Consider the following 144,179-nt stretch of genomic DNA (forward strand, 5'->3'; position numbering starts at 1 on the left):
GGGACCTTTCAGTCCCCAAGCCGACGCTCTATCCATTGAGCCAAACCGGTCTTGGCTCAATATGAATTTCTTATTGAGTGATAGATCTTGATAGTTTCTTTAATAAATTTCTATACTTATTTTATAGTTCCCCTAGACTAATATCATTTATCCTCTGTTTATTAGGTCAATTAACTTAAAATAATAACATGCTTTTTAAAATGACTTTATCCTGACCAGGGGTACTCTTACTTAGTAAATGTATGGTAGAGAATAGCAATTGTTTAATATTTATAATTGTTTTAATTAAAATAGCATTTTATTCTGAATCTCAGAAGTAATTATTTGGTGTACTGCCACTCCATTTTATTGGCATAATGTTTGATGCATAGGAAAAAAATAGATAAAACTTAATGTTACATATTTTAGATAACTATAGAATATATTGAGTAAATTGAATACTAATTTTTATGTACAAGAGCATATTGTACACTTAAATATAAAAGTCTGAATTAGAAAAAAATTGTATACTTGTTCTAGAATAAAGGTAGTGTAGAAAAAGATGGATAGAAAAATATCTGACCTCACTTAACATTAGCAGTTTATTGATGCTAAATTTTATTCTGATAATTACTAAAATACCATTGATTTTCTATTGTATGTTTGCCTCCGTGGCACTAATAGCATTCCATCTTCAAACAAGTGTTCTTCATATTATGAAGTATTTATAGTTCAGAAACAAATGGATGTTTTCCATTCTATCTTAAGAAAAATGAAATTTCCTCACCTTTGGCAAATCAATGTCATAAAAATTATATAATTACTCTTCGTTACATGTAACTGAATTGCCTGAAAAATAATCTGTGGTAACTAAACATTTCCAATGTTTTCATTGATACACTATTCTTTTAAATATTCAAATTTATTCATAGCAATGTAGGCATAAGTAACCTAATTAGAAGTTTGCCCTATAGACTATTAGAAGTCTTATCAATAGACAGAGTAAATGTATAAGGAAAATGCTGTTACATATTCTTGATACATTTAAAAATATTTAAAATAGCTCTATCAGTTTCAATAATCTTGGTTCTTGTCAAAGTTTTCTTCATGAGTGCATGTCACTGTCTCATGTGCCATGTGATATAATTTCATACCCAAAGAAATGATTGAATTTAGTTATCAATATTTATATAGTAGCATTTTGACAAATGTGCAGAATTGTAAAGTGGGTATTATATTAAAAGATTTAGTATAAGGCAGACTCACTTTAGTCCTGGCCAGTTTTGCACAGTCATTAGAGTGTCAGTCCACAGACCATACTGAAAGGACATGGATTCAATTCCCAACCTATTCCTTGGTTGCAGGTTTGATCCCTGGCCCCAGTCAGGGCACGTGTGTGAGCCAACCAGTCAGTGTTTCTCTCACATGGATGTCTTTCTCTCATTCTCCACCCTCTCACCTCCTCCCTCCTTTCACTGTCTCTAAACAACAACAACAACAACAACAACAACAACAACAACAATAAAACAATGGGAAAAAATATCCTCAGTGAAGATGAAAAAATTATAATAGGTTTATTTCATATTCTGATAATGTTAGCTATTGTTTTTAAGACTATACTGTCTCCATAGTTACAGCATACCCTTAAAAATCTTCTATTTTCTTTGTAATATGCAAAAGGATAATTTATAGTGTTCTAATAGAGTATAATGTTCATTGAATCATAGGGTATCCTGAAAAATGTATACATACATTAGAATCTTTTACATTTTGAAAATGAACTATATTAATAAATACTGACTTTATAATCATTCAAAGTATATACATTTGTTGGGACACCCTAATAGTTTGTGTTTTACTGTCAGACCCACTCTAGCAAATATGCAGTTATGAGCAGGAATGTTTGTTATTGTATATGAATAATAATGCTTACCTTTTTAATGTTCTTATTAAAACAAACTAGAGAAAGAGGAGAGAAATAAAATTATTTTAGCTTAATTGATTTTGTCATATTATTCTAATTATGCAACTTCATTTTCATTCCTGTACTCTAAGACATCATGTGGAGTTTTTTTCTTTTTCTATTTATATATTTTTATTGACTTCAGAGAGGAATGGAGAGAGAGAAACATCAAAAATAAGAGAGAATCATTGATTGGCTGCCTCCTGCATGTCCTACACTGGAGATGGAGCCTACAACTGGGGCATGTGCCCTGATAGAAATTGAATCATGACCTCCTGGTTCATAAGTCAAAGCTGGACCATTGGGCCATGCTGGTTGGATGGCACCATTTGTTTATCCAAAACAAGGTTTGAAGTTTAGAATACAAATTGTTGTTTCTTACATCAATGGGGGACTATTGTGACTTTGAAACAGTGACCATTTGATAGGAGCTCTTTGAATAGTGGACCTCTCTCCTCACTACCCACCCATAGCTCAATCTCTGGGTAGAGAGTAAGTGTTCTCTCATCTTCCTTCCTCATCTAATTCTGTTTATCATCACCAAGTCACTAGGCTTTTCAGCCCTAACTTCATGCATTGAGAAGGCAAGGATGACAGAGAAGCATGTCTACCATGCTCTCCCCAGCAAATATGGTGAACACGAATGAGCTAGAATGTCCCAAGAAAGAAGGAAAAGACCCCTATGGGGATAATTTTGAGTTTTTCAAAGAATGATCCTAGCACGTTTTAGGTTATCTCTTCACTTACAGAAGCACGTACAAACATGGAAAAAGACCTCAGCCTAAACAACAATGCCTGAGGATATTGCTTAAATGTTTTTGATTTCCATTTGGCATGAGCAGCTTCAGAATAAGATGATCACATCTGTAGCAGTGAAGGGTTTTGTTGAACAACTGAATCAGACAAGTCCTCTAAACCCCCTACTGCCTGGGCCTGCCCGGCATTCCTCTCTGCTCCAGGGCTGATTGCTGAAACCTACCCTTCTCTGGGGCACTGCGAGTCCTCAGGCACTTTCAACGCGATTGTTCTTAATGAAAAGCAAATTCTGTTTCTATTTACTTCTTTTCCTCTCTCGAGGTAACATCATTTTGTTCTCAATTTAATACCAAATACTATTATCAATATCCCTTGGAAATTCTACTTAATGAAAATGCTCTAGTCATAAAACTGCCACATAAAAGCTTGGCTTGGTTTTTCAATTAACTGCACTTAATTAGAATTATATAATATGGAGTAGGTCTGCTTGTGTACCTTAGCCTAATCAAAGGGGCTCTGATTTGGTCAAAGTAAAGAGAACATTAGAAAGTAATAGATATCAGAGAAGCATCAATAAAGAAACATCAATGAGACCATCAAACCTCAGAGGGAAGATAGCGAAGGGTAGGGGTAAGGGGGAGAGATCAATCAAAGGACTTGTGTGTATGCATATAAGCAAAATCAATGGACCCAGACACCAGGGGGATGAGGGCATGAGTTGGGGACGGGGAGTAATGGAGGGTTAAGGACACTTATGTAATACCTTAATTAATAGAGAGAAAAAAAAGTAATGGATATCAATAGGATAGCAGGCTCTTCTTCCCAAATGAAGTCCTTATCTGGCTGACACAGCAAAGCCTCACATTCTGCTTTATCTCATTGTCAAGAGCATGTGCCTATGGCTCCAGGTGAGCTGCCTGTGTATCTGCAGCCATGTGGCTGTAGCTCTGACACCAGGGCAACTTTGTGTCTGCACCCAGCACAAACCCACTTTCCAGGGCCTTTCTCCTGTCCCTGACATACAAAGGAAAAGGTAAAAAACAAACAAACAAACAAACTCAAAAACACAAAAAACTGGCATATAACTCACATAACTTCTGAGTTTTATTCTTTAGTTCCAAAATGTTCACTATTAATAATGAATTATAATTTCACAAGTCCCTATCACAGTCTTTTAAAGGAAAGAAAAAAAGAGGTGCCATCAGAAAAATTTCATGAGGAAACTGAATTGTTTGTTCTTGAGATTGTGTCATCATTTCTGACGGTGTTGACCAAAGTGATATATGACATCATCCCACGTGGACAGCATGGGATGGTTATAAATGTAGTGTCCATGCTTTCCATGTAAACTGCATTCACTTTTAAAGAAATGTTCTGAACTCAGCTTGAACACCACATTTATAACCATATATTGATATTTATAAATTTGCAATAGGAATCTTCATAAAATTCTGATTTTCAAGGTTAAAAACTTTGTTGTTTTACCTAAAGTGGGGAGAGTAGGAATATATATTTTAGATTTGGAGGGTTCGAGTTCATGCTTGATCTTACTTCAAGCAACCTGGTGAATCAGGACATTTCCTGGGAAAAGGGAAGCGCAGCTCAACCAACTCCTGGCTTTACCATGTCAAAGAGGATGGAAATGTAAACCCTGAGCCGAAAACAGTGCTTACCACTGTGATTTCACTGCTGCTTGGTTTTGATTTATTGCTGTCACTTCTTCAATGGAAGGAATATATTTTAAGCCATTACATTAAGGTAATGCTAACTGCTACCTCACAAAAAACAGAGCAGAAGTACAATTATTGCTCCTGTCAAGTCTAATTGGTGACTGTCATAAGTTGTCTCTTCTTGAAGCAGAAGCTGAGACACTGCATGGCAAGAGGATCAACAACTGTAGGTACCAGAGAGGAAACAATAAGACTGGTCAAGTTGTGAAGGTTCAAGAAGGCTGAGCCAACCAAGCTGAATTACCTGGAACACAACCAGCCAGCTGACTTTTCTGGCCAAGGGCTGAAATGACCCTACCTTTGTCATTGGCTCTATTTTTACTGGATGCAGACTCACCAGGTGAGCAGACAGTGAGGTGCTGAGGTAAACACTGGAGAAGCTGACATCCAAATATTGTCTAACAGCATCCTCTTTCCTAATAACACAGAAAATAATGTATTTGATAAATCAGTGGTTGTATAGCTGAGGCTATATTTATCTGCCACAGCAATGTGGGTTACTACTGCCATAGTGCAAGGCCACCCTCTGAGACCTGTCCTCTTTCTACAGTGGTCAGAATGGTCCATGGTGATTAAAGAGACATATTTGGGGGCCAGGAGTCATTAGATCAGGGGGCCAGTTTTTCTGTAAAGGGTTAGATACTATATACGGTAGGCTTTGTGATCTCTGTAATGTGTTCTTCTTTGCTTGTTTGTTTTCAGGATCCTTTTAAAACATAAAAGCCATTCTTCAGTTTTGGGTCATATAATAACAGGTCGCAATCTGGATTTGGCTCATAGGGTTTGGTTTGCTTATCCCTGAGTTATTGATAGATTCCTAAAGATGGTTCTGCTTTCTGTCATTGCTATGACCCTCGGGTAGTGTTGTTTTGATTCACCACCTGACCAAGAGATTTTTGTTACCTGACTTATACATACCCCTATCTTCTGGCATTTTAACCTCACTTAGTACTGGAGATGCAGTTACAAAGGAGGGTAGACATTCACCAGGGCTGAATGTCTAGGATACATCCTGGAGGGCAGCTTGGAGCTGGGAGAGAGAACATTCAGATTAGAAATCATCAGGGGGAAAAAAAGAATAGTTCCATTAAAACACCAGCTAAGCCAATTTAAACAAACAAACAAACAAAGAAACAAACAAACATTTTTATCATAGAGGGGAAAATAAGAATAAAAAGTCCAAATTCCACTGGAAAATCAAAACTAGTAAGTGAAAGAAATATATTCAGGATACACTCTGACTTTGCAGTGTACACTATTTACATAATCATATTTTTATAAACACTAAATATTCATTTTTTACATAAGTACATATACTACATATCTCATCAAAGGATGAAGCAAGGAGGTAGTATGAGATAAAAGATAGTAAACATAACAAGAAGTAAATGGCTGCCTAACTTTAAGAACTCTAGATATAGCAGTCTAAGTAACATTAGCTTTTTATTTAGATAGTAACAATCATATCTCTAAAGTATGAAAAAAAAATTATTGCCTTGAGGGGAAGAGGCAAGAAAAAAACTGAAGATGAAGTGGTTGTTTTCTATTAAAACTCTGACAGGATTATTTCAGTTTTATCTATGTTTATGTATTATTTGGGCAAAATTAACTTTATTTTTAAAAGAGAAGCTCAAGGCAACTTTGTTGGCCCAATGTCAATTTCAGAACCACAGTCTTTTAAGTTAAGAATTATCAAGTTTGCAGTAATGAGTAAGTTTTTGTTTTGCCTCATATTTGTTTTTCTAAATAAATTATAGCCAAGAAATAATTTGGAAAGAAAATATATTTCTTCTTGCATCCCATTTATGCTGAGTTCTTACTATTGGTTGGTATTCTCACTGATCCAAAATTTGTACAGTTCAAGTTTTGATGTAATTACTAGATCAATAATTGAACATAGAAAATGGAATGGATAGATGAGGGTCTGAGCCATCATATCTCTGCAGTCCATGCGAGGCTTCCCCTATTGTCTATGAAATAAAACATTGTCTTAGGATTTACCTTACCACAAGATATTATAAATTGCCTTTAGGTAATAGTTGCAGAGAAAGAAAACAAAATAAATCAAAATTAATTTATATGCCCCTCTTTATTTCTGTACCGTTGAAATACATCTTAAATGAACAAATCCAAAAACCTGGAATGAGAAAATAGAAACATATTATGTAAAAAAAGCATTCAGCTTGAGAGTGAATATAAAGTAAGGGGAGAGGGAGGGAGGAGAGTCTTGCAGCTTGCTTCCATCCCACCTATGTTTCTCATGAACATACCTATGTGAATACCACAACCTGTTTTAGTCCTGACATGTGGGCTCCATCTCCTTCCCCTCCACCTCCTGTTTCCCCAGGTACCTGGTTCCTCTCCCAGTAAGTCTTGTAGCACACAACCTGTGAAAATAACTATTCAAGACAATATTTTGATATTTGAGAATTCTTGAAACTGACTTAGGAAAATGGGGATGGGATGAAGGATACTGTAGTGTTACTATCTGCAAATTATGCATTTGATATTTTATTTTTTTTAAATACCTAGACCTTTTCTCTGTGCATGTCATAGGGTACTTCTTTAAGGTACTCATAGTCCTAAATATTTTTTCATCATGAATGTTGAATTTCAATACAGACCAATCTAAACATAATTTTAGAAGCTGTACAATCAGAATCTAAATTTTTGTATGTGTTGAAGAAAATTCTTGTGTATTTTATTGAACAATAGGACAACTAAATAAAGGTGGTATAGATTATTGAAAATTCTGAAGGTAACATCGGCAGTCCAACTATTTCACCAACCAATTTCTTTCAGTCTTTCTATTCTGCCACCTTCAGTATGTTGATGTTAGCTTAGCTTGCCCCTTGTGGCCATGGATCCATCTCTTTATCATCCCCAGGAAATAAATCTTCATAAAGAGTTCTATGAGAGTATTTATAATTGCTACAGGTTTTCCATTAGTCTTAATGTATTTTTTTTTAAAAAAGAATTATTATACATCATCTTATTGCTCAATATTGAGTTTTCCTTTAAAAAGTACATATTTATCTATAACCAACTAAGACATAGAGAAGATGCTTTATCACTTAAAATAGGCAAATAATACAAATTCTTTCCTACTTATCTAAGAAATATTTTGGTTAATTCAATTTTCCAAAGTTATGTCTTCCTCCTAAAATAATTCTAAATGGCAATTTTAGTAATTGAGTGTCTTAAAAGATGAATGTCATCTCTAAGTCTTACATTTTAGTACCATGTCAATACTGTTTATTTATTTAACTAGTAATTCATTCACACATTAATGCAGTGATTTATTTACTCAATTAAACAAGCAATAACATAGTGGAGAAGCAACATGGTCTAATACTTAAATACACAGATTGTGTTGCAAAATTGCCTGTGTTTGAATCCACTCCTTGGTATATCATTCATTTGATCTCATTGGGCCTAAGTTTTCTATCTGGAAAAAGGGATTAAATACACATGCCTCACAGTGTTATCATTTTTATATGAATTCACATATGCAAATTTCTTAGAAGATTCCATGACTCCTAATAATTACTAAAAATTTATTCAATGAAATTAAACAAATAAATATACACTACTGAAGGCAAAGATGTACTATTTTTATAAGTGCCACATTGAACTGTTTTTATGTGATTAAAAAGCACATGCATCAAAGGCAAAAATAGATAAGTGGGGCTACTAAAAATCTTCTGTACAACAAAGAAAACAATCAACAGACCAAAAAGGCAAACTTATGGAATGGGAGAAAATATTTGCAAACCATATATCCAAAATATATAAGGAATTCAGACAACTCAATAGCAAATATAAATAATCATCTGATTAAAAATGGGAAAAACACTTGAATAATATTAATTTAAAGAAGCCATACAAATGACTACAGATATGTGAAAAAACGCTCAACATCACTGATTATCAGGATTATGTAAACCAAACTGAGATATCACCTTGCACCTGTTAGGATGGCCATTATGAAAAAACAAACCAACAAATAACTAGTGTTGATAAGGGGTGTGGAGAAATTGAAATCCTTATATTTTATTATTGGGAATGTATTATATAACGGTTCAACATGGAAAGGAGTGTGGCATTTCTTCAAACATTTTAAAAAATGAGCTATCATATGATGCAACAATCTCACTTTTTGGTATAAATTCCTAAAAAACTGAAATCAAGATCTCAGAGAGATACCTATACTCCCATGTTCATAGCAGCAGCATTCAAAATAGCTAATGTCCATCAGTGGATGAATGGATAAAGAAAATGTAGTTTAGACATTCAATGGAATATTAATCCATCTTAAAAAAAAAAAGTCTTGCCATATGTGACAACATATGTAGATCTTGAGTTTCCTAAAGGATTTCTTTATGCTACTCAAATAAACCAATCAGAGAAAAACTAGCACTACATAAATCAATTTACATGAGGAATCTAAAGTAGTTAAACTTGTAGAAGCAGATGGAATTCTGGTTGTCAGGGGCTGGGGAGGTAGGAGGTAGAAATGGGGAGATATTGGTCATTGCGTATGTAGGATATATTGTTTCTTTTTTATTTGTCTTTAAAAAAATATTTATTAAATTTATTGGGGTGACATTGGTCAACATGAACATAAATGTTTCAGATGAGGGTTTCAGTTATAAGATCTATATATTGTACCATGTGCCCACCACCCAAATGTATACAGTTTCAATCATGCAAGATGAAAAAGTCCTAGAGAACTACTCTACAACAAACCTATCTAATAAAAGAATATTATGCAAATTAGCCATACCTCCACTACACCCACAAGTCATGTCCACCAGGCAATCAGGAGTGAAATGCAAATTAAACCCAACCAAGATAGCTGTGGCCACAGAGTGAGCAAGAGGCTTGGGTTTCTCCAGCAATGGAGGAAGCCAAGCTTCCCTCACACCCTAGCTGATGCCACTCAAGGCTACAAAGTTTTAATTATAGAAGATAAATATATCCCAGATACCAAGGCCTCCACTTGGGTTACCATGGGGGCATGGCCGGCCTACAAATCACCACAGGCCCCAGCTCAGGCCACCTCATTTCCCAAGGGAACCCAACCTTATCCAGGACACCCTTGAGGGCAAACCAGCCACCCCTATTTCCCCATGCACCAGGCCTTTGTCCTATCTAATAAAAGAGTAATATGCAAATTGACTGTCACTCCAACATACAAGATGGCTGCCCCCATGTGGACACTAGATGGACACCACAAGATGGCCAGCAGGGGAGGGACCAGGTCTGCAAGGCAGGACAGTTGGGGGTGATCATGCCTACAGGGGAGGGCAATTAGAAGTGACCAGGCTGGCAGAGAAGGGAAGTTGGAGGTGAATGGGCCTGCAGGGAAGGGCAGTTGAGGGGGATCCAGATCTGCAGGGGAGAGTAGTTGGAGGGCACCAGGCCTGAAGGAGAGGGCAGTTAGGGGTGACCAGGCCTGCAGGGGAGGGCAGTTAGGGGCAATCGGGCTGGCAGGGAAGCACTTAGGCATCAATCAGACTGGCAGGGGAATGTTTAGGAGGTGATCAGGCTGGCAGGCAGAAGCGGTTAGGGGCAATCAGGAAGGCAGACAGGCGAGCAGTTGGGAAGAAGCAGTCCTGGATTGTAAGAGGGATGCTTGCTTATTTAGGCCCGATCCTAGCAAGATTGGGCCTAAACAAGCAGTCAGACAACCCTGGAGGGGTCCCAGATTGGAGAGGGTTCAGGCTGGGCTGAGGGACACCCACCCCCCCATGCACGAATTTCATGCACCGGGCCTCTAGAGTCAGTATAAATGAAAATACAATACTGTATACTTAAAACTCAATGAGGATAGATTTCATATTATTAGAAAAAATAATTAGCTCAACTAATTAAAACCCACAGAAATTGGTTTTGTTTGAGGTGCTTATACCCTACAATGCAACAATCATCTGATGATCTGCATTTTCCATTTTCAACTTCTATTTCTATTAGGACAAATCCTAAAGTTTTGGCCATGTGTTGCCATGCCTGCTCTCCATTCTGACTGGAAGAATATTTTATCAGACAAAATTACTTTAAATTGTATTACAATATCAATTAGGACCCCTTTTCTATGAAAATGACAACAAATTGATACAAACTGACTTTTGCAAAACTGATCTTTATTGACTCATAAAATGGAAAGACCCAGGAGTAGTATTTTAGGCACAGTTTCATTCAGAAGCTCAAATTATTTGGAATCATTTGTTTCTGTTCTGCTTTTCTCTCCATTGGCTGTTTTCTGAGGCTCCTGGCCATTCCCCACTCACACCTTTCTCTCTGGCAGCTCTCCTATCCTGAAACCACACATGCTTCTTTCCTAGCTCATCTGTACTGTCTAAAATATAGATATATAGCATATTAGCATAAAAATGTTATTGCTGAGTAGTCCAGTGAGTTCAATAATACGCATCAAACCATTCAGCCATATCTGTAGAGCTCTAAAGTAAACATTGACTTGGTTCCTTTTATACACAGATTCCTGGATCAATGGACTCACTGAATATTTTACAGAAATGGTATCATTATATTTAGTTGCTAGATTTGGTCACATATTCATTCCTGACCAGCCACTTTGACCGTAGAATTTTATGTATTACTTGGCTGACCCTAAAACACCCTGAACCCCTGGAGGCAGGAGTGGAACAATACATTTTTATATTTTATATTGTTTAAGCAAAGTGCAGACTCGTTAGATTTTAATAATTCTTTTTAAAAACGTGGTTCCATCTTTCATTTCCTGTCTCCCAATTCTGCTTGCAGTGATGGGCTTTCATTTCACTCTCAGCATTCCAGAGGAGCAGACTTTCTGTTCAAGCTCCTCTATCCATATGTATGCAATTATGAATCCTGAGTTATGTGCCTAAAATAAAAGAATATGAGTCAAAGGTATATACCCAGAATAAATTATAAAAATTCTTATTGCTAAGGGTAACATGAATAATGTGTTCCATCTTTGGAATAATGTATTTTCTAAGGAAAGACAAACCCTTTACTTCAAAAAGATGGATACTTGAAAGTAAATGCTAGGTAGATAAAAATAAGGCACTGAATTCCAACATATGAATATTAACTTTTTTCTTATGTATCTATCATCTACCTATAAGGTCTATTTTAATTTATTGAATGTGGTGCTTGTTTTTTTTTTTTTTTTTTTTTTTCTATTTGGGAGTATCAACATTTAGCTTTCATTTTTTAAAGGAATCTAGTATATTATATTATTAGTATTGCTGCCTAATTAAGTTGACCTTAGTTGTGTAAAGCATATCCTGTGGCTGTGTGAGAAGCGTGATTTAGCTCAGCACACAGGAACTTCATAAATCAATCTGACCTTCTTGCACCCCCTTGAAAATCTATTCTGTTCATTCAATACAGAATCTTCTTGAAAAGGAAAACAAAAATTCGAAGAGAAGAGGTATTATGTAACAGCTCCATTCTTCCCTGGAGGGCTTTGTCATTTAAAAAGTAATTTGGGAGAAACTCCATAATTAAGCAAACAAAAGAAGATAAATGTTTCCTCACTAAGATAATTGTCATGACCACAAATTTGCACGGATAATATATTTGGCATTAATTTGAGTGTCCCCCAGAGAATTCAGTCAAATTAATATTTCTCATTTTTAGAGTAGCCATATGAATGTCATGACAAATGCCTCTTTCAATTTTGGAAATAAACTTGTGGAGTAAATGGAGCCAACCAGGTATTAATCTAATAGGTTATGTCTTCAGTGCATGCAAATATGTCTAGCTCTGTATTCTTATGTATGACCTCAAGTTCTGATCTTTGCTCAAATACAGGAAAACAATCACTTTCTGAAGTGAAGATGGTATAATCACTTATGATTTAGAATCAGTTCTCCACCTTTTTCTCCTGATTCTAGATCAATGCCTAGGTTCAAGGCTCAAGGTGGGGAAATGCAATTACTATTTTGGGAGGAAGATAATTACTAGCAGGACTGGGGAATCCATGAGCAGTGGCCAGGCTGGAGACAAAACATAAACATGAGTAAGACAATTTTGACATGGGGGAACTTTCCTATGACTCAGGATGTATTGATTTGACAAAGACACCTGAAGCAAGTCATCATAATAAATCACTGATAAACTGAATGTCTCCTGGAAGTCTCAAGAAAATAATAGCTTACAATGAATCATATGGATACTGCTATTAAGGGCAAGTGGCACCCTCTGGATTCATCCTCAGATTCTGCTAATAATCTCTTCCTCTCAGAACAGAGACAGGACTTCCCAGTAAAGCCACATGGAGACCTGCACCGGGAACCTGGTCTAGAATCAATGAAGAGAGAGGTCAGAACTTGGCAAATGTCTTCTTGGATGGCATTTGCCTTGAAGTAGGGAATTCTAGCATTTAGGCAAGGAGGCTGCTCGTCTCTAGCAAGTGCGACTTAGACCATCATGATAGTCCAGAGGGATAAGGGCAATACGAGTGTCCAACATTCTCAAGCACAGCCACCACAGGTCTCAGGCTCCCACTTCCCTATGTAGCTTGACTCTAATAGAAACAGAAAGATGACAGTATATTCCAGGGCATCTTGTTCAACTATTTCCTATCCCAATCTTTCACAGGCAAAAGCCTTAACAGTAAGGATTTTAAACAATCTGGGTATACCACCATTCCATTCTCCCCATCCACGGAGTACTTGTTATCCTAGGACAGTTGATTGATGCAAACTCAGAATCCCCATCATCCTAAGGATCTGCATCCCAGGAACACTTTGGGATCAACCCAATGGTTTTCTTTGCCTGTCCTCAGAAAACAAAACAAAAAAAAAACCCTCGAAAAAGAGTCGGAATATGTTATTTTATTTGTTCCCCAGGAAATACTGGGAGCTGTGACTAGAAAGGAAAGACAGCCAGGCAAATGTGCTACAAATAAGCCACCACTGAAGGCAACTAGTTCTTGATCCTTCTGAGAGGCCTGGGAGCTTGGGTAAAGCATCCACTTGGGATTGCACTACAGGCTAAGTGAGGGATCAACTCCCAGTGGTCACTGTTTGAAGATTACTTGCACTTTTCCTGGTATGAGCCTGCTCAGAGCTGCACTCCAGAGAAAGGCCAGAGAGAAACATTTTCAGGTGCTGGCAGTGGAGAAAAGGCCGGTGTTCACGGACAGGGTAAAGCCTGAGAGGATGATGCCAGGACACCCTACCAGAGCTCAGCATTTGGGTTTTCTGGTTTTGATGCCAAACTTCTAGTAGTTTCATGACATTCATAGTTTTTCCTCTCTCTTTTATTTTTTTTTTAATTTTCTGAAACACCTTGTTTAAAACATGGGTTCTCAAGTTCTTAGAAGATCTAGGATTCCATCAGTTATTATGTTACAAAGGAAGGGAGGGACCTGGTAGATGTCATTGCACTTCTTTTGCCCTGAATTTCTTTGTTTTTAAATGAGAAGGTGGGATCTGATAAAGAATCGCTCATTCAAATGCATATAGAGGTGAGGCAAAGAAGCCCCAGTAAAGCTCTAAATAGTTAAAACTAGAGTCATACAAGTGTGGACTAAGATGTGAAACTGTTAGTGTAAAGTGTGTGGACTCATCCTACCAAACTTTTGGGAGTAGCTGAGGTGGGTGGAGACTATACTGAATTGCCAATTGTTCAAGGAGTTAAAAAGGTGGCTGACATTTGAGAATGTTGGTTAACTGTGGTTTTTAAGTGAAGCAAGCGTTATCCAGAATTGGACTTAATAAAATGCATTTTCCCAAAGCATCAGGTTATCACCTTTGGATTAAAAGAACCCTGTTGTGCTTTAAATTATGAATTAAAATGACCTTAGCCTTGTCATCTTTGATTTTACCTCAGATAACACTCAGTTCTTATACCCTGACCTGATGAGAATGTCTAGTCCTTGTGACACTAAAGCATGTCTTCTATACTATTGTCTTCAAACAAAACCGAAAAACAAACAAACAAACAAACAAAAAACCCACCTTTTAAATAAAATCTTCCAATTTGTATCCTGTGCAGATAAAATAACCTCCCCACCTGCCCCATTACTTACCTGTCCGCTTTCTGGACAAATGCCTACTCTGCTCAGAGGATTGTTTTAGGACAGCTTTCAGAGTGGCCCTTGGAATGCTATTGCTTCATATAATTTCCAACATCTTTTTTTTAAATCCTTTTCACTCCATTAGAAAGCATCAATTTTGAAAGGATGCAATTGTGACAGGAGTCATGTATTATGCATAACCCACTAATAACTATAATAAATCCTTTTATTTCCCAGAGAAATGTATTGAAAAATTAACTGTGTATGTCAATTTAAAAACTATTTTGAAGACTCTTTATGTTAAATGATACATTTACCAAAAAGCATTGATGACATTTCCCCTTGATTTTTAAAATATCACAACCATAACTGCTAGGCAAAAATTTTGCCGCGATGTCACTTCTTTATGAAAGGGTAAATTTTTTTGTCACTTGGTTTGCTCTACAACTGGAAGAAATGGCAAAAGGAAATAAAAATACTTGGGACATTTCCTTATACGTGATTAGTATAAGCAAGAATGGTCAGTCAAAGGAAGGAGATTGATAAATAGCTTTGCTATTCTTTAAAAAAAGCAGTATTTTCATTCAACATTTTTTTCTATTTTTCAACTAGAGATGGAAACTTGTTTTCTCCCCAAAACAACAGTACGTAGATGATGTAGCATGATAGTCAGTACAAAGGTGGCCCCTTCACAGAGCAATTCCCTTTCTGACTCAGGGTATATCTTTATAAATGTTCCTTCATGCCTATTTGCCGAGTGCTAGCTATTACTTAGGCTGGTGGTTATCAAAACATATTGATGTTTTTATAAACCACTGTCAATTAAATATTAATCAGAAGGAAAATAAAGTCTTTCTAAAATTTTAGCAGAGATCAATGGGTAAGGGAATTATTTGCATTTCCCTGGCATTTCTCCAAGCAGAGTTTGTGCTCTAGTTTCTAAAACACAAATGTCATTTAATCTGAAGCAGCACAGACAGTAACTATGGATCTGTATGTCCTGGTGGAAGAGACTAATGCTAAAATAGTTCTTGCCCACAGGAGGCTAATATTCTCATGGCTATCTAACAATACAATAGCATTTTCATACTTGTCCTTCTCAGAAAACCCGGAGTTATTTCTGTAGTCATGTTCATTAGCAACCCTGTATGGTTTGAATGTAAGGTTTCAAATATTTGAACTCTTCTATTTTATGAAGACTCTGTACTCTATTGTGATGCATTCACAGATTGTGGACTGGAAATAAATGGCCACTCAAATGCTACTTAAAGCCAGTGGCCTGCTACAGAATTGCAGATAATTTTTAAAAACATTCCAGTATTTGCCAACAAATGATTTATCCCTAAATGTGTTTGATAAACTGTTATGACTTATATATTGTTCAGTTCATAAAATACAAAACGGAACTTTACATCTCAAAATTATGTAAATGAAAACATATTTAGAAGTTTTCAAGGAACTAATGTAATACACTGAGTGGCCAGATTATTATGATCTCTGAATGCATAATAATCTGGCCACTCAGTATATATCCTATATAATAAAAGGCTAATATCCAAATTGTCCTCTTGACCAGGAGTTTGACCAGCAGGCAGGCTGTCCAACTGCCTATGTCCCCTCCCCCTGGCCAGACCCCAACCACACACAAATTCATGCACTATATATATATATATATATATATATATATATATATATACACATACATACATACAGTGGCCAGATTATTATGCACTCAGAGATCATAATAATCTGGTGCCACTCAGTGTAAAGATTGTGTCAGAAGCATTATTTTCTTTCAGTTATGTGTGTGTGTGTGTGTGTGTGTGTAACATTACCTCTTATAGCCACACAGAAATAACCTGGGAGAAGAGGCCAATGCCGCAGACCAATTAATGAGAGAGCCCTGGGAGTCCTGGAACTGGATTAATTTCTTTCGGAAACTATGAGTGTGTAGACTACTTGCCCTTGCTTCAGAGGAGCAGTTTCCTGCACCAATTCTTTTTAAGTTTTTGGAAATCCTTACCATTTATCGTTATGAGGTGCAAGCTTAAGGGAAACCAATGACTCCTTAACTGTATTTAAGAAGTGTCAGTTCTACTGTAACTTGTGTAAGTAGTGTCTGTTTTGGTGCTAGCCTTGGAGAACCCTGATAAAGCACCCTCTTCTAGATAATCTATTGGGCTTATTAATGCTATCAGTTTATATGCTCTCCCATGAGAAATATCACATACTGATATTTGACCATATGTGTACTTAACTTTCCTTTGGAGAAGCTGAACTTTCCCATATATTAATTTTCCTCAGAAAGAAAGAAAACACACACACACACACACACACACACACACATACACACACAACGTGTGGGTCCCATTGGGGAGGTAGCATTGCTCAGCAAGCAGTGGTTCAGAGCCCCAAAGTGTGAAGAAGGCAGTTTGCCAAGCTAGTAGGATGTGGTGGATGGTTGAAAGTATGTGTGTGTCTCTGTGTAGGAAAACAAATGGAATTCTTGAGGAAAATTTACAACCAGAGCTTGGTAGGATTAGGGAAGCTGTGTAGAGTCTCAGCAGCTACCTGTCTTGGTCCCTTGGTGAGGGGACACAGAACCTGAGCGTGCCTCTGTCACAGACCATGGGATCCAGGACCGCACACTCACAACCTCAACCCGGAGCTTGGAGCAAATGTTCAATCCCTCAGCCCCAGGCACTGCACAGGACACCACTGGGTTCACAAAGCAAAGACACAGTATGTATGAGAGTTTAATTTCAATCACAGACCTACTGGCCACTGGATTATGGGAGGAATGAGTACATGAACAAAGGGTGTGGACCCCATGCCCCTTCATCATTTCCCTGGGATTTCCTTCCTGAGTTTCCTGGACCCACTCCCCATTCCCATTCAAGGACCACTTGTCTAGCAACATTTCAGAAGCCTGTCTCTTACTCCGGCCAGGTAACAAAGTATGTATCATGAGAAACCAACCTGGACAAAGAGGAGGGAGAAGGTTAGACATACTTGAGTGAATGGATTTATCAAAGACCAAATTGCCTTCCTATCTTCAAACTGCACTTGAGGAATGCAGTAAATTTCCCTGATAATAATTTTCAACTCATCACTGTTTCATTGAAAGATTTAATCGTTTTTTATAAAAATGTATCTCTGGATGGGAAAAAAATTATCAACCAATCCTAAAGATTTCAACATGACACCATCATATCCCATCATTGGCCATTTTTCATAGGCCCTCCTCCCTGCCCCATTGGTGACCAGCATCCTTTGTCACCTCCCTAGCGCTACCACTACTCTTTGTTTTTTCTGCTTCTGTGCAGTTGGGGCATTTCTTCCTCAACCTCTCTGCCCCCCACCAACCCTCCCTCTCACCCCCCACCCCTCAACTCCTGAACTGGCAGGACAATCCCACGTGGGTCACAGGAATCCGAGGGACCTTCTGCCCCTGGTCCTCTTACAAGTACATCCGTGTGCAGACACACTATCGCGGGGTGGGAGTGGGGGGGGGGGTGGTTCTGAGAGGCTCCTCGGGGCGTGTCCCATCCTTCAGCACAGGCAGCTCCTTTCTGGAGCCTGGAGCTCCTGTGCCTGCGCAGGGTTCTGCTGGAGTTGGCTCTGCGGTGCGCAGTCCCTCCATCCCTCTGTTGTTCTCTGGCTCTAGTTATCCCCTACATCCTGCCTGCCCACCTACCCACCTGCGGTTAAAAGGACACACACACACACACACACACACACACACACACACACACACACACACACAGCTGACTTTTCTGCTCCTTCAAGGACTTGCAGGAGACGCCTGGAATCAAGGAATCAAACTCTTGGTAGAAGGAGCCTGGGAGGTTGCTTCTGCGGCACGTGGATCCCCTTAGACTTGGGGTTCGCCTCGTTATCTTTCGAAACCCTCTCCAAAGCATCGCGGAGGGAAAGCGAGGGCTGGGCGACTGCGAGCACCCAGCACATCTGCGCGCTCTTCTGTGGGCGTGGGCGGCCCAGCCCTGCCGAGGCAGCAGCAGGTGCCTGAGTGGCGGGCCTGGCTCTGAGCGCCTTCCGGGCCCCCTCTAGCGGCCCCTTCCCATCTCTCGAGGCTTTTGAGGTGATCTCTCTCCGCTCCCCACCTTAGTTCTTTCTATCCCATCCCCTCATCGCCGCCATCCCCATCCTGGGCTCTGCGCCGGCAGCTGAGCCGGGGGCGCGTGGTGTGTGGCTGAGCTCCCCTGGGTGCCCGGGTTCGCGGGCCTGTGTGCGCTGGTCCGGCAGCCCAGCCCGCAGCTGCCGGAGGCGAAAGGGAGCCGGGAGGGAAGGGGTGGGGGGGGGCTGCTGAGCTGGGAGGGACTCCCCTCCGTACGTCCGCGCACTCCCGCTACTCGGTCCTCTGCAGCCACCCTGTGTAAGGTTCTTTCCTGTTCTTTTATTTGCATTTTAGGAGCCGGGGCTTTTCCGGGCTGTCTCCCCGGCAACTCTCCCCCCCCCCCCCCCCCCGCCCCGAGATTAACTCCCTGCGCGTGAGCCTACCCCTGTTGGGTGGGTGGAAGGTAATCGGTGTGTGCCTTGGGGGTTTCAGTTCTTGGGGACGGTGGGGATAGGTAGAGAGAAGCCCACGTCTTTGCATGCACAGTTTGGTGCCGGCGACCTCCGCACCGAGCCCGGAGATCAACCGGGAAACTTTCCCGGCCAACGAGGCGGCCGCGCGCCCAGCCGGCTGTGCCCCCCGGAGCCGGCACCCTGGAAAAGATCCCGAACCCGCTCCCTCCAGACTGATGGAGTGGAAGGGGCGGGGGAGAGAGCGACGGCCACGTCCGACCCTTAAAAAGTGAAACATGAGCCCCCGGAGAAGGGGATTTCCACCTGGAGGCCCCTCCCCCTCGCTCGCCTTTTATCCGGCGCTAGGATCCAGCTGGGACGTGCTGGCCGCCTTCTGGCCCCCTTGGCCCCGGTGGCGAGTGGCGGATCCCAGGCTGGTCCTCCTCCTCCTCCCCCCTCTTTTCCCCTCCTCCTTCCCCCTCCTCCCCCAGGATCCCTGAGGGTGTGCCGTCCTTGCCGCCGCCCCATTCCGCCATGCACCAGCCCGGGGGGCGCCGGCCGAGCCGCTCCGTTTCACCCCGGCCCGGGGCTGCCAGGAGGGGCGCGCAGCCCACGGCTCTGACTAACGCTCCCACTTGGTAACTCTGCCATCTTCCTGCTCCTTCCCCGCCCTCCTCCCCCCGCCTCTCCTCCCCCCTCCCCTCCCCCCGCCACCCCCGGGCCCCTCCGCCACCCTCCAGCCCTCCTCCCTGACGCCCACCACTCTCTCCTCCCGCAAGATCGCGGAGCTGGTGCGCAGCCGGCGGGCCGATGACAGCCCCTTTCCTCCTGTCTCCGATGCCTCAGCGGAAGATCCCCCAGGGCTGGACGGAGGAGGGCTGCCGGGCGTCCTCCCGGCGGGCGAGGCTGCCCCAACCTGCTGCTCGTGGTGGATGAGACCAGGGACTGAGCAGCCCCTCCGCCGTCGCCGCCGCCGCCGCCGCCACCACCACCAGCACCGTCGCTGCCGTCGGTCCCCGGTCCCCAGCTCCGGGCGCCTCCGGGCTCTCCGCTCGCGCCCACCGCCCGTGCCCTCCAGACAGCCGCGGCGGCGGCGATGATGCAAAGGAGGAGGGCGCTGCCGCCGGCGGCGCGGATGGTGGCGAGTGGCGCCCGGGTGTGATGCCAGCGTCATGGTGGGGATGCTGGCTTCTTCGCAGCGGTGACGGCGAAAGCGAGCCGGGGCGGTGGAGGACGCACGGATTCGGATTTTCTGCTGCTGTTGTGGGCTCGGATCTCGTCTTGCGCCCCCGCTCCCTCCCCCTCTCTCGCTCCCCCCTTTCATTTTGCCCTGGCTTCGCCTATTTCACATCTCTCGAATCCTCTGTCCTCTCCCCGCCACTGGACGTCTTCCCGTCTCTAAATGGAATTAGTGGAGCCCGGAGCCTCTGGTGTAAGGAACAGACATGATCTATGGACGCAGTGTGCTTCACAGTGAGTACCGCTCCCGCCGCCCGCCGGCCGCGCGGGTCCCTCCCTGGCGGCCGCTGCTCCCGAGAACCCGCAGTCCCCGCCAGTCCGGGGCAGGCGGAAACTTTCTGTATTGCAGCAGAATGCCACGGGGCGCGGGGGCAGCGCGATCAGTGGTGGCCGGGTGTCAGCATCCGCCGGGGAGAGCAGCCTTTCTGTGCGCAGGATTATCCGGGGGTGAGGATGGCTAGTAGTTTTGGGATGCGCACGTGCGGCAGTGACCAGGGAGTGGGCCCCAGGGAAGGCGCAGGAGCAGACAGTTTGCGGGATGGAAGGGGATAGTCCTCCTTCGGGGGCTTCAGGAGGCCAGCGGCCCACATGCCCCCCAGTACATAGTTTAGAGCACACCGGAACGCAGCCCTGGGGCGGAGGGCAAAGGACCCTCAACTCTGGCCAGTGGGACCGCTAGTGTGGCTTGAGGAGTGTGTGATTTGCTTGCAATGATAGGAAAGAAATGGGAGGAAAATAGCATCAAAAGTCATCAAGTGAAAAGCAATTTAAGAAACGTGTGCTGGAAATTTCACATTACAAAGCAAGGATTAGAGAGTTAATCCCAGGCCACACAGTTGAAAGGCCCGGGTTGGCTGATAGGTTACCAATAGTACCTGTTTCTACAACGTGATTCCATCAGAACAGGAGAAACAGAGTACACAGAACACCAAACATATGTGCTGATATTGATGGCTGTATTCCCAGGTGCTTGTGTGTGTACAGAGCCCTGGCAAGTTAAAATAAGGCTTGTTCTATTTAAACATACATGATAACAACAACATGATAATGTTTTGAACCAGCCACAGTACGGTCATATAATGGATGCAATTCTCAAATGCTAAAATCAAGGCCCAGACACTTTTTTTTTCTTGGAGTAATCTTTAAGCATGCTATTTATAAGCTCCTGTAGTGAGTTAGGCTTAGGAAATCCTTGTGAATTTTAACCTCCCTTTCCCAAACTCATTTTAATTGGAAACATTAGGAAGGAACTTAGAACTTTTAGATAACTGAGCAGCAACATGAAAATAAAGTAGGAGAGGAAAATTAAGGAATGATGAAGACTGGATTAGTTTAACACATTTCTAGTTTTAGGTTTTGTCGAAATGGTGAGTGAATCAAGAATGATAGAAGTAAACAGAAAGTTCAGGTTATGATAGTCTTTGTTAAGTGACAGATCAGAGTCTCTTTGAGACTGAAAAGCTGACCCAACAGCATGCTTATAAGTAATCTCTTTTGTGAAATTAATAATCTACCTCTGGAGAATCCTAAATATTAAAACAAAGTTGTGGTTAGAAGAGATGAATTTTATAGCTTAGAAAATGCTGAGAATGGGCTTAACTTGGTAGTACAGCACCTTTTTATAAGGAACATTTTTATAGTCCTGCTATATGTTTCCAATCCACTGTGATTTATTTTTCTCTGTTCCCCTCTCCCTTTCCACCATAAGATTTGCTAGGTGTTTATTTTCTAAAACACAATAGCATTGGCAGTGTTAGCATCAGCCCTGGGGTCTGATTGCTTCTCACCCTTTTACCTGCTGCCAAGCTCTCTTCCTGTATCGGCCCTAGCACAAACCCTCATGTCTGATATCCTACTGGCATGGGACATGGGTAGGTTATTAATAATACTGCCTCTGAGTGCTGGGGCAGGCATTTGCCTGAGGGGTTTGGGTCTCATCCATTCTTAACTGGCATGTACTTCCCGAAGGGTTTCCTAACTTTTCCTGATTTGTGCAATTTGAATCAGTGTGGGCAAGGTCTGAGTCAAGTTGGAATAGTTAACAAAAATAAAATTAATCAGATTTGATATCTTATTATTAATTAGATTATGTTGTGTTGTTACAGATCTCGATCATTTTGTTGTATATTGATAATATTTCTTTCTAATTTTTCTTTTCTGTTTCAGTTGTAGCAAGTTTAATCATCCTCCATTTGTCTGGGGCAACCAAAAAAGGACCAGGTATGTTACTTTGGAAAATTGTGGGGGAGAGGCCTCTAATTATGTACCTTTCCCCATCTTTCCCATATCCTTAATATTCCAGGATATATGACCATTGGTTAGTGTTTATGATTGATTGGTTTTCACTAAGACAACATTTAGAAATTAATTTACTAATGGATATTGTAAGAACGTGTTCTCTATTTTTAGTTCTATAGAAATTTGGATGACAGCTCTTTTAAAAATTGTTTTACAGAGAAGCAAACCACTTCAGAAACACAGAAGTCAGTGCAGTGTGGAACTTGGACAAAACATGCGGAGGGAGGTGTCTTTACCTCTCCCAACTACCCCAGCAAGTACCCCCCTGACCGAGAATGCATCTACATCATAGAAGGTGAGCAGCATGTGGACAGTGTGCATAGAGACATTACAGAGATTGGCTTTGGAGCCCCTGCACATGAATATCTCCCAGCTGATCAAATAACTAAAATCTGGACTTAAGCTAATTATTGAAATTGGTAGTAATGGGTTAAGAACAAGTAAATTCTGAGAATCTCAAACACATCAACAACTTAGTTTATTTGGCATTTGATTTAATTTATTTGGAATTCTAAATTAATAGAATGGATGCAAAGTTGGCCTAATAATACTTAATGTGCGCTGAAGCCTGTTTGGCTCAGTGGTAGAGCATCAGTCTGTGGACTGAAAGGTCCCAGGTTTGATTCCGGGCAAGGGCATGTAGTTTGGTTGCGGGCACATCCCCAGTAGGGGATGTGCAAGAGGCAGCTGGTCAATGTTTCTCTCTCATCAAAGTTTCTAGCTCTCTATCTCCCTCCCTTCCTCTCTGTAAAAAATCAATAAAATATATTAAAAAAAATACCTAATGTGTCACAATTTGGGAAACTGGTATTTTACTAGTTTAGCAAATATGACAAAAACCTGTACATGTGTTATTTTTCTCTTATCTAATGTGAAACACAAAAAACATGAATGTCAGAAATAAATCTCTAATCACATTTTCCAAATATTAGACTGAACAGCAGTTGCCTTAGTTTGTACCAGCAGGCAACATTATCATACTTTAACACCGAAGTCAGGATTCCAAGTTGTGATGCCTTTTTTCATCATTTTTCCTCCAAGCTAGAAACATAAATAGTGCTGAAAAAGATATTTAATTCTCTTTGAACATTTTATTACTATTACCCATGTAGATATCTGCATATTAAATATAGTTTTTAGAAATATAGATGAACATTTTATCTAGCGATTGGTTTTAATATGTGTTAGTAAGTAATAACCCAAAACTTGCAACCTCTTTCCCAACCTGACACAGACAGAGAGACACAGAGCTTAATAAAAATATGTGTGTGCTTGGTATTTACTTATACCAGTAAACAAGGGACACATTTATTTGATTTATCTTTTAAAGAAAAGGTCTTTATATTTAACTGATTTCACATTAGAAATGAGTCTTTTTATTTCTGTAATTTTTAGGCCAGGATCTTTTCTCTCTTCTTGTTATACTTGCAGTTGAACTTTTAGCAGAGATGCACCTCTCTATTAGAAGAAGGAGAAAGAGTAAGCCGAGAATACTGAGTTCTGTCATGGTTTCTTTCTCTTATGGTTAATAGAAAAGGAGGTTGAAATATGGAAATTCTGGGTTAAAATCAGTTCTTTTTATTAAGCTAATGCTACATATCTATTATGTAGATGTGCTAGGAACTTTAAAATCACATAATTGATTAAAGCATTTAGTCCTAGGAAGTAGGTATGTTTATTGTGCCTATTTTACAGATAAGTAAACTGAGGTTTAAATTCAAGTAATTTGTGTTTTGAAGCAACAATATTTTAACTTCCAAATTATTAAAAATAATAAAAATAACTAGTTTTCTCATTTAAATAATTCAGAAGCAAATCCTTGCATGTTAATGTGCTTCCTCGTTTATCATTAGTTAGAATTAAAAAGCATTGCTAACATTTGATTTTAATATCATGCATGTATTTGTATTCATTCCTAATGACAGGAAGGACAAAACAAATTTGGTAACAAGAATCTCCTGTTACTATTAATCATACTTCTATAGCTTTTTTGAAATACTTCGTATTAGTCATTTTTATTCATACATTTATTTAACAAATATTTCCTGCAATGACTACCAAGATATAACCACTCTTCTAGGTACGGTTTAGAGGGTGCCAAACAACACAGGCATGACCCTTGACTTGTGGAAGTTACCATATGGTCTAGGGACTATGCTACTTTCAGGAAATAATTCTGAGTTCCCAGCTAGCACTGTGTGTGGAATGAGGAAGGAAAAAAGGCTACAGGCAGGAGGAGATGTTCACGCTTCTTTTTGAAGAACATGTAGGAGATGCCCATTCTCTCTATGGAATGAAGTTGAGATAAGGTATACTCAGGACCCACATGTAGTGTCATCGGCTTCTGCTGTGAGTGAGGACAGGAACCAGCAAGGAAGCTGTCTCAGATACAGGAGAACTTGGGATCCCCCATGTTCCCCCAGGAAAGTCTGAATTATAGAGAATGGAGGTACCGCTGAAATAATTTTGAGAATTAAAAAGATGAGATGACTAAAGGAAAAGAATGTTAACTTGAAACTTATTGTGGAAGAATAAGTAAACATGAATCATAGCAAAAGCATGAACTACAGAAATGACATTGGTGATAGAACAAAGGAAGGAATGAGCTGTATTTAGGAAACTGAACCATAAATGACTGGCATGGGAATGAGAGAATAGGGGATACCAGGACCATACTCAAATTTTTGACTTAGTGACTTAGATGTAATTGTTGCACCAGATAAGGAATATAGGTAGAGAAAGAGTGTTCAAAGGAAAAATAGTGTGTTCAATTTTGGTGTTTATGAAAATGTTTCATAAGAGATTGGATATATAGATCTTTGAGTGGAGGATTCTGGGCTGAAAAAATATATATTTACGAGTCATAAATATAGAGATTGTTGTTAAGGATGTTAGATATGGTTGTTGAGGATATAGAGATTACTGCTGAAGACACTGAATAAAATCATCAAGAGAGTATTTGGAACACTTTTCAACTCTTTAAAAATATCTAGATGCCGCCGAGACCGGTTTGGCTCAATGGATAGAGCGTCGGCTTGGGGACTGAAGGGTCCCAGGTTCGATTCCGGTCAAGGGCATGTACCTTGGTTGCGGGCATATCCCCAGTGGGGGGGGTGCAAGAGGCAGCTGATCGATGATTCTCTCTCATCGATGTTTCTAACTCTCTATCTCTCTCCCTTCCTCTCTGTACAAAAATCAATTAAAAAAAAATATATATATAGATGCCTAGGTCTGTCCCCAGAAGTTTTGATTTAATTGGTTTTAGATAAAGCTGCAGGCATCATTGTATTACAATAGCTCTCCATTGGGATGACAGTGGCACTCAGCACTGGTCTCCAGAGAAAGGAAAGAAGATATAGAATTTCTGGGAAACAATGTGTAAGAGATGAGCAGAGTAAAGAGAAGGAGAAGTCAGAGCCAGAGCCTTGGGCTGGAATTCAGACATAAGGTCACAGCAGCTGAGTAGACTAAGTTTTAGGAAACGGAACAGCCAAAGAACCAGCTGCTATATCACGGGGGGGGGTGGAAATCAGTTCAAAGCAAATGCTCCTACTGTGTGAGGCAATTTAGAATGTGTTAGTCATTTCAGGGTGTGTATTCTCATGGACACAGTAGGGAGTGGAGCCAACTCCCAGTGAATGGAGCCTTGAGGGTATTGATGTCCCCACCATGGAAATTAAGTTTCTTTTTTGCTTTGTCTTCTCTTCTTTTAATGGTGGGAATTGTCATCTTTAATTCTGTAAAGAATTGCCTGTTCTGTAGGAAAAGGTAAATTAAAAATACAAGATAAAGAGGGATAAGGGTTGGTCAAGTTTCTTCATTTTATTTTTCTTTATTGATTAAGGTATTATTTATATGTCCTTATCCCCTCTTCCCCCACCCCACCTCATCCTCATTCATGCCCTCACCCCTCTGGTATCTGTGTGCATTGGTTGGGCTTATATGTACGCATACAAATCCTTTGGTTGATCTCTCTCTCTCTTACCCCCACCTTCCCCTACCTTCTCTCTGAGGGTTGACAGTGTGATATATGCTTCTCTGTCTCTGGATCTGTTTTTGCTCATCTGTTTATGTTGTTCAATATATCCCACATATGAGTGAGATCATGTGATATTTGTCTTTCTCTGACTGGCTTATTTCTTTTAGCATAATGCTCTCTAGTTCCATCCATGTTGTTGCAAATGGTAGAAGATAAGTTGTGCCCAGCCGGCTTGGCTCAGTGGTTGAGTGTTGACCTATGAACCAGGAGGTCATGGTTTCATTCCCGGTCTGGGCACAAGCTTGGTCTGCAGCCTCCATCCCCGGTGCTGGGATGTTCATGAGGCAGCAGATCAATGATTCTCTCTCATCATTGATGTTTCTATCTTTCTATTCCTTCCTCTTTGAAATCAATTATATATATATATATATATATATATATATATATATAATTTTTAAAAGTTAAGTTGTAATCAATACAGGTGGAGTCTCAATCACAGAAGGAATGGTTCTTTTTAATGGATTTCAGGATGTCCTACGACTTCCTCAAATAGGAGGCAATAGTCTATATAAATGTGTAGTATTTGTAGTTCTCAACATGTCCAAAGAGGTTAAAACCTCTTGAAAAGGAAGCTATTTCAGATCAAAAATGGCTTGTAGAGAGTTTGACAATGAAAGACAGCTGTGACTTGAGAGATTTGAAGGGAAAGAAATGGAAATGGAAGTTTATGGAGTTGGATCTAGAGAGTTGCATGTAGTTCACATACACTATAATTGTTAATTTTTTCATCTGCCACAAAACTATATGACACACTTATTTTTTTAAAAGTTATGTTACTACTTTCTAAAATTCAGTCAGTGGAATTTCACATGTGTGTGTAGTTAACTTCAACATTCTGGACCAAAGAAAATGAGTTGTCCCTATATGACGTGATCTACCCAGTGCTGTATGATAGCATGTTTCCTGAAAGAACATTGAGAGGTTGATGCATCCATGTTGGACAGAACTTAAGCAACAATGAAAATGAAAGTACAAATACATGCATTCATGTTAGATCACCATGTATTTTCTAGTAGGGACAATACATGGATTTATGTTGATTTGTAGAGTTTTAGCTAAATTAGCTTACCCTTTCCCTAAGCATACATTACGTATTTATTTCTAAAAGAAATATCCTTTATTCTGACAGTTGTGTCCTCATAAAACCGATACTGGATTATCAAGGAAGAGATAGACACGTTCTATCGGATAATAGTACATACAAATGGCACTTTGATGCTAATACATGAATAGGTCCAGTTTCTTAAGCATTTGCTTTTTTGTTATTAGACTTAAGGGGGTAAAACATGATTTTCCAGGTAATTACTTATGATATTTTCTAATTTGCAGACTTAAAAAAAAAAAAGCGTTGATATCTTCTCAAATCTGTTATGGTAGATACTATATTTGTTGACTATGTGATACACATTAGTGCTAGATAGAACTATTCTTGATTTTACTTATAAATGTCCAAAGACACAGAAACAACTTTAGAGATTAAAAATCATCCATAAAATAGTCTTTTAACATGCATTGACCTTTAACCAATTAAGCTTCAATTTTATCTTTGGAAAGCATCAAGATTACATTTTTATTTTTTAAATCTCTAATTTCAATTCATCATGTATTTCAAATCTACATAAATTTTTTACATCCATGCATGCAAAGCTTTAATTTTTAAGCCATCAAGGGCGATATTCAATACATATCTGAGAACCAGAGTGGTGTGGACAGCAGTCATTCAGAATGATTTCTGGCCATGTGAGGAGCAGGCCTCGCTGAGCCAGGAGTTAACTTTCAAGTGTCTGGAGGGGCTTGGTCCCTGAAAAGGGCCAAGTGGCTGAGATGCACTCAGAAGACTCAAGTCAACAGCTGTTTACAAACTAAGAAAGATGTGTATGGCTACTTCAACAACTGTTCCGGCTGTTCTGGGGTATCTTGGCTGAGTATCAGTTGAGAATGCTTGCATTTGGAACTGTGTGGAATTCACAAGGAAAGAGTAAAAGGTAACTAGCAAATGTACCTACTCGGAGGTTTCTAGAGCTGCCCTAGAACTATGCCTTAGAGAGCTGTAAACACGTTTATGAAGATTAGAAGCTCATGTACAAATCACCAACAAAGATGATTTTGAGAAGTCCTCACTGGCGAGTACTGTGCTGAGTGCTGGAAAAAGGTGAATAGATATGGTCTTGTCTTTAGTGATAGGTTTAGAGAGGTTTCCTTTAAATGAGATTTGCCTGTATAAACAGGAGTTAACAAATGGGAGGTATTTAGATACTCAAGAAAGTGGAAAAATACATCAAAGCCCAAAGAGTGTGCTATAGAAGAAGAAGAAGAAGAAGAAGAAGAAGAAGAAGAAGAAGAAGAAGAAGAAGAAGAAGAAGAAGAAGAAGAAGAAGGCGGCGGCTTGGCTGAAGAGAGCTGAGCTTGGGTTGCACACAAAGTAAGGAGATACTGGAATACTGGAATATGGGCTGGAGAGTAACCTTAAGGATCCTATATGTCTTGTTTTGATCATTTTACTGGAGATGTTATGAAGGTTACTGGGTAATTTTGAAACAGAGTGATATGGTAAGATTTGTACTAAAAGAAAGATTGTTTTTCATTGCCTTGTACACTCACTTTGATATTATCAGGGCCATCTGATTGGGACTATTGGAATGGTTGTATAACTGCCACACCATCCTCAAGTGGCATGTGACCTTAAAACTGGGTAGTACAGAAATTATGGAAAACGTGACAGAAAGATGCCTCTCTACTTTCTAAACCTGAGTTAGCAGGCTTTCACAAAAATAGTGTGATATTATTTACTTCTGTGTTGGGCATCAAAATGGTCATTTGATATCAGAATAATATTTTGTGCGATTTCTGAAGATCATCCCTTAGACTTCCTTATGGAAATATTAATTTGCAAAGCTAAGGATAGCATACTGGCTTTGTCTTTCCACGTGTCTCATGCTTAAAGTTTGATAGATGTGCCGACAAAATCTGAAGTAGAATCAGAAAAATCAATTTCAAGATTTCAGAAGGGCCTTCTAGATATAATTTTTCTGTTTTTTCAGCGGCCCCAAGACAGTGCATTGAACTTCATTTCGATGAAAAGTACTCTATTGAACCATCTTGGGAGTGCAAATTTGATCATATTGAAGTTCGAGATGGACCCTTTGGGTTTTCTCCAATAATTGGACGTTTTTGTGGAAAACAAAGTCCACCTACAATAAAATCCAGTGGAAGATTTCTATGGATTAAATTTTTTGCTGATGGTGAGCTGGAATCTATGGGATTTTCAGCTCGATACAATTTCACACCGGGTAAGTAAAGCCTTTTTTCCTCCTTATATCTTTTTCTTTCTTAGTTTAATATCTTCCTAGTACAAGAACTTTTGTAAGATAACTTTATAATTTTTCAAGGAATTTTGTCATTCTATTTAAAATCAAACCTATAATGTTCTCTCTTTTCATTTCATAAACTCTGAAAGGAAAATAAGTTTTCCTTAAGCCTACATAAGAGGTAAAGTGATTCAGGGGTCTGGATGGTCATCAGCAACATTTAATTAAATGGATTTCCATTATGCTGAAATGTGTAATTTCAGAGACAGTCTGTAATAAGGAAACTAATTACACATTAAATCCCAATAAACTCGAAAAAGTCAATTGTAGTATTTGTAAAATGTATCCATCAAAGCAATCACTGGAGAATTTGAATAAAAATTCATTTGTTCTGAAGAAACTATAATTTTTAAAGCAAATGGATCTTAGCATAAAACTGTCTAATCTCTTTATAGAAATGCAAATCCCTAAGTGTTGGGATGAAAGGAAAACTGAGACCCAGGGCAGCCAAATGTTCATTTGCAAGGCCTGGCAGTCATTATCTGTAATTATGTAATTGTGAACTTTATGTCAATTCTTCTTTTAACCTGCTAATTTAAAAAGGCTCTGTGATGTTGACTGGCTCACTTTATGATGAGTTATCATTTAGTACAAGAAGAAAAAAAAACTGGTAATCACATTTTTAAACTTTAAGAACATCAGGCTAAAGCAACTTGAGATTTGGTGAACAGAAGGCATTTCTTTTCATGGAAACATAGATCAAATTGCATGAAGGACATTATTTATATATAATTATATTATTGTTTTCAGTTAATACATACTATTTTACCTAGGTTATAACAGACAAGAGATGACATTAGAATATATGTGAACTTTGTTGCAGTTTCTGTTCTATGTTACACTAGAGCAGGGCTTGGATGCTCAGTTCAAGCACTAAAATTTTAAAAATAATATAAAACTAATGGTGACTTTCAGTATGATAGTATGAGTTATGTTAAATAAATCAGATATTAACTGTACCATGTATATTTACCTTAAATATTAGTATTTTCATAAGATCACTAGGATATTGTGGGTTTAATTATGTTTTGCTAATATTCTATTGTTTACAGAAATCATGGCTATTTTATATGTGGCACTCAAACTCTTTGTTTGTATTGCAAAAAAGTGCAGAGATTCAGATGATTTTATTCGTGCTAGAGTTGTAAATGGAATTATATATTTCCTTAACTGATCCTTTTGAGGGTAACCAGGGCCTAAAGATAGCTGTGTATGGTATGGTCTAGGCTTTTACCAGTTATATTTTAATCCTGGAGTCAGTGGTCTTGGGAATCACGTCTAGGATTTAAAATTGTGTTTTCACAAAGAAGGGAGGCTCAATTCACAAGTCTATCAACATAAGCAATGCAGCCTACCTTTCTGGCTCTCCTGGAGACACCCATGACGGGTGCAGCTCAGCCGCCTCCCCAGGTTGAGAGCAGCCACGTGGATCCCAGGGTATTTATTGTTCTTCACTCCTTGTTACTTTAGAGGTGCCTCACTTCATCTAGGAAAGGAAATCTCATTACCAGGAACAACGGAATCAGAAGGGGATGTGACAAACTGATTTGTGAAATTAAAGATGCATTAAGGATTGGCCTAGGCTTGTTTTTCACTGTCATATATGGAAGCAGACACTTGGGCATATGAGACAAGAGTGGGACTATCTGAAGGAGGTTTGTAAAACCCCCATGGCAGTAGAAGTTGATGTTCTACAGGCCCAGGCCATTGCCTCATGGCACGGTAATACGCAGCGTATTTCATAAAGAGGCAGTATTGAGGAAGCCAATTAGCTAATGAAACAGGGAGCGGCCAGGGATGGGTGATAATTGAGACAGCATTTAGGGAATAGGGAGTCAGGCAGGTTTGGTTTAATCTGGCTTCATTTTCACTTGGTAGGGATTTGGGAATCTGACAGGGAAGAGATCCTAAAGTCAATTTCATGAATATGTAAGACATTGCCAATATCACTAGTGCACCCTCACACACTGGAGGGGAGGGGCTGTATGTTGGTCACCAGGAGACCTGACACCAGCCTGGCTGTGAGGCTTGGAACCTGTTCTGGCATCCTATCCTGCCTCTCTTGTTTCTTGCTTGCTATAAACTTTGCACCTAACTCTTAACATTCTATGCCTCAATATTTTTATTTGTAAAATCAGAATAATATCAACCACCTCATATGATTGTTTGAAGATAAATTGTCAACCAATATGTATTGATGAACGTATTCCCTTTCTAAAGATCTCAGCCATTGTAGTTATTCATTTTATTAATTTGATCACATGTTCTTTAAAAGCAAAGGAGTTTTGGTATAGATTATTAAGAGAACAAATGTCCCCTGATATGCAAAACTAATATCTATATGATGTCACTCTTTCTTAAGTTTGTTTAATTGGGTCTAAGCCTCCCCATGGGGATTATAGTTATTTCTGATGGCAGAGTCATAAAATATGTCAAAGGAGAAAAAGCTATGGGAATGCCAGGTGGTTTTATTAATTTTAAGAATTTACTACAGTCTCAATTTGGACCCTAACTTGATAGTCTCATGATGTCAGCACACAGAGAATACTCCTACCACAGGATTAAATCATATTAACCAAGCTGACTATATGCTTATACATGTATATACATATACACATACTAGTACATGTACAAATACACACCTATTAACATTAAGAATTCTTAGAATCTCAAGGCTCAGTTTTTTCTATGAGCAAATATACGTGGGTATACACATTATAATCAGAAGGTTGATGGTGCATGTGGAACCCAACTGAGGCTTAGATGACAGGCTTACTAGTAGCATGCAGCCACAATGCTTGATTTGGCTGCATAATGTGTATCATTTTTCAATGACACTTTGTGTCTCACACTGCATGGTTTGGTTTCCCTGTCCAGTCTTCAGTGTTTGTCTTGCCTATCCAGAACACTAATTTGTGTCAGCCCTCATTGCAAAACTTGTTTCTGATTCTTAATATCTTAATAAAGTCAAAGAAAGTATCTTTGACTTTCTTCTCTACTCAACTTAAAAAAACAATACCCTTCCATCTCTGGCTCCTAGATTGCTTCAATGGGAAGTAGCCAACTTGGTGTGGAGGGTAGGAAGGCAGAGCCAGCAAAGATGCCAGAGAAACGCTCTTCCAGGGGCTCTTCCTATATCTCCAGACCCATTCTGATGATTCCTCATTTATTTAAGGAATTGTGTGATTTTTGGATAGTGTCATTATTGGAGCCCACAGTGCAGTGATGAATCACCTAGGATTACTGAAGGATAGTGAGACTAAGCAATGGTCAGACGTCAGCGGGTAGATCCTGGGGTGTGCAGAACTAAAGGACTATGGAGAGCTTTAAGGAAGGGCCAGGGACCCAGGTCCTGGCAGGAGGTTCCCGGGTATACTTGTAGGGAAGACTTCCCTTCTTTCCTGTGTAGACAGAGTTGTGTTGTGATGTCTCCTCAACAGTATATACTTCCACTCCTGAGAACAAACATGAATTCAGGATTATTGAAACTGTTAAAAGTTACATCATGGAAAATTTGATAACTCACAGGTAATTAAATAGGAAAACATATAAAAGTACTCCCAGTAATAGAATGCAGTTGTTTTCTCATCTTTATTGTTGCAGATGTGTCTCCCCTCCCACCCCTTTTACCCCACAGCCACCCTTTCCAGACTTTCCCCACACCATTGTTTGTGTCCATGGGCTATGCACATATGCATGTAAGTTCCTGATTAATCTCTCTTCATCCCACCCCCTATCCCCCCGCCCCGTTCCTTCTGAGATTCTGAGATTCATCAGTCTCTCCCATTCTGTGTCTCTGGCTCTATTTTGTTCATCAGTTTATTTTTTTCATTAGATTCCACGTATGAATGAGATCATGTGATACTTATCTTTCTTTGACTAAGTTATTTCACTTAGCATAATGTTCTCCATGTCCCTCCATGATGTCTCAAAGAGTAAGAGATCCTTTTTTTTCCCTACTGCTGTGTAGTATTCCATGGTGTAAATGTGCTTTTTTATCCACTCATCTACTGATGGGCACTTGGGTTGTTTCCAGATCTTAGCTGTTGTAAATTGCTCTGCTATGAACATAGTGGTGCATATATCCTTTCTGATTGGTGTTTTGGGTTTCTTAGGATATATTCCTAGAAGTGGGATCATTGGGTCAAACAGAAGTTATATATTTAATTTTTTGAGGAGTCCCCATGCTGTTTTCCACAGTGGCTGCACCAGTCTGCATTCCCACCAGCAGTGTACAAGGTTTTCCTCTTCTCCATATCCTTGCCAGCACTTGTCATTTGTTGATTTGTTGATGATTGCCATTCTGACAGATTTGAGGTGGCACTTCATTGTCATTTTAATGTGCATCTCTCTGATGATTAGTGACCTTGAACATTTTTGCATATGTCTCTTGGCCATCTGTATGTCCACTTAGGAGAAGTGTGTATTTAGGTCTGTTGCCCATATTTTTATTGGATTGTTTGTCTTCCTTTTGTTAAGTTGTTTAAATGGACTAAGATAGAGGTAGATTGAAAATTTATTGTATGATCAGTAATGCTTTAATTTTTGAAAAAAGAGACCATAAATTTGATAGTACTTGTGAAAATAAAATTATCCTATATAATAAAAGCCCAGGAACTGAACAGTGTTATGGATTTGATACAATTGTAATTATTCAGCACAATATTTTTTCTCTTTATCTAAAATGTAAATGCACATGTGATTGTCAACCAGTCACTATAATGCACACTGACCACTAAGGGACAGATGCTCAACACAGGAGCTGCCCCCTGTGGTCAGTGCATTCCCACAGTGGGAGTGTCACTCAGCTGACCAGGATGAGCAACCAGAATGGGCAGAGCTCCCACAGAGGGCCAAGCCTCCTGAGACCACGCCTCTCCACCAGTGCATGAATCCTGTGCACCGGGCCTCTAGTTTAGGATAAAAACATTTAAAAAGAAAAATACTATAGTAGATAATTTTATTTTTTAATAAATATTTTTATTAATTTCATAAAGGAAGGGAGAGGGAGAGATAAAAACATCAATGATAAGATCAGCTACTTCTTGCACACCTCCTACTGAGATTGAGCCTGCAACCAGGGCTAGTTCCCTGACTGGGAATTGAACCCTGACCTCCTAGTTCTTAAGTTGATGCTCTGAGGCATGCCTGACAGTGTAATTTTAAATGAGTTTTTAGATGGGAGAATACCATTTCTCCATAGTCCACAGTTGTTGGTTTTTTTTTTTGTGTGTTTGTGTGTGTGTGTGTGTGTGTGTGTGTGTTGTTGTTGTTGTTTTTTTTACTTAGAGAACAACGTTGAGTTTTCTCTCTAGCCATTGCTTCCAAGCCTCATTTTTTTACACAATAAAAATATAAACTATGGAAAAAACAAAAGCAGTATCTTCCTACCTATCCTCAGTCCAGTGGCTATTACCGGGGATTTTATTCAATGTTAAAGTAAAACATCTGGGATGTGTCCACTTGGGGAGAGTAACCATTTCAATCTCTTTAGAAACATATCATTTGTCCAACTTGTTTTCTACTCCCTAATGGAGAGATTTTTTGCAGTGTACAGATATAGCACTGATGTTTATGGAGTCTTCCTTTTTGGATGACATGTCTTCTGAACTAGTTTTAGGAAACAAAGTTATAATCCCCTTATTGGAGAAATTTAATGTAACAATTATGTCTCGAGGCACCCAATTGGTGAGGTTGAGTTCGGTCTTGGCACAGAAATGAGTGGAATTGTTAAATTAGTTTAATTTCTGGTGCTACTTTGTACTTAAATAGCACCTTTCATCTGAGGAGCTCAAAGTGTCTTAGGAACATTCTGCCCGGTTCCTAGCCTCCTATCAAACTCTCTGACAGACTTCAAAGCTACAGAGAGGACACACTGCAGTGCAATGATTTAAATGGAGAGTTTAAAAAAGATTTCTATGCATATGAAATCAAATCTATTATTTAGGGAAAATATTGTCATGGATTTGATACAATTGTAATTATTCAGCGCAATATGTTTCCTTTTCTATCTAAAATGTAAATGCATGTGTGAGTGTAACCATGCTGAAAGTTCCTAAATGTTCTTGTTTAGATACTCAGGATTTTTATATATGCTCTGGTAAATAAGAAAAAATATGCATACATCTGTATTTCAACAACTGAAGTTTCATTTGGATTTTGCTATAAAGATAAAAGAATAAAAGGTTTGTGAGGCTAAGGTTGAAATAAGGACTTTATTTGCTTTTCATATAGAAATATAATATCAAAGAAAATTGGGTCAGTTTGTTGTCCTTCTATTATATTTACACTACAGACACAAAGTATTTTAATTTTAAACCCAGCATAGGCTGACAAAAGGAGAAGGTAAGAGGCAAAGTCACATGTCTTCTTGAGGCAAATTTTCCAAGAAATAAAGTTAAAACATTGAGTCACAGAGAGACAAATTTATCAGCGTCTAATAGAAACCACGTGAGGGCAATTTCATTGATCCCTTACTCTCATTCCGCCAGCCCTTAACTTGGTTGATCTAATGTATTAAATAGAGAGCTCAGGAAGAAGGATGAGGGAAGAAGGGAGGGAGGGATGAGAGAGAGACAGAGACAGAGACAGAGAGAGAGAGAGAGAGAGAGAGAGAGAGAGAGAGAGAGAGAGAGAGAGAGAGAGAGAGAGAGCGCGAGCGCGAGCGCACGCGAATATGCTGTTGGTCTAGGTGGGTGTTCAAGAGAGATGAGATGCTGAGAGTGGGAGAGAAAATTTCCAGGATTAGCTTCCATCTGTGCAGAGAATATTGAAAGCAGTAGCAAAGGGGAAGGGAGATTTTTAAGAAGTTTCCTGCACAGAAAGAATGTCTTCCTCATCTTGTATCCTGCAGAGGTGGAGACATGTTTTGGTGTGTTTCTATTTATTTAGTGGTTAATTGCTATACTGCACTTTTTTTTAATATGGTGTATCTGGGACTAGACCACAGAGAGTCTCGGGTGTATTTCCATTGTAGATGCATATTTTCTTTAGAGCAGAAAGAGACCTCAGAGTTCATCTCCTTCAACCTGTTCACTTTAAAGGTAAAGAAACCACAGGTCTAGGGAAGTAGCCTGGATTCGTGAACTCTGTGTAAAAGTTAAGCTCCTGCCTGTACATCAGTTATGTAACCACTGTGCTGATTCGCCTTCTAGAAAGGGTAGAAATCATGACTTTAATTACATCACATATTGCAAGTACTGTTGGTACAGTTACATTAAGAAGTTTAATTAAGGGATAATACTATATCGCCTACATTTTACCATACACTGGTGTATGATTTAAAAATTCTCCTCTTCCATGTTGTCTGAAATGTCTGTCAATTCACAATGACCAATCTCCACTCCCTCCACCTCTAATGTAAAATTCTGCCTTGGCAGCCCCACTGAGCCTTCATGAACTCTGTGACTCATTTCCTGTGCTTCTCAAATTTCTGCTGTTACTGACATGGTCGGTTGTGCATCATGGTCTCATGTCTTGAAACCTGTAACTCCCATACTAAACACTTAAAGAAACAATCATTTCTTCCTCCTACACGCATCACAATTTCACACATGTCTCTGACTTTTTCTTGTGATGTTAGTTGCTTCCAATCAGCAACACCATCCCTCACTCCGGCTCTGCTGTACATTTGTGTGCATTAAGGACTCTCAGTAGAAGGGAAGAGAAGGGCTTATCCCACTCTCTTTCAGAAACCTTGGAATAGATCATTTTTGTATCTACACTGGGACTGAGTCTTGTTTACTAATTTGCATGGTGTCTTATGAACTAGCCAAGGTCATGCTTCCATCAATCATAGCATCACCTCTGCACCCAATTACACAGTAGTTCCCATATCAAAGGACCAGAATCCACTCTTCACTTAAATTGTTCAAAGGAGAAATTGTGTCATTTGAGCAAGGAGAATATTCAAGAAACAAAACAGAAATAATGCCTATGAGCTACCTTCATTTTTCATTCACTTGTTTATTTCTGTCATTATTTGTCATCTTGGTAAATCTTTTGGAAAACTATGGTTTAACTTATTGTATATTCAAGACGTATGCTTTTCAAGCTGTAAATATCCTATATATTTTGCTTAAGAAAATATTATGTGGCCTTTTCATTTTTTAGAACATTTTTCTTTCATAGTAATTTACAGATAGCTTGAGGCATTATTTTATTTATGTGCAAAATAAATCAGGGGATTATCAGGAAAACTACTCACATGGTTATTTCTTTGACTGAAAAAATGTTTTCCTGTTTTAGAATTTGTATGCCATTATAGCTATGTAACTATTTTTATATGAATGCACAGAATAACTGAATTTCCACGAGGGTGTATTTACTGCTTACATTTATTCAACAAATATTTATTGACCTACGAGGCTAACACTGCAGAAATACAGTATGTAAAAGATCCCACCTTCCTTCATAGATTATAAGAAAAGAGAAACTAGGTGTAGTAGACACCAACAACAAAAATATGTCTATGACCTGTGACTTGGAATTTGAATATTTAGGTTACATGGCAATGGGAAATTAAGACAGTAGGTTGGGATAAGGGTGCCAATCAGCTGACTTTAGCATAGGGAGATCAATTTGGATTATCTGGAGGGACCAATGTAACCACAGAAGTCCTTCAGTGTACAAAGGAGGGACAGAGAGTTGATGTCAGAGTATGTGATATAAGGAAGAGTCCAATGACTACTTCTAGCTCCGAAGATGGAGGAAGAGTACACAAGCCAAAGAATGGATTTTCATCTGGATCCTCCAGAGGGGAACACAGCCTTACCAACATATTGACTTTAACTCAGTGGGACCCATTTTAGATATCTGATATCCAGAACTGTAAGATTAAAAAAAATCAGCATTGTTTAAATCCACTAAGTTCATGGTAATTTGTTACAGCAGCAATAACACACAAATACAGATTTTGGTGCCTGGAAGTGGAATTTTCCATCTGAATTTCAAAATTTCTTGAGACTTGTAGGTTTGTCTTTGACTTTCTCCTTTTTTTGTACAGAGATATCTGTAAATGCTAGTATTCTATGCCTGACCATTATCATGTTTTGGGAATAGCTAATACTTTTGGGCACCTGGAATTGAGTGAATGTATTTTTGCTTGTTGGAGGGACTCGAATCTCTAGGCGCCCCAGGTTGAACTGTGGTAGGAAGAAAAGTGATCCATGCATATGTCTCCATCTGAAAATCCGGAACCTGTGCATCTGTTGTGTAACATGGCAAAGGAAAAGAAAGACTATGGGTTAAATTAAGATTGCTCTCCAGATGACCCTAAGCTACATAGTTTATTCTGGATGTTCAAGGTGGGCCCAATGGTATCACAAGGCTCTTTTAATTTGGAGATGAAGGCAGAAGAGTCAGTGTCAGAATGTGCACCAAGAGAAAGACTCACATGGTCACTGTTGTCTTTGAAGATGGAAGGGGTCCAGGAGCCAAGGAATGTGGGCATTCTCTAAGTTAGAAAAACCAAGAGATGGATTCTCACCTAGAGTCTCCAAAAATAAAAATAAAAATAAAAATAAAACCCTAACAAACATTGATTTTAACTCAGATCCAAATGCAGGATACCCAGTACACTTAGCTGGACTTTCCTACACATAAATTAATTCTCTCTCTCTCTCTCTCTCTCTCTCTCTCTCTCTCTCTCTATCTATATATATATATATATATATATATATATATATATATATATAGAGAGAGAGAGAGAGAGAGAGAGAGAGAGGACCCGGTGCATGAAATTTGTGAAATCTAGGGGGGGGGGGGGGCTCAGCCTGGCTTACACCCTCTCACAGTCCAGGAGCCCTTGGGGGATGTCTGACTGATGGCTTAGGCCTGCTCTCCACAGGCCTAAGCCAGCAGTTGGACATATTTAGCGCTGCTACAGAGCAGTGGGGGGGACGGAGGTTCCTGCGATTGCTGCTGTGCTCTCCAGCTGTGAGCCTGGCTTCTGGCAGAGTGTTGCTCCCCCTGTGGGAGCGCACTGACCACCAGAAGATTGTCTACCCTCTGGTGGTCAGTGTGCGTCATAGTGACCGGTTTTTCCACCATTTGGTTGATTTTCATATTAACCTTTTATTATATAGGATGTGTGTGTGTGTAAATATATAATTACACACACACATATATATACATATACACACACACACACACACACATATATATATATAATTTGGTTTTATTTGAACATCATCTTTATGCATAAATATGCCTACAACCACAACAAAATAACAACTTGCAATTTTTCCAAAGATGGGATTGTAGTATTTTTGTTTCAGGCAACCATAGCTATTTGTAGCACCTGGCATTCTTTTTTTTTTAATATGTATTTTTATTGACTTTTTACAGAGAGGAAGGGAGAGGGATAGAGAGTCAGAAACATCAATGAGAGAGAGACATCCATCAGCTGTCTCCTGCACACACCCCACTGGGGACGTGCCCGCAACCATGGCACATGCCCTTGATAGGAATCGAAGTCTGAAGGCCGACACTCTATCCACTGAGACAAACTGGTTTTGGCAACACGTGTCATTCTTCAAGACTCTGCCTCTTCATGGCAAATTTGCCTGATGCCTTTGTTTCCAAAGAGCTCTGCTGTGGGTTCTTGCTTGCTCAGTTGGCTAGCTTCCCACCACTGCACAGCTATGCTGACTTGCTTGAAATTCTGCTTGCACATCCTTATGGCATTTTCCCTCTCCGAATAGTTTCAGATACCTCACTTTGACCAGACAACCACGAGAATCACAGAGTGATTATAATGTAACAGGACTCTTCACAATCAGCAGGGCAGTTATCCACAAAAGACTTAAACTTGACTTGTTTCAGCAGGAGAATATATTAGTCATAAATATGTCACTTCTATTTTGTTCCCTATCGATCATAACCCGACTCAGAAGACTTCTATTCCCTGGGAACTTTTCTTCTGAAATTTGCACTTCAAAGCCCTAAGGAGTTTCGCTGAGTGATTCAGAAAGAAATCAATGCTACCTTAAAACATCCCTAGACTCTATTATGCTTGCTGGTGCCCTCGGAAAGAAAAGTGTATTTCCTTTAGGAGATCTGGTGGGCAAACAGAGGAGAATTTGTAGAATGGTCAGTGCTGTGCTGATGAACTAGCAAAGGGTTGTCATGGCAATGATAAGTGAAGTCTGAAATAGAGGGTTTCCAAGGACTTAAAATGAATCATCCTTGTAGAGAGACCTGCTGGTGTAGATAATTAGTTAACTGGGAGCATTACTTCTAGCTCTTTTGCACATGTATATTGCTCTTAATAATCATTTTTGTTGAATTTATTGGAGTGACATTGGTTAATAAAATTACATAGGCTTCGGAGGTATAATTCTATAGTACATCATCTGTATATTCTATTATGTGCTCACCACCCCAAATCAAGTCTCCTTCCAACTCCATTTACCACCACCTCCCATCCACTTTCTTCCTACTGCCTCATTTTGAAATAATATTTGTATCCAATTCCAAAAAAAAAAGATCATTTAAAGTATATACAACCATGCTTAGTCTTCTTCTATTTTACCTTTTATATAATTTCCATTTGGTCTATTCTGTTCCTTATTCTCTTGGATTCTTCCTGTTTTCTGCCTGCTACCCTTCCTTTTCTAGCTCCTTTCACTCACTGAAGCAAGGGTTGTGTACCGCATTCCTTGATTACCTCCAGGCAGTGTGCCTCTCACTACCTGCCACTCACTACTTCTCCAGGCTCCTGAACCTCCAGGCTCTACATTGCACCTGTTAACTCTGACAGCCTCTATTTTTGTTTCTTACATTCTCCCATTTTCCGGAAAAAAAAATCCAGATACCTTTTTCAGCTGAACTATTTATGAGTTCTTAATATAGGAGATATGTTAGCAATTATATAAAAAACAGGTTATTTAGTTTCTTACATAAACTGTCCAAAGTTGGCATTTAGCTTATTGTGCTAAGCTTTTCACCATCTAGCTTGAATAGGATAGATTTTTTTCCTTCTAACAACAATTTATATGTTCTGTTTTAGATTATAAAGCAGTCCACAATAAAGCTCAACTTTCTCTTAACCTAAGGTAAAATTGTTCTAAGAATGTGATTCTGTGTGGCCTTCTCATTATCTGTGGCTGAAATATTCTCTTATGCTTATGACGTACCCATGTTCTAGAAAAGTTTTTCAGTAGTTTCAAATTATTTTAAATATAACCTGTATTTCTTCATCAGAGGAAAAAATCACTAATCACTTGAGGTCATAATTTATAATACACATTCAACTAAAAAAGAGTGTAATTTAGGCCTTTCCTTTAAAATATACTGGAAGACATTCAGTTCCCTTCAGTGAATATTGGCAATATGCCTAATCAATGCTATAGTCTATTTGGATAGGTCTTCAGTGTTTTGTTTTTGTCTCTGCATAAACCCATTTCTCTCATACTTTCATAGTTTCATGTAAGGTGCGTGCGTGTGTGTGTATGTATGTGAGAAAATGCATAGTTTCATGAAACATAATGTTTCAGATCGTCTAAATTCAAATTCTGACTTTGAAACATTCTTATTGTATGACTTTTGGCAACAGGTATTTACTTTCTTAGAGTTTTCAGTATCCTCATGAGACCAGCACTTCACAAATATCATTATGAATTTTTCTACATGAAGATACAGTCAAAATACTGGTATTCACATGTGAGATTATATTCCCTGCAATCAAGTCTAAATCTTTGATTCATTATTTCTTAGGTTCGCTCAACATCAATACAATATTTTTGACCTGCAATTGTTCCAGATTCTACCTTGCATGCTGAAATATGAAAATAATTGAGATGCAGAATCTGTTCTGACAGAGCTTCCTGTATATTTGATTCCTGCTTTCTACAATCTCATAATAAGATACTCATCTCATTAAAAACAATGAGTTATTGAGTTCTTATTGCATGCCAGGCATTGTTCTGAGCACTTAGCAAGCATTATCTAATTTGATGTTACAGCTCACCCATGAGCTATATCATTGCCAATCTTATTTTGGATTTTTAAAAAAATAGACAAACTGTTTAAATGCTGTGCTCATCATCATCTCCCTAGCATAGCTGAGATATGAACACAGAGAGTATATATATTTAGTTAAGTATTATGCCACACTGTCAACAAGTCATTACCTACTGGATTGAGGGCTTTTCTTTCTGCCCTTTGTGATTTTATTGTTGAGCTTTGAGTTGTTTTCAGTGATCCTAGAATTTAATGCTATAACATTTTATGTCACAATTAAGCAAAAACATCCCTCTGGATTTTTACAATCTTAATTACAATTTTTTACTTCCATCCTTGGCATAATCACCATCATCTTAGTCATCAATATTAGTAATCAATAATAATGATGATAATATAATTGCTTACCATTTATATCTTATGAATCAACTTTAAGCCTATAAAATAATATATTTTAAAGTATATAATATGCTTTTGTCATAGAAAATGATTAATTAACATAATCTGAATGCTATCAACCGGTGAAAAAAATGAATGCTCAAGTAATAGTTGACCCTTAGCATCTTCATTTTGAATATATCTCCCTAAAGACATTACTTTAGGTTTCTGTGGACTTTTAAAAAATTAATTTCAGAAATAATTTCAAACTTAGAGCAAATTTGCAAGTGCAATAAAAATAGCTTCCTTCCCACTTCAGAAAGTTTGCTGTATATGTTTTAATCATTTCACTAAGCAGAAAAAATAGCATCAACTGAGCTGTACCTTCTCCTTAAATTTTAAAAGAGCTCAAGGTCTTTTCTCTTTAACCACATGTTCTTGACCTTGAATGTCAAAGTGCTTTGGCCCCTTGTTTTAGCTGGTGGTGACAGTTGAGAGGGCCACGAGACAGCATGAAATGAGCACAGCTTTAGAGCAGCCAGCTGAAGCTAAGCTCTTAGGGTTGGGAAGCCTGAAAACACCTTGGCTGAAAGAACACAAATTTGGGAAGTAAAGTGGACCTATCTTTTAGCTGTATTTTGAGGACACTGTGCAGCTATTAATTAAATCAAAACCTTTTACCATTCTGAGTTCTAGACTTCTGATCTGCTAAGTGCTTGCTCTATTAACGGTTCAGTCCAGTTTTGAAAGGATAAAGGAAGATAGTGTGTGTAAACTGTTTTCTTAGGATCCTTTGCAGCATCTTCTTTCAGTTTGGGCCCACGTATAGACTGATCTCAGAAACCATTGCATCCCACCACACCAAACACACAATACATACTAGCAACATCATTTATACAAATGTAGATTTGCTGAAGGATCCTCCAGGAGCTGGATTAGGTAATTATTTCAAAAAGCAATTTCTAATATGTTTTATTTAATATTTATTTCTGTCCCTCCAAATATCACGTTCCTCTCCCTTACCTAAAACTCTTCTAAGCCCTTCTTCTTTAAGCCCAGTTTTGGCCCACACCTCCCAAACCCCTCCATTCCATCCCCTGGATGACCAGCTAGAAGAGGTGTCACCAAAGTACAAGCTTGCCAATCTATACTAATAAAAGGGCAATATGCTTATTAAGGCAGATGCCCACCGGATCCATCAGGACAAAGCCACAGTGGCTGCAAGGCTCAGGGCTCAAGGCTCAGGCCTCGCAGCCACTGTGGCCAGCAGTGGCAGCAGCAGCAGGGTGATAGAGGAGGTGCCTTCCCCTGATCAGCCTGGTCACCTCCTCAGAGGGAGGCCAGACTGTGGCATAGGCCCACTCTCTATGGGTAATGGACTTCAGCCATCAGTAGAACACCCTCTGAGGTTTCTCAGACTGTGAGAAGGTGCAGGTTGGGCTGAGGGACACCCTCCAGTGCATGAATTTTCATGCACCGGGCCTCTAGTAGTTACATAACAAACAACAGTGGTCCCCCAAATTTATGTTGTGAGGAAGGGGCTCCATCCTTTGCAAAATAGTTGGTACAGAACCTGGGACTATGTAGCTAGTGGGCATTCCAGGAGAGGTAGCCAATAGCCTTATACTCACCTCTTTGGGTAGTCACCATGCATCTGCTCTACCTGGTGCCCACAGAGCTTGTCAGTACTATATGTTTGTGATCCTTTCTAGTGTCAATCATTCAACTTTGAATCCCCAAAGCAAACACTGACCTCACCAGAAAGATTATCTTCCTCAATTTAAATTAGCCACAGTCTTCAATCTATATTATTGATTTAATGCCAGAGTATGATTTTTTAAGAAGCTTTCTTTTTTCTTCCTCCCTCCCCACTTTACTTTTGAATTTGCTGTTGGAACAAACTCAAACTTCTTTTTGGGTTACATAATGCATATTTATGGAAAATTTCTCTAGCAGACTTTCTGATATCTTTATAAATTATTCTCAATAATCCTCCCCCTATTGCTCAAATTATTGGAAGATTGATTCTTGAAATGTGAAATGTTAAACTGACACTCAAAGATTTGTTTCTTGGGGTGTGTGTGTATCTTTAATTAGTACTCTGATCATATGTGTTCTGAGACTTGGTCCAATAAGTGCCTTCATGTAGCAATTGAATGTTACTATACTAAGAATGTATACATGACAATAAGAGGCAAATTAGTGTAGGTAGTCATGGAGGGAGCTGTGTGTAGCTTACTAATATCTTCATGTTTGTACCTTCCCACTCCCTCCACCATGCTTCCCTCCCTCCTCCATCTTTAGTACTCACCTTTAAGTTCTTTCATGCAGATGTTTATTCTGAGCCAGTGTCTTGGCTGGAGAATGATCCTATAATCCATTCTCTACTAAGGAGGATTTTTTAGCTAATGAGGAATGGTATTCTGCGGGGTCTGAAGCTGCAGGGATCTCCCTTTTCCATGTCCCGCATGGAAAGAGAGATGAACGAACCGGTTCTAAGTGGAGGTGCCCTGGGATTGAGAAATATTAGAAATAAAGAGAGAAGACAGAAATAGATTTCAAGCTGGGAGCTGGGAGGGCCGCTGACCTCCTCTGCTGGAGAGACAGACTGATGACCTCCTAAGCCACGCAGCACATGTATTTATACTCCAATCCAACAAGGGGTTTCACAGGAAAACAAGGAGGCTGGGAGAGCCCAGGTTCCACCCACTCCTTCCTCCTGGACAGACACAAGCCAAGAACTAAGAACATCTCCGCACTTCCAGGGTGGGAGTGCAACTGACATGATTATGCCACTATCCCGGGCCCAGTCTATAGAATGTCCAGGTGTCTTCCCATTTGGCCCTCTACAGTAGTCCCCTCAGCTAAGGAAATCTGCATTTTTAATTATGTATTTCAAGAACTGAAAAGACTGCTCATCTCAAAAGAATAAGATATGGAGGTTATACTTCTAGGCAATGGAATAAATGGTGGAGAGATAGAGACTTCTGAATATAAGAGCTTTGCAAAATCCTTTACTCACAGGCTCCATGTCTTCATTCACTGGATGCTCATTGAGCATCTGCTATGTGTTAGGTACTGGAAATAACAGGACAGAGACTGTCTATCCTGCAGGAGTAGGAGACATATAGACACATATAATCACCATGGTGAATCTAAAGAGCTGTGGTTGAATTAAAAACAGTAATACCTTTCATAATTGTGCTTGAATGTTGTAGCCTCAGAAAAATTAGACTTTTCCCCTTTTCTATTTCTTTGATGTGAATATCTTCGTAGTTCCATTCTCTCTGTATACCTTAGGGAGAATCTATCCTTTTTTATGACAAGAAATAAAAGTAGGCATTTTAAAGACATCTGAGGTGTTCTGCTGCAATGAAAGCTATCCCACCTTCAAGGCACTTACGGAACAGGGTGGTGTGATGGGCGAGTTAAGAACTGGCCATGTGACCTTGGGCAAGTCCTTCACCCGTTTAGGCCTCCACTTGCACTTGTGCAGAGCTTGATGTCACCCAAGGCTAAAATTGTAGAATCACTCACTATTCCATTAAAACAAAAAAATCTATAAAAACATTGATCACTTGATTTTTCAACACAAAATTTAATTGTTTTCCCTGTTCCCTGGTTTTATACAAGAGTAATTTGAACTTTGGGGCATGTCTTAGTTTGTTTGGGCTACTTTAACAAAATAACATAGACTGAGTGGCTTACTGACAATAGGAATTTGTATCACAGAGTTCTGGAGGAGAAGTGGTCCAAGGTCCAGGGACTGGCAAGTTCAGTTCAGGTGAAGGTCATCTTCCTGGATCACAGATGATGTCTTCTCACTCTGGCTTCACACATGGTGGGAGAGGAAGGCAGGGGTCTGCGGCTTCCTTTATAAGGCACTAGTCTCTTTTATGAGGGCTCTGCCTTCATGATCTAATCACTCCTAAAGGTTGCACCTCCAAATACCAGTACCTTGGGGATTCTGTTGTCAACTTATGAATTTGGGTAGACATATGCATTCATTTTAGAGCAGAGCCAAGTGCTTTATACACATTGATATGACTAATACTTGGAGAAGCTAATAACTACACCCACTCTTTCTAACTCTAAATTCTACATGGCTTCTTATTCAAATTGGGGGAGGACAGATTCAGAATCTTCACCCTTGTTCACTCAGCAGACCTTTCTCTTAATTTTCAGTTCCTTACATAGCTCTGCAATAGAAATGATCATTTCTTTTATTTACTTTCTTTTGACATTATAATAATAGAAGTTTACATTAGTTAAAGGTCATACGGTCATCAATGCTTTGTGGAACTGTAGAAAAATAACTAAGCAACATCAATTTAGGCCCTTCATGCACTATTGCCTTTAACCTCCACAACAACCCTAAAATCTTAAGCATTTCTATAAATATAATAGGATATAATTTTGCCTACCAACTGGAAATCTAGCAGAATAATCTACAATGGAGACAAATAGGTAAAAGTAATTCTAAATCATAAAGACAGCAGTTAGATATAGTCATATTGAACTTGGGGATTAAGCTTGTGCTTCAAATTTCACCCTCAGCTTCCCAACAGCCTTTATTAAATAGAAACTGAAAGTTTACGATGTCTTCGGATAGGAGTTTTCTCCTGGCTAGGGTTTCTCTAGAAAACCAATCTTGAAAAATGTTAGTTTCTGCTGTCAGTGGAGCCAGACCTTATCCTACCCAGAAGCTCTGGAGCACTGCGACAAAACCATTCTTGGGACATCTATGCCCTGGGGTTAAGAAGCATATGCAAGCAAGAGGAATGATGAATGGTTCTTATGGTTCTTACTTAAAGAATTTCATGGGCTAGGATCTGGACAGAGTGGTCTGGGAGGGCAGTGGGAAGAGTCCGGCAAGCCTGCACTCCTATATTTTAGGGTAGCAAGAATGAATATGTTTTCTGTGGGTCCAGTGATCACTGCCCAGCAAGGTGGACTATCAAGCAGCTAAAACCTAGTGGCCTCAGGAATTTCTCAAGATGTCAGTCAAAGAAAATGGGTCAGGGAAGAAGAGTCCAAACTGCTCATATAACTTTGTGTGAGAACCATTATTTAAATGCCTGCCACTCAGGTGATGATTCATCAATAGTCAAGCGATAAATACAAATATCATCAGCTAAACGTACAACAGTTTGCTTCTTTCCCTTTAATCTGTTCTTCAAACAGGTGATTACAAAAAATGAGACAGATAAGGGAACTAGGAAGAGGAAAGATGGGCTTGTCTCCCCTTTCCCTCTGCAGGGTCCCTTAGAGACATTGACAGGCATGGAGATGAGGGAGGGAGAAGTTTGGTGATGTGAACCTATCACAAACAGCCAAAATATCTGACAGTGAGTCTTAATGGTCATAATGAGAGATGGAAAAGCTACTGGATCCCTCGAAGCTCTCATCCAAGGACAGAGAAAGGAAATTCTCCATCAGTCAAACCTGCAGTTGGAAGTAAAGGAAGATTATTTCTGTTTGAAACCCATAGTGATAAGCCTAGTGAACCATTTAGGTATAAAACTGTTTTCTATGTTAGAAAGAAAAAATAGGAGCTTAGAAAAGTTAAAAACATACCTAAGGTCACCCAGTTTGCAAATTACAGCAGAAAACTTTAAATCCTATGCAGTTTGACCCTAAACTGTTGGCTCTTACCTTCTCTGCAGTATTTTCTATGAAAATAAAAATAATAAATTTAGTCACAATATATATATATATATATCTGAAAGAACAATACTTTGACTCTGCTTTTACTTTGTTGACTAATACAATGATCGTTTATTAACTACTTGGTGTTCTCTCCTTCATTTTACTATACCTCTCCAGTTCTGTATTCAGAGCTACTTACTAGGAATCTCCAAGTTGTACTCTAGACATGTTTATGATGCCCAACCTTGAACTCATGGGCTCCATCTCCCCAGGTGATCACCACCACATACTGAAATGTTCCCCAAGCCTAAGTCTTTTCCTTGTGTTCTATTTGTTATTGATGGATAGCACCAGGGTTCACCTAGAAATTCAAGCCCACATCATATGTCTGATTTCCTCTTTCTTATTCACTGTTTTCATCACTCACTAAATCATCCTGAACCAACATCTTCTATTCTCCCTTTTCCCATTCTTACTCATATTATGCTCCTTATGACCTTCAATATGTCTCATCAGTCAAGTATAATAGCTTGTCTCCTCTCAGCCAGATGCCTGTTTCCCATTTACCCAGCCCATTGTAGCCGGTTATATGGAACAAAAGCCAAATTGTATGCATTCCCCAAAGAAAGCATTCGGTAGCTCAGTATATCATTTGTTATCATAGCAATTAGGGCCTTACCAATCTGATTCCTGTCTGTATTTTCAGCTGTCCTCCACCACTCTCCTTTTGACACAACTCTTCAATTCATATAAAACTATGTGCAATTAAAATCTTCTGTATTTTTCCATATGTTTCTCCTGCCTGGAATGTCTTTCTCAACACATTCATTGATTTGTGCCTTACTTAATCAAACAAGTTGCACATTTGTTCTGAGGTTCTACTGTGCTAGGCACTGGGGATCCAGTGGTAACTCAGACAAATATGAACTTTAGTGTTAAAGACCTTAACTGTCTAGTTGCAGGTCTAAAATAACACATCATAAATGGTTAATGAGTGGCAACATGTAAGTAGGATAAAGGAGAGGAATTTGATGCTATCAAAAGTATATGAGAAGTGGACATGACCTCATTTATGAAATGACTTTCCTGAAAAAGAAGCTTTGAGTTGAGGTTGACAGACATCTATGCAAAAAGGAAGGCGAATCATGGGCTCCCATGAAAAAGGAGCGTTCTAGACAATGACGAAGCCTGTGTAAATCTCAGAGGTGAAGAAGCAGCATGACACATCTGAGCTCTAGGAATGGCTGAGGATGAGGAAATGAGGGAGCAGAAACAAACCAGGCATGGCATTATATGATGTAAGCAATTTTAATTTCAATCCTCAAGAAACAGTAAGATTTTGTTGAAAGGGTAGAAATGTGAGAGGGCCATAATGTTATCTGATATTTATGAAGATCATTCTGGCTCCCCGGTTTGTTTGATAAACATTTATGTACTTATTTATTTACTTATTTACTTCTTATTTTTATTGAGATATGTAACATTGTGTAAGTTTAAGATGTGCAACATATGAACTTAATACACATATGTTGAGAGGCAATTACTTAGGTAATGTCACCTAATGCCTTCATCCTCACATCTTTACTATTTCCGCATTTCTAAATACTGGCCCCTAGGCTATTTATTTTATTTTATATGTTCCCTCTTCTTCTCTCCAGGCCAAGAAGAACCTTTTCCTCTAAGATTTATCCCTGCTTGTGTGTGTGTGTGTGTGTGTGTGTGTGTGTGTGTGTCCTGTTGCCCTTTTTCATTGTATCATAATTATCTGTTTACATAACTTTTTCTCCTACTGACCTGTAAGATTCAAAAGAAGTAACTGTGAGTCATATTTGTGTCCCAAACATGAGCCGAAGTATCAACATAAGGAAGCAAATACTTCAAGGGGTACCTCCTTCTCACCATTTATTTCTCAACCTTCTGCTGATTTCACTTGCATGTCTCATTTCCCCTTCAAGTTCAAGAATATCAGTATTTCCTTCCTAGAGATTATCTTTTCCTTCTGTATTTCATTGTTCACTCTCAATCCCTAGATCCTGCTGAGGTGCTTTCAATTATTTCTTGAATCTCTGCCTTATTTTTCTACCTCAGCACTAACGTCAGCCCCTCCTAATTTCTTACCTGAGTTAATAAACAGATTTTTCACTTGTGTTCCTACTTTAGAATTGCCCCTCCCATAAAAGCCAAACATCTACTAGAGTGAGCTTCCAGCATGATGCTGGACTAACCAAACTAATTTACTGGTGGCTCTTTGCTTCCAGCAAAGAAATCTAAGATCTTTAGCAGTATGTACAGAGCATTTTGGGAATTTCCTCCTTCGGCCTCATTTCTGGATGCTCCAGTGCCCAACATTTTGATCTCAAGCACCTTGACTTGCACTAACAACACCTAATCCCACCATTTGTGCCACTGAAAAGGCTGTTGCTCCATCAAGAAAGTTCTTCCACTTAGCAAATTCCAACTCCTGGCTTCAAACTCAGGTACAGACAATCCTCCGCTGTGAGGCAATTCTTGAGCTTATTCCTACTCCAGCCTTCATGATCTTTCTATCATAATGTTGGTGGTAACTTCACCCCAATCCCTACCCAGCATATTATAGTTTCTTTAGCCCAGAAATTATGCCCAATTTTTTCCTATCACTAGTGCCTGGGAATTACCATATATGGGTCATATTTTTGCCCAAATAATGTGCCAGTAAAAATGCAAGATAGTATTTTATTTCTCTAATCAATGAAAAAGTTGGAGATGATTTCACAACCAAACATAAATACATAATTAATTAATTAATTACAACACATCAATTTCCTCTAGCTCCAACTTCATTATGATCTTAACAACAATGTTATGGGTTTGAAAACAATTATTTTCACTACTTCTATATTAATCGTAAAGAAATGAATGCTCGAAATATTTGATCAGCTTTTTAATATAACTAACATGTAACTTAAAAATGAAGTTGGAGCCTGGGCTCAAATATATTTTCTGTGTTATATTGTGTAGCATAGACTGTATTTATGTGGACATGGTTAGTATTAAATGCTAAAAATCTGGTATAAAGTTAAAACATATTCAGATTCTTTTAGCTGTTTTTCTGAAGACTTTGCTGCAATAAAATATACCCTGTAGTTCAGAGAAATATATCTGACCTCAGAAGGTTTGGCCATAATCCTGCTCCATCACTGTGTCCACGGGTGGCCTTTGGTGACCTTCAGATCTCTCACCTATAAAGTGGGGATAACATATCAAACATATTGGGTTACTGTGACAATTTAAAATGTAAGACATGGAAAATTTTGGTACATTGTTTATTATAACCATTAGTCTTCTCTAGATTCCATATAAATACTTGAGTCTTTAGTGAATATTTTAGCATCAAGCATAGTGAGATCTGTCTCCTCAGCATAAAAAATATTTCTAGTGGGCATTTTCATCATGAACTAAATACAATCTGCAAATTCCCTGATTTGATTGAACCAATTATTCAATTAAATTATTATTTTTGCCTTATTTTTCCCTCTCTTGATTTTATATATCAAAACTTACTTGGTGGTTTCCATGGCCATCAGAGGGGCAAAATTAAGGAAGGAAAGTGATAAAATAATAAATCTTTTTTTCTCTGCGAAGCTTTTTACCACCCTTTGCCATATTTTTGTCAGATTCATCAGCATTAATTATCAAAAGTACAGCTCTCCCTGCATTTTACCTTGTTGAGAGAAATGTTCTACTTTAATCATAGAATGGTTCTTCCTCAAGTCTTCCCACCTTGAGATTTTGCTTGAAATTCCTCCAGCATTCCTCCAATAGACTCTGCCCCCAGATCTGGCAGTAATTAATTTCATTGTACTTCATTTTGTACAGTTTCCTATGGATGTGCTAAATATTCCTAGGCTTTACTTCCTTGATCTGAGGCTGTATCTTACATAACATCTACCATCAGTCTTTTAGAATCAATATATGTATAATAATTGATGATCAAAGAAAACAATTTAAATATTTAAATTAGTAACAATTATTTCCATTAAATGATATTCTGAGTACCCAAGAGCATTTGTAACTTTTGTTCATTTTATTTAAGTTTCAAGTTACCAGCATTATAAATTACACATAAAAAATAGAACAAGCCCTAGCTGGTTTGGCTCAGTGGATAGAATGTTAGCCTGTGGGCTGAAGGGTCCAATTCTGGTCAAGGGCATGTACACTGTTGCAGGCTCCTGGCCCTGGTCTGGGGCAGCTAGAGGCAACCAATCAATGTGTCTCTTACATCGGTGTTTCTCTCTCTCTCTCCCTTCCACTCTCTCTAAAAATCAATGGGAAAAATATCCTCAGGTGAGGATTTAAAAAAATAGAATGAAATAATATCACTTTCTAGTAAAAATACAGCACTAATAAAAACAGCTTTTTGTTACACTGCTATATAAGAGCAAAATATGTATGCAAACACCAAAACTATAAATTTTTAAATAAAAACTGAATTATAAGAAATAGTATGTGAGCTTGTGCACCACTAGCAGCCTGTATAAGTGTGAGCAGCCAGCAGAACACATAAGGCTAATCTGGTCACATTTCAATTCCTTAGATGATGCTAAGAAGCCAGAAAATGTGTAATAAGACTTAGACACGTCAACTGCCAGCTGTTACCAGAAGCTCAAGAGACGGTTATAAGACCTGCTTATTGTAGTGTATGGGTTAGTAAAAGCCCAAAGAGGACTATTTGACTATTTCATAATTTTTTTGCAATATAATTAATTTAGAAGTGGCTCTTCCTGAATAGTAAATGTAAATGAATAAAATCCGAGGTATTTATATTATCTCGGGGGGAAAAATGATCTTTATGGCAGTGATACAAATTACTCTAATTTCAAACCTGACAGGTCTTAACAATTGCAAACAATAATGTTCTTCCTAGAAATATTTTGAGTCACACTGAGATTTCTAGCATATTTCAAAATAATTTTTAAAATGAAGTTTAGGGACTACATTTTAACTTAATTTTCTAAAAATGTCAATATATTTGACACTGTATCAGAATTTAACAATAAGCACATGGGACAGCCAGCGGTAATTTTAAAGCTGTTTCCTAGTTCATCAGTCATGTACATATTCACTTATTTATGTGCTAGACACTGGAGATAAATAAAAGTCAGACCTGCTCACCGCCTACCTGCAGAGAACGCAGTAGTGAATCAACTTGAGCAGCTGGAGCTCATACATGCCGAATAATCTTTCAGGAACCCCGTCTGTAAAATGAATAATGTGACTGAGGATAAAGAGGGTATTGCTGGAATGTGAGGGGCAGAGCAAAGCCCTGAGGTTCGGGGTTAATATTGGTATTGCTCACTTCTGTGAGTAAGATTTAGCTCCACAAGACATCAGACTTAAGACTGGTTTTCTTAGGCCTTGTTTCCACCTGGTGAAACCCACCTCCTCCCCACCCATACTGAAGTTTGTCACGGAAAACAAAATTCTATCTGCCTGTGGAGAGCTGCAAGCATTTTTGTCATTTTTCCAATTCTTGCTTTGGGAATTCTTGTTTAGAGGTCCCCAGGACCTTCCTGTGCCTAATCGTCGTGAGAGGACAGTGTTTTTCTGAAGACGCAGGTAGAGCTGCTGATGTTGCTGAAGTTCACACCTGGCTGCCAATCTAGTTCCGGGCCTGTGAATGCTGTCCTGTATGCTGAGCATGTGGAAATGTACCAAACCAGCAGCCCTGTTTCCATCTCTCACCCTCTCCCATACAGCACTGCTGTTCCTGTCTCCCGGGGCGGGGCCTGCTTCCTCGCGGCGGCCTCAGTTCAGTGCATGACTTCATCCACCTAAGGAGGAAATGAGAAAGCTATACTACATCTTTCATTACTTTCTCCTTAACTTCCATTGAGTATGAAGATCTGGGGCCTGGACTAATGCAATCTCTGAAACTTGCACTCTGATCTCTTACAAATCACCCATCTTGCCGAAACCTGTCTGGCTCAGCCGATAGAGCGTAGGCCTGCGGACTGAAAGGTCCTGGGTTTGATTCCGGTCAAGGGCATATACATTGGTTGTGGGCACATCCCCAGTAGGGGGTGTACAGAAGGCAGCTGGTCAATGTTTCTCTCTCATTGATGTTTCTAGCTCTCTACCCTCTTCCTTCCTCTCTGTAAAAAAATCAATAAAATATATATTTTTAAAAATCACCCATCTTTCTTTGTATCGGAAGCCTCACTCTCCTTGGAGTGAGGCTTATTTTATTCCCTCATGGATACACTCCAAATATATTCAGAAGCATCTTAACCTGCCTGAGTCAATCCTAAGAGAATGGTCACCACTGCTCAGGGCCTGCTGCCTGTAGTGCTGCTGGGATGGAATAGAACCCAACGGAAGAGCAGGGCTACCTTACACTCCCGACTACCTGACTGACACCTGGACAGGGGCAGCCCAGCACTGCTCTCTTCCCTAGGACTCCTATTCTCTCCTCCTTATTCCATTTACTGTTCAGTCTATTCTTTGATACAGGAGAAAATTATTTGCTTGTATTCCAAAAAGTAAATATGTTAGGTTAAAACAAACATTGACCTATTTGAACAGCCAAAGTAGAAGCTGAGTGTTACAATACACATTTAAATTTTACATCAGGTACATTGGGAATGTGCTCTGGATAATGATAATAACAAATGGTATTGAGTAAGATTTAATGACAGGCTGGAGTATCTGATATTTTTTACCCTTTATTCTTCCACAGAGAGAGGCAGCCTTCACGGTCCATTAAAGAAAATCACTCTTGGGATGATGGTTGATAGGATGATTAGATTGATGAGGAGAGCGATTATTTCCAATAAGTTGAGTTTATATTTCATGAACATTGTGTGGCTCTCTTCCTCTTTAGGTCTTATCTAATGACTCATTTCCATTTTGTTCTAAATCTTTTAAAATTTCTTTCTTGTCCCATTTTTAAAAAGTGATGTGGTTTCCAATTTCTCAATAAAATGTATAGGCTTTTATGAGCTTCTAATTGAAGTTGTATTGCAATTGGAAATATGGACCATTTCTTGTCACTCTTATGTATTTTACTGATTTTTCTTGCATTCAAGAATGTTCTCAGATCATTTTTCTTTTTAAACTGCATCCTCAAATTTTCTTTTAGAACAGATCTTGTGCAGATGAAATTCCTCAATGTTTACTTATTCTCTGTTTTCATTTCCCCCTCATCCTTGAGAGGTTCTTTTGCTGACTGTCAAATCTGGGTTGACAGTTGATTTCTCACAGGTCTGAGTAGATATTATTGGACTGTTGGCTTATGTTCTTGCCATTGAACTATCTGTAATCATTCTGTCATTTTCTTTAATTGACATGTCCTTTTTTGCTGGCCCTTCAAGGTTTTGTCTTCGCCTTCTGTGTTTACCAGTTCCATTGCCATGTGCATTGGCTGGAATTTTCTGTAGAAAATGCTATACTTTCTAGATTGGTGGCTTCATGTTTTCGTCAATCCTGAAAAAAATTCTGGTTATCATTTCTTTAAATATTGTTAATTTTCAATTCTGTCGTTTACCAAATTTAGATATAGAAATTCATTTTTAACCTCTTTGTCTCTTATAATTTCTTATTGAGTAATTATTTTTGTAAACACCTTTTTTCAAAACATTGCATGTATAACTACAGAATGTGGACTCCTTAGCTGATAATTCCAAACTGGAGGATCTGTGGTGTGTTGTTTCTGCTGGTTTTCATAGAGAGTGACTCACCTTCTCTTTCCTGCCAGCTCTTTATTTTTATTTTTTATTGTTGACAATATCATAGATGTCCCATATTCCTTCCCTCTTCATCCCACTCTCCCCAGCCCCCGACCTACCCCAAGCCTTCACTACATTATCATCTGTGTTCATGAGCTGGTAAGCATATATGTTCTTTGATTAATGTCAACTTTTGACTTGCCCTTTTAATTTCTTGGTGTCTGCTCACTTTGGGAAGCATTCTTCCCAAGATGACTTATTATCTGACTGCTCTGTTGCTGCCACCTGAGTGACACCACTGCAACACCCTCTCAAGTGTGGCTGCAAAAAGGTCCCCAACCCAGCTTCTCTATGTGTCACCCCAGAGTTCAGAATCCCCACACAAGTGTTGCGGCAGGAATCACGCATGTGGGTACCCTCCCTTGCAGGCTGCCAGCCAATAAGACATTCAGACTAATTTCCAGCCTTCTGGATCCCCAACTCACTCCTCCCCTGGGCCTGTCCACTTGCTCTGGGTTCCGGCTGTTTCTGTCCCAGCTACAGTAGATCATTGTAGCCCAAGACCCATCTGCACAGCAGCGACTCAACCTGGGACCATGGGATTGTCTGAGCTTGAGAATCATCCAGTAGTGTAGAGACCAGTGAGGCCTCCATGAATGTGATTGTCAAGGGACTGTTAGTGGGGAATTATGTATGTATGTGTGTGCCTGAGTATATGCATGCAAGTGTGTGGGGGTGCTGCACAGGTGCACGCATGTTTACATATCTTTGTGCATGCATATGTGTATGCATGTATTTGTGTCAGTGTGCATGTTTCTGTGCATTTTTGTGTATATGTGTGGTGGCTCTCAGAACTTCTAGTAATTCATATGACAAGAAACAGAAGTCCTCAAGAGTTATTTTCAAATAATTATTTTTTCAATGAATATGTTAAACATCAAATGAACATATAAGGAATCTATTTTAAGTTCTGCAAATATACTGCTGAGCTCTTACAAATATTAGAAGGTTACCACTAAATAGGTAACTTTACAAACTTGAAACTACATCTAGATATATAGGAATATAGTCAATAGTTTCCAAGCCATTGAAGAATTAAGAGGGAATATAGAAATTTTACAAATCAAATGGGAGGCAGGAAAATAGGGAATAGGACATGTGAACAAAAAGAGACATTAAGGCAACACAAAATATGATGGTAAAATAAACCCAGATATGTTATGAATCAATATAAATGAAAATAGAAAACTTCACTAATTAAAGAACTGTCAGTAGTGAATTAAACCAAGGGTAAAAAATCCAGTCCAGCATCATGGCACATATAAGATACACAGCTGAAATTAAACTATGCACATGCAGGATGGTTGACTATTAAGGAATACAGAGAGACAGCGAGGCATTAAGCACAGGAAAGCCAACCATTTCTGATCTCTCCCTGTGTCTATTACGATTGACTAATGAGTCCACAGCTGGAGGTGTCTCACTTTATTAGAACTACCACAAGAACATTTGACAACTGTTCGTGCCCTGTTATTCTAAAATGAAAATGTTAATTTTATATTTAATTCCCAACCCCTTTTATGGTAAATTAAGCAGCTTCCCTAGTCTCAAGTAATGAAATAAATATTTGGGAACGATTCTCCTAGGGGACATCCTCACTCGCTAATGAGCATTTCCCAGGACATTTCTTAGTGTTCAGAAGGGACATCTAATCCCTCTGTACCACGTATGCAGAGCCAGGTAATCGTAAATTCAATACGAGGTCATAATTCCAAGATAAAGACTCACAAATATTTTATGAGAAGAAAAAGCATAGTTGTATGCCATGGAAATATATTTGAAATAACTTGATCTCCTGCCAAGGCCCAGCATGTGAGTTGAGTGTACTCTTTCTTTAACAATTATTTCATGAGTTCCCACTGAATGTTAGGAATTTTGAGAACTCTATTTACTGAGGTGAAAACAAACCACAAAACTCTACCTGTGTTCAAAGTGCCTATTGAATCCCTTAGGTGCTTTGGAGGAGTAAACATTATTACTGTAGCACAAAATGCTACACATAATATTGTGTAGTGAAGTCAAGCCCTTGTTCCCAATAAATATTTTCCACAAAGCATCCAGAAGATATAGTCTAAAGGTATAGTCCAAGCTTTTCCCTCCCAGAGCTGCCCACTTGTTCTTTTTGATCAGTCCTTCCATGGCCTAGCTTCTCTTGGGTAAAGGGCTAGAGAGTAGATATTGGTGCCATATCATCTCTGTGCATTAGCTCAGCTCTGCCATTTGATGGGAAAGCAACCGCCAGCCACACACAATGAGCTGGCTTGGATGGGTGTGCTTTGGAATAATTTTTTTTTTTTTTTTCCTGAGGTAGGGATAGAGGGAGGTTGGAGAATTTATTGCTACTGCTGCTTTCATTGCCCTTTTTTTCCAGAAATCAGATTGTATATGCAAATTTAATAATTCATAAAAATCTTACAGTGTCTGCCAGGAGTTGAGTTTTCAGCTTTTATTCCTATGACAATCTATGTTGTTCTGATAATAGCAGCACCATTATTATTTATTTCCCAGCTACAAGATGCACAAAATGCAGGCATAGAGAAATGTCACTTCTTAAAACTAAAAGCATTTTCTTGAGTCTCAGCTCATAGTTTTGCTTGGCAATAGACAACAACATATCCAGTGAATTCTTTCTTTTTTTTTTTTTTTAAGTCATATTCATGATTAAACTCAATCCCACTTGATGCCATTTCTATAAATGATTCCTGCTCCCTGCCCACTGCCCTAAGACCTGCAAGGGGGAAGGAGGACAGTAGTACCATTGTTTTTCTTTTTTCTTTTTTTTAAATATATTTTTATTGATTTCAGAGAGGGAAGAAGAGGGAGAAATTAGAAATATCAATGAGAGTGAATCATTGATTGGCTGCCTCCTGCATGCACCCCACTGGGGATCCAGCCAACAACCTGGGCCTGTGCCCTGGACCAGAATCGAACCTGGGACCCTTCAGTCTACAGGCTGACACTCTATCCACTAAGCCAAAGCAGCTAGAGCCCCATTTTCTTATCAGTGCCACGTTTGCAGTCTTGTCAGTGGCATGGGTGTGTCCTATGCTCCCTCACCTACATGGCACATTGGATAATATGTAGCTTCCTGGCATTGTGAGCTCATGGGAGTCAGCAGTCCTGCCCAACCCACCTGCCCACTTGCCCACCTCATGACCAGCATCTCTCTGGCTATCACCTCTCCCTGCCCCTCCAACTTGGAGCCCTAGTCACTTCCTGGATGCCTAAGTTATTAGATCAATGTGTTGGTATTACTGTTCTCTGTTCCAATAACCCTTATTTTATTGTTAGAACTGTTCTATTTTATTATTAGTTACTAGAGGACCCATACACAAAATTTATGCACTCAGGGGTGGTCCCTCAGCCTGGCCTACACCCTCTCACAGTCTGGGAGCCCTGGGGGGATGTCCAATTGATGGCTTAAGCCCATTCTTAGTGTTGCCATGGAGGCGGGAGAGGCTCCCACCACTGCCTCTGCACTCACCGGCTTTTGGCTGAGCAGCACTCCCCCTGTGGGAGTGCACTGACCACCATGAGGAAGCGCCTGCGTTGAGCATTTGACCCTTGGTGGTCCGTGCACATCATAGCAACCAGTCGTTCCAGCTTTTGGTTGATTTGCATATTAGCCTTTTATTATATAGGATTGTTGTTAACCTGGTACTGTGCCTGATTTTTAAATTAAACTTTATCATAGGTATATAAGTATATAAAAAACATATTTTGTATAGGATTCGATACCATCCTTGGTTTCAGGCATCCACAGTGGGTCTTGGAATGTATGCCCTACAGATAAAAGAAGGAGGGGGGACTTTACCTATATTAGAATTCCAGCTTTGCCCATTGTGTGCTAAACAATCATTATCAATTTTCTTACTCACCCCAGTTTTGCTTTCTTCAACTTTAAAATGTGGAATGATAACCACCCTAATGCATTAAGTATTATTTCGAGGATTAATGGGAATATTAATGCTAAAGTTTCTACACAGGACCTGACACATTGTAAAGGCTGGCTGCACACTGTAGGGTTCTTCTGAGATTGATTCCCACACTTGTATTTACTTAATTAAAGAGAAGGACATAAAGAACACAGAAGGCTTAGCTCCAAGAAACAACAAATAGAGAGCTAAGGGATGGAGAAGATATAGGGTGTCAAGCAGGGCTGCTGTTTCCAAAAGATTTAGGGCTATTTCCTGGGCAGGCAATGGGCAAGAGGGATATACATGAACAAGTAATGAAGGGCCTGTGCCATCCCTATTGGTCATGGTTCTTCAGAGAAGCAGAATCATTTATATATGTATGGATATGTGGATATGTGGACTTCTCAGCCTCCAGATCATGTGATCCAATTATCAGGAATTGGATCACATGATCTGGAGGCTGAGAAGTCCACATGTCCACAGTTGAATACCCAGGAGAGATGATGATGTAGTTCCAGCCCAAATTCAAAGGCCTGAGGACCAAGAGAGCCAATGGTATAGTGATAGTCAGAAGCAGGCAGACTCTAGACTCAGCAAGAGCCAATTTTTAGTGCAAGTCCAAAGGCAGGAAAAGGCTGATGTCTCAGCTCAATAGTCAGGCAGGAGGACTTTCCCCTTATTTTGTTTCCTTTTGTTTTCTTCAGGTCCTCAACTAACCCATTGATGAGGCCCACCCATACCTGGGAGGGCAATCTTGTAAGCTTCTTTACTCTATGATTCAAAATCAATGTCATTTGGAAACACCCTCATGAACACACCTAGTATAATGTTGGGTCAAATGTCTGGGCAGCAGATGGACCAGCCAGATTGACCCATGAACCATCATACCATCCTTGAAGTTCTCAAAGCTGCAGCAAGGAGATTAAAACTCTGTTGGGGAAATAGAACTAGTAGGACAGCCAATGAGCTGGCTCAGAGAGGAGCAGGGTTCTATTGTGTAGTTAGGTAAAGAGAGCGAAGGAGAATGCAGGTTCATGCTCTGTCATTGATATCCCTTTCCAAGTCTATGGTTTCTCTTTGTTTAATTCCACATTGAGGTCCATTGCAATGAGTTTAAATTTTACAAACATAAGCTTGTAAAATTTGATCCTAGTACATTTACTGCTGGGCTTTCCTGAAACATGAAAAGTACAAATCCTTTATTCTCCTCTTAGTTTCTTTGTATAAATTAAATGAACATTAATGCAGAATCCATATGTCAAAAGGCCTCTTTAAGGTACCTTGTAGATTTTATATTTTTCACTTTGTAGCTGTAGTGTAAAATATAGTCTTCACTTCCTAGTAGTACAAAAGCAGAAGCAGAAACCTTTTGATCTTTCTGGTGCCAGAATCACAACAGCTACATGTTTAAGTTTTTATTGTGTGCACCTCTCACTAAGAAAATCAGTTTTAAAATGGAGGTTGGAATGGTTTCTTTAACTAAAATAAGCTGAGAAAAATAGGTCTTGAAATATTTATATTTAAAGTCATGAAATCACGATCTTTTTCACATAAAATATAATTCAAATTTAATTTTGTGTACTTAAAGAAAAAAGTATACATTTTTGCTTTTATCATATTTTATTTAACAGTTTCTCTATATTTAACATTGCCTTTTATGCTTAATACTATTTAATTTTGTTGCATCTTTCATGTGGAAATTTTCATGATAGTTGATAATAAAAAATTTCAATGTTTAAGAAAAGGAGTTTTAACATAAAAATTAACAAATTAAATAACAGTTGTACTCAATATTTTTAAATATTTTAAGTCAGTTTCCTCAGATCCAGGTTTTTATTATGTATTCTAGTGTTGGCATTCTTGTTTAATTAAGGCTTTGATATGAGGGAAAAATAAATTCAGCATTGATATAAAATATTTTTTAAATCATAGCATTGTTTAGTTAATTGGTTCTCAACATCTCAGTATTTATATAGCTCCTTAAAAATCTCTTTGTTTTCTGTAAAGCCAACAATATGAAATAAATAAGTAAATTAAGGTTTGTTGTCAATGTATGTATATCTTTGGAATGAAATGTGGCACAGTTTTTCTGTGGCAGGATTTTTTTTTTACATGGCAGACCTCCATTATTCCTGCTGAGCAGGACATGATTGCCACATGATTGCTGGGGCCTTGCATCTGAGCTCTCCAGAGTAATTCTCACCAGAAATTGGGAAGAAAGTTTAGAGCCACAATGAAAAAGAGAAAGTAAGCAGAAAATAAGATGAAAGAAAGGAGGGAGAAGTAATTTGAATCATCAGGGCATAAGAAATGGCAGATAAAAAATAAAAGAATGGAAACTAGATCACCAACTTACACCATACACAAAAATAAACTCAAAATGGATACAGGACTTAAACATCAGACGGGAAACCATAAAAATACTAGAAGCATCCTCAGGCAGCAAAATCTCAGACGTATGCCAAAAGAACTTCTTCACTGATACTGCCCCTAGGGCAATGGAAGCTAAAGAGAAAATAAACAAATGGGACTACATCAAAATAAAAAGCTTTTTTACAGCAAAAGAAACCATCAACAAAACAACAAGAAAGCCCACGGTGTGGGAGAACATATTTGCAAATAACACCACTGATAAAGGTTTAATCTCTAACATCTAAATAAAAGGAAGATGAATGATCCAATTAAGAAATGGGCAAGGGACCTAAATAGAATATTTTCAAAAGAAGACAGAAGGAAGGCCAAAAGGCACATGAAAACATGCTCAAAGTCACTAATTATACGAGAGATGCAAATCAAAACAACAATGCGGTACCATCTCACACCTGTCAGAATGGCCAACATCAACAAATCGACAAACGACAAGTGTTGGCGAGGTTGCGGAGAAAAAGGAACCCTCGTGCACTGCTGGTGGAAATGCAGACTGGTGCAACCACTGTGGAGAACAGTGTGGAGTTTCCTCAAAAAACTGAAAATGGAACTCCCATTTGACCCAGTAATCCCACTCCTAGGAATATATCCCAAGAAACTAGAAACACCAATCAGAAAGGATATATGCACCCCTATGTTCATAGCAGCACAATCTACAATAGCCAGAATTTGGAAACAGCCTAGGTGCCCGTCAGCAGATGATTGGATCCAAAAACTATGGTACATCTACACAATGGAATACTATGCTGCCATAAAGAAGAAGGAATTCTCATCATTTGCAGCAACCTGGATGGAATTGGAGAACATCATGCTGAGTGAAATAAGCCAGTCAATGAAAGAGAAACACCACATGACCTCACTCATTTGTGGATAATAAAGAGCATTATAAACTGATGAACCAAAAGATAGATATAGAGACAGTAAAGCAACAAGCAGATTGTCAAATTACAGCAGGGAGGGGAGGAGGATCTGGGGGAGATAATAGATCAACCGAAGGACTTGTATACATGCATATAAGTACAACCAATGGACATAAAACTATGGGGAGGGAGGGGATATAGGGGAGGGAGGGAGGGGGGCAAAAAAAATCATTAAAATATGTAAAATAAATAAATAAATTAATTAAAAAATTAAAAAAAATAAATAAAAAAAAATAAAAAATAAAAAAATAAAATAAAAAATGTCATAAAAGACAATTTGGTGAGATTTCAGAAAAAAAAAATAAAAAAAAAAATAAAATAAAAGAATGGGCATGTCCATGTAAATCAGTGGAAAAATATAATTTATTATAGAGATATGCCTGTGAGTTTTAGGAATAGAATATATATATATATATATATATATATATATATATATATATATATATACACACACTCATACATATGTGTGTGTATATTTATACACACTGATATATTTGTTCTATTTTTTCTTTTAGCTAATTTTTAGTTTTTCTGTGCTGTTAAATATTGGAAAATTGAACATGTATATCAGAATATCAGAAATTTCAATGAATATCAGAAATTTCAAAAGAATGCATTGCTTGTTTGCTTTATTTGACTAATAGATAAAAGAAGAAATTTTTATATTTTATACTATATTTTCCCTAAGGAACTATCATAATATTATTAATAATACTTTAATGTAAATATTTTAATCATTAAGTTGATCATAACATCTCAATCAGTGATGGATCCTCTGGATTAAAAATTGCCTCATGTTTAACTTTAGAATCTGAAAATACTAGGATGAATAAAGTCTTCTTGTCTTCCAAAAATAGGCTTAAAACAGTCAAAGGTACATTCTATTCTGAAAATGAAATTGTATTTTCAGAATAGAATATTCATTTGAGGAAGAAGTACATGCATGTGATAAGATGATGAGCATGAGGATGGTCCAATACCCTCATTCCCATAGTTGGCAGTTGGTTTGGCCACAGCCTTTCAGGTCAGCTTAGGTCAAACATTATATGCAAAGTTCTGGATGAAGGAAAGTCTTCCTCCAGAAAGGTGAAGAGGCTGGCCAGCAATCAGATGCCCTAAGGCCATGGTTGGCAAACTGTGGCTCCCGAGCCACATGCAGCTCTTTGGCCCCCTGAGTGTGGCTCTTCCACAAAATACCATGGCCTGGGTGAGTCTATTTTGAATAAGTGGTGTAGTAAAAAGTTTAAGTTTAAATAATTTCAGTCATTGTACTGTTGATATTTGGCTCTGTTGACTAATGAGTTTGCTGACCATGGCCCTAAGGTGATGAGGCTAGAATTAAGATGACCATAGTAGATGGAAAAGAGGTTTGTAGTGAGCAATTTTTATGGAGAATAATTGAAAACTCTTGGTGTCTTTTTGATTGAAGAAAGTGTAAAGTCAAGTTAATTTTATTTTTGAACTTTCAGTTCAGGTGATCAGGAGAAGGCTAAGGATTGATAAAAATGAAAAGTGTTAGGAAATATAACTGATGGGAGCTCATCAATCATACTCTGACTAAACAGGAGAGACCTAATTCTCCCTTCCAAACCTAAAAATTATGATATTGATTTATACTGCTTTAGACCATTACTTTGGGGAGGACTTGGATTATATTCAGACTTCTTAATGAAATAACTTTAGGTGCTCTTATATTTGAGTGATAGAAAATTGAGCAAAGGGAGTCCAGATTTAGCCAATGTCTTAATAAACAGCTGGGTATTCAACTGCAGCTCAAGGTCACCTGAATCACTCAAGGTTTTCATTAATCCAACACAATTTTTAGGTTGTAAAAGCCAACGTTAGTATAGCACTACTAAAAATTCTAAGACATATTTCAGTGAGTTGCCTGAGTTGTATTTATGTGATATGGGCTGGAAATGTGCTTAATTTTTATAATTCTCAGATGATAAGTTTGGGGTCCAAGTGGACCCTCGCAGTCTAGTTCTGTCTAGAGCACCCCAATCTACAATTCTATCCAGTTCACCAAGAGAAGGGTTACATTTCTAAAAAGAAATTCTTTCTGAAAGCAGAAGCCCTTGAGGAGCTTTGGTCTTTCTTAATATATGGTTCAACACCGGAGTCCCTACCTTGATCACTTGTATTCTCAAGTGGCATACTCATTATTCAAATACCCGCTGATACTTCCTGAAGCACTGTAATATCGGGGAAATGAGTACCAGGGGTCCAAAGAGATGCAACAAATAGAGATGAGAATATTTCGGGGAAAACATTTAAATATGAATTCCCCTATACTTAAAATAGGCCAAGGTTACTTGCTAGAGAAGAATAAAAGTAAGTGATAATTCTTTCAGATAGTGGCCTGCATCTAAGGACCTGAAATTTCCAGCCTTAACATTAGATACAATGCTTTCATAGTAGTGGCTTCATACCCATTTAGATTAGGTCAATTTTACCATTATCTAAAATGTGGGTGTAATTTCTGAGCTAAATTGAACTAAAAGATCTTTTTGTACCTAGTGTATGTTGTTATGTATTAAGGAAAAAGTAGGTGTTTGGACATTTATGAGTATCCTGCATTATTTGGCTATTTGTAAACTGGCATTGGGAACTATGTCAGAGTTTTCTGCAGGAATTCTTCAGCCGGTCTCAATCATTTGGGGAAGTGAGGTGAACTCCTTATGAACCCCAAAGTTAAATGCTGTCTAATGGAAATAAGTGCAGTGTGCAGAGTAAGCAGTGAGGCTACTATGGTATTTGACTGCAAATAATGGCTTTAGAGCTGCAGTAATATTTTAGGTATATTTAAAAAAAATAATATTTTAGGTATTTTTTTTTATCCATTTATCAACTAGGAACCAAAATTCAGAATTATATTTACATGGGATAACTCATATTTTAGTGCATTGCATACTTGAAGAAATCTATATTGTTATCTGTTATCTAGTCAACATTCCTAAGGCCCCCCTTTCCCCTTTTGCATCAAGCCCGGTTGATATTTTTATCAAAACTTTTAGAAAGAAGAAAATTGATGCCTGAGAAGGTAGGATTCTATCAATAATTATTGTTACATAATATAGGCTCAACATCATTAAATCTTTCTGCTGAATTCTTTACAAAATAAATATCCAACCTACGTTTTGGTTGTATGTTTTGGTTTTGCTTTTAAATTCATTCTGTTTACCATAACATAACATTCTGTTTACCATATCATTTTGTGTCCTTTAAGTCTCAGTCTTTCTATATCATTACTCACCATACATGGCTTTTATAAAAAAGTAAGTCGCAGCATTTTGTTGATTTGAAGAGCAGACGGATGATTAGAACCCAAAAGATTCTGACCTTGGCGAAATGAGATAAGCCTTGTGACTTAGAAATGAGGACACACTTACTCTTAATAACAGAATATGGTTACTTCAGCTCTTTCTCCAGACTAGCAGAGTTTATTCTCTTCTATTCATTCCATGGCTTTCTCCTGGATTTGTCAAGAGGTGCCTCCTGTGTGCTTTCACTCCAATCTATTGGAGGGAAGCACTTGGCTTTTTGCATTTGCTTTCTCCCACCCAGTCCTGTGCTGGCTCTATTGGCCCTTTTGCACTGCTGGTGCCTGGCACATCCACTCTGGTGTCCTGGCCAAGGCCACCAACAGAGAATGCTCCCAATGCTCCCAATTAAAGGTCTTTCCAGCTCTATTTAGAAGGGGCAAGGCTCACCAAATTCAAGCACAAAAGATCTTGACTTGAGGATCCATTTGCACGGCTTATACAGCTTTATTGTGTCCACACTATATTTACTTAGCTATAACTTTAAGGATTTCATGTGATACTTGCATTTATATTTCTAAAATAAAATGGAGAAAACCTACTTTTTCTTAGCAAATGTTTTTATTTTCTGTGACATTGTTTATCAGCACACAGTGACAGAGTGGGATGAAAGAGGCTGATGTGAGAATAACGCCACCCCCCACCACACAAGTGTACACACACACAAACACACAACTTGTGTTGTTACCCCACATTCAGCTTTTAGCCCCTGCATGCTACCCCTCTGTAGCCTTGTACACGCTTGCTAGCCGTGCCCCCAAGAAATGCAGTTATTTGCTCCCAGACTCTCACATGGCATCATTTATGCTCTCACTCTTCTGGGCTTAAAAGTTCAGACTCAGCTTCTTACTACTGCTGTGCATTAGCTCTAACCTCTCCTGTGATCAATACCTTTTCCGTGATTACAAATCAACACAACTGTGTTTCAAAGATGGGCTTGTTCATTTTGGGTTTCACATGATTTAGGATGGACTTACTTGGGCGAGTGAATGACAGTGTTCTGAGAGCATTGGCAGAGTGAAGTTTGCTCATAATCCATCAAGAACTTCCCTGGTTTATCTTGGATAGAAAAACAAAATGTCCTATGATAGCTAATTCAAATATGAAAACAACAAATACCAGTTTTGAACAATCTGTTTTTCTTTAAATTATCTTTATTTACTTGTTTTTGTCCTTCCAATGAGTTCTTCCCTACTTCCATCAAGTTTTTATTTTTATTTGAGAGTAAACGCATATTTTTCCCATAAAGCAATGCTATTGCCTTGTGACTATCAAAAACAAACATTGCAAAAGCTGACTTAATGTGAACATAAGCAAAATCCAGCTTCTGTGCACTCATTTATAAGAGTTGTTCTCCCAATTTATTTAATAATATAAATACAAGCATCATGAAGAAACTTCATATTTTACAGCTAAATAAGTAAAATAAGGAAGCAAGAAATCCATATGAGCCATGAAAATATCAATAACATTTTAAAGGACTTGCAAATTCCCTTCCTGTAATTCTTGTAAAGTTTGATTTCCTAAATTTCCTACATGAGTCAATTTGATGTTACACTATCAAAAAAGAAGGCCAGGTATGTGAACTCTATGCTGCCATTAAGACAGAAAGGCAAACTCCGTGTGAAGCTATAATTGCCAACCCAGTATTTCGAGGTAACAGTAAGCTTTTAAAAAAGGTTTAAAATGTTGTGATTTTATACTGGAGTGATGTTGCTTCTAGACAAAATTGAAATAAATCAGATCCTTACGATATGATGGAGCAAACTATTTTAGTACTGTGCTGTCAAGATTCTTTTGCAATTAATTTTAAAATAGCATCTTAAATTCAGTTAACTGATTTCAAAAACTATAAACACAGTGCTTTTCGATGTTGAGTAGAAAGCAGAGATCAACAGTGGGGTGGGTTGCAGAGAAGCGAAGAAGGATGGAAATGTGAAAGTGGCCATTGACACGAATAGTTATTGCTGCCATGGCCGGTTTAATAAAGATATGTCCACAGACACACAGGACTTTCAAAAGTCAGTAGAGCCGAAACTGGTTTGGCTCAGTGGTAGAGCGTCAGTCTGTGGACTGAAAGGTCCCGGGTTCGATTCTGGTCAGGGGCATGTACATTGGTTGCAGGCACATCCCCGGTAGGGGGTGTGCAAGAGGCGGCTGGTCGATGTTTTTCTCTCATCGACATTTCTAGCTCTCTATCTCTCTCCCTTCCTCTCTGTAAAAAATCAATAAAATATATATATTTTTAAAAAGTCAGTAGAGATGAGAAGTGGAGACATTATGGCGCTAATGACATAATCCGAGATGTATAAGGTTGTGAAAGATTGAGAAGAATACTGATTAACTTTCTCTAAGAAGCTGTCAGGTAGTTGAGTTGTGCAAAGCAAACATATTAAAGGATCAAAGTTGACTTCTATAATCAGAGGGTTTTGTAAAGATAATTACATGGACAAGTCAGGCAATTACATTTCCCCATAAATGCTATTCCAGGAATGTTACTGTGTCCTGTGGTAATGGCATACTTGAGCTGTACACAAACAACATCCTCATTATAGCTTAAAAAAAAAATAGTGAGTTTTAGAAATATTTACTGATTCGAGATATACAGATAGCTACTAAGTTATTTAGGTTTTAAGTTAAAACAAGTTGCATATTTCTAAAGTTGTTGAACTCCTATTTTACTCATTTGTAAAATGAAGATGCTTCTGATTTGATTTAGTCATATTCTCATCAGATAAACAGTGATTCACTGAAAGTCATCTATAGCATGGCTGGTATTGTGGAAATTCCTTCAGGGTATGAAATGCAAGCATTGCACAAGGCTGAGTTAAGAAATTGTAACTTAGACAGTTTTGTTGGGAGAAGGCATTTATCTATGATACCAAGATGGGGTAGATTAGAACAGAAATTCTGAAATATTGGGGTTTCGAAACCCTTATCCTCTTTTTAAAAATACTGAAGACCTCAAAGTGCTTTGGTTTATGTGGCTATATCATTCAATACTTATCATATTATACATTTAGGATAAACTTTTAATTAGCTATTTATTAATATATAGAAAATAACATTAATAAACCAATGATGTGTTAACATAAAACATATTTTAAAAATTATTAATATTGAAATATTAATTAATAAATATCAAAATAAAAACTAGATAATTACAATGTTTCATACTTTTGTAAATCAACTTAATAATCTTGCTTATTAGAAGGCAATTATTATAGATTCACACATCTGCTTCAGCATTAAATCTGTTGCAATCTGTCTTCATGGGTAAAATATATGAGGAAACTTCAGCCTTACAGAGATTTATAATTAGAAAAAGAAAACAATATTCTTGTAGTCTTTTCAGATGGATACTATTTCAAACCCCAAAAAGCAATAGTTTCTAAAAGGTTAGTTGCAATGAAGAATGTGAAACTCTATCAATGAATTTTTATATTCTGTTACATTAAAATCTATCAATATTTTTTGCTCTTTGAATACCTCTTTAACCCCCATGTGATTGTTTAACATCATGCCTTACTAGCTGACAGTTATTGGATCACAGTTATGCATATCTTCCAAATGTTGACACATTTCATTATTTAAGGCAACAAATAATATTTGTTCAGATCAACAGTCAGACTTAAAAATTCTCAAGGCTTGAGAAACTGTCAAATACACATTGATTGCTTGAATTTTATCATTTGCAGCCAACATTGTCAATTGTTCCCCTTAAAGTCAACAGATTTACTATATTCAGCCTGAAGCAAAGATGTGCACTCAAAATTTTAAATTAAGAAAAAGTAATTTTTAGTGCTTCATCAAGGATACTTTTTTTTAATGATTTGAGAGAGAAAGAGATAGAGATGAGAAAGAGAGGGGGGGGGGGAGAGGAGAGATGAAAGAGAGAAACTTTCATTTATTATTCTACTCATTTATGCATTCATTGGTTGCTTCCTATATGTGCCCTCACCAGGAATTGAACCTGCAACCTTGGAGGGAGGTCTAACAAACTGAACTATCTGACCAGGCCTCATTAAGGAGACTTTTAAATCAAATATTTCTTGCCCCACAAATGCAGGCAATGCTCACCACGAAAATTGGTGCTGTTGTCTCGTGTTAGGGCATCAGCAGTTTCATTCACCATTGACTTTGCTCCATCAACACAGATGTTCTCCTACAAGCCATAAGATCTCAGTTATCCAATGTTTTGAATACTTCATCACTCCTTCATTTTGCTGCCAAGCGGACACATAAAAGCAGCCTTCGATGATTGCCCCATGCTGAAACTGGACAAATTTAAGCAAAATAAGCCAGATCAACCATGTCTGCACATCTGTCTATTTGTTACACAAATAAGATATTAACTCTGTCTTCTTGCTTCACCAAAAATTGAAAATCAGAGTGCTACTGTATGGTTAGAAAGCAGTTGTGTCCTGTGATTTTTTTTTCCCCCCACTGACTTTTATTCAGTAACCATTCAGCAATTGCAGCTGTTTGATTAGTTTCCTGAGAATCTGCGTGGGCTTCTCCAGTCAATACAACACACTAACCTATTTTGTAAGATATTCCAGCAACTTTGTCATTTTTAGTTTGAGAGTGGTGACAAACAAGTTTAAGCTTTTATTTCTTTTTGTTTTGAAATACTACTTTTTCAAAAAGAACTTCCTCCATACAAAAAAATAATATAGAATAACTGTCCTATATAATAAAACCCTAATATGTAAGTCAACCGAACGGCAGAATTACTATTTGCTATGATACGCACTGACCACTAGAGGGCAGATGCTCAACATAGGAGCTGCCCCCTGGTGGTCAGTGTGCTCCCACAGTGGGAGCACTGCTAAGCCAGATGCTAGGCTCATGGCTGGCAAGTGCAGCAGCAGTGGTGGGAGCCTCTCCCACCTCTAGGGCAGCGCTAAGGACTCTTCAGGGATGTCTGACTCCCAGTTTAAGCCCGTTCCTCTAAGCAGGCAGTTGACCATTCCCCAATGGGTCCAAACTGTCAGAGGGCACAGGCCGGCCTGAGGAACCCCCCTAAGTGCACGAATATTGTGCACCGAGCCTCTAGTTTTCTATAATATGAAGCATAATATACTTACAATTATTGTATTAACATTTATTGTTTTGTTATAAAATGAATTTTAAAATATTTATGTGGTTTTTTTAATGTGAAAAGATGCATTGCAGACTTTTGAAAGGAAAAGTAGAAGATTTTCTTTCCTGACTCAATGGCACCATGCCACATCTAAAAATGCTGAAAAGAAATTTTAAAACAGTTCATTGACTCAAGGATGTGAAGAATCTACACCAAAACAAATGACAAAATTATAAGTAAGAAACAAAAGTATAATACAATCTTTTCTTTTCCAGGCTTTCTGGATATTAAAATTTAGCTTATTGTGTGTGATACAACACATTTTGAATCAACTGATTACAAGAACTAGCTCCACTATAGCCTCATTTTGAGATCAATCATTAAAGAAAAAGAACTGAGTTTTTCAAATATAAATATGATGAGCTCTTTGAAATCCAACAAATATTTGTTACAGCTTAAAACTAACAGTGAACAATACTGCCACCGCATCTTCATGGATGAGTTATCGTATCGGCTAGAGAAGCATACACAATAGCTGAGATATTTCACTTTTCAAGAACTAATTATGTCTATATTTGAAATATTCAATACTTTTCAAGCAATTCTCTGTTTCCAAATAATGTTGCAATCAAACTGTCACAATAAAATTACTAGAAAATATTTTTTTCTGCCTGAATCACAATAAGGCAAATTATTGACATTTATAAAGTCGAAGAAATGATAGCTTTTGTCATTTGTTTGTTTCTTGTACATAGCTTTTCCATTTCATTTGGAGTATTATAGATTTCTCCTTTCCATATGTAAGAGACCTCTTTAAAATGCTCTGTCATTTATTTATTTTTTTTGCCACCTTTAGACATAGACAGTACAATGGTGGTGGAGAAAGTGAGTCTTTCAGTCCAGTGGAAGAATATGGCCAACAAAATATAAACAAATAGGAAAACAATAGTAAACTATAGTAACAAAAAACAAACAACAACAACAACAAAAAACAATACAATTGTGAACAGGGTCACCCAGGAAGGCCTTTCTAAGAATATCATATTTGATCTAAGAACTGAAAAATGAGAAAGATCCAGCTTTTCAAAGACCTGAGAGAAAAACAGACAGGAAAGGGTTTAAGTTCAAATCCCTGAGAATAAGAACAGCCTGGGGCCCTGAGAAGCTGCAGAAAAGAGAAAGGGTCAATGTGTCTTGAGAGGAGAGAACGGAGGTGAGCAGTAGTGGGTATTTGGGGTCAAGTGGTCAGGGGCAAGAACACGGGGCCTTATAGTCTTTGAAAAAGTGTTCTTGATTTTATTCCAACAGCAATGGAAAGCCAGAGTGTATCATGATTAGATTTACATTTATATGTTTAAAAATGTATTCCAGTTGCTTAGTGGAGAGTAGATTGGGAAGGGGAGTTTAGAATAAGAGATAACTTAGTCAACTTCATTGCACTTGCATATAATAGTTTGTTATTATCCTTGAACAATCCAAGTAATGAGTCCACCATAGTATTCTTAAATTCAGTGTCAGCTGTTTATATTTGTTTGTTTTCACAGATTGTATGGGACATTAGTTATGGTGCCATTAGTTATGATTATATGACTGGTGGCTAATTCAAATGGATTTGCAGAAACAATTTTTTCTAATTTTTTTTTTAAACTATCAGTGCTTTAATACAAAGACAAAAATAAATTTTCAGTTCCAAGAACTGGCATTTCTCTCAACATTGTCTGGCATGAGTTATAAAAATGACAGTTAGCCTTCAACTAGAAAATAGAATACCAGCCACGTTTCCACATGATCATAGGAACAGCCGTGCAAGGCTGAAACATTCTAATCTAAAAGGAGGTACTGACTAATAATGATTATTAAGTATTATTCAAAATAGTAAAAAGGTTATAATCAATAATAAAGAATCTAAATAACTGAGGTGAGCAAACTGGATGTCAAAATAGGGGAAAATGTGGATGGTCTCTTCAATATCAACAAAACAGCCTTGTGGTGACAACCCATCTGAGTATTTGTACACAAAGCATGGTTCTTTTCTTATACACAGTAGGTGTTAAATATACATCGTTTGAAAGAATAACCAAGTGCCTATTGAGTTAGATGAAGGGAAAAACCCTGCTAGGGGTGTCCTAGTCCTGGGTAACTATGTTGCCCTCATGTCTACTTCTTTCATGGAAATTGCATTCAGGTACTTCTTTCTTCCTTTTCCAGAAAGTTAAGAGAACTCTTTTTAAAGAATTACAGGAAGTAATTTGTATCTTGATGCAAATTGTATGGCCACTTTCTAATAATGTCCCATAATAAACTGAGTCTAAATAGCAGGTGATATGACTAAATTGTATCATGACTGACCCAGGTCTTCCATTTAATGGAACAGTGAATGCTATGGTTTAACAGGCACACAAACAACAATCTATGACAAGTACTGTTGGTCTTCAGTTGTGGGTTTAATGCATCCACACAGACACATGGATGTACATACACACACAGTCTTAACATCCAGAACTAACTCCCTCCAGAAAGAGCACTACTATTTTATATTTTGACCCTCGACTATTGCTGAGCAGTACCTTGAAAAATACAGTGTGGGGCAAAAGTAGGTTTACAGTTGTTTATATAAAAATAATGCAATCTACACTAATAAAAGAGAAATATGTAAATTGACCATCATTTTGCACCACCCACTAGCCAATCAGGAGTGAGTATGCAAATTAGTGGGACAAAGATGGCAGCAGCCATGAAGCCAGTCAAAGCGGTTGGGACACTTGGGTCCCTCCTGATGATGGAGGAAGCCAACCTTCCCACCCGATCTGGCCAGCTGTTGAAGGAGGGGCTTGTGGGTGGTAGTCACAGAGCCAGCCTGAGGACGGGAGGCTTGGTTACCAAGGCCAGCTGCTGAGGTTGGGGCCTGAAAATGGTCCTCAGCCCCTTACCTTAGCTGGCCACATCTCCATGGGGTGAGGGTCCTTGCTTAAGGGCATGGCCAGCCTGCAAACAACCATCAGCCTTTTACCCAGGCTGGCCAGGCACCCCAGTAGGGGTGCCACCCTGAAGGAGGTGTGCCCAGTCTGAAAACAGCCCTCAGTCCCTCACAAAGAATTTTCAATCATTGTACTGTTGATATTTGGCTCTGTTGACTAATGAGTTTGCTGACCACTGATCTATACTAATAAAAGGGTAATATGCTAATTAGACTGGGAGACCTTCCAGGAGACTTTCCGGACATTCTTCTGGACAAAGCCATGGTGGTGGGGCTGAGTTAGAGGTGGTTAGGGGCCAAGAAGAGAGGGCAGTTGGGGGCAAGCATTCTGGCAGGGGGTAAAGTTGGGGGTGAACAGGCCAGCAGAGGGGTACAATTGGGGGCAAGCAGGCCATCAGTGGGGGTCATTCGGGTGCAATTAGGCCAGCGGATGGGGCAGTTGGGGTGAGCAGGCTGGCAGTGAGGGGCAGTTAGGGGCAAACAGGTTGGCAGGGGGGGCATTTGGGGGTGAGCAGGTTGGCAGGGGAGCAGTTGGGGGTGAGTAGGTTGGCGTGGGGGAAGTTAGGGGTGAGTAGGCCAACAGGCAGAGTCATTAGGGGCAATCAGGCAGGCAGGCAGGTGAGCAGTTAGGAGCCAGCAGTCCTTGATTGTGAGACGGATGTCGACTGCCCTCCACAGGGACTGGGTCTAAATGTGCAGTCAGACATCCCTCGAAAGGTCCCAGTTTGGAGAGGGTGCAGGCTGAGCTGAGGGACACCTCCCCTTTCTCCCCCCATGCATGAATTTTGTGCACTAAGCCACTAGTCATGAATAAATAACAATATAAGCATAAAATCTGTATTTCAAATATTCACAACTGTAAACCAATTTTTGCCCCACCATGTATTTCTAACTTTACAAGATTTTAAATTTATAACAGATATCCTAGTAGTAAAATAAAATTAAATTTCCGAGTCATCTTTTAAATTGGAAATGATGTGACTCCAAGATAAATTATAGGCTTTGAAGCCTTTGCCCATAAATAAAAGAAAATCCAGTTCAAAATAACTGAGAGTAGAAGGACTCATATTATTCTTAATGCAGAGACCCTCAGGGGAGCATGACTGCAGAAGGTTACTATTGTACCAAGCCCAGTGAACAGGTAAGGACTCACTTCTCCAGCTCTCTATTCTACTCATCTTGAGCTCACTGTCAATATGCATACCTTGTCACTACTATTATTATGGAGGAAAACTTTCTCAGAAGCCCTCCTGTGGGCTGACCTTTTTATCATGAGGACTGCATGCCTTTTTCAAAATCAATTCCCAGGCATAGAAGGGAGACCATCATTTTGGGTTTCTATCACCTAAGGACTCCTCCGAGGCTCATGAGAATGGAAGCTACCCTGACATTTATGTGCAGATAATGAACAGATACCTACGCCTGCTGTCGGTTGAGAGGAAGCAGGGGAGAATGGGTGATGAGTAGACACAACATGGCATGAAAAGTTAGGGAAAAGATTGGATGAAAAAGAGATTGTGCAGTCCACCGGAGCCTTAGGTTTTACATCTTAACTCTGTGCTTCCAATATTTCATTTGAAAATTGTGTTTCAACAATTGATAGAATCATTCAAATCAGACAAAATACTAGTAGTTGTATCTAGAATAAATGAAAGTTTACCCAAATTTTGAATTATCTATTGCGTATATTTTACAAAAATACCTATTGTCCAATTATGGACTTAGAAATAATAAGTTAGATTCATATCTGATGATTTGAGGACAGAATGGCATTGGAAGGTTAAAAAAAAGATTATTTTATATTGATAAAAACTCTATAGGGGGATAACAATATGTTATATAAGTTAACATTTCAATCAATATTATCATGCAATTCTGATTTAAGCATTTAATTTCACCTAATGTGGATTTTTTAGGCAGATTTCTGAATCACTTAATGGTATGTTACACAGCACCATGTAATGGTATGTTACTCAACACTTATTATTCTCTAATAAATGCAGAATAACATTAATTGTCTTTTTCTCAATTTTTAAGATCCTGAATTTAAGGACCTTGGAGTTTTGAAACCATTACCAGGTTGGTAAAATAGATTTTTAATAATGTTCAGAGGCCTTTGTTTTCTGCTATGAAATATACTTTTGGTTTATTATTCAAGCTCCATTTTTGTGTTTGTTTGGCATTTTGTTATTTAGTGTGTGAGTTTGAAGTGGGCGGTCCTGAAGGAATTGTGGAATCTATACAAATTATGAAGGAAGGCAAAGCTTCTGCTAGCGAGGCCGTTGATTGCAAGTGGTACATCCGAGCACCTCCACGATCCAAGGTCAGTCTCAAGGTCAAATCCAGACTGCACAGTTGACTTGGTGAGTGTCTACAGCCTGTACAACCTTCCAGCAAACGGGATGTGCTCAGTGCATTTCAGAGCACCACAATAAGCTATCATTTTATTTGGGTTTTGAAATGCAACTTGTCTTCCCCCCGCTTGGTGTAACTTTCATATCATACGTAATATGGAGATGGTGCTAAAGATCATTAGATGGTGCTAAAGATCATATTCTGAACAATAGACTCTACCATAGCTCTACTCCTCTGAAAAATGTATTGAAATGCTACACATAAGCAAAGATTCTAAGTATAATTAAACTTATGCTTTTTAACCTAAAATCACATTGAGGAAAGAAATACTCGGGGTTTACAAATCCACAGATCTCTGGCAGATAAAATAGACCCGTGAAAAGATCCCTGGCAAACAGGAGAGTGTTAGTGATACCTGGAAGTGAGTGATGCAAGCGACCGAATCTATATCAGGGAAAACAGTTTCCCTGTGGCAGAGGGGATAACAGTAAGTAGCAATCCCCATCATGGAGAGTATGATGGTAGGCAGATGAAGAAAACTGTACCTGTACATACTGCAGAAGTTGGTGGCTGGATATTTAGGACAAAGGGAAGAAGGGTCATCTTTGAGGGAGTCCATATTTCAGGATATACTTTTGTCTTTCTTCACTTGGTTTCTCCTGCTAGGACTCTGGGATCTGCATATAATTTGGAAATGTGGCACCTTTCCCCCAAATCTTAAGCATGGAGGTTCAGAGACCATGCTTCACCTCCCAGCTTTATCACTTGCAGGTCACTTTGCATCTAAACAAACCTTTGAAAAAATTAATTGCATAGCCAAGAAAGGCAGTGAGTGGTTCCTTCTTAAAAAAAACAAGATTATTGGTGCCATAAAACTCAACTCGCTTCATCTGTTTACAAAGGAGCTGAGTTGCTCTTTTATGTTCTTTGACATAATCTGTGGTTTCATGTGCACGTGCTACATTTTTCTTAAACTCTGTGAATGAAAGATTTTTTTTTTTAAGTATTTTTTTCAACTGGACATATATGAGTACCACCTTATTGTCACAGCCAGCATCTTCATCACTATCACTGTTACAGAGAGGGATTTAATGGGAGTATAAGCACACACCTTCTCCCAGCTGGTAAATAGGCTGTCTTTTGTACAATCTCGGAACAACAATACCCAATGTACCTGTCTGTTACAGAATTTGACATTCTCTAACCCAAATGGGAAGCCACCTGCAGAGCTTGACAAAGATGGCTCAATTGTGACAGGCTTTCTCTGTTAAATTAAAGGTTACAGTATAAGGAAGTAGCTTTGAATAACTGGATAAAAGCAAGAACTGGAGGTGACTGCCTATGTGGGTTTTCTATTTTTATGGAGTTCCTAGCAGCTTATGAGAAAAGATGATTAAAGTAAAAATTAAACTGGAACTGGCTCTGGGTGAATATTTGAATGATAACTGGTGATTGAAACATCTTACTTATTGGGCTTTATTAAAACGCACATGAAGTATATAAATGAAGAATACAATAAATGCTATTGGCTTTGTTTGAGAATAGTGACACAGATGGTCACCTTTAATTAGAATGTGATTAATCCAGTTTCTTAGAATTTAGAATACAGTCAGGGAGAACTTTGGAAATCTATTACTCATTAGCTTATTTGACAGGTGAATAAGCTGAGTCAGGGTGATGAAGTTTTTATAAGGGTGAACAATGGGATGAAGGAAAATGCCTTTGTAAGCGAGTCTTTGGTATTCATATAGCTTCTAGAGCAAGGATGGTGGAAGAGTATCATGCTGCCTTGTTCTGGGTCTGGTCCAGAAACAAATGTTGGGTGAGATCAAATCATGTTAACTATTTGAATGTTAATTTCACGAAATTTGGCTTACTTATTAGTGCCAAGCAAAATGTTTGTCATCCAGTTAAAACTCATGGAAAAAATTAACTGATGACTGTCTAGAGAAATGGACATGGTAGCAATCTTACAACTTTTGAAGGACTGTCATCTGACAGGGATCAGCGGTTAGGCTAGTCTGCTGGGGTTTAGTACTGCAATGTATTTGAATGTTTGAACCTGGAGAAATATAGCTTTTGATTCAATATAGATAAGGTTTTTGTTTTTGTTTGATCTCCCCAAAGATCAAATGAAATTCTATCGGAGGAATCCAAGTAGTTTGGCAAGGGTTTTGTATAATAATTTTTAAAAATCAAGTGAAGGGGTGCAGATAATATTAAACTCCTTTCAAGACCAAAACTTGATGAGTCTGTAATGGATGACTGCCCAAATATTTGTCTAGTGAGTAACAGTGCTGAAAAAGATTTTCATCTCCCAATTCCCAGTACAGTCCATAAAAACACACTATGTGGGGAAGTGGTCAAATTTGTAAGTCAGGAAAAGAATTTGGTTAAAGGCATATAACAATGTATAAATGAAGATAATTTAATAACTTTAGGTCTTGGGAGAATAAAACTCTAGCTTTTAGTAATTACCCAACATTTAAAACTCCAAATTAATTTTGAATACATTGTTCCTTAAATCTTTGAATAAAGTTAGGCTAAAATAATCATAAAACTTGACAAATATAGTAAGTCAGTATTTCATAGTGATGTTGTGTTAATTATATAATGAGCTTAATTGCTGGAGGCAGAATCTTAAAGATGACCCCTGAGATTCCCAGCCTAGTCTCTAGGACAGGGAATGAGATAAAATATCACACACTTGATTATGTTAAATTCCTGGCAAAAGGGATTTTGCTGATGCAATTAAGGTTCCCAATCGGTTCACTCTGAGTTAATTAAAAGAGAGCTTATCCAGGTGAGCCTAATGTGATCACCGGAGCTTTTTAAAAGTCAGAGTTTTCTCTTGCTGTGGACAAAGGGGAAGTCAGAGAGCGAAGAGCTAAGACTGACTTCCAGGAGCTAAAAAGGATCCCTGGTAAATAGTTAAGAAAAGAAGCTGCAAAGACTTGGGTTTTCTGCCATATATATATATATATATATATATATATATATATATATATATACTCTTAACAGAGACCACAGTTCAGCTTCCTCGTATTTGTAACCTACAGAGATGATAAATGGGCATTGTGTCAGGCCACTCAATTTGCCATAATTTGTTACAGAGCAAGGAGGAAACTAATTCAATAGACAAAGGGTAGTTATCTAATGGATCACAGTGATACCTTTTAGGGTTCTAAAGATGGAGTTTGCCTTTGTTATCTCAAAAAAAGGGAAATGAACATTTGGTAAACAACGTGAAAAATTTAACTGGCTAGATGATTACCAATGAAAAGATCATAGTTCAGTTTTGTTTCTCAATGATATCTCAGTTTTGCACTACTGGGTTTTGGAGGCTACTCAGATGGACTTTTTAAATGTTTGATATTTGCTTATTGTGACCTGAAAATGATGTTTATTCGGTTATATTGAGATTTGTTGTAGGGTGTGTGTTTTATCAACATTCCAGAAAAGAGGCTGTCTAGTCACAATCAAACAGCAACTGCACAAGTCCTGTGTGTGTGTGTGTGTGTGTGTGTGTGTGTGTGTGTGTGTTTAGAGAGAGAAAGAGAGAGAAAAGAAGGAAGAGGGAGAGAGGAGAGAAGGATTTGATGTGAGAAACATAGATCAGCTCTCTCCTACATGTGCCCTGACTGGGAATTGAACCAGCAATCTTTCAGTGTCAAGGGCTGCATGCACATTTTTTTTAATATGGCTTTATTTATCGAAGTGTAAAGTTTTGAAGCCATAGACAGTGTTTCTCAGACTGTGTGTATTTAATTTGTATTTATCTTGGAGAAAACTGTTCTGCCAAGTCTTAAATTACTGTCCCAAACAATGCTTGTTTTCTATACATCACCTGGATTTGAAGGGAGGGACCAGGTTGAATGGTCAGGATTAAATGTTAGTAAATATATTACTTAGCAAATTGTTGGTTAGATTTACTTGCTGTAAGTATACAAAAGGGACCCTGTTCTCCTTATTAATGCGATGGGAAGACAGATATTGCTAGAAATTGCTTATGCATTCCGAAGCTTCCCAAGTCGAGTTTAATAAATCATTTTGTCAGCTCGAACTTTGTGATTGATTTGAAAGAAGAATGCATCCAAATGATTTACCGAGAGATTATAATTGGACTATTTTACTGGAGTTATAGATGATTCTGTTGATCATTTTCTCTTTTCCTCAGCAGAGAGAATGGAGAGACCCCTGTCGTTTACTCCCTTGAGTAAAAACATTGTCATGTGGCACCCTTCCCCTCAGTGATGCTATGGCACGAGCTTTAACTGCTGGAATGTTATTTAAGTCGTAATGCAGGGAGGCTTTTACCTGAGGCCTGGTAGAGTGAGTGTGAGAAACCTGGGTCCCTTTTCTGGCTAATGACATTTGAAGTAACAGCCCAGCACCCAGCAAAGCTAAATACCCACTGGCTTAGTTAGATTTCTTTTCTTGATTGGTAAGGAAAAGTTAAAATTAGTATTCAGTCTAACAAGAATGACCCTAACTATAGAAGGCACATAGACGTAGGGCATTGCAGTTCACGTAAGAATGCAAATCAATCACTTTTTAGGGAAAATAAGGCTTCTCTCTAGAACTGTCACATGAGCGAAAGTGGGTGGGATATATACACTGCCTCTCTAACGGTAGCAATATTCTTCTTTCAAATCACTGTATCTCTGGAGAAAACTGAAGACAGCCATTGGCTTCAGAGGGACACATTTATTTTCCATGAGCCCCACTTATATATCAATGGCCAATGTTCCCTTGCCCCTTTAGGGAAAGGGAGATGGTTTTGCTTATTTTCTAATTTTGTTGTAGCTTGTTTACTTTAAGATTTTAACTTTCTTTATGGAATATAAGCCTGTGAAAAATTTAAAAATATGTATGTGAGACTGTGTAGTGTGATACTAAGGGGCATATTGTTGAGAAAAGCTGAATTCATTACCGCTCTTAGGTGCCTGTGTCATTTTGAGAAAGAAAATTAGGTTTTCTAAACCTTGTTTGTTTCATTTTAAGATGGTTATGACAAGTGTTCCTTATAATTCTGCAATACACTGTGTCTTTTGGTTTTATGTTATAGTTCAGAGTTTTATAAATATGTTGTTTTGAAAATTATTGTATTAAATTAATGAAAATGTCCTTTCTTCTATATCATTATCCTTATGTGTGGCACTTAAAACCCTGGAATTTAAATATATGTGATGGATGTTGAACAAATGAAGTCAATAAAAACAAACAAACAGAATTTCCAATCAACCATTGAACTAGATCTTAAAAATTCAGGAAGAAGTTGATAGACAGCTAATGGAAAATGCTTACTTCTTGTAGAAGTTATGTTATGTACATAAAAGTGACTGTGTGATGTTCAAAGATAAGAAGGAAAAGTTGCCAGTTTTTGAATTTAATATTTTTTTAAATTATAACCATTTGGAAGCCAGTGAAAGATTTTAGTATGAGTATTAGATTTGCTTTTTTAGAAAATTTTGCTGGGGCAGGCATTGGAGGTGAATTACAATAGAAAAACACCCAGGACAGTTAGGAAACTTGAAATATCACAGAAGAGTCAGTGGAGGTAAAAATTAAACACTTTTTTGAGGGTTAAATTAATAAGAATTAGTGCCCCACTAAATGAGAATATTGAAAACAGAAGATAAATTTCTTATATCTGAAATAATTTTTTTTTACAGTATGTTTTTATTGATTTCAGAGAGGAAGGGAGAGGCAAAGCGAGATAGAAACATCAATGATCAAAGAAAATCATCTATAGGCTGCCTCCTGCACACCTCCTTACTGGCAATCTAGGCTGCATGTGCCCTGACCAGGAATTAAACCATGACCTCCTGGTTCATAAGTCAATGCTCAACCACTGAGCTACACCATCTGGGCTAATAAAATTTATTAATGTGGGGACGGAGGAAAAGATCTGGAAAAAAATTGTCTTATAAGATTCACAGATTGTAAGAAATAAGAAAAAAAGAATATTGAGTGATGAAAGGGTTAAATTTGTAATTGAATGCATGTCTTTAGTGTTTATGTGACCTTACCTAGTAATAGAAAAACATGTAAACTGACCATACCTCCACTATGCCCACAGACAATCAGAGTGAGTATGCAAATCAACCTAACAAAGATGGTGGTTAATTTGCATACATAACTGGGTCCTAAGAACCTCCTTGGCACCCAGGTTACTCCCAGCCAGCCATCAAAGGGGCGTGGGTCCCCCTTTGCAAGCCTAAGGCCTTGGGCAGAGGCTTTAGTCTTGGGAAGGGGCTGAGCCAGCAATTGGAGGGACTGGGGTCCCCCTGCCCAAGCCTAAAGCCTGGCATTTGGAGGGAAGGGGGAAAAATCAATGGGAACATATCCTCAAGTGAGAATAAAAAGAAAAATAAAGAAATGTCATATCCTATGAAAGACACATCTTAAACATGCCTAAAGGAAGTTGTCATTTTTTCATGATGAAAGGACTAGAGTCTGTGTTGATGAAAACACCTTGGTGACTGTGGTGACTGGCAGTGGCTGCAGCAGTGGGGTGATGGTACTGGTGCCTTCCCCTGATCAGCCCTGTCGTCTCCTGCAAAGGGAGGCCAGACAGTGAAGCCATCAGTAGGACATCTCCTGAGGGCTCCCAGTATGTGAGAGGGGGAAGGCTGGGCTGAGGGACCCCTCCACAGTGCATGAATTTCATGCACCGGGCCCCTACTACATTAATAAGAGGGCATTTAAGAGGAAATAACCTATAGGAATTTATGTTTAAAAAAATGTAAACACTTCAGAAACATCTGTATGGAAGATGCCTTCTTAATTCCAGAACCCACCCACATAGCCTTCTTAGGGTGCCTGAGTTTTCACTTCTCACAGTTTGACTTTCATGGTTGGGCCATGATTTAATGGACACACATTTTCATCCCTGGCCCTCATCTTCATGTTCCCCATTCCATCCTCAGTGCCTTGAGTAGTGTCCAAGACAAAGTAAGAAGCCAGGGGTTAGATATTGCTGAATTAGTGGATAAATGGACACACGAATTCTTTTTAAAATCTGTCATTGGTTGAGTTAATTGCTTATAGTTTTTAATGCACATTGGAACAGAGTCAAATCTTAACTGTTGATCATAAAAGTATGTTCAAAGCAGTGTGATTGTGTGGGAGGATTATAAACCAAGGAGTTAGAAGGACCTCATGTCTAATTTCCAGTTTATACCATGTGGGTTTTTTTTCATTTGAATGTGGCAATAAAACTTTATAGAGTTGTAGGGAGTCTTTAAAAATAACCTATAAAGTAGATTTCATAGTAGTTTATACTCATTAAATGTTAATTTAATTTGTATTTATGTGGCCTTGGCTAAATGACTATTCTCTATATTATGTTGAAAAGAATTGTAGGTTAGCTATATATATATAAAATCTAGCTCAAAACTGAAGCAGCGAAATTATGTGAAACAATTTCAAAATAGCAAAGTCAGAGACTACCTTTTGATAACTTTCTATTTTCCTTTGGTATTAATATTGATACAAATTATATATATCTGTATATTTTTTAAAGTAAGTGGGAGCCACGGAACTTTAACAGGTATGCATCAGGAATCTTACCTAATAAAAGAATAATATGCAAATTAACCACCATTCTGCTACACCCACTAGCCACGTCCACCAGCCAATCAGAGTGAGTATGCAAATAAACCCAACCAAGATGGCTATGGCCATAGAGAACAGGAAGGAGGCTTGGGTTTCCCAGGCAACAGAAATAGCCAAGCTTTCTACCTACCCTAGCAGACCTAAGCCTCCACTCCAGGCTAGAAAGTTTCAATTATAGAATGTAAATAAATTCCAGATACCAGGGCCTCCAATTGTTTTGCCAGGGGACATGGCTGGCCTGCAAACCACCCCACGCCCCAAGGAAACCCCCACATGATCTGGGACACCCTTTAGGGCAAACCAGCCAACCCCCACCTGTGCACCAGGCCTCTATCTTATCTAATAAAAGAGTAATATGCAGATTGACCATCACTCCACACACAATAGCTTCCCCCATGTGGTCAAAGATCCTGCCCCCATGTGGACACAACATGTCCACCACAGGATGGCCAGCAGGAGAGGACAGTTGGGAGGCACCAGGTCTACAAGGGAGGGCAGTTGGAGGCCATCAACCCTGCAGGGGAGGGCAGTTAAGAGTAACCAGGTCGACAGAAGAGGGAAGTTGGGGACAAACAGGCTGGCAGGGGAGCAGTTACACATCAATCAGATTGGCTGTCAGGCAGAAGCAATTAGGGGCAATCTGGAAGGCAGGCAGGTGAGCAGTTGGGAGCCAGCAGTCCTGGACTGTGAGAGGAATGTCCGACCGCCCATATAGGCCTGATCTAAATGGGCAGTCAGACATCCCTCGAGGGGTCCCAGGTTGGAGAGGTTGCAGGCTGGGCTGAGGACCCAGAATTTCGTGCAATGGGCCTCTAGTATAAATATAACGTATTTGTGCTGTTATAAGGAGAAATAGGACCATTTGGGGTAAAAATCAGCCTGGAAAATGGGACATTTACATAAAGAAAGGATAATAACATTTGAAAAAATATGAAACACAATTTAAACTTACTCATACATCCTTCCTTCTTGCTATCCACGGGGAAAAATAATACCATTGATTGCAATCAAGACTGTCTTGTGAGTCTGAGAAAGAGAAAGAGAGTTCTCATACTATACTTCTTTCACATTTTGATTCAGGGAAATTATTGTGTCCTCTTTGTGTTACAGATCTACTTGCGATTCTTGGACTATGAGATGCAGAACTCTAATGAATGCAAGAGGAACTTCGTGGCCGTGTACGACGGCAGCAGTTCAGTGGAGGACCTGAAAGCCAAGTTCTGCAGCACGGTGGCCAATGACGTCATGCTGCGCACAGGCCTGGGGGTGATCCGCATGTGGGCGGACGAGGGAAGTCGGAACAGCCGATTTCAGATGCTCTTCACATCCTTTCAAGAACGTAAGCTTCTGGGCTGGCTGTTCTTCCCATGCGTGCAGTGATGCAGATCTCCTAGCTATTAGTGGTGTCTTCTCGGTGCAGTCTTAGCCCAGCAGGATGTGCTAGGGTAACTTACTGAAATCGTGGAAAGTCCCTTTCTTTCTTTGGAATCCAGTGACAGGAGAGAGTTTTACACATGACATTCTGACTACTCATGTATCAAAACTTTAAGACAATTGCCACTATTTGGCTGGGAAATGATGAGTTCTCTGTATTTGGCTGAGCTCTTACAAAGCTTACAGAACTGATACAGCAGCGTCTGATGTAGTTTGAGTGTAAATCTTAAAGACATATGTAGAATTATTTGGTAGGTTTTCTTCAGTAAGCTTATCTTGCAGTCCCATTTATTTCAAATAAGTCTGCACCTACAGAGTGTCTATTAAAATAGGCAAATAGAAAGAAATGCTTGGGAAGGGAGTAAATATAAAAGGTTTCAGAAAATATATAAAATGGCACAATGCGTGATACCCAGACTAAAGTGCAAAGCATAGTAACTTCAGAAAATTATGTTCTAACAAATAATGAGTCATATTCATAGATATATATTGTATTTGGGATATTCTTTAGAAACCTTGAATAATAATAAATGAACGCAAATAGAAAATAACTGAGAAATTTACCTTTAACAAATTGGCACCTTGTAATTTAAAGCTAAACATTTTCAAATGTGTCTGAAATGTCAAGGATTTCTCAATGATAGGCACAGTAGCCCATCTTTTTTTCATTTCATAAACGCTAAAGCTATCAGACAGTTCTTTCATATAGAGAATAAATAGTTCAGGTCTTAAATTCCTTTCTAATTATCCAGTTCAAGAATTCTAGGATCCCAGAAGTATTGAATGTCACTCAGTCTTTTTAAACCTTGATATCATCATAGATGTGTTAAATAACTTTCCCAGAATTATTGCAGACTTAAAAAGCAGGTTGCTATCTATTTCTTCATTTCAGTAGTTGATCAAAATGTTAGAAATAGTCCATCTTTATTTCAGCAAGGTATTTAAGGGGGGAGAAGGGGAAGAATACCCAAAATTCTTGTCATTTTTTAAAGAAATTCAGGCAATATTGTTCCCTTCCAGCTCTAAGATTGATAAAGATCTATGAGTATTTAATTTTTTTTCTTATATAAGAAATGGTGAATGATATCATACTGTGCATATATTGTTAGAAATATTCCTACTTGAATAAAAGTTTCCATGGCATATAATTTAAGTTATTTCCAGAAGTCATTTAAGTGGGTGGACTTTTCAATGACTAATCCAGAAGATACAGGATACTCTTCCTTCATAGAAAGGAAGCACTCTACGTTTTATGTTCCTACACAGTAACAGGTGATTGCTCTCATTTGAATGATGAGTATTACAATGGCATTCTTCGTGATTATCTCATAACTTTACAATAATCTTCCATTGAAACTAATTTAATTATTGCCTTTATGGCTTTGCTTTGGTATTTATCCAATCGAGATAGGCACAGATAGAGGTACTGCAAAAGAGACTGGAACATTTTTAAGTATTAAGTGTGACTTGTATTCTTTAAGAAAGATCACTTACTTAACATTTAAATATATTCTGAAGTGAACTGTAAAACTTATTAAACATCGTCATCACGCAACCTTTGTTTAATCATCAGAAATATCAAAAGATCACAGTGTTAGTAACTAAAAGGCCATTTTGAGAGGTTAATGGTATGCCTAGCAGAAGGCCTCCTGGAGGATTAAAGGTAATGACCTTCCATGATCTCAGTGGGAGCCAAGGGGTGATCGCAAACAGATATATGGGTGTGACTTTAGTGAAAGAGAGCAAAACCTAATGAATTTTAAGCAAGGTCCACAGGGTTCATGAGAAAATTATTTCAGCACAAACACTGTCAACTTGGATTGAAAGGGTCAGCAAGTACAAAATGCAGAAAGATTGTCAGAAAACCAAAATCCTAATGGTGTGAAGCAAGTGATAAAACTACTCAGCTGCAAACATATGATACCTTTCATGAGAGAAAAAAAAAAAGGATGACTCAGACAACAGAAGCAAGAGTTGGCGGGAAAAGTCCACAGCTATAGAAGATTAAGTCCTAGAACCTGAAACATAATCAAGAAAAATCCAAGATTTTCCCCTGCTGGATTTTAAAATTGTCATGGACCAGTGGCTTCTGTTCACTCTCTTTTTGGTGAACCAGAATCTATACATGCTGTCTTATGGCTGTCCCACCATTGTGTGTTGGGAGTGTTGGGGCAGGTAGCTTGTCTCTTTGGTTTCATGAGTATATACCTAGAGAGAAACTATACCCTTGGGACTGAAGGTCAGGCTTCTTCAAGGTCTGCTCTCAGGATCCTCATTTGTGCCATTTTAGATGACTGAGATGGTGAAAGTGTTGACTTTGAGCTGGTGAAATTAGGATGATATTTTGGACTTTGAGTTGATGTGGTAATGGAGTGATACTCTTGTGAGCCTTGGGAAAGGGTGAATGTATTTTGTACCTGAGAGGGAAAGGAGGCATTAGGGCCAGCAGGTGGCCTATGTTAAGCAGAATTTTGTGATGATGCCAATATTTTCAATCTGAGTGAAAAAGACATATATATCCATCCCTTTGAGTGCAATAAAAATCTGTGAATATCATGGGGTATTACTCCATGAGCATGTTACATTATGTGACCAAAAGGTTATTATATAAGTAAGTAAGGCCCCTAATCACTTGACTTTGAATTAATCATAAAGGAAACTTTCCTGATTGGTCTAATTATATACAAAAGATATTAGTAATAACTTTTATGCCCCTTAAAAGGTCTAAACATCAGAATGGAAGAAGCCAGAACTCTCAGCTGTAGAAAATACTCTTAGCCTTAAGGGATTGCATTGCCATGTTATAGATGGAGCCATTTGGCAGAGAATGGTGGGGAATGTCCAGGGCCTGAGTTTGTCCCCCAGTTGGGAGCCAGTAAGAAAGCAGGAACTGAAGTCCTAAAACCCCAAGGGACTGAATTCTTTCAATAACCTCTATGAGGTTGGAAGATAAGAACCCAATCCACAATTCTAATACTCTAACGGAGCCTTAATTTTAACATTTTGACATCCTAAGGAGAGAACTCACTCAAACCAGACTTCTGACCTACATAACTGAGATAATAAATGGGTCTTGTTTTAAGCCTGTAAGTTTGTAATAATTTGTTAATTAGTAGTAGAAGACTAAAACATTCACTTAATGTGATGGATAATCCAAATGTCAATCTATCTATGTTAGTATATATTACTTAAATATATTAAATACTATATTATTATTTTTAATTTGATAGTTTGGGAGATATAGAAAAATGTAACTGTAAGCAGGATAAGAAAAATATTCACCCCAACATCAGCTTAACCTTGAAGTTGGATATCTATTATAGTTTTATTAATCTAATCATCAGTAAGTTTTCATTTTTATACTAATTGTATTCCTCAATCCATTCATTTGTCCCTCTAGTAAACCCAGAAACACCCAGGCACTGATGGCAACCAGATGGATAAGATGCTTGTTTCCTTTGAGGTGCTAGCACACTTATTCAAATTAAATTCAAGGGTGTGACTTACTTCAAAAAATGTTCAATTATATCTGGTACTCTGCTCCACACTCCCACCACACATTTCCTCATTTACATTAGTAAGTTATGTACTCTAAAGCATGTTCTAAAAAGTCTAAATCTTTCCTTGTAGAGATTTTTCTCCATCATTGTTTTTAGTTGGATCTCTACTCTTCTGTGAGGTGATTGATTATTATTTCACAGCTCAGTGTTATTATCTTTTCTTGTCTGGGACATTGTTAAACCTGCCATCTGCCTCTTGTGCACATAATTTGCATTCTACACTGGATAGAACAAATTCCTAATTTTTTGACACACAAATAAAATTGTCATATCACCTCAGTTAACTAATTTGATGGATCCTAAATGGAAAAAAATATATAGAGATTATCATTCAATAATCAATGTAAAAATACTCAGAGTTCAGTAATACTGTGGTGAATATATACCAAAAATATTAATTATTCTCAACTTGCAACCATAATATTTAATTTTCTCACCAGAAAAACCAAGACCAAACATGTTTACATATTTGGGGTGAGTTCTAAGATCAAAAGTCATTGTATTCACTATGTGCTTCCTCAAGGAAAGAAAATATTACCAGTAGAGGAAGCAATATTACCAATTATAGCATAAACTAAAATGTAAATTGATGTTTTATTGATATAGATCTCCAGTCTCACCATTATGAGTTTGTATATTTTAAAAGTACTAAGACTTCTGTGTTAATATAAAAATATCCACTTATATATGTCATACAGCCATATAAGTAACAGATGGCATAGATTTCAATTAGCAGCAATATACAAAATATGCTGAAAAAATTGCAGAATGTGCCATATTTTGGTACATCTTTCTAAAATAGATATAGATTATATAATATGGATAAAGGAAACTATCACTATACACAGACCTACAAAATTTTAAATATGCATTTATATATAAACATAGGTAAAATAAAAAAGGGAAACACTAAACTGGAGACCAAATGGCAGCATAAAGGAGAGACAGTGAGTAAATATTGTTATGATTTAAATAATAAAGTTTATATAAGACAATATGAAAAAGTTCTATAGGCAAACCAATAGAAAATGGGGCAAATGAAGTGAAAAAATTATATAGAAGCATAAATGGCTCTTGGTAAAGGAAACAAAAAACTTTACATATTGGTAAACAAAGATATGTAAATCAAATAGGAATGACATATCATTTTCTTCCATCAGAATGTTTAAAAAATAACAATGAAATACCTACTTTTGGAGTTGATGTGATGAAATAAAGAAATACTATAGGCTAGTAGGAAAGGAAAAGTTTTCAAAAAGGCAATTTAGCCCTATTTATCAAAATTCTAAACTAGGTTAAAAATTATAGATATAGATATAGATATAGATATAGATATAGATATAGATATAGATATAGATATAGATATAGATGTAGACATAGACATAAATATAGATACAGATGGCCACATCTGTTGATATAAAAAAAAAATAGACACTAGTGGTAAGTGTTTAAAATTATTTAAAGTTGGCAATTGTTTGAATGGCTTGGTTAAATTGTTCTTGAGACGGGACTGGTTTGACTCAATGGATAAAGCATTGGCTTGGGGACTGAAGTGTCCCGGGTTCAATTCCAGTCAAGGGCTTGTACCTTGGTTGCAAGCATATCGCCAGTAGGGGGTGTGCAAGAGGCAGCTGATCAATGACTCTCTCTCATTGATGTTTCTAACTATCTCTCTCCCTTCTTCTCTGTACAAAAATCAATAAAATATATATTTTAAAAAATTGTTCTTGAAACATGAATATATAATTTAATTATTAAGATGATGGGCTAGATTGATACTTTATGACCTTGAGCTGTTTTTTATTGAATTCCTTAGAAAATTGTGCAGAATTGTCATTGAAATTTTGAGATCAACATTGTCTTAAGTAGAGCACGGATCTATCAGGGATCCTGTGAACATGAATGAAGGCAGCTTATTCCTTGTAATTTTGGGTGGGATTTTAGGATATTATATACATTGATTTCTTTGATTTTTGGCTTTATAGACACTTTTTTTTCTATCTGTTTCTGAAAATAGGCAGTATGCATTTGTCGTATGGAGATGAGGACAGTTATTCTAAATGGTCAGCCTTTGAACTTGCAGAATCACAGCTCTGAAAGTAGTCCATTTATGCTTGGCTCTAATAGTTATTTCTTACAAGCCCTCCTTGTGGGAATTGGCTCATTCAATGATGAAATGAAATACAGCACCTTTAACAGAATGTTTCTAAACTAAAGACTTTCTTAGATGTGTGTTCATCAGTTGTAGGAACAAAGCCTGGGCCACATGTCCAAGTCCCAATAATAATCAAAGTCTAGCCCCAAAGAGATACAGCATCCTCCTTATTGAGAGTCTAGTCACGTCTCATTGCAAACAATGAATAAATTGTGTAGCTGACCCAAGGTAGACATAATCATAGTATAAAGTGTGCAATAATTCCTTGCACTCCAAATAGTAATGGTTAAATCATGAGGTGGTTCATGCCCTCTGTCAGGAAGGGAATGTTCTCTGTCCATGGAACATAATTTTCACATGAAAGTGTTTCTCTTTTCTTAATATGATATTTTTTGCCAGAGTAGGAATATATGTAATTTTAGCAGAAATATTTGGAGGGATCTGTTGTGATTGCTATTAATTTGAAATTTTTGATTAGAATTTATTGTATTAAAAAAAAGGAGATTAAAGTATATCTTCCTCAATAATACTGGATATTTTTACCGATAACCAAGTCACATCAAAACATAGAATTTTAGAGGCAGGTATTGATTTAAAAAAAATATGAAGATTATAAAGGTGATGAAGTGAAGATGCACAAATCTATTTCCGGCCTCAAATCTGGTCATCATTTCTCAAGTAAAATGTCATTTCTTTTGATTGAATAGCCCGGGGGCCATTTTAACTTTAAAGTAGATGGCAGAGAGAATTTTTCCATTTATTTTGGGAATAACAAGAAAAAGCTTTTATTGCGATGTTATTTCTGCTGGCCACATATGTATTTTCTACATTTGCTTTTTTCTATAGTTAGAACACTACTATTAAAAATGATACTTAGCAGCAAGCTATACAGACTTATAATAATGTTAAGCTTTGTTCTCATCTCTGAAGCAACAAAAGTGATGGGCTTTAGAAAACCTAGAATATCAGAAAGTTTTAATAAATCAAAGACTTAAAAGCTGGTCAGAGTTGAATTTAAGAAATGAAGCACATGCCTATTCTCCTGTGCTGCCTCTCCACGCAGTGTTGTGACCATTTCATTCTGATTTAAGATCGGGGAAATAAATAATAAAATGAATGTGTGCAGAAGATCACATATATGTGTGAGTGTATATGTTCATATGTGAGTGTGTGAGACTGTGTGTTTACACACATACACATGTACACATGTATGTGAGTTTGTGTGTGTGTGCGCATGTGAGGCTGTGCATACACAGCCCAGGACAGAAGGGGATTGTGAACTTTTGACAAACCTCAAAGTAAAGGAGTTGAAAGAGAAGGTTTTGAGGAAAGCAAGAAACAAGGAGAATATGTATGGATAGGAGATTTGGGATGGTGGCTGGGGTACTTTCTGGGAAGCACCTGACCTTAAGCTGTAAGTTTTTTGTTTAAATAATGACATTATGGTTAAAGAAAAATAGGATCAAGCATCACTTCTATTTCCAGATTTTCCTGATGTTCTTTGGCTTTAAACTAATCTACCAATGAAGTATTATTAACCATAAAGCAAAGATATTCCAAAGATTAATATTTCAGAGAAAAACATGCTACTTTTATTTCCATTTTGTTTTTACTATTTTATGAATAATATTTAATAGATTTCTGAGTTTAAAATTCACTGGAGAGAAAGAGAGAGAAAAAAAAAATAACTCGGGTTAGAATGAGCATTAATGCCTTTAGCATTATAAATTGAAAGCCTTTTAATTACACAATTGAATTACAATTGGAACAACATTTATAACCATCTGACACAATACTGAAAACTGATGACACATCATGATTAAACCTCTAACATAATAGCATGTTGTATGATTATTACATTTTTAAATAAAACTTCCTTTTTGTCATGTTGTGGTTGCTTTTTTTATCTTGTGCTCTTTTACCTAATTCATATATGCTCAGAATTCTTTTGTTTAATTCCTTCTAAAGTTTTTACTTTTTAAGAATCTGGAAAAAATAGATATAAACATTGTTTACCCCAGATGCATTCATGATTTAAGCATCATGATAGAGTGAAATGCTATTTTACCAAAATGTGGTGCATACTGCCACCTCATGGTAAGAATGGGAACATGTGAGGATTAAAAAAAAAATCATGGAATCTGCCTGAGTTACTCTGAAATTTGACTATTGCTTCCTTAGCTGCCATTTTATGACAAGTAAACCTAAACTTCAAGTTTCCTCCATATAAATTTAGGAAATAAACTTGATGTTTTTAAGAGGCAATATATATTAATATCTGCATACTGAATTTCTAAGTAGAATTCACCCTCTGCAAAATGGTAGAATGCATGCCTTCTCTGCAATAGTAAGAGAGTAAATAAATGATACTGAGGTTCAGATTCCAAGACTATCATAATTTGTGTTCTATTTGAAAACCGTGGCCCTAAAGGTTAATTCCCCACCTGCAAACACACCTGTCAGAGGAATCAGCTCTCTGGGATACTCAGGTGTGCAGCCTAGCCAGCGTCAAACTCTTCTCAGTAATATTTATCAATTAATATTATCTGTTGAGTATTTACTACACACCTAAAATGGTAAGCAATGCAAGAGATTTTTAAAATATAAGTTTGTTTGTTTGTTTGTTTGTTTATTTACAATATTTATTTATTTATTTAAATTCCTTTTCCCCCACTGAACTCTCCCCAGCAGCTCTCACCCCTCAGCACATGCCCTCACGCCTCTACTGTCTGTCATTTTCATATGCCTGCATACAAGTCCTTTGGTTGATCGCTTACCCCTCACTCCCTGCCTTCCCTCATAGGTTGAACAGCCTATTTAATGGTTCTCTATCTCTGGATCTATTCTTGTTCATCAGTTTATGTTGTTCATTATATCCCACATATGAGTGAGATCATGTGATTTATCTTTCTCTCACTGGCTTATTTCTCTTAGCATAATGCTCTCCAGTTCCATCCATGCTGTTGCAATAGGTTAATATTCCTTCTTTTTTTTTACAGCAGCATAGTATTCCACTGTGTAGCTGTACCATAGTTTTCTAATCCACTCATCTGCTGATGGACACTTAGGCTGTTTCCAAATCTTAGCTACTGTGAATTGTGTTGCTATGAACATAGGGGTGTATATATCCTTTCTGATTGGCATTTCTGTTTTCTTGGGATATATTCCTAGAAGTAGGATTACTAGGTCAAATGGGAGCTCCATTTTTAATTTTCTGAGGAAGCTCTACACTGTTCTCCACGGTGGCTGCACCAGTCTGCATTCCCACCAGCAGCACACAGGGTTCCTTTTTCTCCACATTCTCACCAGCACTTGTCACTTGTTGATTTGTTGATGGTAGCCATTCTGACAGGTGTGAGATGGTACCTCATTGTTGCTTTGATTTGCGTCTCTCGGATGATTAGTGACTTTGAGCCTTCTGTATGTCCTCTTTTGAAAGTGTCTTATTTAGGTCCTTTGCCCATTTTTTGATTAGATAGTTTATCTTCCTTTTAAGTCATGCCCTTAGCCAAAAAAGAACTTGCGGGAAAGATGTTAAACATACACTAAGTGTTAGCTTTTTAAAAAACCTAATAGGATTTAAGCAAAAGATAATTTTTTGTTAGACTGGAATATTTCAGAGCTGCATTGATAGTGCAGTTCAGTTCTGATATGGTTTGGATAGCTGAGTGGGGAAGGGGATTCCGGGGTATACAGAGGGAGAGAATGGCATGTGATCACTGCCCTAGAGATACCGGGAGTGTGCTGGTGGCCGTGGGAAGTGATGGGAATGATAGAGTGTATCTGACATCCTCGAAAGACCAATGAGAACATAACTTGGGAGGCAGGAAGGTGCCATTTTATTATTTTTAGCAAAAGATAGAAATGAAACACTCATGATCGAATGTATATCTGGATTTATATGAGAGAAATATTCAGAAATACAAGATGGAAAAAATTCAGATTCCAATTGATTGTATTTCTGATGTCTATGAGACAAAACTGGTTTTTGTTCTAGGAGTGTAAGTTGTTATACATTTGTTTCTTAGCCTTTACAAGATTTTCTTGTTGTATTGTTTGCATAGCAAGTCAATGTATAATAGCAAAGGTAGGGGGAGAAGGTGGGATGGTATCTGGAATTATATTAATTTTCAAGAGCAAGGATGATTCCAGTTTACTGGCACATTTGCATAATTATTTGATGTGAAGAAGTAGGTCCTGATGTGATTTATTGAGAGTCCTGGCTTACCTATTACATTCCAGTTTAACCCCCAACCTGTAGTAACTAATAGTGGGACACTGATTGGGAGTTTATATGACATTTTCACTGCTATAAAACAGCAGAATATGGAACAAGATTACACTTAGAGAAGTTGGAATTCAAATCTCAGTGCTTTTAAGAACACACTATTAAAGAATGCAAAGTCACTTTTATATATTAATTTTTATAAACCCATCCTATTTAATGGTAATTATAATAATTTTTCCAACTTATTCTAGAAGGTCAATAAATATGTATGCTCTTCTAAAGGCATTCTTTACTTGGTGGATAACTCTACTTTCAAAATGATTGCAATAGATGTCTTACACAGTTTCACTAAATCATTTTACAGCCATCCCAATCAATTCACAGAAAACTCCTGGTACACATTTTGACAACACTCATTATCTGCTAAACCGACCATATCCGTTCTGCAACAGCCATTATTGTGGACTACAGACATTCAATTTTAGCTACTTATGAAAAAGCAGATTTTTGCAATAATATACTGGATCATTAAGTTTTATTGTATGATGCTTACAAACCACTGGCCCAATAAAATTTGAAGCAGAATACTTTTCTAAATGACTACTGAACATTCTCCACACTATAATCCTTTTTTCTTTTTTAAAATGACTGTTGCATATCTTTTCTCTTTAACCAGGGACCTAAAGTAAGTCAAACAAGGCAGAAGGAAGAAAGAATTCTGTTCTGAGAAGCAGCTGGGGGTTGGGGGAAGTGAGGTTGGAGGAAGGGGTGGCTGGCCAGGATTCACTTTGCTGGAGTTGGCCAGATCTTTGCTCTACTGATTTGATTTTCAAGATCTGACTGTATTGTTTTTTAAGAATTCCTCTAAGCATATTAAAATATACTAATTTGCCTTATGCAAGAATTTTCTGGACCATTTTGATTAATATAGCAAATACAGTTGACCCTTGAACAATGTGGGTTATTACTACCCCCTACTCTCCCACTTTTGACTCCCCCAAAACTTAATTGCTATTGACTAGGAGCCTTATCAACAACATAAACAGTGATTAACACATACTTTGTATATGTGCTGTATACTGAATTCTTACAATAAACTAAGCTAGAGAAGTTAAATCACTACTAAGAAAATCATAAAGAAGAGAAAATACGTTTACAGTACTTATTGAAAAAAGATCTCATGTGTACATGAACTTGTGCCTTTCAAACCCATGTGTTCAAAGGTCAATGTTCATTGAAAGATGGTAAGTTTCTAAAATATCTGCACTATATAGTTTGAAGTTGAAAAATTCATTATTGCATGACTGCAGTATATTAGATAATATTGATCATTAGTAACCCAATGTTAGATAATATTGCTCATTAATAACCCTTTGCTAATTGATTTCCACTGTAAATTACATGTAGTACTGAATATGTGTTGTATCTAGAATTTCTATAGTGTCTGTTCTTACAAAGATCACAGAAACTGTTATGGAAAAGGTAAACACTGAAATTACATTATATGAGGTATGTGGAATAATTATAAAGGTAAAAACAAGAATTAGAACAAAGCACTGTCTATATACCATGATTCCTAATGCAATACTATCCTAGAAACTCATTCTTCTAAATATTCTATTACTATGATAATGAAAGAAATGCACTTTCTAATATTGAAGTCATATCTAACATTTTTACTTTGCTATATTAAAATCTTCACTGTTTATCATATTTATGTCACCAAATTTCCCATATTTATATAAATCTTCTTAGAGCTTCCTCTAGCACCCTGACTTGTGCATTGTAATCTGAGAATCATGGACCATGATACCTAAAGTTACCAGAATGTGTGAAATTAATGCAAAGTAGCTAATCACACTACCATATTTCTGTTAAAAGTCGATGAGAATAATATAGCCTTTTCTTATGTTGTTTGGGATTAATTTTCCCCTTTTCTGGATTCCATGACACTCTCTTTTTCATTTGCTTAAATAGTGTTATAGGGTTTTGTCTAATATGTAACGTTTTTCATTAGTAATTTGTAAGCATGTACTTTTCAAACTTATTTCAGTATTTCCATTGAGTCTTTTTGCTCAGTATAGCTAAGTTTACACAAATATAATGTAAAGCGTAACTTAGCCACTTTAGTTTTGCTAAATGAGTGCACCAAGTTAAAAAAAACAAAACTGTATGGATAATGGACTTCATTTTATAATGGAAAATCTCCATGCCTGTTTTATAAGCTGGACACCTCTAGAGGAACACCAGCTCAGTTAGTAACTCAAGAAATAATTACCCTTTGGCAACACTTCTGAGAATAAAAGTTCAGATCCTCTATCTCAAGTTGAGGGTGAATCATCACTGTTATCTTTCTGCTTTTATCAATAGATTTGCAATGGGAGTGATTTACTATCAAGCCTCAGTTCTATTTCTTCATTGCTCTCTTCTTGCTTTCAGCTCCCTGCGAAGGCAACATGTTCTTCTGCCACAGTAACATGTGTATCAACAACACTCTGGTGTGCAATGGGCTCCAGAACTGTGTGTATCCGTGGGATGAAAACCACTGCAAAGGTAATGAGCTTCAGACTCCCCCATCTGAGTGGGAAGGATACAAGGCCAATGTTCTATGGATCAGACCCTCACAAAGACAGAGTGTAGAGAGGCTTTTATGAACTTTGGGTGTCTTATCATCCATTGGGAAGCCTTGTTCTTTGCCATTTCAGGTGCTGGCACCAGAAGTTTCATTAACACACAGTGGACTCTCCAGAGCCCTTGAACGCTCATGGAGGTATCCTCATATGAGAGCCTTCAAGGACGTGGAAAGGCACTTGGAGCTTAGATGCAGTGTGGGATTTCCTATCAGACCCGGTGCCCTTCATCTGGGTTACACCTGCCATTATTCCAGTTTGTCTTCATTGAGTACATACAGCACACATACTCTAGAGATAAGGCTTATTTTTTTAAAATATATTTTATTGATTTTTTTCTTTTCTTTTTTTACAGAGAGGAAGAGAGAGGGATAGAAAGTTAGAAACATCGATGAGAGAGAATCATTGATCAGCTGCCTCTCGCACACTCCCTACTGGGAATGTGCCCACAACCAAGGTACATGCCCTTGACCGGAATCAAACCTGGGACCCTTCAGTCTGCAGGCCGACGTTCTATCCACTGAGCCAAACCGGTTTGGGCAGATAAGGCTTATTGAAGGCATGTTTGAGCATTCAGTTACTTCTAGCCACTTAAACTCAACTCAACTACCTAAACGCTTTTCTTCTATCGTAATGGAAGTAGCTCCCACCCCCTGCTCCCACTCTGGCTGATGCACAAAGGCCCTTTTCTGTAGACAGCATTTTCAATCGTTGGTTTGGTTATAAATGTTGCATGTTTCAGTGAAGTTGAAAGTGCCAGACATCTTTTATACAGACTCAGAAAGAACCAATTTGCAAAGGACAAGCAGGCAGACAACTTTTTCTTACTCAAAGTCCAGCATCGTCTACTAAACCGCCTTCTCTGGGTAGAAACAGAAATGTGACCACAGCAGCCGTGGTTCCTGTGGTCAATAAGGAAGACAGACCCGGCATCAAATATCTGAAGGTAGAAGTGGTGATGATCAGTTTTGTGTCCCAGGAACCATTTTGGAATCAATGGAAAATTAAATATTTTGTGAAGACTCTTGATACCATCCTAGTCATTTCCATTGTTTTTGAGATTTCCATTGGCTTTGGCACCTCCACACTCCGATCCAACTAGAATAAGTCTTCAGGGGAAGCTGTGGTCTGACTGCCTCATGGGCAAAATGAAGGGACAGGGACAGTGGCCAGCTGTTTTAGAGTAACATCCCTTTATGGACAGGGCCCTGGTCTCCTTCCCTGGCCTCTCCAGATGGTTCCCTCTGTGAGTGGGGGCCCGGCCTCCTCACCCTCTGCACCTGGGTCTGAGCCTCGGTGCTACCAATGGGCCTGGGAGGAGGAAAGGGGCCCGGACACTAGGACCACCCCTGCCTGAGATGGAGCATGTGCAGTAGCGATGGGGGAGAGAAATGCTGGTGTCATGCCCTCCTGGGGAGGTGCCGAGGCTCCATTCTGGGAGCTTCCATGCAATAGACCGTCACTGACCTTCAGGAAATTGAGGAGATTTTAAAAAAATAAATCTACCTCCATTCACCATTAGGACAAGTTCCCAGACAATAACTTGTTTGGATTTTAAACATAATTTTTATCAAAGAAGGTTGTTTCATTGGGGAAATGGCCTACAGATGCCTCCATGCTCTCACCCCAGAAATGTCTGTCTTGAAGTTTAATTACTTTTTGGGTTCAGAAACAGTTACTGCTCACACAAATACAGGTGTAGTCATGTTCCCAGAGGTTGAGTTTGGGGGCTTTCTTATATCTCTGAGGGGGGGAAATGTACTGCTTTTAAAATTAAGATCTCATTCCCAAAGGTCATTCAAATGGTCTCCTAAGACCTTTTCCAAACAGAAGTTTACATTAAGGCGGGGATGTTGGCCATGTTTGAGGCTAGACGATAAGGTCCTTGCAAAAAGTGAGCATTTCAATTTATTTATAAATATCACCTTGTGTTACTAGTAAACATTTTTAATTTTTTAAATATATTTTATTGATTTAATAGAAACATCATGAGAGAGAGTCATTGATCAGCTGCCTCTTGCACACACCCCACCGGGGTTGTGCCAAAACCAAGGCACATGCCCTTGACCAGAATCGAACCCGAAACCTTTCAGTCCACAGGCTGACTCTCTATCCACTGAGCCACACCGGTTTCGGCACATTTTTAATTTTTACAATAAAACTCCATGCTCAGCCCAGTTCATCCTAAAGTTGTCAGTAGATGCTGTGACTGCCGTGCTCATACCTGGTGGGCTGTGTCTGTCTTTATTTGTTTTCACTCTTCTCAACCCACAGAAAAGAGGAAAGCCGGCCTGCTGGACCAGCTGACCAACACCAGTGGAACCGTCATCGGGGTGACGTCCTGTATTGTCATCATCCTCATTATCATTTCCGTCATCGTGCAGATCAAACAGCCTCGTAAAAAATATGTCCAGAGGAAGTCGGACTTTGACCAGACAGTCTTCCAGGAGGTGTTTGAGCCCCCTCACTACGAGTTATGCACTCTCCGAGGGACGGGGGCCACGGCCGACTTTGTCGACTTGGGCGATGACTTTGACACCTACCATAAACTGCGGAGGTCCTCTTCCAAGTGCATCCATGACCATCACTGTGGATCCCAGCTGTCCAGCGCGAAAGGCAGCCGCACCAACCTCAGCACAAGAGACGCGTCCGTGTTGACGGAGATTCCGCCCCAGCCCGTCAAACCCCTCGTCCCGCCCACGAACAGGAGGAACATCCTGGTCATGAAACACAACTACTCACAGGATGCTGCGGACGCCTGCGACATTGACGAGATCGAGGAGGTGCCCACCACGAGCCACAGGCTGTCCCGCCACGAGAAAGCCGTCCAGCGGTCAGTATCAGTAGATATTTTATGACAGCTCTCACCTGAGGACTGCAATGCAATGCTTCCAGAATATTGAGTTCTGTTTTGTCTTCATTTTTTTCTTTAAAGAAATTTATATATAATGCTTTTATTGATTTCAGGGAAGAAGAGAGAGGGAGATAGAAACATCCATGATGAGAGAGCATCCCTGATCGGCTGCCTCCTGCACACTCCTACTGGGGTGGAGCCTGCAACCCAGGCATGTGCCCTGACTAAGAATCAAACTGTAACCTCCTGGTTCAACCACTGAGCCACCCTAGCGAGGCTGTCTTTAATCTTCAGTTTTCCTTTTTATCAATGATTTAAACCAATGTCTCCACGTTTTCCTCTTTTTCCTTCTCAGTGCCATCCATACTCTTCCAAACCCCCCATATGTGTCCCTGTGCTTGTGAGCACATACTGAACAAAGATATGTCACTTATTTCTACACACATAGCATTTATTTCTATAAAAATTAGGCTTTAATTTATATTACAAATTTACATTGATAATTTGCTTGCACATTGTCCCAATCAATATTTATATTTTTAATATATGAAATGATATTTGGAAATAATTTCCTTACCAAGATGATTAGCCCATCCTGTTGAATAATTTTAATATAGAAATATCACATTTTTTCAATATAATGTATTATATTTTTGGTTTAAAAATGAAAATATGATTTTCCACATATTACATAATATTAATATTACAAGTTGCATAGAAGACCATGGTATACTAAAATACTTATCTTTTCTAAAAAACCTTTTTTAAAATATATTTTATTGATCTTTTACAGAGAGGGATAGAGAGCTAGAAATATTGATGAGAGAGAAACATTGACCAGCTGCCTCCTGCACACTCCCTACTGGGGATGTGCCCGCAACCAATGTACATGCCCTTGACCAGAATCGAATCTGGAACCTCTCAGTCCGCAGGCAGACGCTCTATCCACTGAGCCAAACCGATTTCAGCTAAAATACTAATCTTTATATTTAAATGTAGCAAAGATTAGTAGAAACATTTTTTTAAATATAATTTATTGATTTTTTTTACAGAGAGGAAGAGAGAGGGATAGAGAGTTAGAAACATCGATGAGAGAGAATCATTGATCAGTTGCCTCTTGCACATCTACTGGGGATGTGCCTGCAACCAAGGTATATGCCCTTGACTGGAATCGAACCTGGGATCTTTCAGTCCACAGGCCAATGCTCTATCCACTGAGCCAAACTGGTTTCGGCTAGTAGAAACATTTGATTCAATTTTATTTTAATGTAAAGGCAATGTGATCTGTATTGTATCATTAGCCCTAAGATGTATAAAACTTTGGGAAAAAGAAAATTTAAATTTAGGGAAATATATTTTAAATCCCAACTCCCACCTACTTCTGTTTGTTTGTTTTTCACTAGTATTTGGTTTGTTTTATAAATGTATATTCTTTCTCAATTCACCATACATTTTCAAAACCTAAAATATTTTAGTTGATTTAATGTTTTTGCATGCTGAGAGCAAAAATCTATTTTCATAGTTTTATGAATTTTTACGAATGCTTTTAAGTAAATATTTGTGTGTGCATTTATTTTTTGTGCAAATATTACTTTGTTGAATGAAACAGCCATAACATTCCAGGTTCTGCCTCATTGGGTCTCTAAGCAAACATGAATCTGAATACAACACCACTAGGGTCTAAAAAGAAAATTCAAGGTAAGCAAATGCCCTTGGTTTCTTCTCCTTCTTCGTTGTATTTCATTTTTGTTTTGTTTTGTTGCAACTGTCTTGCAGTTCTTTAGGGAGCAGCCATTTTTATTATTTCTTTAAATACATGTTTCATAATTTTTCATAGAATGGATTCAATGCTGATGGAAGGATGGTTCTTAGTGCCTATATCTTTAAAATAAATATTCATATTCTTACCATCAAGCATTGTATTGCAATGTTATTGAAAAGGATGTTTAATTGAGATAAATTTTACATGCTTTAAGGTAAAGATACAAGAATTAGTGACCTTTTTAAAGAAATACCAGAAGAAATCCATGATTTTCATAATTAAAAATTGAATATTGTCTCAATATATTGATACTGAGACAATAATTTGACAATATTTTACTCCAAATTCATACACTAAAAATTTGTGGTTTTCATACAATTTGTGCACTCATATTTTTGCATGTATATGTAGCTTATGTCATGAAAATTAAATGCAAGTTATGTTGAATGCTTCACAATGTAAAATGTTTCGTAAATACCAGTTGTCTTTGTGTGTCTCTTATTTGTCATTGAATATCAGAATGGTTTTACTTGTATCACTTGATAGTCTATATCTATATTAGACTAATTTGTTTCCAATAAAATTTGTTGGACAGCTAATCGCTTAAAAAAACACTTCAAACCTACCAACTATTCCTAAGATAGGTGATGCAATTCCATGCTCTAGAATCTATAATTGATGACCTTGAGTCTAGATAACCTTAATAAATTGGTGTATAGTATTTGTGTATATTTTTCACTGGGAGAAATTGTTTTAACTGTGTTTCATTTTCAGAGAAGAACTATTTATACAAACATGGGCACTGTGCAAAGAGAATTCTATATTGAATTATGAAAAGTGGACATATTTCTAAATCCATTCCACTGCCTTTACCCAAACTTAAGAATTACAGACATTTGTTATTTCTTCGGCAAGACATCCCCGCTGCACAATGATGTGTTCATTTCGTAATTTGGTTGCTGGCCACCAAGTGCTCCTTAGTATTTAAATACATTTTGAGATTTACTGGAAACTTGAAGAAGAAATTAGTTCCTGATTCAGACTATTATTCACTTTTACTTTCACTTCCACTTTGTTTCTATGTTGTTTCACGTCTCTTATATAATTGTATATTGTGTGATATGTGAAAAAAACAAACAAAACAACAACACAATTTGGGATGAACTTGGTATTACATGTACGTTGTTTTTATTACATAGACTGCTTGAGAATAGTCGTCCTGAGTGAGTCTGAACATGCGACAGTGAAAATGTGGACCCTGGGATCAGCAGCCAGAGGTTTCTGGACTGAGGATACATGTCTGTTGTATTAGGATTAAATGCAGCCAGAAGTAATGAGTAAAATGACCAGATGGCAATAAAAACAGTCTCATTCTTTGGTTTTTCTTCTGTACCCTTGATATCCTTACTTTATTTTATATCAAAGGGAAATACCCAGTTTCAGAAATAGTTTTTGAAATCGGCATTTTACCTTCAATAGCAATGTTTTTGCTTCAGCACTTAGCAATATGACTGAATTGACAGACCCCTGCATGTCAGTTCTGGATATTTCGGTAGGAACACTACCCTCTCTCTGAGACACATTGTAAAAAGCATGCGTTCGCCAACCCTGCTGTCTCTCCGCCATGTCTTTGTATCATCTGCTTGCTCCTTGTAACTTTTTATATAAAGATATATAAAAATGTACAATAATTTCCTAACCTGAGTTAAGAGAAATGTTTTCTTCTGTGAGAGTGAAAAAATTGACTTACACACTTTATATCAACTCTTTCCTCACTGTAGGTGTCAGGATGTCCTTTAGCACTGAGGTTTATCTCCAAAATTTTATGGATAGCATTCTTGTTTTAGAATAGGAAAGTCTTTTATAAATGCTTTCAAGCCACCAGCCATTTTAGGACCCAAATTATACCATTTTGAGTTGTTCTTATACTGAGGCATAATATGATACCTGAAGTCTTAACTAATTAAGATGTGTTTAAATATAAGTAAAGTAAACTCATGTAATATATTTAACTGCTGTTGAAAGATATACACACTATCAAATTTGATTCAATAATTTGGGCACTTTTAAAATATTGAATGTGTATTCCTAGAAAATAAATTTTTAAAAAAGAATTATTATAAATCGGCTTGCAAACATTTTCAAAATTGCAAAATTCTATAGAATTCTGTCCTTTAAACACCAAAGGAGTCTAGTGTATCACAATTCACACCTTATAATTCAAGCTGACTTCACAAACCCAAAAGATTAATTACTCAGATACACCCCCAACAGGAATTTAACTTTATATATGTCATACAAAAAAATGGGGGGAGGGGGGAATTTTAGTGATAGAAAAAATAAATAATTATAACTCTGAATAGTCTATATTTTTAAAAATGTCAATTTTCAGAAATAGTCACTCCCATGAATGTGATTAGCTCATGAATAGAAAAAAATTATATTGAGCACAATAAAGATAAGTTTTTCTTTTGCTACATATTTTTGTACACATTGCTTATGTCAAAATTTGATTGACATGACTGGTTTATTTAGTAGCATGGCTATATTTATGCCTTTCATTCAATTTTAATACATTCAGTTATTATTTTTGGAAGTGATTAGCCATATTTTATATTATTTATTTAGACATCATCATAGGGCCCTTTACACTCTGAATGACTCAGAAAAATATATCTACATGCCAAGGCCCTTTAGAACAGCAAAAGGACAGGAAAACAAATTAGGTGAACCCTTTACAATCATCTGTCCATAGACATCCAAATGCCTCCTCCTTCTACAGTTTTTTTTTTTTTAATATTCAGAAGTCTTCTGATTTGCTACTTCAATGCATAAAATACATATGCACCAGAAATCCACTGATGGAGACTTAAAACAAACATCCAACTACACCAACTATAATAATAACACTGGATTGCATGTATTTACATAATACACAACAGCTTCATGGGAAAACAAAAGAAGAATAGGCCCCTTTAGGGGTAATTCTAAAAGATTCTTATCAATGAGCATTGACTAATCAGAAAGGATAATAGTGGTAATGTTGAAGCAGAGTCTTGGAGGCTGCTGCTGTCCTTGGACATCACTCTCCACGCTGGATCTTGTGAGTGGGGGCTCCATGATACCTGCGAGATGTTGTTTGGATGCCCCAAGAATAGGCTCTTTAAAGACCAATATTGAAATATATCCATATGTCAAAAACTCCAATTTACTGACAATATCGGGTAAGGTCACCTGAATACCAGCCTGTGGTTTACACTCAATTGGGAAGACTCAGGTAGGTAAGGAAGGAGTGGTTTTAAGACTTCTGAGATGTTTCAATATGTTTCATGTCATGTTATTTTAAGAGATAATTATATTTTTGATAAAGTGATTTCAAATAATCCTAATTCCATGTTTTCAATAATGTAATTATACATTATGTTAGTTCATTGGAAAATAGCTGTTTTCATTTTATTTCTCTGTTGAATTCACTTTCAAGATCTGGGAGGCATGTCATTATGTGAAATGCCTCTGAGGTCCTGAACTTAGCTCTTTCTTTCTGTCCAAGTGCTTTTCAATTGCCAAATTCAGGTTGATGTGCTGATTAGGAAATACCTGTATGTATTTTCTGTACCTGATTTTATGCACGTGCCATTTTATGCATTATATTGCATAATAGGCATGCAATGTTTGATTTGCCATACTAACTTCTCTTTGATTAGAAAATCAAAATGTGGCTATAAATCTAATTGGAGGTCATGTTGTTGGACTTTTCAAGGAGACCAATTCACCTTGTGGAGATGCTGACTTTTCTGTTTCATGTTATTCTTTTTTCTACTAGAATTATTTCAATAGGTCAGACTCCATAAACTGTCTTTCTTGGTGTTTAATAAAGTTAGATCTTGGACATTATATGAATAGTCACCTAAACTCTTTTTTCCCTTAGGAATTTGAATTTTCCTTAAATTAGGTAAGTTTTTAAAGAAGTCTGTGAATGGATTTCCCTAGATTTCAGACTATCATAATAAATTTCAAAACATGATAGTAGTTTCTGTTATCTTTAGAATTGCAACTAGAGGCCTGGTGCATGGATTCGTGCAGATTGAAAGGACATTAATTAGAAGAAATATTTTAATATCACCATGTGCTCTTTCTCTATAATAGAAGTGTCAACCAAATTCACAATAAAAAATGACAGATGGAAACACATGCATGTGATTGATGCCAGCAAGAGCTTTAGATAGATAGATAGATAGATAGATAGATAGATAGACAGACTTAATTAGACCTGCTTTCTGATTTAGCTAATCTTTTTCCTGCCCAGTGAAACACCCCAACTTCTCTTTCAGGTAATTGTTAGCATCACAGCAATAAATATCAACATGAAGCAAATTATTATTGTGGATCACGCAGGGAGAGCAAAGGGTAAAATATTTAACTGTAGCAGTGTTTGACTATATTCTGCTCAGTGAGAAAACCTGAAGTCATTTTCAAGGTCCACTATTTCTTACTTCTTTTCAGTAGGGTCAAGTTTCTAAGCTTTCTAAATCTCCATTTTCTGGTTAATGAAAAGAAAATAGGATTCCATCAAGACTCCTATCTACCTACTCCAGGACTTCTGTGAGGATCAAATGAGATGAGGCATGGAAAAATGCTTCACAGGCATTTGGTTAAAGCACATGTGTCAAACACAAGGCCCGCGGGCCAAATCCGTCTGGCCAGGCCTTGCAATGTGGCCCGCACCGCGCTGTCATCACTGCACTCCACTGCATTTCCATCACAATGACAGTTTATGACTGTTCAGTAAACCATTCGGCCCGCGATTTAGGCTGGATTTTAGATTTTGGCCCCTTCTCTGATTGAGTTCGACACCCCTAGGTTAAAGTGTGAAATGTTTCCACCTGTGTTCCTGGGATAAAGAAACTCCAAGGAGCCCTAACTAGTTTGGCTCAGTGGATAGAGCATCAGTCTGCAGATTGAGGGGTCCCAGGTTCGATTCTGGTCAAGGCATATACCTTGGTTTCAAGTACGTCCCCAGTAGGAGGTGTGTAGGAGGCAGCTGATCCATGTTTCTTTCTCATCAATGTTTCTATCCCTCTCTCTTCCTTTCTGTAAAAAAATTAATAAAAAATATATTTAAAAAAGAAAAAGAAAAGAAACTCCAAAGAGGCTAGTCTTTAGGGAGAGGAAGCAGGGAGTTGCTACATGAAGTCATTACCTGGAGCCTATAGCAACCGCTTCCAGGGTGGGCTGGACAGCGCTGGACTGTGGGCTGCATTTTGTGCTATGGGATCTTGGCAGCATTGGTTACAATTTGGTGGTGTGTTGCTCCAGGGTGGTGGTGGGGCCTGTGTCCCACTTGGAAGAAGCTGAGTGTTCATTTATCCGTGCCAGATCCATGGTGCTGGCCAGTGTGCATCATGGCAGCTCCTGTGTTGAGCATTTGCCCCTGGTGGTCAGTACATGTCATGGAGACCGGTTGGATGGTGGGACACTTAGCATATTATTTGTATATTTCAGTGATAAAAATGAGTTTTGTCAGAATCCAACTCCAAAAGTGGATAGGTTTAATAAATAAAATCTTTAAAATTATCTGAATCCTAAATTTGAAAAGTAGGTTTCTGTTTTGTACAACTTTACTGAAGCCAGTTAGTGACTTTCTATCATGTTTACTCACACTTCTTCCCTTTGCTCATTTCTATCACTCATGACCCAGATATCCCAGCCAAGAAATTGTTAGTTAAGAAATGATATAATATTTGAATTGTTATTCTCTTAGTCATTTAATTACTATTTTCCATAACCCTCTGAAAGATTGAGTAAAATAGCAAAATAAATTATATTGTTAAAATAGCAAGAAATGTCTTTTATTATTAAAAATCCTTTTCAATAAATCTGAGGCCCTTTGTTAATATAGAATTACCCTGATTAATTTTAATAATGAACTTATTTTGTATTTTGGGTTTTTTCACTTAATTTTATTCAAAAAAATCAAACAAGGTAATTATGTCAGACACTCCTAATTTCTCATTATTTATCATGGCCTCTGGTTCTGTACTTCCTTGTGTGTTATTAAAGAAGTAAACACCCTCTAATTATGTTTTCAGTTCCTCAGAAATATGAGTAATAGACTCAACCTATTTCAGACGCCTATCATTTCCTAGGGGTGGTTTCCAGAAGGTTCTTATTCCTGTACCAGCATGATCATAAAGTTAAACCACTTCTTTACATCCAGGACAATTCCAGTCAAGATGCTTTTGTTGTTGTTGTTGTTAATTCTCACCCGAGGATTGATATGAGAGAAACACATAGATTGGTTGCCTCCTACAGAAGCCCCAACGGGAGGGAGGGGGGGGGGCCAGGAGGAGACTGCAACCAAAGTATGTGCCCTGGACTAGAATCAAACCTGGGACCTTTTGGTCTGCAGGCCGACATTCTATCCAATGAGCCAAACCAGCTAGGTCCAGTCAAGATGCTCTTGTTTGTTTTCAATTCATACCCACTTCCCAACTCTGAGGCATACTGTTTTTATGTTGTTTCACCCTATGAAATACTTTTTTTTTCTGTCCTCTTAATAGTCACAGATATAGGCACAAGATGTAAAAGTGACCAGAAGGTATAATGTACAAAGTATTTAAAAGAAAACACTCTGTTGTATAACATTATAAAATTTGCACTCTTTATTCACTTTCTCATAACTTAAGTGCAATAGTAACATAAGCAACCTTTTATGAGCCTGCACAATCTATATGCCAGGCTTCTTCTTAATTGCTTTGGTGATGAAAAAGAAAGGTGGCAATCCAGAGAGGACCATAAGTATGGAGCCTTATAGGAGGAAGTGTGCTTAGAAGATCTAGGAAAGGCAAATGAAGCCCACAATTATTATCTAAGTTTTCCCATCTTGAAAAGCTAATTGATTTCTTCCTAATTTTGTATGGAAGATGGCATATATTCAGCTGATAATAGAAATATAATGCAGCTGGGGTTTTCTAATGAAGAAGTTAGTAGCATAAACGCGGGGATACAAATATGTTCTTAAGGAGATGAAGAGAGGTTTATTGAATTGTCCTTCTAAGCAGGTCTGGAAGGCTGGAGACCATTTTCAGATGTGGGTAAGGGAGAGATTTCGTGTCTGGAGAGACTGGAGTGGAAGCATTCTTGGAAGGCCGTGTGCTTGAGTTGGCAGGAGCATAGGAGTAGACTAAAGGAGATGTGAATCTAGTTGGAAGAGTTGCTTGACATTATCCTTCATGATTTCTGAGTGTGTCATGCCATCCAGAGGATAAACATTTTATTCAAAGGAGAATATTTTCATGTATCTCAGCAAGGGATGGCTTAAAAATTGTACTTTTGGTGGAATCCTTGGACAGCACTGTGTTTGCTAAATTGAATCAGATTGGAATCAATAAAGGAAAAATCAAAACAGTAGAGAAAACACACACACTAAAAGATAACTGATGGAATTGTTTGATATCTAGAAATCTCTGTCTTTTCAGTTTTATCATTTCATATTTTATCATTTCAAGATTATGGCTGACTGTATTGAATGCTATATGCTAAACACTGAGCGTTGTACATGTAAGTAGTCTCTTAGCAATCTTAGCAGTTCTGTCACAAGTAATGGTGACTCTCACTATGGTATCATAGTGGTGGTTATTGTTATAATTCCATTGTACACATGAGAAAAGCAAAGAGAGTTTCAGTAACTTTTCTAAGATTGCACCATAGGGAATAAATTCAGCTCTAACCCCAAGCAGATTAACCCCAGAGTCAACCAGCAACTCTCACCATGTGTGTTACAGCCCTTCAGTACTCAACATGGTATGTTTCCCTGAAAGAAGTAGATATTTACTCATAGGAACCCAAAGTGTTTCCTCATTTATAAAAATATGTATTATCACACCTTCTCTCTGCCTTACAGCATTTTAGATCATAAGACAAAGCATTAGAAGAATTTTTTATACTCTAATACATTAAAAATAAATATTTTTTCTACATTGTATGTAAAGTTAATGTAGCAAATGTACCATCTATAAAGAGCAATGGTGAAGAGTGATTTCTAGAGTCCACAGTTCTTTCTTGTGTCACCGTGTGATGTTTTGGACATTTTATTCTATCATCTTATTCAATAACATTGAACTCTAGCGCTCCAAAGTGACCCCAAAAGCCCTCATCATCAAGTATATATACAGAAATACTGACATGTGAAAGTCCTGTTTTCAATCCCAGACAGTTGCTTGGTGTAAAGTCCCATGATAGCACGATCTTGGATAAACACACATATACACAGTTATGTCGATAACCGGGGTTTTATGATCATAACTGTGACCTACAAATGTGGTACATGACAGTGAAAATAACTTTCTATAGGACTAATTCAAATTTTGGTTTCACTTTGTACAATGTGTATGTTCTTAAAAATGTCAGAATCCTCTGAGCTTCATGTTCTTTTCTGTAAGACAGAGAAAACTATAGCTAGTGAAGATAGTTACTAGAAGAACTGGAGGTGTTGTCCATAAACAATGTGAAGTTGATGATGCCAGGGTGGAGGCTATCATTTGTGTTTTACCAGTTGGTTCTTCAAAGCGGGACCAGTGTCTCCTATACGCTGTGCTTTTATAAGTCTGTGAACCAGGCATCCTTGACAAAGTGGAACTTTCTATCCTGACAGTGCCTTGGGTGCAGATAACTCAGGACAAGGCATCACCTTTCAAAGGCTCTCATCAGCTGACATCAGTTGATGAGGGGTTGTTACAGCAAGGTCACTGGAAGAAATGTAGGGACAATCAGATGGAGAAGATCAATGCCCACACGTGGCCCATTAGCTTTACTGTCATCATTTGGCATCAATGTGGATGATACTGGAGGAGATACCAGCACAGGTATACTATTAACATGCCATTGAGAATCTCTCCTTTGTAGAATAAGAGTATTTAAACATAGGCATCAGGACTGACCCATCTGGATACCCTTTAATTTAGCTGCGAGGTGCATAGTCAATATGGGCCTGTTAATTGAGCAAATGAGTAGAGAAATACCTTTACATAAATAAATTCCTTTAATGGCTACAGAAGCACAGTCTGGACCTGATGCCTGGTTTGTACGGCTTAGACCTTCTTTCTAGAAGCTGCAGAACTAAGCCAGACTCTAAAGAAAGCCAGAAGAGGTACTATGTAATAACCATGGTTATGAGTATCTTACATACTTTTAAAAAAACACATCTAATTTACAGGTGGTTTTAAAGATAAACTCACACATAAAGTACAAAAAAAATAGTAAGTTTTAAAGCAACAAAACTTAGAATAATATTCAAGTAGAATTGCTCAACATATATATCAATTCAGCTACTTAGAAACCATTGGTCAGTCAAGATTTTTGTTTCTCACATATGCTACATTATGAATAAGTCTGTCTTTTTTAAAATTACTCTTTAAAAGGAAGCTATTCCAAGTAGATTATTGTTGTAAATTATTTTTCCAAGAATACATCCTATCTAATAAAAGATTAATATACAAATTAACCATCACTCTGTCACAAAGATAGTGGTGCCCATAGCTATAAGATGGCAGTGCCCAGTCCTCTCAGCCCAGCGAGAGCCCCCCAGTCCCAGGGGGGCAGCCACTGAGAGTGGGCAGGGTGAGTGGCCTGGTGGAATGCGTGCTTCATCCCTGTGACAATCAGGCAAGTGTTCTGTGCCTGGCTGCAGATGGGCCTCTGGGCTGTGGAGAGCCTCTGGGCAGCAGATGCAGATTAGCCAGGCCCCAGGCTACTGGTGCTTGGATTCGTGCACAGGGTTACAAGTTTGCATATAATAAACTTGTCCAGCTTTCTGAAGGGATAGTCTTTATGTATTTAAACTTAATTAACTCTTATTAATCAATACTATTAAAGTATGTTGATGCACTGAGGAGAAAATGCTTTCTCTCTCTATTCCTATTCTAGAGCCAAGCTTTTTCTCCCACCTATCCTGAGACTTGGATAAACTACTAGTATATAGGTATTTTCTGACCATCAGATGCTTCTCCTATAGGCACTTGGGAATAGGCATTTTTTTTTTTTTTAAGGACAATACAAGTTGGTGAGATATGTCTCACCTTCAAATCTTAATTACTAGACCTGGGACTCTGCAAACCAACCAACTCCTTTGCCAACTGACCCCCATTCAGATCTCCTAACAGAGGGTAGCAAAGGAAAATTGAAATACTCAGGAGGACATTAAGGACTTGCTTTTCTGGTTTCTTCTTGTTACTGTGAGCATCGTCTAAGAAATGGTATGTGGATTGAACAGTCATCTCTAGCTGCTGTTAACACATGCACCAAGTCTCCTGGTGTCCTCAGGGGCATCTGCTCCAAGCAGGGTGCCCTCCTGGGAGCCCTGAGCTCTGCCTCTGCAGAATGCCTTCTGGATTCCAAAGTCTGAAACCTCCCATTTGTTCCTATTGTTTCATCTGTCCTAGGGTGGGTCAAGCTTTGAAGAGCTTATTAGCCATGTGTTACCTTATTTTTCGGACCATAAGACGCACCGGACCATAAGACGCACCAGTTTTTAGAGAAGGGAAATGAAGAAAAAAAGATTCTGAAACAAATAGTGTCCTAAAATATTTTATGTGCATTAAAACCCAACATCACAGTCATAAACACATGTAATCAACCCTGTAAAGTAAACAGCAGCATTTAGAACCATTTTAGAGCCGGGCAAGCACACAGAGACCACACAGAGCTGGGCAAGTAAAAAAACCTTTTTTTTTAAAGTATATGTGTAGGCTATATTTGGACCATAAGACGTGGGGACTTTTTCCCCCCACTTCTGGGGGGAAAAAAGTGCGTCTTATGGTCCGAAAAATACGGTACTTCCTTACTCCCTTTTGTTTTCCCAGCCTTGCAAGGTATGTAATATTCCCTTTATCTGCTGATATAGCTTGTGTGTTTTCTATTTTACTAACCATAGAACTAGGATGAATTTTAACTGAAATAGTGTCCATCACTAAGGACATTTTTAAATTCTCCCCTGAATTTTTTGTTTAACTTATGAAACTTTGCCTAATTAAATTTCACAGCATTAAAAAAAAGTATTTGGCAAAATTATTTCCCAAATATTAGTTCTATAGCATGATATATTCTATTGGATATGGTCACAATACATGGGTTTATAATATTCCCTTCTATGGAATGAATATTCCTCAATTCTCATGGGGACTGAATAGGAGGGGTATTAAAATAAAAAAAGCAGTATGTGTACCAGTTCTCATTTATATTCTTGGCAACCACTTAATTCATTTATGGGCAGCCTAATTAGTTCTTGCAGATCTCAAATTTTTACTTTATTCTCTAGTAACGAAGTCCTTTTCAAAATATTGGGTCGGCAAGTAAGTAATTGCGGATTTTTAAAAGAAAATCAAAGACAATTTTTTCATGGAACTAAATAACTTTATTCTGTAATGTATTGCCCATTTTGATCAATGACCTTTTGCCATCTTTCAGACAGCATCATAATCCCACGTTCAAAAAACTTCTGGTTTTTATTAGCAAAAAACTGAATCAGGTACGATTTGACATCATCATCATTATTGAAATTTTTACCATTCAAGGAGTTTTGTAAAGATCGAAACAAAAAGTAATCAGATGGTGCAAGGTCAGGACTATATGGTGGATGTGGCAAAACATCCCAACCAAGCTCCATTAATTTTTGCCGAGTGACCAAAGATGTGTGTGGCCTTGCATTGTCATGATGGAATACAACACCTTTTCGATTTGTCAATTCGGGCCGCTTTTCTTCAACTGCATTGTTTAATTTCATTAGTTGTTCAATGTAGACATCAGAATTGATCGTTCGGTTGGGTGGTAAGAGTTCAAAGTAGACAATTCCTTTGTAATCCCACCAAACTGATAACAAAACCTTCTTTTGATGAATATCAGCTTTTGATGTTGTTTGAGTTGGTTCACCTGGCCTGCTCCACGATCTTTTCCGCTTGATATTGTTGTAAACAACCCATTTTTCATCGCCAGTTATCAGTCGTTTTAAAAATGGATCATTTTCATTACGTTTCTTTAGCAAATCGCAGCTGCTAATGCGTTGCGTTAACTGTGATTCTTTCAGTTCGTGAGGAACCCATGTATCGAGTTTTTGAACATAGCCAAGTTGTTTTAAGTGATTTTCAATGCATGTATGTGATACATGAAGCTTCTCTGCAATCTCACGTGTTGTACTGTGACAGTCCGAATTGATTATTGCTTTGATTAGGGCGTCATCAACTTCAACTGGACAACCAGAGCGTTTTTCATCTTTGAGTGAAAAATCACCAGAACGAAATTTGGCAAACCAATTTTGACACTGCCGTTCTTTTAAGGCTTCGTCACCATAAACAGCACATAACTTTTTATGAGCTTGCGATGCATTTTTCCCTTTGTGGAAATAAAAAATCAAAATATGACGAAAATGTTCCTTTTGATTTTCCATTTTTCAACGAACGCCAAACGAAAACTACAAAACAGATCAAAAAACTTTTTTTACTGATTAACAGCTGAATAGCCAACTATCAAATAACAAAATGTGTTTTACATTTTTACTACGTCTGCAAACCTAAAAATTCAACTGAAGCCATATATGTGTGAAACCCGCAATTACTTACTTGCCGACCCAAAGCAGGGCAGTATATGTGTAGGCACTGATGGCTTCCAGAGAGCCACAGACCTTGCCTTGGCCTGCTAGCACCTCCAGAGCATTTCCTATGAGGATCCCAAACTTACATTCCAACTAATTAGCCACAGGTCTCAAAAAGTTAAAATTTTAAAATTTCTGTTTTTCCCCCCACAGGGAATGACTTCAATCTAATCATCCAGTGATAAGGATTTTAATCTTTCTAAACTCAATCACCATCAAACTCTTATTTCAAAGAAACAAGGAGACAGGAAACTTGGCTGATAGATGAATTAAGTAATTTTGACCCTGCCAGTGGTCTGTTTAAAATTGTGGTTCCCTGCACTTTCTGATTATATAGGGATGAAGATTGTTTTTTCTGGCTTAGATGAAACTATATCTTGATATGATAAACTCATTCCATACAAAAAAATAATCTTGACATTGCTTAAAGATGGATATTCACTAGAACACTCACATGCATATATTCCAAGTAACCATTGTTGAATGTTCAGTTTGTGGGAGACACTGTTCTAAGTTTTTTACAGGTATTTACCCAGTTAATCTTCACAGCAGCCTTAGAAGGTATAATTATTAACTTTGTTTTACAGATGAGGAGATGGGTCTGAAGGAATTAAATAACATTCCCAAGATCATGTGACATGTGTACCAGTTCACATTTATATTCCTGACCTTAAATTTTAGAAGCGTTCTTTTCCTCCCTGGCTCTAGTGGAGTTTTTCAATGCGAGAAACTCATGCAGGATTTGGAAGGACAATAGTGTTGAAATCATTCTTCTCAAGATCACAGTAGGCAAAGGCAGCTGCTTCATGGCTGCGTCTACAAGCTCTCGGTTCTCCACTGTCATGATTACACATGACAGCTCCAACATCCCAGCAGCCCTGGCTTCTGTCTGGCCGCTGACCTTCCCTCATAAGGCCCAACGGATGGCCTCTCCACTCCTTCAGCTGTGCCTTCTGGATTTGCACTCCCCATGTCCTCTCATGTATGTGCAACCCCCTGTTCCTGTAGTAAACCCCTATTCTTATAATGCCATAGAGACTTTGTCTTCCTCACTGATAAGGATGGAAGAATTGTCCTGAGGCCTAACCCAGTTCTGTTATCACCAGTATAGGTGCAGGGATTCTTTTCTGAAAGAAAAATAATGATCTTTGGTGGAACACGCTTGAATCTTAAAAATTTTTATGTATAGCATTAAGTTCACTTAATTCTACATAATCAAGTGTGGGTGGGGAAAGTAGAAGGTGCCAGATAAATGGTTAACATGTGTCAAGAAGCCTGCAGAAATGATGAAGTGATTGCTTTAACCTAATTGCTTTTATGGGTCAAGGAACAGTTTTGGGAGAAGAGGTGGATTGAACATATGTGTGCGAATGGCTATGAGCATCATAAAAACAAATAGTAACAATATTCTTAACAATATTTAGGAATAAGACTAAAATTTTAATATGCTGGTCATGATTCTGGTATATATGGACTATACTTTTTAAAATGTTTGTTCTAAAGAATGTACTTTACTTTTCATTATTAATATGGCTGCCTAGCATATTCAAATGTTGAGCTCATTGAGTTTACCTGAAATTGTCTATTTTTGTAATAGGTAATGTAGTGCAAGAACATGAAAATAACATGTTCAGGTAAACATATATTTTTGAAGCCTGGATTTTTTTATTGTAAATATAAGGTCTTACTCTGGACCAAGTCCTAGCATATTAAATGCTAGTATGGTGGGGAAAAAACAGCTTCTCTCCTGCAGAGTATACAAATCTAGGCATATAAAATGATGCTCACTGTCATGATGCTGTCATAGAGATTAATGCAGAGGACACATTTTTAAAAATAAAACCTGCTATTAAATGCTCAATGCAAGTAACATTATGAGATTCAGACCCATCTATCAGCATCCACTAAATAAAGATTAATGACCATCTCTCCACCTTAGGTGTTTCTTATTTCTGTTCTATCTATGTCTCTGAGGAATAAAATAATCTTTAACCATTATACTTCTGTAGATTTATCATTGAACTACTACCAAGGTATATACAAATATAATAGTATTTCAGTTCATAGTCTTGTCAAACTGTTCCATACCACACTGCCAATCTCTGATCAACACAGGTGATAGACAATATCTGGCTAGATATAAGTGAAAGCTGTTGTGAATTCAAAATGTGATTTATTGAGGATATTATTTACAAGACTATCAACGTATACTTGAGAAAGAAGAGGTCTCTAATATGGCAAATGTATAGTGAAACTTTCCCAAACAGTGTCATAGAGGAGTCTCAGGGGCCCATTCCCAATGGAGAATACCATGCCCAGTGACAACAAACGTCCCTGATTTCTGCCTGTTTTACTTAGAATGCTCAGTCGCTTGTACTCACCACCATGAGTGATGACAAACTGCACAAATACCAAAGAGGAAATTTATTTCCTAGTGTCTGTCTACATGTGTTCAACAAGGTCATGCCAAGTTTTAATGTGTAAACTTAAAGAGTTAAACGACTCTCTCAGAAACACACACACTTCTATCTTGGTTACTAAATTTTAGAGCTTTTTAGTATTCACTTTGCCTGCTTAACCCTGTTATTTAACCTTCTTTTTAGCTGAAATTCTACCTGTTACTAGTCTTCAGTGAACTCTCAGTACTGCTCTCCTGTGTTCCTGCTGGGTGGTGCTCACTGCCCATTCCTTAATCCCACCCCTAGGGAAATAAACATTACTCCTAGGTGCCAATAATTAGGATAGAAAAGTCATCGCTAGACTGAAAACTCCATAGCAGGCAGGCACTTCGCATTGAATATTTTAATTATTTGTCTATTTCCAGGGTCTAATCTAGGCCAAGGAACAGACCAGACTATCAATATATATTTGATAAATGAATGTGTCAGTGATTCAAATTAAATATATTTTTAAATAATAGTTTAGGTTTAGGGGTGTGTGTTTTTCATGTTATGGGGCAATATTCTAGATGGACAACTTTAGCTTTGATGTTTCATGCATCAGCACTTGGTTCTGCTACAATGCTCAGCTTGGCATCAGTGAGATATGAACTCAATGACTCGTGCAAACCACATTGATTTCTCACTCTCCTTGCCTGTCAGGGTCTGTGAGTGGGCTCCACCAGCTCTGCTCCCCATGGTTCTCATTCCGGAATCTTGTCTGCAGAAGGAGCCCTAACTTAGGACATGCTATCCTCATTGGGGAGGAAAAACCAAAAGAGCTGGAGGAAACTCAAGTGATATTTCTGAGGCATCTGCTTGGTCTTGGCTCATTGTACATTTGTTTACATTCCATTGGCCAAAACTTTCACATGACCAGACCCAGACAGAGTGGGAGGGATGTAAGGTTATCTTAGAAAAAAGGGGGAGCAAATAGTTGGAGACAATCAAAATCCACCTCACCTCTCTATGACATGAGTCCTGTAAGACTCGTATCTTTCAGAAAAGTATCTCAATTTGAAGTGTGAAATTCAAGGACCAGAATTTTGTTATTTAAAATGTTTAATTAAAATAATAGAAATCAGAAAGATCTTTGGCATGCAGCACACTAACTTTGAGGTGTAAAATGAAAATATCAGTGACATTTGTAAGTTTCATGGCTATTTGCTTTTTCTGAGTACTTAGTGTCAGTCTATGTAAAAAAATTAAATTAAAATACCCACCTTATAAAGTTTTTGTGTAAATTATATAATATAAAAAAGTTCCAAGGCCAGCTTCAGACTTGCTTGGATGGCATCCTTCCTTTCTCTCTCTCTTTCTCTCTCTCTCTTCATTTCTCTAAGTTTGTTTATACTTTGCTCAGTAACCTTTGCCTTTCTAAACTCTATCTTCTCTTAGCATTTTTAACAAGAAAACACCTGAGCTAACTGTTTACAGCTGGCTTCAATGGCACTGAAAGCTGGGGCTTTTTTCTCACCTCCAGGTCCATGGCTTCACATGCGTTGTCCATCTCCCCACATTATAACAGATAAATGAGAGAGGGCTCTTTTTTTTCTTTTTCACTCTAGAGCTCTCCTAGGTCACTGCCATTGCCTCAGTCCTTTCCTGAATCTTTTTTCATAAGAAAGGTATTGAGAAACATTTAAGAGTTTAGTTACTGGAAGCAAGAAACTCAACTTTTTAATTTTGTTCACAAAGAATCTTGTCTCCCACCCACATTCTTTTAAAGCAATAAAGTGGCTGTATTGTCTTTCAACTTGAAATAATTTGACAGATTGCTCATGAAAAGAATCTAAACTTAAATTAAAATGTTAAACTTTAATTAACAAATATGAGTAGTCCTGTACACATAGGTTTAATGTAGCTTCATGACAATTTGATCCTTTTCTGCAAGTCTTCTTAGGCTCTTGGTAAAAAAAAACACAACAAGATTGTTTAGTATTAATTTGATTAGCAAAAAACAAAACAAAACAAACAAAAACAATCCTAAAATATCTTTTTTTTTTTTAAAAAAAAAGGACAGAAGTTATAGGGTATAGGTTCTTTTTTTTTTTTAATTATATTTTATTGATTTTGTACAGAGAGGAAGGGAGAGAGATAGAGAGTTAGAAACATCGATGAGAGAGAGTCATCGATCAGCCGCCTCTTGCACACCCCCTACCGGGGATATGCCCGCAACCAAGGTACATGCCCTTGACCGGAATCGAACCCGGGTCCCTTCAGTCCCCAAGCCGACGCTCTATCCATTGAGCCAAACCGGTCCCGGCTCAATCCTAAAATATATCTTTATGGTAAGTATTAAAAGTGCTTTAATGTATATATAATTATATGTATGCATATTATTACATAATAAAATTTTGCAGAAAGATAATTTGTGCTCATGGAAAAGCTTTTTCATTTTTGTGTCCCAAAAACTACTTGTGTGTCCACTTGATCCTTCAACCATGGATTAATATATTAAGTAAACACTTATGAAGTGCATTTTCCATGCCAGGCACCTATTCTGGGACCTAAAAATTTAAATATGAACATATCCTCATATGGAAGACAAGTCATTAGGTAACTATTATATCATATATTCAAACTGTAGGGAGGCATAAATGCAATGATGTATGTAAACTTAAATGGAATATGGTGAAAGCAGTTACTTCTCTGAGAAAATTAAAAAGATGTTCCCACATGACTGATATTGATCTGGTTGTTTTATATGTTGTCTCCTCTTGACCTCACAGTGACCACCATCTTCTCTGGGAAGATTCCAATGCAGTTGGCCTAACTACAAAGTCCACACCACTTATGTGACTCTTTACCTTCTAATAAAAGAAAACAATATCAAACGGTCTCCATAGAGACATGTGGGCATCTGAAGAGTATATTGAAAGGCACGCAGTGAAGGCCTGCCTTGTGGAGGAGAGAGTGTATGATATGAAAGCCATCTGGGAGTCATCTGCTGCAAAACGCTGGCTGTAGAGATGAGAAACTCAGGGCCAGAAATGTCTTGCAGCAGATCAGAGAATACAATTTCATTCTCCCAACTGTTTGTTTGGTGCTGCTTGAATAATGCCCCACATAGCCTACAAAATGAACCATTTCGGGAAGCAACAAGACAGATCCCAGTGCATCTGCAAAGAGGCTTCCATTTCCCAAGGCCACGTTTGATTCCATACAAACAAAATTTCAAAGGGAAAATGTTGGCTCTTTATAAAGACAATTTAAATACTACGTTTCTGTGGCCATACTGTTACGGAATTTAATGACTCCTAGAAGCAGGCTGGAGTGAGAGAACCATGGGAGCCCCAGAAGAAACAGCTGCAGCCCCTTTGGCGGACCAATCATCAGCTCAGTTGACACAGCCTTAGGTGTTGACATTGTCAGAGTAGATAAAACAAGTCCTTTTGGCCTGTGGAGAAGTTGGCGTCCTTTCCTGAAACCAGATGGGTTCTAATTAATGCAGTAGCTGTGTGCAGCCTACTTCTTTTTATTTCTAACTGGCAGCCTGGGATTCATTTGGGATTTACCTAGCGAGTCTATTCCAAGAAACTACCATTTGCATTAATTAACTGCATGGTATGAATAGGGAGCGTTTAGAGGGTAGTTAAATTTGAGGTGACAATGACAAACTCATTTCTCTGAACCTTCAGATTCTTCCTATTTAGGGTTTTTTTTTAAAGAAGCATGGCATCCCCAATACCATCTGGAGCCCCTTAGCCTTTCAGGGGTCCTCAAACTTTTTAAAGTGGGGGCCAGATCACGGTCCCTCAGAGAGCTGGAGGGCGGGACTATATGAACTACTAATTCCTACTGTAACACCTCGGCTGCGCTCACTGCCCAAAAAACCTGGCCGGCCGGATCAGACTCCTCTGCGGGCCGCATGTGGCCCGCGGGCCGTAGTTTGAAGACGCCTGCTTAGAGTGTCATCACTATGCACCCTCTTCCTTTCATGACAGAATCTCTATTTTGTTCAGAGCATCAGTGTGCCCAGTGAAGCGAGGCATAACCACAAAAACCAGTTCTAGTCCATGATAGCAAAAAAAAAAAGTCCACTGAGTGTGGATTCCGAGAAGACTGTCTTTGACCAAAAAGAACAGAACTCAGGTGTTTCATAACTTTTACTTTCTCTTCTTCCCACTTTGGCTGTAGATATGGTGCCTGAATTTGAAGAGGTTATTTTGATTTCATGAGGACAAAACCCTCATGGTAAGAGTGAAAGTGCAGAAGAATGGATAGAGCCCAAGATAGAATGGCCTCCTGTGTCCATGCACCACTCTGGACTGGCCAGTGTGGTTGGAGACCCAAATTCCCATCTGACAGATCAAATCCTCATTGATACACAAAACCCCATGGCATCTCAGCTTTCCCTGGAATTCTTTTGTCAATTAAGTCAACAAGTCTAATATCGCTCACCTTTGCTTTTGTCTGTTGATGAGTTTGTCCATCATCATGAAAACACAGGTGGAATAATGCAGCCTCTCTCTTCTCAGAACACTCATAATCTACCCTCAAGAAGTGTTTGTGGGTAAATAAGGCTCTATTGAAGAGCTGAGGGTCACAAGAAGGAGTTTGTATTGTTGAATTCCAACACACATTCAAAACCACCTAACAGAGATTTTTAATTTTGTGTATCTTCCTGGACTTTGAAAAATGGAGATTTTTTTGGACAACTTTCTATGTAAAGACTAGGCCCCTGGGATTTTCTCTCTATACCTCAATGCTCACTTTTTGTTTACCTACAGCTTCTCTTTGAAAGTTTCAAGACAACTCCCTCTCTTTATCTTGTGAGAAATAGTTGGATTCTTGCTTTTGGAAGCCATCGTAACAACACACAAAGCCTGGCTTTCTACCTCAACTGGGTAGAAAAACTTGTTTGCTAGGAAGAATATTGGTTCCAGGTGCTATGAGATAAAGTTTGTTTCACTTTGTTATACATAAAAGTGTAATTTATGAATACATGTTAATATGGATTTAGATTTAGTTTTATATTTCTACATGGGCCTTCATAATTATATTTCTACTTCAAAGGGCAGATATAGACTAGAAATGGCTCCTAAAATATCAGTAGAATCCCAGAAGGTTTTGATGCGTTGCATAGCAGGAAACTCAAATGTTTTGGAAGATACTTAGTTGTTATGCAACGATTTGAAACTTTGTATCATCTTGATTTTTTTTTATTTATTCAACAAATAATAGCACTATGGTCATTAGATATTTTCAAAGATTAATGAGACTATAAACATAGCCTGCCTGAGACAACAGAGAAATACTGTAAAATGGTAGAGTTGTTTTTATTGATTTTTCTATTGAGAAAGATGACAGATTTTAGTTTTTAGTTTTGTGAACTATAATTTTTTAACCCAAACTAGATCTGAACCTTGATCACTGCAGTTTGCCTTAGATTTATATTCTTAAGATATACAGGGTTGGCAAAAGTAGGTTTGTTTGTATGGAAAATAATACAATAATTTATAAATGATAATACAGCATAAACTTGCATTTTATGTACTCACAACTGTAAATTTACGTTTGCCCCACCCTGTATTCTATTGAGCTTGTTATTCCAGGGAGTGATAATTACTCCATCCCGTAGCACATTACTATGTAATGATCACCGCTAAACAGTAACACAGAAGGAAACCAGTGCCCTCAAACAAACACCCTGAAATAGAGAGTTCTGATGTGGAAACCCCACACAGAACACACCACCACTGTGTGGAGCTCAGAATGCCCATTGTAAAGAGCCACTCCCTTTCTCTGCAAGTGAAACTATTTGCAGGTAGCTTTAGGCAGAGAAAAGAGGTGATTTAAAGAGTTTGTGATGCAGCTGATGATTGTTGGCCTAAATCAGCACCCATAGTCTACACCAGTGTTTCCCAACCTTCTCTCATGATGAGAATCACCTGGTGGAGTTGTTAAAACACACATTTCTGAATCACAACTAAGAAGTGCTAAACTAAAATTTTTGAGAACATATAGGTAAAATTGCATACCTAACTTAGTGCTCTGTATATAAAATCTGTCTTAGAGCACTAGTTAAGTATACAATTTTACCTATATGTTCCCAAAAATTTCTAGTTTAGCACTTCTTAGTTGGGATTCAGGAATCTGTGTTTTAACAACTCCACCAGGTGATTCTCATCATGAGAGAAGGTTGGGAAACACTGCAGTGTAGACCAGTGTTTCCCAACCTTCTCTCATGATGAGAATCACCTGGTGGAGTTGTTAAAACACAGATTCCTGAATCCCAACTAAGAAGTGCTATACTAGAATTTTTGGGAACACTCTGTATACAATTTTACCTATATGTTCCCAAAAATTCTAGGTTAGCACTCCTTAATTGGGATTCAGGAATCTGTGTTTTAACAACTCCACCAGGTGACTCTCATCATGAGAGAAGTTTGGAAAACACTGGTCTACAGAGATGTCAGGCAGAAAGGTTTCCCACTGTGGGATTTCAGAGTTCTGTGTGTTGTAAATACTCATCACTGGATCCCTCTGAAAGGTCTGAGCTTTTATATTTTAGAATCAAAGTCAAGATTATGTGTATTATCTAGAAAGAGAAATGCATTTTTTGTTTTTTTTTATTTCAGAAATAATAGATGATCAAGTAAATAAAAATAGGTAAATGTTTCTCATGCTTTTAATTTCCACAAGAAAGAAAATTCCAATTTCATCCTGAAATTCTGATGTATGCATTGGATTAAGTAAGTGAATTTTTTTCTTGACCACCCAATTATTTTGGCTTGAGAGTTGTCTATAGTGGAGGGGTGTATATTGCTTTAGGAAATAAATTTGGCTTAAAAATGTCCTTGATATAAATAAGACATAGCTCTGTGGTCATATCACTATTCTCACCATGTAGTATGTCTTTCTCAATCCTAGTAACACATGCTGAAATGGCAGAGAAAAAAATAGCTTAACGTATGAAAACCATTTACTATTTCATGACTTAATTTTTAAGTTACACTTTATGTTGATTGTTAGTCCAAAGCAGATAAGGCAACATTATGCAGATATAATCAACCTCTTTTAGAAGCAGGAATTCCTCATAAAAGAAGTTTTACTAAAAATACTTGTATAACATATAAAACTTAAAGGTGTGATGCCATAAAAATACACTGACTTTATTGATCTTTTTAAAGAATTAGATTGAGATTTTCATAGATTTTAGAAATAACTAGAGCATTGAAATTGAAATTAACAGATTTCATTACTTATAGGTACACAGTGGTATAATCCTAAATATCTTTTCTAGTAGTTACTATTTATTAAGTGCTTACTGTATGCCAGGCATTGTGCTCACCAAGTTACAGGCACCATCCTGCCGAAGGCCCACAGCAGCCCTATGAAATGAGTGTTATGCTTTTTCCCATTTTAAAGTTCTGAAGCTTAGAAAGAGTGAGGATCTTGCCAAAGGTTACTCAACTGGCCTGAGACCCGCATCTGTTTAACTCCAAAGCTCCCACAATATCCTGCCAATGTTTTGTATTCTTATTTCTTTTTAATACAAGACTTTTATTTCTGTGATTCGGGTTAATACTCTTCTATATGGTTTCAAAAATGGTCTCTGAAATGTATATGATGAGAATGACATTTTAAAGTACTTCTGGCCCAGCCAGTGTGGCTCTGGTGATTGAGCATCGGACTATGAACCAGGAGGTGATGGCAGAGAATAGAACTGTCACCTTTGACATTGGATGGTCTGTTCAATGCTTCCATGTCTCTGGGTCTATTTTAGTTCATCAGTTTATGTTGTTCATTATATTCCACAAATGAGTGAGATCATGGGATAGTTATCTTTCTCCGACTGGCTTGATTCACTTAGCATAATGCTCTACAGTTCCATCCATGCTGTTGCAAATGGTAAGTTCTTATATATTTTAAAAAATAATGTACTCTTGTTTCTAAGAGTATAATGGCACGTTATTAACTGTTCAATAGGTTGGCTTTCTAGAAACCCCACGGGGAGTTATCCTTGTGGTTAAGCTATCCTTCTGCCTCTGCCTGTGTGTATGTGGTTGAAGAAAAATCTCAGGAGAGGGCCTGTGATTTCAACTCTGGTCCTTTGATTCAAAGGCCTTGGTGTATAATGACTCCTGTGGGTTCTGCCTCTATTCCAGTTCATGATTTAGGATTTTCCAGTTGAATAACATATCACAAAGTTTGTAAGCCTAAAATTTAAGATAAGCTTGAAAATAACTTCCTTAGGAGGCTGCAGATTTATTACAGACTCCAGTTCTCCATCTAAAAAAATGGAAATTCAAAGGCTTAGATATATCACAGGGAGTTGTGAATGATTAACTATAAGGATTTGGCTTATTAAGATCATAGATCATAGCTAAGGATCCTTTTCATCTCCGCTCTGCTCTGCTCTGCTAGAGGAATGAAGGCAAGGAGCTAGAAGGTCTCTTCCATTCCAATCATCACTGACATGGCCTACTTTTTTTTTTTTTTTTTTGACATTTATAATGCAGAAGGAAATCTCCTTTTTTAGCTCAGCCCATAGCTCAGAGAAAGGTAAATGATAACCCTGAATTTGCAGATTTAGGAATCAGATATGTAAACATAAATACATCTTATCATACTCCTCACTGAAAAACATAGGAAACTAAGATCCTAAGCGGTGATAGACTTGCCTAATTAGTGACCATGCAAAGTATAGAACTTAACTTTCATGAGATTCATGGTTTGTGCAGAACAAATAGGAAAGCCAGAATTTTGGTTGTTTATATCTTACTTCTATATCTATCTCCTTCTTTATGTGATCCTTGTCTTGTTGCTCTGCCTGTTGATGAAAAAACAAAGGCCAGGTGTATTGTGTGTTTCCAACACAGCAATGCATTTTCTCCATAGACACAGAGACTCCATGGGTCTGTGGGGTCAGGGAGCTCTCTTCACCTATCTCCTCCCTGGCTAGGCCACAGCATCCACTTCTCACCTTGTCTTGAATGAATCGGCAGCCTTGCTATGTGTCACCCCAAGGAAGTACAGTTCTGTATGTAAAAACTGAAAAAAGAAATCAAAGCTCTGTTTGACATCTGCATTTGGGGAGAAGGATAAACAGTCTGATCAGAAATAAGTTGAGAGTTGGTGAAAACAGAAATTCTATTATCAGGTCAGCTACTGACTTGCTGTGACCTTGAGGAAGTCATTGAAATCTGCAGTTTCCTCTTGTGTAAAATGAAAAACCAAATGATTTCCAAGGCCCATCCTAGTTCTAAAATTCAGTTTACATGTCAAATTGAAAGTATCTGCCTAAGGGCATTAATATAGCTTTCATAATTTCTCAAACAACTACTTTGTAATAAATAAATTACCTAAGGCAATTTGATTAAGTTCCCTTCTCTCCTTCTCTCCCTTCTTCCCCCCTTTTCTCCTTCCCTACTTTCCTCCCTCTCTTTTCCTGCCATGTCCTCATTTTAGATTAATAATATCCTGATTAGATACTAATTATCCTATCTGTGGACTGACTTCTGACTTGACTCATCTTTTGTCGCTTACACTATTTTCTCACCTGAGCTAGGTAAGCAGGTGAGCTTTCACTGAGGGGCTGTGGATGGAGGTGAGGAGAGCAGTTGTCACCACCTAGCAGAGGGCTCCCAGGAGAGAGCATGTTCTTGCTGTGACTCCTGCTGGGACCCTGCAGTTGTCTGTCTGCCTGGAGCAGCTGGCTGTTGAAAGTGGCATGTCCTATAGATCCATCTTCATATTTTGATTTGTGTATATGCATCTCCTTTGCATTTTACATTAACAGCACTAGGTAGAGCCCATGGTATTCACTTGCTATTAGGAATAGCAGATGGCATTTTAATTTTTTTATCTTAGATAAGAACTATCAGCAGAGTTTTGAGGTAACTTCTCTAACTCCACCTGTGCCATTGATTCATAATATGGAGTTGGCTTTGTCCAATTTATGGCACAGAATGAGATCTTAAAACTAGAGAACAAGCAAGGTGACTTTGGATATTTTAGCAGATGACTTTTGGACCACACTTGCTGAGGAGGCTGGTTGCCAGGAGAGACAAAATGGGGATTAGAGGCTTGGATCCTCCAGTCCCACCCCATGCAAGAAATAGGGCTAGAGGCTGAACCAATAACCCATGGACAATGAGTTAATCAATTATCATGCATATGGAATGAAATCTCCACAAAACGCAAAAGGACAGCTCTCTGCGGGGAGCCTCCCTGTTGGGGAACCAGACCCTTACGCAGGCCTTTGTCAGGCCCCAAGCTCCACAAGGGTTGGAGCACCTTTGTCCCTGACCTTGCCCTTTGTATCTCTTCATCTCTTGATTGCTTTTCTTTAAGATCCTTCATAGTAAATCAGTTACCTAGTGATTAAATGGGTTTTCTGTGAGCCATTCCAGATAATTAATTAAACCCAAGGAGGGGGTTGTTGTTATAGGAGATTGGTCAGAAGCACAGGTAACAACTGGCTTCGTATGTGGAGGGTGTTCTGGTGGGACTGAGCCCTTTACCTATGGAATCTGATATACCGTATTTTTCAGACCATAAGACGCACTTTTTTTCCCCCAGAAGGGGGGAAAAGTCCCTGCGTCTTATGGTCCAAATATAGCCTACACATATACTTTAAAAAAAAAAAGTTTTTTTACTTGCCCGGCTCTGTGTGGTCTCTGTGTGCTTGCCCGGCTCTAAAATGGTTCTAAATGCTGCTGTTTACTTTACAGGGTTGATTACATGTGTATATGACTGTGATGTTGGGTTTTAATGCACATAAAATATTTTAGGACACTATTTGTTTCAGAATCTTTTTTTCTTCATTTTCCTTCTCTAAAAACTGGTGTGTCTTACGGTCCAGTGCGTCTTATGGTCCGAAAAATACGGTAATCTCCAAGTAGGTGGTGGCATCTGAGAATTGTCTGTTGGTGTGAGGAAGACCACACACACACATTGGAATTGGGTCCTGGAACCCTTTCCCCTCCCAGTGTGTAAGTTCAATGCTTTAAAATGTATCATGAGATGTTTAGAAAGTACTTCGACTGTCTTCCTTTCCTCGCTGAAGCTAAGTTTTCCCTATTATAATCAGGTTGTGGAATCAAATCTCTGTCAATTCTCTTAAAAAAGAAATTTTGTTTTGCTCCTTTACCTGCTTCTTGGTGACTGAGGAGTTTGAGATCTCTGAGATAAAAGGAAATGTAGAAACTCAGTGATTTCTTCCTGGAGTTTTAGCTGGTCTGATTCCTTTTCTCCACTTTTGGGAGTCTTTTTTTTTGGTTGTATTATGTGTAATGTTCAAAGCTTTCTTAAGGTTTAGCATAAGAAAAAGGTGAAGAGTCCTTTACCAAAGCAAAGCTCTCTATGTAGTTCTTTAAAAAAAATATTTACAAGGCCTGGCATTCCATAAATTTATTCAAAGGGTGAAATGTTCTATCCCAGTGGTCGGCAAACTCATTAGTCAACAGAGCCAAATATCAACAGTACGATTGAAATTTCTTTTGAGAGCCAAATTTTTTTAAACTTAAACTTCTTATAATGCAACTTCTTCAAAATAGACTCACCCAGGCTGTGTTATTTTTGGAAGAGCCACCCTCAAGGGGCCAAAGAGCCACATGTGGCTTGCGAGCTGCAGTTTGCCTACCACTGTTCTATCCATTAACAGTTTAAATATGGTGATGTGTATAATAACTGTGAATGGTGTTGGGTGAGGTGGGTATTAGATTCATTGGGGGGAATCACATTGTAAGGTATATAAATGTTTAACCACTATGTTGTACACCTGATGCTGGTATAGTTGAATGTTAACTATAATTGAAAAATAAAAACTTTTTTTTTTTTAAATGGTGGAGTCATCCCTCCCATAGCCAACAGTGGAGTTGGAGTTATGGGAACCTTAAAGCTTGGGATTGCATTGTTTCTAGGGGACAGCATTGTTTATAGGGATTGATTCATAGAGGAAGATTTGGGGACCTGTGACATATAAAATCATAAGCTCATATCACTCTACAAATAATCACTCTGCTATTTCATGAGGGTATCCATAACTGATGTAAAATTAAGAAGTGTGACTAAAAAAGTAATACTCTTCTGCCGAGTTTGGCTCAGTGGATAGAGCATTGGCCTGCGGACTGAAAGGTCCCGGGTTCGATTCCGGTCAAGGGCATTTACCTTGGTTGCGGGCATATCCCCAGTGGGGGGTGTGCAAGAGGCAGCTGGTCGATGTTTCTATCGACGTTTCTAACTCTCTACCACTCTCAATTCCTCTCTGTGTAAAATCAATAAAATATATTAAAAAAAATAAAAAATAAAAAAGTAATACTCTTCTAACCAAAATATTTTTATTATTGTTATGATTGCTTCCCATTTGTCTCTGAAACTTACTTAGTACCTTGAAATATCAGTAGCAAACAAAATTAGTACCACTACAGATGGCCCACCCAATTTTCACAATCATTCTGATTCATATCACCCTGTGCTAGTCTTGCTGAGATAATAATTCAGGTTGTTTCATTATGGAAGGCAGAAGTATACAATTTGTTTAGCATAAACATTTTCATTCACCTCTTCACCAAAGAATGTTGAGTGTAATTTGGAACCTTTAACATTGAAATAGGTACTGCCAATATCATTGTATTCTAGAGGGATGTTGGCTTTCTACAGGCTAATTGGATATTTAGATTTTGCACATTAGCATTCAATATCCATTATCTAGAGGCACCTGGTTCACTTTTGTTGCTGTTTTTCCTCTTTATTAGCTTTGTCAAGCTATTTTTCAGTGGACAGAATTGACAATTGAAGAAAGCTTTCAAATAAATGTTACTATATTTATGTAACTTGAAAGACATGATAAGTAAAATCATAAAACTTTTCATGTTTTGGAGGTACAGAAATCTATGGGATCCAAACTGTTGGTCTAAGATAAGATTTCTCTTTTTGTATTCATTTTTTGAGAAGATTAGTTTAAAAACATAGTAAAAAAAAAAAGAAGCTTATTAAATTTAAGGTAAACAACTTAAGTGATTATCATACAAATTATGTGTTTTCTGAGTGCAGATTTCAATTTCCTTATCTCCATCCAGTTAGTTGCCTCCCTTGTAAAATGGGAGGAAATGGATTATGAATTTTGCAGATTTGAGTGATTTGGAATAACTTTTTTGGGAGAAGAGTAAATCAGAACATTTTTTCACACATTGTCTCACTCAACATTCAGTGGGAACAAACGTCAAGAAAACAGCATTTCAAGAGAACAACTTCCTACCCTGATTTCAAGACTTATTTTATAGGATTAAAGGAAAATGCCACCTGCTACCCAGCAGCTACTACCAGATGTTTCTGCCAAGTGAGGGAACAGCCTGAAGTTCACCAGGATCTGACCCCCAGGGGCTGCCTGTAGCTTAACAGTCACATTCGCATTTCCAGAATGCTGTCATATCCACCCTCCTCTTTGTCAATAATTGGAAATACAGATTGCAAATATCTGGGCATATAGAGCATCTCTTTCCTATATTTTTGGTCAGAATCAGGAATAAGTGAGAGGTCCTCCAGTTTTTGTGATTGTTCCAAGCATTCTCCAATTTATTTCAAGTTATGTCTAAATGGTTGGAAAATATTTCCCTAATGGTGACATGTTCTGAAATTGATTTTTTTAAAAACCACAAAGATGACAGAATGGAAGGTATCACTAAACACCTATAGAAATATATATTTTAAAGACATCATTACCCATTGGATATTCTTGATTCTTAAGAAAATATAAGAGAGACATCTACTGGTGAGAACAGGATATTATCAGTTGAATTTTCAGTTCCAGGAAAATAATACAATGATATTTCCATTGCCCTAGAATGTATACTTCAAAGATCAGCATGTTACCATGGTTATGAAGATTCATTTATGGAAACGTCTGAGCACCATATGGTCAGTTGTCAGGAGATTACTATGGTCAGAAACTGAATACAGAAATCACTTAGGTAAATCCTATGAGTATTGCTTTTCTAAATGATCCAGAAGAAAAGCCAGCCTGGACACAAAGCTGACTATTGAAGAGTTTCCAGAACATAACAAGGTGTGACTTTAGGTTCTGCTCACTCACCAACTGTAGTGCCTGTGAATGGATAATTCCAAGCACTTGAAAGTCGCATAAACCTGGTCACTTAGTTGCTTCCATTTCAAATAACATCACACTGGGACTTAAGGTTTCAACATTCATGTTGCAGGAGACACAAACATTCAGCCCATAGTATTCAGAAATCACCCTCATTGTTTGCTTTCATGCTGACAAGCCTGGTTTACATAATACTGGATTTAAATCTTTAGAACTAGAGCAAAGACCATTTAGATGAACATATCTGGACTATGCTAATAGAACCTATTTTTTTTTAAATGGAAATTTTGTAAATACTGAAGTGGAAAATAATCTTAGCATGGTGAAACATGTGATTTATTTAATTTCATTGGCCTTATACAAAGTACTTTCATTAATTTTAAATTGAAATTTTTATTAAGATAGTTGTATAGTTAGTTACATGCAATTATAGGAAATAATACAGATAATCTCTTGTATACTTTGCCTGGCTTCCCAAATGGTAACATTTTATATAACTATATATAACCCAAGAAATAAGATTTTGACTATTTATATAATCAACCACTGTTATTCAGATTTCCCCATTATATGTGTACTCACTTACATGTGAGAATTAAGTTCTGCATAATTTTATCATCTTTGTAGGTCCATGTAGCCATCATTTGTATTAATCTTTAACAACAAATGAAGCCATCATAGAGGGCACATATCAATTTAACATTTCAAAACAATTATTAAATATCAGCTATTCATTCATCTTGCCAAAGGACAAGTCCTGTAAGTGCTCCCTTATTTGAGATCTTACCATAGTCATATTCATAGAAGCCAAGAATAGAAAGGATGGTCAGGGGCTGGGGCAGGGGAACATAATGGGGATAAAGTTTCAGTTATGCAAGATGAGTTCTAGAGACCTGCTGTCCAACATTGTGCTTGTAGTTAACAAGACTGTGTTTTTTAATCCTCACCCAAGCATATGTTTACTGATTTGAGAGAAAGAGGAATGGAGAGAGAAACATCAATCAGTTACCTCCTGTTTGAGCCCCTATCAGGGATCCAACCAATGGTTACCCAGCCAGGGCAAAGATACTCAACTTTGTCCTTAAAACATTTGTGAAGAAAATAGATCTCATGTTAAATGTTCTTACCACAAAAAAATGGGGAGGCATAAGGAAAGTTTTGGAGATAGGAATATGTTTATTACCTTGATTGTGATGATGGTTTCATGGGGATAGGCTTGTGTCCAAACTCATATATCTAATATCTATATTAGTGTATATCTAATAAATATTAGATAATATGCTGTTTTTAAAAATTATATTTCAATACATCTATTAATAAAAATATACTGATTAAGATTGGTTAATATTAGAGGATATACATCTATAATAATAAAAGGGTAATATGCTAATTAGACAAGACATCCTTCCAGATGAACTTCTGGACTACCTTCCAGACAAAGCTAGGTCTGCGAGGGAAGCCCAGGTCCCCAGTGCTTACCAGTGGCCAGACGGAAGCCCTGGTCCCAGGTGCCAGAGGGAAGCCCGTGCCGGCAGCTGGGGGAAGGAAGGCCTACTCTTGCACAGATTTCATGCATTGGGCCTCTAGTAAATGAATAAGAATGCCAAAAACACTCAACAACTTTGAATAAGAGAGTGGATTTTAAAACATTATATTTAAGTTGCAAAACTAGCATTTAGATTTGAGTACTATAAAACATCGAGGTGTGAGAGAAATAAGGAGGAGCTATAAATGCAAATCAGTGTATGTGGCAAGTCACCTCTGTTTGTGGCCACAGTATGAAGTGGCTACAGGACCTTCTAATACAGCCTTAGACTGAATACAAAAACAGAATCTGAAAAGAGAAGTTGGGGGGTTGGGGGAGGAGGTAAGAGACCAACCAAAGGACTTGTATGGATGCATATAAGCATAACTAATGGATGCAAGACACTGGGAGGAAGGTGAGGCATGTCCTGGGGGATAGGGAAGGCTGGGGAAAGTCAATTGCGTGGGGGGGGGGAGACATATGTACTACTATTTGTCATATTTTAAACAATAAAATAAATAAATAAATAAATAAATAAATAAATATTTAATTAAAAAAAAAACAAAAAACTATTCCAGTCACATGGCATCTGGGGTAGTGTGCCCCCTACTGTAGGGCAGGAGTTCAGGAGGGCAGGGATTAGGGTGGAATTAAATCCTGAGTCATATAGAAAATATTGATAGTCTATCAGCCTTCAGCTAGAAGAGCTCTTGCATGGATTTGTGTTCTGCTTGTTTTATATATAAATAAGAATAGAAATTGTGTAGAATATAGGATGAATCATTCGTTTTAAATAAAGTATTTTCTAAAAAAGTTGTTCAAAGAAAAGATAATTTTTTTCCCCTCAGAAGATACCAATTTTCAACTAATGTTTATTAAATGTCTACTATTACACAGGATGTCTCATCCATTCCAGGATCATATTTCCCTGCATCCAATGCAGGATGTTCTTCTGAACAGTTTTGAGATAGACTTTAGCTGGTTATGAATAATAGAGCAAACATTTATCGGACCTGCTCTCTGCGGTACTTTCTGAACCCTCTCCATGCATTCATTCAATCCCCAAATACCCCAATATCAGTGTGTGTTCTTGCTGCATGCTGTTTCTCCTTTCCTGATACCCCCAGTCTCTCGTTACTCACTTTGCAAAGAAAGGTTTACCTCTGGGAATCCGGAATGGAATTGTTTGCACTCTCATCCCTAGGAAAATTCCTAGTGACTTCTGAGAACATAAAAGGGATAGAAGAGTCATTTGGGAACCTCCAGGTGAATACAGCCACCGTCTCTTTCAGCTTATCAAGGAACCAAGGCACAAGCAATCCTTTAACCTGCTTTCTAAGCTCTATTTTGGTCACGTTCTTCTAATTTGGACCTATTATTAAGCTGAAAATTTTCTTTCAAGGCTTGACACTCATTTTTAAAATATGATTACTTGATTTTAGAGAAAAAGGGAAAGGGAAAAAGAGGTAGAAACACCAATAATGAGAGAGAATCATTGATTGACTGCCTCTTACATGTCCCACACTGAGGATCGAGCTGGCAACCCGGGCAAATGCCCTGACTGGGAGTTGAACCGTGACCTCCTGGTTCATAGGTCGATGCTCAATCACTGAGTCACACTCATTTTTGAAATCCAGTTACCTAAGGTTGTCATCTGGCTGTCTCCTTATCCCTCTGTGAATGTGTTGTACACACATGAACCATAACTCAACATACTAAATCTCTTGCAAGCTTTCCTTCACCTGTGTGTTGTATGTGCTTCTGATCCTCCAAGGTGACAGCCATGACATTCCCAGACTGTCAGTCACCACACGTCACTGGAAGGCTCAGGTCTGGTTCCGGCTGGCCCTGCTCTCATGCTCTTCTTAATGTGGCATGTGTGGTTTTCTGTGCCCTTTCTGTCTGCAAGTGCTTGCGGGGATGTGTGTAATCTTCTGCTTGGCTGGGTAGGAACCAGCAAAGCAGGAATGCTTGTCTCACCATGTCAGCCTCTTCAGCTCAAAATCTCGAGATGACCACTGACATACTTCTGCTTTTATTTCAGGGTTTGCTCAAGGTAAAAATGATTTAACATCCTTCAACCAGAAACATCTATCTGTCAAATGTATTGGAAAGTCAGACTTTTTAAGGGAAAATGATCATTTGTATTGTACAAATATAGATTATTTAGTAAAATTTAAAGTAGGGTGTGGTTATAGAAACAAGCAAACAAAAATCTCATTGTTTCCAAATGATTTCCTAATACTATTATAATATAATAGGATAAAACCCAGGGACTTCATAAAACCCATCCAAAGGTGAGAGCTTGTAATACATTCAACACGCCACCAGAGGGGGCAAGTGAACTTCACATGAATTATTATTTCTAAGCAGAAACTTTCCTATGAACTCAGAGGTTCTAAGATTTTACCTTGATGCTGTATCTCATCCAATGAACTAAAATTACAAAAGGTGTACAGATTTCTTAATGTAATTCAAGACTTAAAAAAAAGTATTCTGTGCAATGCCTGTGCCTTCCCTCTCTCTGCCTCCAAGAACAACGGAGTGGGATGGGAAAGAAAGTTAAAGGAGACACTGCCCACACACTTGTATGTATAAATAAGTGCTTTCACCTTCCACACTACACTCATAACCATATACAGATATTGATCACGGATAATATAAATGCAATATTAATTGCAAAATAGATCTGGACATCCTGTTTCTAAATCAGATTAAAAATTCATGGTTAGCTTCTAGGGTATTAATGCAGTAACTTTTTGCTATTAATAATTTCCTTTTGCAATTGACTTGCCTATTTGATTGTAGGCATTTGAGAGGAGAACTGAGAAGAGATTTCAAACCGCTAGTTTTGAGTGCCTGTTTAAGCAGGCTCATTGTACACCAAGGCCTTTGAATCAAAGAACCAGAGTTGCAATCACAGGCCCTCTCCTGAGATTTTTCTTCAACCACATACACACAGGCAGAGGCAGAAGGGCAGCCTAACCACATGGATAACCCCTCATGGGATTTCTAGAAAGCCAACGTATTGAACAGTCAATGACATGCAATAATACACTTAGAAACAAGAATGCATTGTTTTTTTGTAAATATATAGGAACCCTTACCATTTACCATGGATGGACCCGGAGAACTAAAATAGACCCAGAGATATAGAAGCATCAAACAGACCATCCAATGTCAGAAGTGATGGTTCTATTCTCTGACCAAGAATAGAACCGTCATCTCCTGGCTACCCCTGGGGAGGGAGGGGAGGGATATTCAGGAATGTGTGTGCCTGCAGGTGTGAGAGGGGACCCTGCTAACCCACCTAGGGCTCCTCAGTTCCCTTATATATCAGACAAGGTCTTGTGAGCATGAATTTACTTTATGCTTCTTGGAAGAGATTAGGCAATAATTATTTCAGAATTGAATTGGAGTTCATGGAGATGCTCTTTGAGTGAATTATCCTCCAACTCAGATTGCTTATTTTATTTTATTTTTCTGTTTCTTAGACATACTGATGTCTGCCCTTGGCCTAGGGCTGCTCCTGGCTTGCTGAGCACCCTCTGGATTAGAGAGTTTAGAATTTCTGCTTCCTGTAGTGAATGTGTGTGCTTACCAAGAGATAGTTTTGTTTATTCAAAATGCTATCTGTAGTGGCTGAGCTTATTATTTTATTTACATGATGCAATTGAATGTCATCTAGAGAGACAAACTGGGGAGGCAAATCTAGAGGGTTATTTTTCCCCTATAAAATTATGTTGAGATGTTTTTTTAAATCTTTATAAAAATAAGTAAAAATAAAAGCACTGTTTATGTATGAGTATAAATTGAAAAAATGTAAAAACTCATTCTGAATCTGAAGTCAGATTGCTTCACAATCCTGCAGATTCCCACTCCGCATTGAAGAAAATGAACCCCCAAATGGTAAAAGAAGATATGCAGCTATAATATACTAAAGATAGATTAGATTTAACTTTAAAAGTGGGCTCAGAGTCAAAGATTCTGGCCTATATCACTAGACTGCAAGCGAATATTCACATTTGTTTCATGGTCCAATATGATTTTTAACATATATAAGTATCACATTTTTGATTCCCTAATTCAAGCTGCTTTTCTGATTAATTGATCAACTACCAGACCTTATGGACTAGAAGCATTAAAAAATAGTCAATGTTTCTTCCTTCAATTCCCTGAGAGGCCAGTGACAATAATGAAAACAGACAGATGAAGCAAGTCTAACATGAAACATGTATTTGACAAGAGCAACTGAGTAACTAGATACTGACTCATGTGAAAAAAAATAAAATCTACCAACTATTCTATTGGAAAAGGCTGTCATCAAGTAGGTCTGGACTTTCTAGTGGATAAGTTTTCCCAGGACTTCAACTGACCATGACCTTATCCAAAAGTGACATGATTGAACAATTCATTATGTTAATATTGATAGCTGTTTCCTCAAATAGAACAAAATATCAATTTAAAGTGCAAACTGCTTATCCTTATGGAAACCCACATAAAACTGTACCACACCTTGATGTTGCCTGCCCTTCTCCGGCCAGCCTAAGCCCCCTTCTGCCATAATTAATGTGGCCCAGCTCCCTAATCTTCTGTTCACCCCTAAGTCACATCAGCCCTGGTCATATTTACTTTATTTTCTCTGTTCGGGACAGTTCATTGTTCACAAATTCACACATCGTGCCTCCAAATTGTTAGGTGGTTTCCCATTGTCAGAGATTTCCTTGGCTGTGTGAGGTTTGTGCTGTAATATGATAAAGCTTATTTCCAAAGGAATTCTTTTTCTTTCAGCATAACTTGAAAATGGGGGAGGACTCTATATTTACATTGTTTATCAAGCCAATTAAAACTTTAGGATAAAAGAAAAAGCACACATCTTACTCTGTCAATGCCGCAGAACTGTGAAAATGAACTCTCCAGTGGAAAATGACTGTGGACCTTTTTGCCCCTGAAACCTGTGGCCTGTGGCCAAGTGGCAGGAAATGGAGGTCCTGCACTGATTTTAGATTTGTTGCTTGTGATTGTGGGGAAAAGCACTGTCGTAACCCTTCACTTTTTTAAGTTCTTAATCTTACTCTAAGGAGGAGACCTGAATCCATGCTTTAAGCCAGGTGGATTCTCCTGGGGCTTTACCTATAGAGAGAGAAAGAAGAGATGAGGAGTCTGCCTGCCCAGTGTGGCACAAGGGTTGAGTATCACCCTGCACACCAAGAAGTCACTGGTTTGATTCCTGGTTAGGGCACATGCCCAGTTTGGTGGCTTGATCCCCAGGAAGGAGCATGTAGGAGGCAGGCTATGAATGTTTTTCTCTCATGGATGTTTCTATCTCTCTCTTCCTCTCTCTTCCTTTCCTTGAATCAATAGAAACTTTTTTTTTTTTTAAAGATAATAGGTACAAAAGAGATGAACTCACATTGTGATGTTTTATTTGTAGCAGGCAAGTAGATTGAGCAGAGTGACTGCTTTGACCAGGTATTTCTAGAAACTTAGTTTAGAACTTCTCTACTCCTGAACAATGCCAGGCAGTGGGAAAGGGAAAGGTACAGAGGACCCTGATTCTTGGTCTCACTGCTGAAGTGCAGTGGCTGACTTAAAGAGGAACTCAGTAGGTACCATTTGTGTGGAAATAACAAACATTCCTTTTATTTCAACACCGTGTAAGTAACTGACAAAAGTAAATGTTTATTCAACTAGTATTTAACCCAAACCTCAGAAGGTGATCTTAAACAATTTGGTTATACTAAGTAATATCAATATCTTAATTCCATTTGATGAAGAAATAACACTATGGGCAGAGACTTCCTATCTATGTGTGTATCTGTAGTATCAACCTTTTATTATGCAACTTGAGGCCCAGTGTATGAATTTATGCAAAGGTGGGGTCCCTCAGCCTGGCCGGTGATCAGGCTGATTGGTAGGAGGTTGGCTGTGAGAGCAGGGGGTAGCTCATGTATTGACCATCTGCCCCCTGATGGTCAGTGCGCATCATAGCAACCACTTGACCCCTGATGGTCAGTGCGCATCATAGCAACCACTTGACCCCTGATGGTCAGTGCGCATCATAGCAACCACTTGACCCGTTGTTCTGTTGACCAATTGTAATGGTCACTTAGGCTTATATATATATATATATATATATATATATATATATATATATATATAGAGAGAGAGAGAGAGAGAGAGAGAGAGAGAGAGAGAGAGAGAGAGATGACAATTTGGCATTTAGATAATATACACATTAATATATTTATCCCTACAAAAGTTTTCTGGATGCAGATATAATTTTCCAAAAATTCTAGGAAAAAACAATAATCAAGAAAGGTTTCCATGGCCACCTACTAGTATATCTGAAATGATAGGATAGAGAACTAACAAACCATAATTTCTGATTCCAGCTGGCCCTGTGCTCAACAATATCCATGTCCCTCTGCTTCCTGTGCAGCCCACAGAATGAACAGCCGCTTCCATATTTTGAAATTTGCTTTGCATGCCTGCAGCACACTATGAGTGTTGATGGACTTGCAAACATCAAGCTTGCATTGCCTTGGGGGACATTGGACTAATTATGCAAAAATGTGTATGCAGCCATCAATGCCAGTAGGGCTCTGACATTCACATAATATCTTATAATTCAGAGCTGGCTGCAGGAGCACAAGAGAGCAATGAGGAAAGAATGTCAGCATGAGGCTGATCTTTGTGTGCCCATCTCCCCCTCATCTCTTAAGTGCATCCCCAAGAATTCTGATGCCCAATTATTCCAGGAACTGAGGCCCAGAAGTGGAAAAACTTTAATTGTTTCTCCAAAGTGAACAGCCACTTGAACAGCAGAATCAATTCCAAAGTAATGACTCTTCCTCAGGGTGTCCCTTTAAAGTTTATCTAGTGTTGTTGTTGTTGTTTAATAAAGCCCTTGAACTCTTGGTGGGTCATGCTACTTGAAGTTCAGAGTCAAAAGAATGTTGTTTTCTCTGAGTAACTGCTGTCATCTTTCTAAAAAGATGAGACACAGTAACTGGAAAAGTGGATTCTTTCAAACCAGTTTTCACAGTTAATTTAAGCAGTGAGTGGGGAACTTTCTTACGTGTCACACCACTAAGTGAAGATGACGAGGACAGAGGTGGGAGAGGCTCAATTAAACATTTACATTTATATTTAGTTCTCAGTGGAATGAGCTTTCATTTGCTTGGCTGAGATTTCTTAAGAATTTTAAAGGAAATCATTGTTATGTATGATGACGTGATTAAGGGGCTCTGTGTTCAACAAACCCCATCCTGATCTTCAAGAAACAGTCAACACTAAAGGCAGGCCAAAGGTCATGGTGGACATGAGAAAGTAAACAAGCAGAAGTGACAACTTTGGAAAACACCCATGCTGTAGTCAGAATAAAGCTATTGGTCCCAGAGCAAAGACTATCCCTCAAATATGGGAAGAGAAATAGTCAGAGGGAAAGAAATGTTTTTATATTAGTGAATTCCTGAGAATGGTGTTTGTTCTCAACCTACTGTTGACCAAATTCCTCAGAGAGTGATAAAACTCCTGAATAGGTTTGCGGGATCTGGGAACACTGGACACATTTGGGAAAAAAGACAAACCCAAGTTCAGAAACTGCCCATGGTTGACACAGCTGCTAGAATGGACAGTTTCATAGATGCTCTCCTGTCTTCCTGCGGTATAAGAGCCAAGATGCTTCCTTGTGACCTGGGACAGAGAGAGAGAGAGAGAGAGAGAGAGAGAGAGAGAGAGAGAGAGAGAGAGAGAGAGAGAGAGACAAGAGGTCTAGCATGTAGATTCTCAGAGGATCATTGAGTGGAGACCAGAGGGGATTGAGGGCCAGGAGGTGTCCAAGTAAGTTACTGCACACATAGGTTGACAATGAAGAACAGTTCCCTTCCAGAAAGTCACACCCAACCCACAGTGCCTGTGCGAAATGAAGCCCCTCAGAACCTGTGGAATGGAGAGCATCTTCAAAACCATGATTAAGTTTCTGATGACCTAGCAAATAAGTGTATTAAAAAAAAACCCCACAACTAAATGTATTAATATATACAACAAAAGCTATGTGTTTATCCACATGAGTTTGTGAATTGAGATCTATATTTATGATACACATTATAAAGATAACATAAGAAATGAATTAGAGTACCAAGGAAAACTAGTGTTTTTTTAAAATATATTTTATTGATTTTTTACAGAGAGGAAGGGAGAGAGATAGAGAGCTAGAAACATCGATGAGAGAGAAACATCGACTAGCTGCCTCTTGCACACCACCTACTGGGATGTGCCCGCAACCAATGTACATGCCCTTGACCGGAATCGAACCTGGGACCTTTAAGTCTGCAGACCTACGCTCTACTACTGAGCCAAACCGGTTTCGGCGGAAAACTAGTTTTGATTAGGGGACCATTGATAATCTCTGAATAGTCAGTCTAAGTAGAAAAGCAAAGATTGAAGACAGTCAACCAGTGAAGAGAAAGGGAAGAGTGATCTATGAGAACCGGGTGGCTTCCTCACAGGCCCTTCATAGATAGGAGGTCAGGGTCCTTGGAGGAAGAAGCAGAGAGAGATCATTCAGGTTCAAGTGTGGGACTGAGAAAACTAACTGAGGGTGGAGAGGACAGTGGAGGCCAGGTCAGACTAAGTATCCTGTGGGCTATGGTGGGGAGTCCGGTTTATTCCAAGTGAAGGGTAAATAGGAGTTGAGCAGGGTACTAACATACTGATGTTTATGTGGTAAGACTCCTCAACTGATACATGACAAATTGATTGGAATTTGTATAAGAATTAAATTAGGGAAACAATTGATAATGTCTCATTGGTGCAGGGGACTATTGGAGGGGGTATTAGAAATTCTATTAATATTTATTTTCAAAATTCTATTTTGTAAATATTTATAAATAAACAATATTTATTTGTTAGTATACATATTTAATTCATAATTATAAGTGCATACTTGAGAGTGTTTGTTGACTCTCTCTTTCTGATAAAGTGTGGACATGATGGAAACATCTGAAGGCTGCTAGAATGGTCTGCTGTCATAATTGGATACAGTCCTTAAGGATGGGGTGGGATCTCCCTAAGAGTCATAACAAATTGCTGGATCTGGACCCTGGCTGCTTTGGTAATGGATCTTGTTTTCCTTCTCTATCTTTCTAATTTCTCTCTTTGTTCCTCTGGACAAGACCAGGAGATGCTATCAGTCACACTCTCTCATGCCACCTCCCCCAGGCCGATGTGCACTGTCCCAGAACTGAGTTTTGGACCCTGTTCATGCTTGTGCTCATAGGCTCCAGATAATGTGTTAATGTTGCTCTCAATGAAAAACCCAGGAGCCATGATTTTGGGCAGTCATATGGGTGCTGGATTCTGTATAAACTTGGGGGAGAAGGGCCCTGCAGCACAGACAGCCCAGCATAGGTCTCCACTCTCTCCTTCACAGCACCCAGTTCTAAATGGGCAGCTGTGAAACTAATTAAGGGACTACCTTCCCTTTTCTCTTGCAAATAGATTGGAAAGGGTGTTTAAGTTTGACCCATTTTAATGCATGACATCAGGGAAGATGAGCTTAATAAATGCTAAATTGC

General features: G+C 38.2%; 1 protein-coding gene across 4 annotated transcripts; it reads left to right on the top strand.

The window, feature by feature from the left end:
• The first annotated feature begins 19,248 nt into the window (after positions 1–19,248).
• Positions 19,249–105,635, top strand: NETO1 (neuropilin and tolloid like 1). Of its 4 annotated transcripts, none has more exons than XM_036419050.2 (11): positions 19,492–20,464; positions 22,397–22,450; positions 22,686–22,823; positions 29,609–29,857; positions 77,376–77,417; positions 77,534–77,661; positions 86,424–86,652; positions 99,130–99,243; positions 101,595–102,153; positions 103,798–103,872; positions 104,711–105,635. In XM_036419050.2, exons 1-10 carry the CDS (start codon positions 20,437–20,439, stop codon positions 103,856–103,858), a joined length of 1,602 nt encoding a protein of 533 aa, XP_036274943.1. In that variant the 5' UTR covers positions 19,492–20,436; the 3' UTR covers positions 103,859–103,872; positions 104,711–105,635. The 4 variants fall into 4 exon arrangements, with proteins under 4 accessions (XP_036274948.1, XP_045430449.1, XP_036274943.1 ...); XM_036419052.2 differs by having other exon boundaries at positions 105,136–105,635; XM_045574493.1 differs by lacking the exons at positions 103,798–103,872; positions 104,711–105,635 and having other exon boundaries at positions 19,487–20,464; positions 101,705–101,857.
• The last annotated feature ends 38,544 nt before the right edge of the window (positions 105,636–144,179 follow it).

This window comes from Pipistrellus kuhlii, unplaced genomic scaffold (genome assembly GCF_014108245.1).
Source record: "Pipistrellus kuhlii isolate mPipKuh1 unplaced genomic scaffold, mPipKuh1.p scaffold_m20_p_6, whole genome shotgun sequence".
Taxonomy (NCBI): Eukaryota; Metazoa; Chordata; class Mammalia; order Chiroptera; family Vespertilionidae; genus Pipistrellus; species Pipistrellus kuhlii.

Bases quoted from the DNA above. Each gene is read 5' to 3' on its own strand.
- NETO1 (XM_036419050.2), top strand. From the start codon at position 20,437: ATGATCTATGGACGCAGTGTGCTTCACA. The intron at 77,418-77,533 runs GTTGGTAAAATA...TTTGTTATTTAG, and splicing joins AGTTTTGAAACCATTACCAG to TGTGTGAGTTTGAAGTGGGC. The intron at 102,154-103,797 runs GTCAGTATCAGT...ATAACATTCCAG, and splicing joins CACGAGAAAGCCGTCCAGCG to GTTCTGCCTCATTGGGTCTC.